General features: G+C 46.9%; 1 protein-coding gene across 6 annotated transcripts; it reads left to right on the plus strand.

Moving 5' to 3' along the window:
* Positions 1–10720: 10720 nt before the first annotated feature.
* On the plus strand, positions 10721–80892 carry PECAM1 (platelet and endothelial cell adhesion molecule 1). Of its 6 annotated transcripts, none has more exons than XM_087854214.1 (17): positions 10721–10900; positions 25737–25892; positions 25979–26005; positions 35723–36016; positions 39738–40049; positions 43091–43366; positions 47803–48063; positions 49351–49626; positions 52930–53217; positions 53878–53985; positions 55125–55152; positions 56396–56472; positions 58473–58526; positions 60270–60332; positions 66095–66151; positions 75317–75339; positions 79843–80892. In XM_087854214.1, exons 2-17 carry the CDS (start codon positions 25829–25831, stop codon positions 79870–79872), a joined length of 2238 nt encoding a protein of 745 aa, XP_087710340.1. In that variant the 5' UTR covers positions 10721–10900; positions 25737–25828; the 3' UTR covers positions 79873–80892. The 6 variants fall into 6 exon arrangements, with proteins under 6 accessions (XP_087710340.1, XP_087710339.1, XP_045669805.2 ...); XM_087854213.1 differs by lacking the exon at positions 10721–10900 and adding an exon at positions 24768–24864; XM_045813849.2 differs by lacking the exon at positions 10721–10900 and having other exon boundaries at positions 25631–25892.
* The last annotated feature ends 25090 nt before the right edge of the window (positions 80893–105982 follow it).

Here is a 105982-nt window from a genome sequence, read left to right on the forward strand (position 1 = left end):
TAAACAACCAACAGAGTGATGTAAATACATATAACTCAATGCACAGATCAAAAATTTAAAATGTACCCCACTACCACCCCTGTTTTATCTCTAAGTAAACTAAGCCGTGTTCTAAAGCTACTTAACAAGGGATATAAGTTTGTACGCAAATTGTTAAAGCGTTCTCATAATTTCCAAAATTTTGTTGATATTTAAAAATGGTTGGTGCAGTCTTTTGATATAGGGCTCACTGTCTGGGATGATTTGATATGGGGTACTACCTTGAACTTTTCCAATGAATTCCTCAAAATAGATGGCCATTGGATAATGTGTAGTCTCAAATAAATAGAGAATTTCTCTTCACATCAAGAATATTGCTCATGGTAGGGGCGCCTGGGTGGCACAGCAGTTAAGCGTCTGCCTTCGGCTCAGGGCGTGATCCCGGCGTTCTGGGATCGAGCCCCACATCAGGCTCCTCCACTGGGAGGCTGCTTCTTCCTCTCCCTCTCCCCCTGCTTGTGTTCCCTCTCTCGCTGGCTGTTTCTCTCTCTGTCGAATAAATAAATAAAATCTTAAAAAAAAAAAAAAAAGAATATTGCTCATGGTAGACATTTCTCCAAAGAAGACGTACAAATGGCCAACAGACACATGAAAAAATGCTCAACATCACTTGGCATCTGGGAAATACAAATCAAAACTACAACGAGATACTACCAGTTAGTCAGAATGGCTAAAATTAATAAGTCAGGAAATGACAGATGTTGGTGGGGATTCAGAGAAAGGGGAGCCCTCTTAACACTGTTGGTTTGAATGCAAGCTGGTGCAGCCACTCTGGAAAACAGTATGGAGGTTCCTCAAAAAGTTGAAAATAGAGCTACCCTACGACGTAGCAATTGCACTACTAGGGATTTACCCCAAAGATACAAATGTGGTAATCCGCAGGGGCACCTGCACCCCAGTGTTTATAGCAGCAATGTCCACAATAGCCAAACTATGGAAAAGGCTCGGACGTCCATTGACAGATGAATGGATACAGAGGATGTGGTGTATGCACATACAATGGAATACTACTCAGCCACCAAAAAATGAAATCTTGACATTTGCAACGACATGGATGGAACTAGAGGATATTATGCTAAGTGAAATAAACCAATCAGAGAAAGGCAGTTATCATATGACTTCACTCAAATGTGGAATTTAAGAAATGAAACAGGATCATAGGGGAAGAGAGGAAAAAACAAAACAAGATGAAATCAGGGAGACAAAAAGAGACTCTGAATCATAGGAAACAAACTGAGGGTTGCTGGAGGGGAGTGGGGGGTGTGGGGTAACTGGGTGATGGATGTTAAGGAGGGCACGTGATGTAATGAGCACTGGGTGTTATATAAGACTGATGAATCGCTGACCTCTAACTCTGAAACTAATAATACATTATATGTTTACCAATTGAATTTAAATAAAAAATTTTAAAAAAGAATATTGTTCATGGTGTTAAATCTTCAACCCCTGATAAGCCATAATAATTGAAAATTTTAAAATGTTCCAGCCCTTATAATGATGTTTGTAATCTTTCTAAATCTGATATTTCTATCATCTTATATTTCATTTACTCTGTTGGTATAATATTTATCCTTCCACAGAACTTTACAAATACCATTTGGTAAAGTAACAGGATTCAATAAATTTAAGTGACTGTAGAATTCACTTATTTTCACTTTTGCCCCCAGACAGCAAATGCATTTTCATATAATAATTATTTTTAAATACCGCAGTTTTCCTCTGGGAATTGATGCTTTGTATTGTTACAAGTGGTGTGCCATGTTTTCTACGTTTTTTTTTTTTAAGATTTTGTTTATTTATTTGTCAGAAGAGAGACAGAGAGCAGCACAAGCAGGGGGAGCGGCAGGCAGAGAGAGAAGCAGGCTCCCCGCTGAGCAGGGAGCCTGATGTGGGACTCAATCCCAGGACCCTGGGATCATGACCTGAGCCAAAGGCAGACGCTTAACCGACTGAGCCACCCAGGTGTCCCCGTTTTCTACATTTTTCTAGTATCTTCTATTTGTCTTTCATCAAATTAATCTTGTAAATCTAAAGGTAATATCTTGCTTAGAGTATCACTAAGGATAGAGCTCCCCCACAATGTCTCATTTTCCAAAGATTTGGCCATCTCTGTTCACATGAACATGCAAGACTCCATAGTTCCCAAACCGTTTGTGCTGCAGGCACTACCAGCGTGCACAGGTCCAAGAAACTTCCAGTTTTTACCATCTTCATTCCCAAGTCTTGAGATAATTACTTAACTGTCTCTGATGTTTATTTGATGAAAGGTGGTAAAAACAAAGTTCATCGGGCACACACATTAAGTTATCAGAGTGATTCACATCTTTAATGACATCACCCAGAAATGACTCTAAAGAGTTAGATACCCCCACCTGCCCGAGGATGGGTTCCTGAGCCACAGAGCCTGAGATGGGATGCATGAGTATGGGAGTGACAGAAGGAGAAGGGAAAGAGACTGGGGAGTAGTAGGGCAGGACAAGGGAAGAAATGAAGGAAAGAGAGGGGTTCAGCTGAAGCCTGCTCCCACAGGGAGACATGGGGTTTGAGTTGCATCACCAGGTTTGATCCTTATGACAGGGAGCTGCGTTTTTACACCCCCTGCTGATCATTCAAACGTTGGTCGTGGGCCTGGAGGGCATGGGGAGGATGTGCATTGAAGCACCCTGGTGTCCCTGGACATGCTGTCCTCCAGAGGGGATGAGCCACTCTACCCAGTACGCAGGAGCGGAGCCGGGCTTGCTCAACAGCCCATACCCGCCGCCAAACTAAAGGGTCTAGAAACAGCTTCTAAAATCTTGGCTAGATCTACCAGATTTCCTCTCTATCCTGCTCCAGTACTCCTACATGGTACAAAAAGCCAGTAAGGTTTTCATGAAACACCCTCGAAACCGTATTTGCAAGCACGGACCATAATATTTGGATATAGTATTGCAGTTCCTTCCCCTTTAAGAGGTGAACAAAACCAACAAACTATTTTCAAAGTCTTGAATTTTACATTTTAAGTAATCTAAAAATATATATTATGGAAATAGTTGGAGCTTTGGGGAAAATGATGGAAATTTTATTGCCTTAATTTATACATTTTCCAAAATTAGTTTTCTTATTTCGATAGTTACGTTTTACAAGCAGGGCCATTGATATGCTCACAATGATACACCCCTGTTTTTTATTCTTTTTTGAAATGGTATTAATTTTATGTCTAAAATAATTATTTGAAACTACACATCGAATTTTTAAAATTCTGGTAGCATTTTGTGAATATCCTCACTTGCTCTGTAGGTGCAATTTTGATTTGAAAATTTCCAGAATTTTTATTATTTCAGATAATCTGTGTGAAACAGATTTAAGGTATTCTTTTCATTATTTTGCTCACTGAGATTGTAGGACTTATTAGAGCAATAGACTTCGTCTGCATATGATTACCATTCTGATTAAATATATTTAGTATTTTCAGCTTCTCATAATATAACTTCTGAGCCCCATTTATTCACAACCTCTAAGTGCTGGTCATTTTTTGTTACGATAATCAAATTGTTTTTCATGGCAGAGATAGAAATCACTTACTTGATTTTGTACTTTCCTTACACGTGTAAAAAGACATTCTGGGCTGTTCTGACTTGGGCCCCATAGCAGAGGTTCTGGCCTGTAATTCAGGATTCGTTTCATCCCTTATTTGTTCCCACGGATTGTATTTGGTTGAATAGTGCTCCCCAGACTTCATACCCATCCAGAACCTTAGAAAATGGGCTTATTTGGAAGTGAGGGCTTTGCAGATAGAGTAAGTTAAGATTAAGTCAGACTGGTGTCCTCCCGAGAGGGCGGCTTTGTGATTCCTTGTAGAGGGGGGGGTCTGGCAGGGGCTCCGGGCATTTTGCCTGTTGTCTGGTTCTCCTGTATCCAGGGTGGCCTGGGCTCTGCTGAAGAGGCAGCTCCCTCTCTGGGCCCTCGAGTGATGTCAGCTGACCCCTTAGCCCCTTTCTGGGAAGGGACTGCTGAGGATTCTGGAGGGGGGATAGGGTCAGTTCACATGGTCAGCTGCCCTCCTCCTCCTGATTCTTCTTGGGCCTTGCTCCATCTGTCCACAGCTAGGAATAAGTGAGCTCTGTGTCCATGCCTGGACGGGGCTGGTGACCTCCCACTTGTGGGGCTCACCACTCAGGAACTGCATTGTGTGACTGAATGCACCAGGGTCTGTCCTGCCTCTAGGAGTTTGCTGCACATTTAGAGTCTCTAGAAAACCAATGGGAAGGATCTAGCATGCCAGCGGTCAGTGCATGAGATGGGCCAGCTCCCCACTCTGCATGATAACCTCATGAGCTGTTCTGTTTCACAGAGGGAAAAACTGCTCAGGAACAGACAGAGCTAAATCTCCAGCTGGTAGAGGTATATCTGGGACACTAACCAGGATGCCTAGCCCTACCTAGCTGTGGGAGATTGTTGTGAGAAGACGAAACCACATCTCCCTCCTCCCCTACTTATGATCATTAGGGAACACAGGCCCACCCTCAAGAGAAAATTTTCTTTAGCACGTGTTAAAACGTTTATAGTTCTTGGGAGAATTTTGAAGTGGCTTCTACCACACTGGCTAACGTCAGAATCCCTGCATCCAGAGCTGTGTCGTATAAACCTAGAATTATCCCTCTAGATCTACAAGTGTGCAAAGAGAGGCACAGGGCATCCCTGCAGTTTTGCTGGTCATGAAAAACTGCAAATACATGCTCATCGATTGGAAACTAGTTATTTGAATTACAGGCATTCCTTATAATGGTTTTTTTTTGAATTCTTGTTCTTTTATTAAACAGTTTTATTGAGATGTACATACCATAAAATTAAAAGTACGCAGCTAGCTCATTTTTAGTATAATCACAAAGCTCTGCAACCATCACCACAATCTAACTTTAGAACATTTTTATTACCCCAAAAAGAATTCCCATACACGATGAGATTCTTTTGGAGACATTTTTTAAAAATGAGGTAGTTCTAGGGGCGCCTGGGTGTCTCAGCTGGCCAAGCATCCGACTCTTGATTTCAGCTCAGGTCATGTTCTCGGGGTTGAGAGATGGAGCCCCGCGTCAGGCTCCATGCTCCACATGGAGTCTGCTTGAGATTCTCTCTCCCTCTCCCTCTGCCCCTCCCCCTGTTCTAAATAAATAAATAAAATCTTAAAATTTTTTTAAATGAGGTAGTTCCATATAAATAGAAATATATTCATGATGGTCAAAAGGTGCAAAAAAGCACGTTGCAGAAATATGTAACATATTAACCTATTTATAATACTATGCACATACATATATCTATATACATATTTGTGTTTATGTATTTTTTAAACTTATTTGTATATGCATAGAGTACTACGGGAGTTTTATTTTAAATATGTTTTTATAGACTATTTTTAAAAAATTTTATTTAAGTAATCTCTGTAACCCACGGGGTGGGGGAAGCTCAAAATCACCACCCAGAGATCAAGAGCCTTGTGCTCCTCCAACTGAGTCAGCCAGGCGCCTCTATATACTATTTTTACGCTACATATTTTATATAATTTTTTTACATCAATGATATGTTTTTACTAGAAATAACAACCAAAAGTGAAATAAGAGACGGGGGTGTCCAAAGCTGATACAGAGGTGCCTAGGAGAAGGGGCTGCTGCTAAATTTCAAAGTAAAAGAAACAATTTTTGTATGTAGCCAAATCTTCCATTAGATGGCGCCATTGTCAAAGTTCTGTACTTTCAAATGGGCGGAGAGGGGGGGCGGGAATGGACAGGTGGACCGCATTAACTGTTTCTGCCTGTAAGGACTTGTTTTTATCACTGCTCGCTTTTCTTTTAAGTCATGAAGTGGGGTTGGGGATGGGGGGAACGAGTTTAATCTCCCTTCAGAAATACCCTACTATTTCAAGCCACTGGGGTAAATGAAATGAATGCTTAGTAAAGGGATTTATTTAGTCATTAGAAGAAAAATACAGTCAAAGGGGTGTAAAGACTGACAACAGGGAAGTAGTTACTCTCCCCCAGTCCTGTAAAAATTCACCACTGATACCCTGATTATCAGAAGTGCAAAATACTGTTTGCTACTTTGGAATTTTCCTTAATTCTGAGCAGGCTGGGATTCCTACCTTTTCACCGTCAACAACCCCTCCCATTATTTTTATTTCTCAAATCTCATTATAGGGATAATTTTACCCAAAATGGCATTAACTAAGTAGTTAATGATTTTTCTATTTTGTATGTATATGTGTATGGATTTGACTGATTAAAGTTCCTAATGGACAAGGGACAGCCTTGCTAAGTCGATATAACTCCAACTAAAAGCAGAGGGAACTTGAACTGGGTGGTAAGAACAAAGGTCCTGGGGTTGGCCCATGACCAGCCATGGCACCGTGGCGAGTTACTGTAGCTGTGCTGACATAGGACTGAGCCATAGTGCCTAAAAAACCACTTAGCCACTCACCCTGAGAGCTTCCAAGCTGGGAACCCTTGGTCTAGGTTGACTTTTGGGCTAACAAGGAGAATGCCCATGAGAGCTTCCCTCCCCTATTCAAAATGCCTATCAACCTGTTTATATAGTTGGTGAGCTAAGGAACAGGATCCTTGGGTTTACAAATTGCCACTGCCCCACTGTTTGGGGGCAGTTTTGTGAAATCCTCTGGGACTGAAATGGTACCACGAAAGAAAAGAGTATGGAGTGGAATGTTAAGAAGTCCTATTCAAGAAAGGACTTAGTTTGCAGATCTCAGATGGGGCGCATTTAATGAACAGATTATCAGAATTTTGACAGTGGGTCAGAATTTGGTACCTGGATGGCTTGAAGCCATACCTCCCAGCAGGTGGTTTTGTGTTTACCACGAAGAGTGCCACTCTGCTAATTCTAAAAAGGTAATATTCTATCATTGATGAGAAAATGCAATTCTGCAAGCAAATTCCACAAATAGGAAAGTTCATTTTATTGGAGGAAGTGAAAAAGCTTCTTTCCCATAGAAGGGACGGAGCAGGAATTTTTCTCTTTGTTTTTGATGCTGATGGTGTGTGCGCGTGCGTGTGTGCGTGTATGCGTGTGTGTGTGTGTGTGTGTGTGTGTGTGTGTGTTGGCAGGTAGGTGTGGACTAGGTGTGCATTTCTTAGGATGGTACCTCCTTCAGAGGGAAGTGCTACGTACTCATATCTGTGGCCCTCCCAGCCCGTAAGGATTGACTTGATGGGCAGCGATTAGCAAAGGGTCATGTGGGGGAGACTTCAGTGTTGGGAGCACTCAGCAAGCCGAGGCCTGCTCCAAACTCCCTGGTTTGCATTGGGGCGTTTTGACCTTGAGGTCTTGCCTCTCCAGGTCCTGAGCCCCAGGAAAACAAACCTATGGCAACTCTTTAAATTTACACTGGTGACTTTTATGGGGGCCTGGGTTGCTGGTGGTTTTTATAGTTGTATTTTGCCAGGCGTGGGCGTGGAGAGAGAGTGGAGAGGGTGTACAGAAGGAAAAACTTTATTTTTCTTTAAGCAATAATATTATTCTAGGCCTTGTGCTAAGTTTACAATGAAGTATAATTTACATACCATAAAATTCACCCATTAGAAGTGGACACTTTAATGACTTTTAGTTAGGATTGCCAGATAAAATATGGGATGCCTTGTTAAATCTGAATTCCAGGTGAACAGCAATTTTTTAAAATTTTATTTAATTAATTAATTTACTTTTTTAGTAGAAGGTGTCCCATGCAGTATCTGGGCATACTTACACTAAAAAACATTATTTGTTACTTACCTGAAATTCGAATTTAAGGTCTTCAGGGCTCTCATTGGAGACTCTTTCCCTTGCCAAAATCAGACTGTTTTTCCCAAGGAAAATTCCAGTTTTTTTGAAATGTCATTTGTCCTAAGCCTTATTAGTCACTCTTCATCGTGCCGTGTTCTCTTGCCTCTTACCTTTACATATGCTATTCCCTCTGCTTGGAATGCTGTTCCCTGATTCTTTGGTCAGCTGACTTCCCAATAGAGATGCCTGACCCCTCCTTCTCAGTGGTTCAGAAACCTTGCTTTCTGGGCTCCCACAGAACTTACTACACCATATCATGGGGGCAACACAGTAGTGGTAAGAAAAGGCTCTTCTAGGCCCAGACTAGCTGTGTGACCTTGGAGGACTTACTTAACCTCTCTGAGCCTCCCCTTCCTCATATCCAAGTTAGGGAGAATAATAGTATAGGCCTTGTAGTATTTGTGATGATCAGACGTTAACATAAATAAAGCACTTAGAAAATGCTGGCACACAATTAGTGCTCAGTAAATGTTAGCTGTTAAAGAATTAACTTTTTTTTTTAAGACTTTATTTATTTATTTGTCAGAAATGGAGAGCACAAGCAGGGGGAGCGGAAGGCAGAGCAGGCAGAGGGAGAAAAGGGCTCCCTGGTGAGCAAGGAGTCTGGTGCGGGATTCAGCCCCAGGACCCTCGGATCATGACCAAAGGCAGCAGCTTAACCAACTGAGCCACCCAGGTGTCCCAAGAACTAACTTTCTAAGATTTTTTTTTTAATTAATATATTTATTTGACAGAGACAGCCAGCGAGAGAGGGAACACAAGCAGGGGGAGTGGGAGAGGAAGAAGCAGGCTCCCAGCGGAGGAGCCTGATGTGGGGCTCGATCCCAGAACGCCGGGATCACGCCCTGAGCCGAAGGCAGACGCTTAACGACTGCGCCACCCAGGCGCCCCCCAAGAACTAACTTTCTGAAAGCAGGGCCGTCCTTCACGCATACCCTCAGATTAGGGTGCTTCAGCCCTGTGTGTTAAACGAATGCTGAGCTCACAGAAGGCTGTTTTCCAGCTGCCATTTACGCACCAGGCGTCAAGGTTAGGCACCTTGACATCTAACAGTTTAGTCAGGTCACTCCACACTGGGCCCAGGTGGCCAAGGACCAGCGTTTGGCCATTGTAGCAGGCAGTGTCCTTGAATAGCTCCCTCTGAATGCCTGAGAGCCCCTCCCAACCCCCTGCCCTGCCCTGACTAGGCCTAGAAGGTGTCTCCGCTCTCCGAGCCAGGCCAGGAGGCCCTCAGCCTTACCAGAGCTGCATGACCCATGCAATCTGTAAACAGTGACGGATTCAAGTAACACATACACCTGTAACCCACAGGCTGCTCAGTTGACAAAAGACAAACCAAACCCCATGTTGGGCAGCCAGTCTCTCCTGCAGCTTCACTTGAAAAATGAAACCAAACTCTTCATGCAAATACTTAGATTTCAAACTAAGTTGTGGAGCGGCTGAGGCCCTCCACTTAAAAACAGCCTCCCTTAAATCTATAGAGCCAGAATGCAGACCAGGGGTTGCCTGGGACTTGGGGAGGGATTGGGGACTGACTGAAAATGGGCAAGAGGAAACTTACGGAGTTACAGGAGTGTCCTAAGACCAGATTGGGGTGGCAGTTGCACAACTCTACCTATTTACAAAATATAGCAAATATTTACTTTAAGTATAAATATAAATATAGCTGAAATTCAGCAAAAAACCAAAAACGGGACATTCAGTTAAGTTGGAATTTCGGCCGCTGTTTTAACGGGATGAGTTGTCTCTGGCACATCTCTCCCTCACCGGCCCTGTCCTTCTGTTGTGAAAAGGCCAACAGTCGCCGCGCTGTGGGGCTCTCGTCATAGAGCATGGTATCGTGCTGGGCATAGTGTAAGGTCCTGAAAGAGAATGATGGACGTGGCATATATTGAAGAGCTCTCAAGATGGTGCAGGGCCACCCAGGTGTGGTGTAGTGCTGGGCCTGCTGGGTAGTCTGCACACCTATGCCCCATGTAGGCCTTTAAGAAGAGCCCAAACCCCTTCCCTGGGGTCTCGGGAACAGAGGACTTCCGGTGTGACTTTCCATCTGGCAGAAGCCTCCTCTTTCTTCCTCTACCTGTGTGGTTCTGGAGGCTCAGTTTGGAGAGGTGCCAGGCATCTAACCAACTCCGGAGTTGGGAATGTGTTTGCAGGGAACCAGAGGAAGGGAAAAATCCTCCTGCCGACTATCCCTCACATGCTTCCTCGTGATTTATCACTATGGAAACTGAACTCTTTTCCTCTTTGCTGCGGCTGGTTGGGGGCGCACATTGTTGATGCCACGGCTCACGGTTCAGAAGTTCCTTCCTCTTTCCTGTTGCAGAAATGCCACAGTAACTGTTGTCCAAGAACTGCAGCTCACACCTGAAGAGCTGGATCTTGGGAAAAACAATCTCATTTGATTCCCCAGGGGCTGGGGGGGCCTTCTGGGTAAGTGGCGGCCAGAGAACAATGCAGCCTCTGGGGCTGAACTGGGGCCCAGCTTTTCCCCTTCCTTCAGCTTTCTGAGCTAGGAAAGTTTTAAAAATGGATTTTTTCAGGCAGTCATAGGTAGTATTGTGTGAGGGGGGCCAAAGACTTCAACTCCAAGTCCCTTTGTGCGGGCAAAGCCTTCTACAGGGGCAGGGCAGAGCCCACCGCTTGTGGAAACCCCAAGAGAAATCTGTTCCTCCAAGGGTACGGCTTGCGGATGGAGGGCAGAGGTGGATAGGGGAGAAGGGAGATGCAAATGCCCCGGGATTGGCATGCAGGGGGCAGATACACTGTGTCGTCATCATGTCACTTCCACATTCATGGGAGTTTCAGGGGTTGTCAGCTGGGGCCTCGTGAGAGCTGGCTCTGCTGGGGTTGGCCCAACACTCAGGCCACTCTTTAGAAGCCAGTGCCTGGGTCAGGGCACCTGGGCCTGCCATCACACACACTGTGCCAGGTCCTGGATGTGAGGACACAGGGCAAGTGGTGAGTGGGGATCCCAGAGACAGTGAAGGAAGCTCCCTGGCCAGGAAGTCTTGAGACACTGCCAGGCTCAGCAGGCCCCTCTCTGGCTGCACGGGTAAGTCACGGCCAACCTCAGGGACTGTCTCTGTAAGCCAGCCTAAGGGGTGGCTCTTTGGCCTCATCCTATGGGGAAAGAGGGGACTAAGGACACCTCACATTTTTCCAGCTCACTGTTCTAGAGGTCCATATGGGGATAATTTTCTGGTGCAACTGAACATGAAATTATCTGGGAGGAAAATGTTCCCTGAGGACCTGGGGCATTTCAATGCATCTCTAGAATAATGTTCAAAAATCTTCCTTTACCTCCTTGAATATCCAGGATCCTTCCCAGGTCTCAAAGTGTTTCCATTCACTTTCCACCTAGAATGTCCCTTTACTTGGAGCATGTTTGCTCCTTGTCACCCTGGGGGAGGACTTCCAAGGTTTTTTTCCAGGTTCTAAGTAGCAGTGTGAAAATTCTGGTTTGTTTCTGTCGGTGGAGTGGCCTGAGCCTCTAGGTCCCAGGGCAGCCCCGGCATTAGGGAGAAGCAGATGGTGACAGACGTGGTCTTGCAAAATGCCTTCAGAACAGCTCAGATCACCTCTTCCTCTTGGAACAAGAGAATGAGCCTCTTTGAGGAGGGCATTCTGATTCTCCCTGATTCACTCTGTGCCTGTGGGACCAGCAGAAAGAGAGGACTTTCGAGCAAAGGACTCCCCCCACACCACCTTGAAGGGTGTCACTCCCCGTAAGACCTCAGGAGAATTGGAGAGTTGGAGGCCAGAGGGTATCACCGAATGCAGTCATCCCCCAATGACTGTGTCAGAGCAGTCAACCAGAGCTTGAATCCTTCAGGGACGGGGACCTGGTCCATTTTTTAAAAAACAGAGATTTTGATTGATGTAACAGTAGATTCACATCATTTGTAACAATATAGAGTGATCCCTGCGCACTTTGCCTGGTTTCCGTTTTGCAAAACTATAGGATAATAGCACACCCAGGACACTGGCATTGATACAACCCATGATCCCATTTAATCTCCCCATTTTTACCTGGAGTGTGTGTGTGTGTGTGTGTGTGTGTGCGCGTGTGCAGCTTCAACACGTCCGTGGGTTCCCGTATCTGCGGCCACAGTCCAGATACAGTCCTGGCACAGCAGGGATCCCACCCGTTAACCTTTCATAGCTGTACCCACTTCCTTCCCAGTCCCCATTCCCCATTCCTGGAAACCTTGAATCTGTCCTCCATTTATAAAATGTTGTTACTTTAAAAATGTTAGGGAAATAGAATCATATTTGGGGGGATTGGCTTTTTTTGCTCAGCATATTTTCCTGGAGATTCATTCAATTTGTTGCAAATAGTTTGTTCCTTTTTTAAAAAAGATGTATTTATTTATTTATTTTAGAGAGACAGAGAGCAAGCGAGCGCGGTCACACACAGGGTGGGGGGAGGGGCAGAGGGAGAGAGAGAACCCTCAAGCAGACTCCCCACCAAGTGCAGAGTCAGACGCAAGGCTCCGTCCCAGGACCCCAGGATCACGACCTGAGCCGAAATCCAGAGCTGGCCGCTTAACCAACTGAGCCACCCACACGCCTTCAGTTTGTTTCTTTTTAGTGCTGAGGAATATTCCATAGTCTGGATGTACCACCATTCATCTAACCCTTCACCCACTGAAGGACATCTGGACTGAGCCCAGCTTTTCTGGGAAAACTGGAATTACGAATAAGGCTGCTGCGAACATCCCCGTGCAGACTTTTGTGTGAACACATGCTTTTTATTTCTCTGGGCAACTGGCGCCTTTTTTTTTTTTAAAGGTTTTATTTATTCATTTGACAGAGATAGAGACAGCCAGTGAGAGAGGGAACACAGCAGGGGGAGTGGGAGAGGAAGAAGCAGGCTCCCACCGGAGGAGCCTGATGTGGGGCTCGATCCCAGAACGCCGGGACCACGCCCTGAGCGGAAGGTAGACGCTTAACCGCTGTGCCACCCAGGCGCCCCCAACTGGTGACTTTTTAAACAGCTCGAATTAAAGCAGATCCTTGAGGTTTGTGGGGGATCCATTTGGAAAGCCAATGTGTCCTCACATTCTCAATATTAGAAATGTTTACACAGGCTCCCAGCTTGGTCCTAAATCACATGAATCTCATGTCTGTCTAGAAGCACTGTTTCCTGTGCATATTCTCATACTCCAACTTGGCTGCCTTTTTTTATTTGTATGTATCTATTTATTTTAATTTTGTTTAATCAGGTAATGAAGCTATAAAGAAACAGGAAACATGAAGACAGTTGTATAGAACAAATTGAAGGATTACATCCTAGAATAACCTTGGTGAATAAATATTTCATACTCTGAGTTTTTTCACCTTTTTCAGACTTTGACCCCTTTGGTCTTTGTTCAAAACCGAAGAGTTTCCTATTGGGGGGGCATTTCAAGAAACCCTGAAATGTTTTTCCTCTAGAGGTGTTTGTGCAAGGAGTTCAGGCCTTAGAGTCAGGCATCCGATATTCCAACAGGCTTTACCACTTAAACTCGCTGTGGGATCTTGGGCAAGTGTACTAGCCTCTCTGAGAGTCTCGTTTTTCTCCTGTAACATGAGGCTATTACTGGCCTCTGAGTCACAGGATCCAGTGAGACAGTCGATGAGACCTGCTAAATGCCCTGTACATTTTAGCAGGAACCCCTCTCTCCAAATCTATTTAAAATAATGCAGGGCTTCACTGAAGTTTGTTTGAAGGGGACTTTGAGGGGAGAGTTGTATCTCACTTCGCAGAGAAAATCCCAGTACGGAGGTGTCTCCCTCAAAATCTAGTCCAGGCCAGCACTTCCAGGTCAGCCACTTGCTCTGTGTCCCTCACTCCCAGATGGGCCCCTTTCTTCCTCAGTTCTGTGTGTCTCATCTGGGGCCTTTGTCATTCTGCCTCCCCCCCCCCCCGCCCCTCCAGGGAATGAAGACTGGGAGCTCTTCGGCTACATTTGGTTTTCCTTTTTGTTTTGGTTCCTGTCGTGCTTGCTGTTCAAGTGGTCAGACTGATCTGCTCAAGTTTCCACAACAGGGACACATGCATTTTCTTGCTGTCTGGCTGGTCATCCCCAAGCTCCATGAACAACATCATGGTCCTTTCTAGCATGGAGCCAGAACTGTGATCCCAGCCCACAAGCAACAGAGGCCCCTTGACCACCTTTGCGATAACAACTTTCTTCTTTCCTTTTCCTCTGTCTTTAATCCTGGCAATCAGTAGGAACACCGCTCTGACCCATCGCATTTGTTTTGACAAATATCTGCCTTCTTAGTGGTGTATTTATCAGTAAGATGAAGAGGTGTTCGGCAGGCACAATCTCCCCCTAGAGAGAGGAGGAGTGGCCTACGCGGCTGCCGGAGTCCTCAGGAACTGGCAGTAACACTTGCCCCTTGCTGGAGGCTGTATTTGCCCAACATCGGCCCAGGGGAGTTTCCGCAGCTGTCTACAAATGTTTTCCCCTCTCTCTCTCAGCTGTCTTTAAAAACCTTCGTGAAACTTGTCCTCACTGGCTGGTTGCACCGTTCTAACTGAAATACACCTCCCTGTAATTTCTACCCGGAGGCAGAAAAAAAGTCCAATTTTTCTTTCACATAAAAACAATGCAATTATTTAAAGATAATTATCAGATGCTCCCCAGATCTTTCTTAATCTTAACATTCCCACTTCCTTCAAATGCTCCTCTCAGGATGTGGTGTGAAGCTCCTGCCTTAGCATTTTTGTCACGTGTCTACATGTGTCTGGGTGTCGCCCACGTAACTGAGCTTGCATGACAACACGCAGGGCTGTCTCCTCCCCTCTTCTGAACTCCTTACCTCTGTTCATGTGGCCTGCGATGATGGTGGCCAGGCGCCTTCCAACTCATCAGTCTTTCCCACACGTTGTACCGTTAATCGACATCTCCCTCATCCTGTGTTTGTAAACGGTCTGCTTTTTTGTTTTTTCTTTTTACATTAAAATTAACTATTTATTTTAGTTATTCAGCATGAAACAAAAACTTATCATTAACTTAGAAAGAAAATAAAATTCAATTAACTTAGTCACATACTTCAGGCAGCAAAACAGAATATTCGTGTGGAGAAGTGGTCTCTGGGAACTAAGATCAGGAGCTTAACTTCCTATGGTGGACCATCGCTTGGCCCGTCGCCCCCTCCCAGTGACACCCTTTTGACTGCTGAGTCTGTTGGTTGGCCTCTTAGCTATCTCTCCCAGTGCTGTGTCATCCACTCAGCATGCTCTCGAGCGTCGGGTGTGAGCCGGCCATAAAAATGACCAGCAGCGGGCGGAGGACAGAGTGGCATCTCCACTCCATTAGAGATGCCCTTTGAATTGCCCTTGGTCAAAGCTCTTTTGATTTAGTTGTCCCATACACTGCAGATATCACACACTTCTCCACGAGGACTCGAGGACAGACCTGGTCAGATGTCTTGCTGAAATTCAGAAACCCTGTACCTGCAGTATATTACTGTTTCAACAAATCTAGTAACCCTGACAACAAAGAAACCAGGTTAACTTGTCCTGACTTATTTTTAGAAGATCCTGCTGGTTTCTGGTCATTTCCACCTCCTGCCTGGAAGCTGCAGGTGCCCTCTGCCAACACCTGGGAGAGTTCTGCTCTGATCTGCACCTGTCTGTTGGGTGCTAGGCACCCCCACCCTCAGTCCCTGCACTGAGCACTCCTCCTCTACTCCCTACTTCATGACCCAGGCAGTGTCTAGTCCTTAACACCTGGCCTGACCTTTCCTGGGCGTGACCCTCAAGGGCAGCTCTGTCAGGACCTGGCCCAGACTCCCCGTTCTCCACCCGTCCCTAAACTCCCAACAGCAGAGGTCTGGGCTCCTTCCATAATTTTGTTTGTTTCAACAGCCTTTATGGGGGTTCTGCATACCATAAGCCAACATCACTCGCTAGGAGAAGATTTTAGGGGATGCTTAGACACACCAGGAAGTTTTCACATACCTAATAAATAATCTGCTGGAGTTTTGTAGAGGGTAGGTATCCAGGCCCCTGGGATCTGTGGTTTTGGGATTCCCTGTCTCCAACTTTTAAAGTCAGGACACTTTTGGGGTTTCAGGCTAGATACTAGAAGGGATCCAGGCTTCCCCCACGCTTCCAACACTTGGAGGCCCAGCCCAGGAATAACATCAACCTGCCTGGCCAAAAAAAGTGCGGAGGAGGAGAAGCCTCGGAGGCAGGAGCCATTACCTCCTTTTAAAGCAGGTGATGGAGGGATTGGCTGGGAACCGAGGAGAGAGCACCCACAGCTCATGGGCTCCCAGGTCCTGCTTTCTCCGCAGCTCCCCAACCAGACATCTTGTTTCCGCTGAGGTGAGAGTTGCTCATTGTAAGAAGTTGACATACACTTCTGCTGACCCCATGAAAAGGGACGAAGCAACACATATATTGGACTAAGAACCACTCTGATTGGTAATGTTTTAAATTTTTTTCTAAAAAGATTTTATTTATTTGACAGAGAGTAGGAGAGAGAGAGAGAGCCCACAAGCAGGGGGAGTGGCAGGCAGAAGGAGAAGCAGGCTCCGCTGAGCAGAGAGCCCAGGACCTGGAGATCATGACCTGAGCCAAAGGCAGACGCTTAACTGACTGAGCCACCCAGGCGCCCCGGTAACGTTTTACATATTTTAAAGTATTTTTCTCTCTTAAATTCCCAGAGCCTATGTGCAGAAGAGGGCAAACCATGCAGGGATGATATGAACAGCAGCCATCAGCCAACATCCCTGGTCTCTTAGCTTCTGTGTTTTCTGCTACTTCTGCTTAATCTCTAATATTAAAATACTAGGAGCAGGATGGATTTCTAAAGTCCAATGCTTTAGGCTTAAGAAAACAGGTGAGAGAAATGACTGCCATCTTTTCCCAGGCCAGGTGAGGCTCTGGAACTCATGGTGGTGGGAGTCTACAGGCACGGATGGGGTGACATGTGGGATGGGGACACTGTTGCTGCTGGAAGTCCCCCAAACGAGGGGATAATGCTCCATTAAAAACATCTTTAAGTTATAGACAGTGGACTTAAAAGTAATCCCTGCATGCAGGCAGCTGCTTGCTGGGTGCCACCTGCAGGGAAGGGAAACGACCAGATCTTCCCCTGGGATTAAGGGGCTGAAAGCTGGGAGCTTGAAGAGACTTGGGGCCCAGTTATGATTTCAGCCTCGTAGTTAAATGGCTTGTGGGGGCTGAGCAGAGAACCTAATCAGTGTTTGTCAGACTGTTTTCTGAGTACATTTAGCATTTGCTCAACAGCCAACGTAAAAACAAACTTCTGGATCAAAACCATCCCATGAGAAGCTGGAAACGGCTTGTACTTTAAACCAAAGTCCTTTTTTGTATCCAAAATTCATTTTGGTGATTTCTAGATAAACCATAACTGTTTCCCCCCCTCCCCCCACCAAGAGTTGTTCCTGGCAGGGTAATTCCTCCTTGAACTTATGATAAACCAATGAAGGTTTCCTCTTATTTTAGCAAAGTTTACTTCATCTTGGATAAAAGGACAGAAAAAAGAGAGTGAAGACAAAAAAAAAAGTCCATCATTTATTATTGTTATCTGCTACCACCGCTGCTAGGATAGTATCGAGAGTGGCGGCCATCTAAGGGATGTATAGTTCGCTAGTACTTCTGGATTCGATCAAGGCACCTATGACATCCTCATGAGGAAGCCTCATAGCCTCATGGAAATGGTGTGGGATACATGACAGCAGAGGAAGGGAATTTGTAGCTTGCTAAACATTTATATCAAAAAGATTTTTATTAAGATCAGCCCGGGGCAGGGGCACCTGGGTGGCTCAGTGGGTTAAGCATCTGACTTTTTGATTTCAGCTCAGGTCATGATCTCAGGGTTGTGAGATGGAGCCCTGTGTCCCTTCTGTGCTCAGCATGGAGTCTGCTTCAGATTCTCTCTCTCCTTCTCCCTCTGCCCCTCCCCTGTTCGTGTGTTCTCTAAATAAATAAAATAAAATAATAAAATAAAATAAAACAAAAAATTTCAAGTTGGTGACAGCAGAGCATAAAACCAAACACAACCCCTTCTGAGCACAGGCCCTGTGTGACTGCCCAGATTACACACCTGGGAAGCTGGTCCTGGTCTCGTGACTCATGTGTGTCAGGTCAGAGGCTGGATCTGAGTTTTCTATCAGGAAAGTATTCTTCAAGGTCTGTGACTGGAGGCCTCAGAGCAAGCCAGACAGACAGACACAGCCTGGTAGACGTGACCCTGAGAAACTTCTGCCTCCGTTTCCCCATCCCTCACAGGGATCCTGACCCCACATGTAGAGGGCTGATAGTGGCCCCCACAGATAATCAGGTCCTATTCCCTGGAACCTGTGAATGTTACCTAATATGGGGAAAAAAAAGGTCTTTGCGAATGTGATCAGACAGAGATCTTGAGATGGAGAGATTATCCTGAATTATCTGGGTGGGCCCTAACTGCCATCATAAGTGTCCTTAAAAGAGAGAGGGAGATTTGACATACAGGGGACAGGCAATGAGAAGATGAAACAGAGAGACCTTTGAAGATGCTGGCCTTGCAGATGGGTGTGATGCGGCCATGGCCACGGTTGCCAGCAGCCCCCCAGAAGCTGGAGAGACTGGAGCTGGGGCCTCTGGAGGGAGTGTGGCCCTGAGGACACCTTGGTTTTGGTTCAGTGGTACTGATTTTGTATTTCTGCCCTCCAGAACCGTGAGAGGATAAGTCTGTGTTGTCTAAAGCGCCCAAGTTTGTGGGGATTTGTTACAGTAGCCACAAGAAACTAAAACACCTGCCTCCTAGGGTTTTTAAAATAACAGCTTTATGGAGACGTATTTCACACACTGTACCATTCAACTATTTAAAGTGCACAATTCGGTGGTCTTTAGTCTACTGACAGAATTGTGCAACTATCATCAAACCAATTTTTAGAACTTTTTTCCCAATGCTTTTTAAAAAAAGATTTATTTACTTATTTGAGAGAGAGATCACGCACAAGTGGGAGGGGCAGGGGAAGAGGAGGAGAGAGACTTTTTTTTTTTTTTTTTAAGATTTTATTTATTTGATGGAGAGAGAGATAGCCAGGGAGAGAGGGAACACAAGCAGGGGGAGTGGGAGAGGAAGCAGGCTCCCAGCGGAGCAGGGAGTTCGATGCAGGGCTCGATCCCAGGACCCTGGGATCACACCCTGAGCCGAAGGCAGATGCTTAATGACAGAGCCACCCAGGGGCCCCGGGAGAGAGACTCTTAAGCAGACTCCCTGCTGAGCATGGAGCCAGACACGCACCTTGATCTCACGACCCTGAGATCATGACCTGAGCTGAAACCAGGGGTCAGATGCTCAACAGACTGTGCCACCCAGGCTCCCCAACTTCTGAAAGTTTTTAAGCACCCCTACAAAGAAACTCCCTACCCATTAGCAGTCACTCTATTTCCTCCAACTCCCCCAGCCCTCGGAAACTACTCATCTACTTCTGTCTCTAAAGATTTGCCTATTGGGGACATTTCATATATATATATAGAATCATATAATATGTGGCCTTTCATATTTCTTTCACTTAGCATGACATTTTCAAGGTTCATCCATACGGTAGCAAGTTTCATCCATACTTCATTCTTTTTCTGCCAAATAATATTCTATTGTATGGATATACCACTTTTGTTTATCCATTCATCAGTTGGTAGACATTTGCATTCCTTCTACTTTTTGGATATTGTTTAAAATGCTGCTATAAACATTTGCATATAAGTGTGTAAACATGTTTTCATTTCCTTTGGGTCTATACCTAAGAATGGAATTGCTGCTGGGTCACATGGCAATTCTATTTTTAACCCTTTGAGGAATTGCCGGACTGCTTTCCAAAGTGGCTGCATCATTTTGCAATCCCACCGGCCATGTATGAGGGTTCCAGCTTCTCCACATGGTCACCAACACTTATAATCGTCTGTCTTTTTAATTATAGTTATTGTACTGGTATGAAGTAATATTTCATTGTGGTTTTGATTTACAATCCCCAAATGACTAACAAAGTTGAGCATCTTTTCTTGTGCTTATTGGCCAAATAGTTATTCAAGTCCTTTGCCTATTTTTTTTTAACTGGTTGTCTTTTTGTTGTTGAGTCATAAGAGCTCTTTATATATCCTAGATCCTCATCAGGTAGATGATTTCCAAATATTTCTTCCCATTCTGTGAATTGCCTTTCCATTTCTCGAAGGTGTCCTTTGCCACAGAAGTTTGTAATTTCAATGAAGTCCAATTCCTCTATTTTTCCTTTTGTTGGTTGCACTTTGGGAAACAGAATGCACAAATACCTGTAGAGTGTTTTCATTTTGGCGCCTGAGACATGATGGTGCTCTTGGCCCCATTCCCAGGCCAGTGCCTGGGCAACTCACAGCTGGCTCCTTGGCCCCTGAGGCTATTGTGTGGCTGATCGGTATCAGGGCCCACTTGTCCACTAGGCCCCAGAAGCATAGTGCCAGGGTCCATGATACTTTTAGGGGCTCATGAAGGATGTTATTTTGTAATCAGAAGAATAAAAAAGAACTTTAGGTCAAAGAAATGTTTTAATATGATTGTAACTCTAATACATTCTTGCTTATACCAATGCAGTTGTAAAATATAATTAATTTTTTTTTCATGGAGGGAGGTTCCCCTGAAGACAAAAATGCCTACAGCCATGAGTTAAAATACAATCTTATGCCCTGTCACTGGAGGGGGGCCTCTAGCAGGGGATGAAACAGCACTGATCATCTCCTCCCCCCACCCCCACCCCACAAGATTTCCCCCTGCCTCCCTTTTGCCTAGCTACCCATCTCTGTGAGGCAGCTGGGGTTGTGAGGACAGCACCTGGGTGGGCATTGAATTAGGGCCTTTGGGTCCCTCCCCTTGAGCTTATTAAGTTAAGTCGAGATGAGTTGCTAAAGCTGGGGCCCAAACCAGACCTCTAACCATTGTTGTTCTGTTCTTATTGTGCCCTGCTGGTTACCTGTGCTTTCCAATGCTAACTCTCCTTTGATCTTCATAACAAGCCTGTGAAATGGGTAGAATGGGTATATTATCCGCATTTGACAGGCAAGGAAAGCAAACCTCAAAACACGGAAGCTTGTTAAACTGCAGAGAAGGGACTGGAACCCCAGGCTTAGTCTTCCATTGCGGTGACTTCCAAATTCAGCGAACAGGGCTTAGCCCTGCTCATGGACTCGCCAAGGTTACTGAGCTGCAGCCACAGGCTGGGGGGATGGTCAGCACCTTCTTTCCTGTCTCCGTGGTCATGAAATAGATGGATGGTCACCATGCCTGGCGCTGTGGCTCTCTGGCCTGCCGCCTCCTCCCCCACTCTTTCCCGACCCCACCCCTGGCTTCTCAGAAAAAGCACTTCCTGAGGTTTATTACGGCAGACAGTTTTTTCCTGAGGTTAATGAATTGCTGTGTTCCAGATTTGTGTGACTTCCCGGCGTTGGAAGGCAGAAGCACAGCATGCAGAAACCACTCTGTTCTCCTTCAACTCCCTTTCACCAAGAAGAGGAAGAAGGGAGCAAAATTATTTGAGGAGCTTCTTGGTTTTTGGTGTTTTTTTTTTTTCTGATTAAGGAGTCCACTAAGGACAAAGGGCAGGAAGGGGAGAGCTATGTGAGGGCCACACACACATAAAAAGCCACTCAATTTATGATTTTTTTTAAAAAAGGTGAACTAGAAAACCTTCCATTTATACATTTTTAATTTTTAGTAAGACACTCATATTTCACAAAGAATAAGGAGCCTGATCATCTTTTCCATGAATAAAATAAATGAGGGAGAATATACTTCAGTTCTTACATCACAGCCAGGGCTGAGAGAGGAGGAAGAGATTGCCTTGGGAGCTAGAAAGAGGGGTTCCCGCAGGAAGAGAGAGGGAGACAGCCCCACAGAGAGTGGTGGGGGAGGCTCTCCCGTGAAGGATCAGACTCATGTGGACTTGGCTCCCGGGGCCTAGGGTAGATACAACAGCCATGCCAAATGATTTCTAACACCCGAGGCACAGCTTTATTTTAGACTTGAATTTCCTAATTCGATTTTTATTAGGTAATACATTAACATGACTTAAAACACTAAAAGAGACACAAGGTTTATGAGGAAAAGTATACTGAGAACCATAGAACATTCCTGTTTGTGGAGAGAGATGCTGTGTTCCTGGGCTAGAATACTCTTGGTCGGGCTAAAATGTCACTTCTCCCCAAACTGGTTTACAGATTCAGTGCAATTTCAGTAAAAATCTCAGAAGGCTTGGCCTTTTTTTTTTTTTTTTTTTTTTTGGTAGAAACTGAGAAGTTGATTTTAAAATTCATAAGGAAAGGTCAAGGGGACTAGAATAGCTCAAATTGAGACAGAGCAAGGGAGAGGACGCCCTCAACCCAGACCGCAGAAGTCCAGCGTTCCTCTTATTTATTTTTTTAAAGGATTTTATTTATTTATTTGTCAGAGAGAGAGAGTGCCCGCGGGCACGGAGGGGGAGGGGGAGGGGGAGGGGCAAGGGAGAAGCGGGCTCTTCACTGAGCAAAGAGCCAGATGTGGGCCTTGATCTGATGACCCTGGGATCAGACGGGAGCTGAAGGCAGACGCTTAACCGACTGAGCCACCCAGGCGTCCCTCCAGCATCCCTGATGGCTGAGTCCCTGGGCGAATCCTGCCGGAACGTGGATGCCAGCTGCCCACCAGAGGAGGGGCTCCACTACCGAGACTGGGGAAGACTGAAGCAAACCAGTCTGCACTAAGGTGGGCCCCAGCGCTGACCTTTCACTGACTTCCCCCCTCATCAACTAAAAATCACTCCCTGGCTGGAGACTTAACATGCCAGTGAGACGAGCGATGCATGACGAAGCACGTCCTGTCCAGTGCGCCTGGGCGCCCCGCTTCCTGCATCCCCCCCCCCCCCCCCCCCCCCCGCCTTTACCTGTTCCAGGCGCTCCTCTCCCTTGAGCTCCAACGGAAACCCCAGTAACAGCCTTGTCTGGAGCTTCGAGTTTGGCCTCTCCGTTCTTGGAGAGCCCCAGCACCCGAGCTGGTAACGTGTGGAGCCACCGGAACTCCCATACATCGCTGGCAGGAGTGTAAGATGGTGTAGCCACTTTGGAGAACAGTGGCAGTTTCTTGAAATGTTAAACATACAATCCAGGCATTCTCCTCCTGGCTTTTTACCCAAGAGAAATGAAAGTGTATGTCCATACAAAGGCATGGGCCTAGCAGCTCTCTCTGTTAGCTCAAAATCGGGAACAACCCAAATGTTCATTAGTAAACAATGATAAGCAAACTGTGATATATTCATGCAATGAAATACCACTCGGCAATAAAAAGAAATTAATATTTGACGACGCTGATTGAAAGAAGATAGACTCCCCCAAAGTATGTACTGTATAATTCCATTTTTTATAAAATTCTAGGAATGCAAACTTTACCCATAAGGACAGAAAGCAGGTAAGTGTTTGCAATGAGGGATGGTGGCTGTGGGGTGGATATTAGAGAGGTTACATATTAATTTACATGTTAGAGAGGTTAGCTCTTTGTCTATGATGTAAACTGCAAATATTTTTTTCCAGTTTGTATTTTTTTCTCTTGACTGAACTTTTTTTTTTGGCGGGGGGGGGGTGGAGAACTCTTTTTTCATGGAGTATAATTTGTCAGTCTTTTATAATTTCTGGATTTTAAGTCAGAGTTAAACCAGCCTTTGCCATTCAACGGTCATGAGGAATTCTTTCATGTTTTCTTCTAGAACTCCTATGGTTTCATTTGTCCTTTCAGATAGTTGGCCCATTTGGAATTTATTCTGGGGCATGGTGTGAGTGGTGGGATATGGTTTTTTCTGCTTTTCTTTTAAAATATCAAGACTTATTTTGAAATGAAGTTTTATTTTCTCGTGTGTTCTAAAACTGTTAGCATTGTGTATGAAACAATGACTAAGTCTTAGAAGTTTACTTTGGGACTTAGGGGCATTGGGTGGGGCATTTACCACCATTGCTTGAACGTTACTTTGAGAAGCAAAAGTTGGTTACTCTACCGTAGGCGAAAGTTATCTTTGAAACCAACATCTATTTTAGGACTCATGGTGTTTCTTTTTTCTCGCCAAATAAAAATTTGGTGGGTGAGTGGGGGTGATTTCCAGTAGGTTGCTAAAGAAGAGAGTTTACAGTGGGGAATAGAGAATACCAAACACCAAAAGTAATTGACACAATAGAAAATATTCTTTTATTCTGCGTGGCTCTTTAATAGCTCTTCTCATAACTTCCACTGAACCATACATCAGAGAGAGGAGTTGTTCTCTAGCTGGTATTTGCCCTGGGGCAGAGAAGTCTTTGGTTTCTATTTGTCCCATTTCCAAGCTGACTTAGCTTTACTAGTGGCAGCATCAGAGGGTAGCATTTCAGAAACAACACTGCCCTCCGACCTCAAGGCAGTAATAATCTCATTCACCCAATCATCCACTCTACTAATGTATTTTTGTTTTTGTTTTTTTGAGAGAGAGAGAGAGGGGGCACACACTCGTGGGGGGAGGAAGGTCAGAGGGAGAGGGAGAGAGAGAATCCCAAGCAGGCACCACCCCCAGCTTGAGCCGATGCGGGGGGTTTGATCTCACGATCCTGAGACCATGACCTGAGCCAAAATCGCCACCCAGGCGCCCCTCTACTAATGTTTTTTGATCACCTACTAGGTACCAGGCACTGTCCCTGTCATCATGCAGCCAGCAGTCCACTTGGGGGAGGACAGGGCATTATGGCACACTATAGAAAGTGTCTCACAGAGAGAAGACTAGGGACATGAGGACTACAGAGGGGGATGCTGAGGAAGGGCAGCTCGGTGTGGGGGAGACGGGAGAGAATTCTGGAAGAGTGGATGCCTAAACTGAGTTATGATGCATGGGTAGGAATGGGCCAGAAAAGGAGAAGGACAAGAGTCCTCCAGGCAGGGGAACAGCCTCGACAAAGGTGCAGACACGTGATGTGTCCTGGGAACTATAAATTCTAGCAATCAGAATGTAGGGGCCAGGAGAGAATTGGTGAGAGACTTGGCTGGAGAGGTAAGCAAGGGTTGGATTGTGGAGGATTGTAAACTGACTTTTTCTGGAGGGCAGTCGGGAGCCATCACAAGGTTTCAAACCGGGGAGTGAAAGGAACTGATTCGTATCTTAGAAAGCTCCCTATGGCCTGATGTACTCTGTGTATATTTAAAGGGAGAGGCTGGGGGTGCCTGGTTGGCTTAAGGGGTAGAGCATGCGACTCTTGATCCCAGGGTCGTGAGTTGATCATGGAGCCTACTTAAAAAATAAAAAATAAAATAAAGGTACAGGCTGTAGGGGGTGGCCAGAAGGAACGCATACCTCACAGAGCTGCCTTTATCCACACTGAAACCAACTGCAGAAGCCAGGGAGAGTCTCCTAGGTACAGCAAGTTCGAGCTGAGTTTGCCCCAAGGCAGCTGGTCTGTCTGATGAACCTGCAATTTTCCAGAAAAGTCAGCCCTGTCCCATAGCATTGCTAGGAAAGGCAGGAGGTCCAGACTTATGCTGCATGGAAAGAGGTCCCTGGGCAGTGGGGGTGGGAGAGATGAGCTCAGGAAAAATCGGCAGATCTTGTTGGGTGTCCAAAGAGAGAAGCCCTTTGGGTAGAGGTTGGAAGAGGGAAGAACCCTCTCACCCTACCATGAGAAGGGGCTCCAAACCCAGGTGAGACAGGAGAGTCAGGGGCACTAGAGGCAAATGTCACTTGTACCTTTAAAACAGTCTGCGTTCAGTGGCCCCTCAGGAAGGCCAGTCATTTCCTGAGGAGATATCAGCCCGGCCCATGCTTCATTGTTTCCAATTTCCAGCAATGGCCGCCATTACTTGACCAGCACTACAGCCAGTCTCTCTGCAGCGCCAGAAGTTACCAGAGTGGTTTCTCTACTTTCACAGGGCAGATTTATCTGGGCCACGTGGAAAGCGTCTTCTGCCCCAGGGGCATGGCCCAAAGGCAGAACTAACTGCCCGAAGTCTTGGCTCTCAAGATGCAGCTGGAGTGGGCCCAAGAGGGCAAGATGTGGCTAGGACTTCTGCTGATGCTTCTGCTTTGTGAGTTTTTATTCTCTTCCCACATTTCTTAAACTTCATGAGAATCGAAGCTAATGGAATCAACATATTTCTTCTGTCTCTTCCAGGTCCAAGCCTTGAGGGACAAGAAAACTGTAAGTTGTAAAGTTTCTATCTAGTTTTGCTGTGTCTTTTCAGGATTCTTAAAACTCACATCAGATTTAATGTTTATAAGAACTGAGAAAAATATTCTAATTAAGAGCTAACGTTTATTCCCTTCTGGCATTTTTAGAACGCTTTTAGAATAAAACACTCGTTCTAAGCCAAGTTCTAATCAGCATGTTCTAGAAGTCGCATACGTTTTTTCTAGAAACTAGTGAATTGCTATTTGTTTGGATTGGAAGGTAATACAAAAGGAGTGATTCCGTATTTTATTTTTTGTTGTTTTACCATAAATTTCTTATTTTCGTATTCTCCCCATCCCCCATTGTTTTTAATCACAAATGAGATGTAATTAATTTATTAGATTCATGAGGACAGAACATACTTTAAATTGTTGCTATGACTTTTTCTTCTAAGTGGTCTAAAACAGATATTGGATTTCATTTGCCATTGACCTGAGAAGCTGTGCTTGTGCACAGGAAGGGGGCTTCTGCCTATCTTTAAAGTTTGGTTTATCACCACTCTAGAGCGAGTTTTGAATCTTTGAGATAAAAGTAAGATGCTTGGCTACGTCCAGGGGCTAACTGGAGGGAGAGCCCACAGAACAGGCTCCCCTTATCAGAGGTCACTTCACTCCACAAAAGAATGGGGGTGACCAGGTTGTGGATAGTTGTACAGCTCTTGGGAGCTGATGTACGTGGATGATGCTGGTTTGCTGAGCCCAGGCTCTGAGCAGTGGCTCCAGGATTGGGAAGGCTAGCGTGGCTACTAGCAAAGCCAGTCTGCTGGTCTCCTGCCCCAGTGTCCATGTGCTTTGGTGGGCATTTGACCCCCACAGTAACCGGTGCAGGCAGGATATCTGTTATCTTCCTACCATCCTAATGGACCGATGATGTCTCTGTGCCTCAGAAATAACCGTCTGGACTAAGTGAGAGCCAGTTAGCCGGGCATCAGCACTAGGGCCGCCACTGTCTAGAATATGGCTCTCTGTCTGGAGCCAGAAGCCCAACTCAGATCTTTAAAGCCGCTTTCACCTGGCCTCTTTGAGCCTTTTTCCCCACTGTGTAAAATGGGGATGATAAGAGAATTGATCCCAGAGAGTGTGTCTGAGGATGAGATAAGAGGAGGTGCCTCGCCTGTGCGGCAAGCGATGACTAGCAGTTGTTTACCATCTGGTCCTAGCCCTCCTTCGCACCCTGTCTCTCCCCTGCTGCCCACATATTCCACTCTGGTCTGCACCACACCCTGCAAACACGCAGGCTGCTTCCCAGGACCTCCAGTCTCTCCCACCTTCCCCACCTCATGTGGCAATAAATCGCTCCCTTCCCGGGGTTCCTGGAGAAAAGCTTCTGTATGTTCAGGGAAGACCTCAGAACTGCAGGACTTGGAGCATTGGAGCAGGGAGACTCTCCTACTGCTTCCTCAGGCCTCCACCTTGTTTTACACTTGAGGAAACTGAGGCGCAGAAGCCATGAGGTACTTGTGTATCATCAACTGGGTGTTAGCAGCATGGGGCCAGGACCAGGTCTCCCATTCCTGCGGTCACCCATGACCGTGCTGATGCATGTGTGACAGGCACGACCCACCCAGTGACATGCACGACTCCACATGGCCGGCTCTGTGGTTGAGGTCCTTGGTCAGCCTTGGCCCTTTCTCTTTCTTTTATCCCGGGCTCCCGTACCCCACACCAGCCCACCCACCTCAGGAGATGACCTAAGCTTCATCTTCACCTAGAAAACACCGCTGTCTGGAGGGAACTCCCTCTACTTCCCGCCCTGCCCCAGCTATGGGCTTATCTGCCTCCCCACCCATCCTCCCGGCTTCCCTTCCAGCTTCAGCGCTGTCGGCCCTCGTGGCTGATGGGGGCCAGCCTGTACACCTGGGCTCTGAGCCCATCTCTCACTGCACTCCCTCCCCCACCCCCATCTTGCTCTATCACTTATTCAGCACCTACCCCACTCTTAGTATCTCGATCCCCCACCCCCTTCTGGCTGTTTCTCCTCAGTCTACAAACACAATTGGTAGGTCTTGTTCTTTTAGGAAAAAGAAAAATCACAAACAACCCACCTCCCTCCATTATCTTGTGTCCCCCTATGCATCCACTCCCTTCCTCAAACTTTTCTCAAGGCTGGTTTATGGCCGCTGTCTCTGCTTCCCCTGCTCTCGGTCTGCCTTCACTTGGTACTTGGCCCCCACACCTCACTGCCGTCGGAATCCTCTCACCAAGGGGTCAGCAAGGACCTTGTAATAGCAAATGCCGTGAACACTCCCAGCCCTTAGCTTTCTGGATCCCTGTGCTGCCTCTGCACAAAGTTTCCTTCCTTGACCTTCTGGAGTCTCTTCCTTGGTGTTCTCCTACCCCTCTGCCTGGTCTCTGCAGGCTCTGTGGTCTTAATGTCTCCGGAGTTCAACACACCCCTCTACACCTCCACATGCCTGCCCTGGTCCTCTCCCCTGAGCATCAGGCTTCATAGGGGAGCCAATGGCCGACATCTGCTAGCCATCCCTTGGGCCCCTCACACCCAGTGGCATCACGGGGACCTTGTCCCCATCCTTTATCTTTTTCTGGCGTTCTCTATTTCGGTTGGCAGCACCTAGACCTTCCTGGGTACCTAACCCAGGAAACTTCCTCTCTTTGCCTCAACCCCCACATTCAATCACACAAGTCTTTTCTTTATTGTAGTGAAATACATATAACATATTTTGCTACTAATGACAGTACATTCATAATGTTGTGCAAACATCTCCACTGTCTAGTTCCAGAACATTTTCATCACCCCAGAAAACAAGTCCTTTCTTATCCACTAAATATTCTGAAGTCCACTCCTTCCCCCAGTCCCTCTGTGCCTGCCCTGCCACAGGCCTCCTGGGCTATCACCTGAACCATGGTCCAGGATGTTTACAGGCCTCTGGTCTCTCCCTCCAGCCCATAGTGATCTTTCTGAAGTTCAGGTGTCATCCTGTCACCGCTCCCCCACCCAAATACCCTCAGGCAGGCCCAGCTTGTCAGCACCCCAGGCAAGGCCCTCTGTTTCTGGCACCTCCTGCCTGGCCCGCCTGGCCCCTCAGGCCCCACAGTCTGGGTCCTGTAACTGCACTTGCCCAGAATGCACTGATTTCTTGGTTCTACGTAGTTTTGCCACAAACATCTTTGCTGTGAGCATTTTCGCTGCATAACTAATAGGCCATAAGGCAATTTTGCCATAAAAGATTAAATAACAGCTTGGCAGTTTGTTGGTTTCATCAGCTGGTTGAGTTTGGTTTCATTTCTCCATTGACATGTGCTCCATTTTTGTGTTATATGAATCTTAGCCCTCATGATGGTCTATACAGTGGTGCAGAGTTTTGAACTGACATTTCCCATAGAACTCGGGAACAGCTATCAATGGAACTGTGACTATACACCAGGAACAAACAATGTAGGAGGCAATATGCCTTCCCCGTGCAGTACAAAAGTCCTGTTACAAATACGCATCATGGTATTTGGAAGCTATACCTCTCTTTTATTTTTATTTTATTTATTTATTTGTTTTTAAGATTTTATTTTATTTTTTTTAAAGATTTTATTTATTTATTCGACAGAGATAGAGACAGCCAGTGAGAGAGGGAACACAAACGGGGAGTGGGAGAGGAAGAAGCAGGCTCATAGCGGAGGAGCCCGATGTGGGGCTCGATCCCATAACGCTGGGATCACGCCCTGAGCCGAAGGCAGACGCTTAACCACTGCGCCACTCAGACGCCCCTAAGATTTTATTTTTAAGTCATCTGTACACCTAACGTGGGGCTTGAACTCATGGCCCTGAGATCAAGAGTCGAAAGCTCCACCGACTGAGCCACCCAGTCGCCCTAGAACTCTACCTCTCTTATTGAGAAAGAAACTAGTAAAAAAAGAATGAGAAGACCCATCAACAAGAAAAAAAAAAGTATAATTCTATAAATGAAAGACTTTGGAGACACGTGCTTAGGTACAATCCATGAAATACAATTAGTTATTTGCATAGAATTGCCATGAATCTCCACACATTTGAAATGTATTCAATTATTTTGTGTTTTACAATAGTTTTCTAGTTTTGTTATTCATTCCTCATGCTTTGTTATGTCCTCTTTACTGAATGTCCCTCTTTTATATTTTGTGATTTTATCTTTTACGACAAAGTGGCTTTACAGCAAATAGTTACGTGGTGAAAATGCTTGCAGCAAAGGCGCTCCCCGTGGAAATACCAAACCCGTGATTTCTCATGCCCCTGTGCCCTGGTACATGCTGATCTCCTCCCCGGAGCGCCCCACCTGGTCCGAGGCTGGTTCAGGGGGCACTTCCTTCAGATTTCCCTTGGCCTCTCCTGGGCCACCCTTCCTCTCGGTGCATATAGCATTGTACTTCAGCTCTCTGGGTCCCCAGCAGCCTGTAGGGTCTAGGACAGCAGGGATGATTTCTTTCTTTTTTTTTTTTAAGATTTTTATTTAATTTATTTATTTGACATAGAGACAGCCAGCGAGAGAGGGAACACAAGCAGGGGGAGTGGGAGAGGAAGCAGCAGGCTCCTAGTGGAGAAGCCTGATGTGGGGCTCAATCCCAGAACTCTGGGATCACGCCCTGAGCCGAAGGCAGACGCTTAACGACTGTGCTACCCAGGCGCCCCAGCAGGGATGATTTCTTATTCACCTTGTAATCCCAGCGTCCGACGCAGGTGCTCAGTAAATGTTTCACTGAAGGGGACCCAAACCGAACTCAGAGATGCTTAAGATTCAGATGAGATGGCTCAGCACATTCTCTGCCGAGCACCAGAGTTCATCAGGGGCTCCGTGCTAGCTGGCTCCCTGTAATTTTCCTGACAATGGTGGGGGGGGCTTTCCTCCGACCCTTTCTGAGTCATTTCCAGGTTGCCCAAGAGGCTGGCTGAGTCATGATGCCTCATCTTCCCAAGGAGCATCAGCGTCCGCTCCCTGGTGGCTCGAGGCACAGGGAAGCAGGCGCTTCTTTTAGGGTTTGGGGATTTGGCACAGTGGTCCATGGGTGCCTTCTCTGTGCTCTGGTGACTTTATTATCTGGATCCCCCTCCAGTAGCCTTCCTCTGTCCAGGTTGAAAAGATCTGACCTCTTTAGGCTGCTGCCTAACCCCAAACTTTCATCACAATGGTTCTGAACCTTTTGGGTTCAGTAAAGAAAGCTGTGGTTCCTCTCCTCCCATCCCCCTAAAAAACACACACACTTGCCTATACTTGAAGGTGGTCCGTGGGCCCCCTACCACCCATCTGTGAACCTCCTGGGGGCCCAGTAATCCAGCTTGGCTGTTTCTGAACAGTTTATTCACAAAGACGACAATGTTTTCTATACTATCTCAATAACCGGGTAGAGAGTTTTGAAGATCAGTTGGGTAGTGTATTGCTGCTGAACAAATTACCCCCAAATTTAGTGACTTGAGATAACAAGTTTATTACCTCACAGCTTCTGAGGGTCAGGAATCTGGGAGTTCTGGCTCAGGGCCTGTCGGGAAATTGCCCATAGAAGGCTGGTCAGGATTACAGGGAACAGAGGGCTTGTTTGGGGTTGGGGGATTTGCTTTTAAGCTCCTCACAGGGTGAGGGCCTCTCCAGAGGGATGCTTATGACTTGGCACAGAGTGAGTGATCCTAACAAAGGAAAATGAGCTCAAGACAAAAGCTGCAACGTCTTTTACAGACTGATTTCCGAAGCAACAAATGAACACTTCAGTATTTTTGGTCACAAGACTGACCCTGGTCTGAGGTGGGGAGGTGCAGGTGTGAGTAGCGGAAGGCGAGCCTCCCCGGGGCCATCTGAAGGCTGCCTACCACGCGTGTGGAGACGGATGTGGTAGGGTGTTGAAAGCGGGGTTGCTGCTTTTGTTGTATCACATCAATGAGGTTTTGTGTTAGTCGAAGAGCTGGGTTTCATAAATTCACCGTAAAGTTATTGATACATTTTAGAAAATGCTTTTCCTTCTTCCCTTTTGCCTTCCTTTCTCCTCCCTTGTCTGTTGCCGCTGGCCGTGGGAGTGTGATGTTTCTAGTGAGTTGGCCGAGTAGATTTATTAAGCAGTTGTGTGTTCGTTGCTTAGAAAAACCAGTTGGCAGAGGTGCCCCGTCTAGTGGACATCATCCTCTCTAAAGAGCCACCACCTGATGCTTTAGCCAGGTTTGCTCCAGGGCTCCTGTAAGAAGGATATGAATTAGGTCTGGTCAGTAGGAGGCCCAGGCAGGGATGATGCTGAGGCTGGAGGGTCTGGAATAGAGAGGACTTGGGACTGCGGACGGTGAGCTCCAGGGGAAGCAAACACTGTGCTGATCTCACTCTTTTGTGAACCCCCAGTATTAGATGCAGTGCCTGGCACAGAGAAGGCCCCTGGAATGTGGGCTGAAGGGTGCTGAGGAAGAGGGAAGGGAATGTCAGCCAGGGGCCAGGCTCTGCCCCTCAGTGTTCTCGGCCACCTTGGCTCAGTCATTTTTCAAGATTGAACTACGAGGGAAGGCAGGTACTAGTGTTCCCGTTCTGTAGGAGGAGAAGTGCTAGCTTAGAGGGTTTAAGTAACTCCCAGCATCACCCAGCTAATGGCTGTGGACCCAGGCGTGCCTGACTGGCTTTCTTCCTGTACGCAGGTCTGGGTCCCCGTCTGGGGCCTGACCAGCCACGGGTGTGCACTTCATCCAGGACGATGACAGGAAAGGAGCCTAACACAGCAGGGTGACGAACCCCGGGAGTCTGGAGAAGTCACTGTTAATAACCTGGTTAATAAAAATTTTGCTAGAAATAGGGAGTGGATATAGAGTTTTGGCGCCCTTAAGACTCAAGTTTGGCTTTGTATCCGTGACTGACTTAAACTGGCTAACACATCTCAAGCACTTCCTCTGTGCCAGAAACTGTGTTTCTAGTTCCCATTTATACTTACTATCATTATGTCCATTGTACTGATGAGCAAACTGAGGCTCAAAGTTCAGGAACCTGCCAAAGCCACACAGTTTCTGAATGGAAGTGGGATGTGACCTAGGCAATCTGGCTCTGCACTCACCTTCTGTTAGAATCACTGTGCTAGACAGCGTGGTTTAAAATGCAGAGGAGGTACTGAAGGGGGAGTGAGATTGCCTGTCCCTACCTGGGAAGGGACCATATTAATTGATGGGAAAATAAATATGGTCCAAAGAGATTTCGTTCTGAGAGCTCACTGAGTAGGCTCCTCAGACCAGGAACTAGTAAGGAATAGATAGAGACAAAGAAGGGAGTTCTAAAGATTAATGCTGCAGGAAATAACTTGCATTTAAACAATCACCTTGTTTCATCTTATAGACCAATCAGATGCCATTTTTTTGTTCATTTAATTGTTCAGAACAAAGGGACAGTTGTGGACTCTCATATTCATTTTAAAACCTTAGACATATTGTAGTCAAACCAAATTCTAAATTGTTCAGAAAGATTTGACTTTATTAAAAGAGAGAGAAAGAAAGACAATCTTTGCCAGTATCTCTGGCTAGCTAGCTAGCTATACATTTTCTTATTTGAAAAATGATTTGGGACCACTTATAAAAATTACATATTATTGTTCAACAGGAGAAAATAAAGGAGGAAATCAGCGTGGGAAGAAAGTAAAGGCAGGCAAATAAAACTGGGGGGTCTTTTAGCACATAGAAATTCATCCCAAAGTTTGCTAGATGCAGAGATGAAATTTTGGGTTTATACTTCTTAGCAGTCAAAGCAAAAAGGAAAACAAGATCCATTAGAAAAATTTCAGAATCTACAAGATAGAAATGAATAAGCACAGCTTTATTTTTTAAGATTTTATTTATTCATTTGAAAGAGAGAGAAAGAGAGAGAGAGAGGATGAGCAGGTGGGGGGTGAGGGGCAGAGGAAGAAGCAGACTCCCCACTTAGTAGGGAGCCTGATGCAGGACTCGATCCCAGGACCCGGAGATCATGACCTGAGCTGAAGGCAGACGCTTAACCAGCTGAGCCACCTGGGTGCCCTAAACACAGCATCAGTTGAAACACAGTGAAATCATGAACAACATCCTAGTGGCATCCTCTGCTGGACAATATCAGGTTCCATAAGACAATTTCTTAACAGCATCCATGAGTTTACTAGGACTACCACAACAGAATCCCACAGACTGGGTGGCTAAAACAACAGAAATTCATTTTCTCATAGTTCTGGAGGCTGTAAGTCCAAGACTAAGACGTCAGCAGGTTTGGTTCCTTCCAGGGCCTCTCTCCTTGGCTTGCAGACAGCTGCTTTCTTGCTGTGTCCTGATATGGTCATCCCTCTGTACACATGTCCCTGGTCTCTCTTTGTTCAGATTTCTTCTCATAAGGACACCAGTCAGATTGGATTAGGACCCATTTTAACTTAATCACCTTCTTATAGGCCTTATGTTCAAGTACAGTCACATTCCGAAGTACTAGGGGTTAGGTTTTCAATATATGAAATATATTGTGTGTGGGGGGGTGGGGAGATGGGACACAATCCAGTCCCTACCTAACAGCATCCTTTGATAGAGTGCCAAATTTAATTTGGTTCATATGAGTCCACGAGGGACCATAGCAGAGTGGTCCAAGCATGCAGGTTTCTGCAAGATCTTCCTCTGTCTGGGGTTAAGGAGATTCAGGATACGTAGGAAACTCAATAAATATACATTCATCAAACATGGCCCATGAATATTTTTCTGTTCTCAAAGTGTCTGAGAAGAACTGATCTTTAGGAGCCTTACTTAAGCCACAGGGCCCTGTTTTGCTTGAGAAACGCCAGGTGCCCACAGTCCCACACTCTCTCTGGCCCCTGAGGTCCTCATGGGCCATATAAACCTTTAGGTAGGATGTGTAAAAGATGGGGGGTGGGGGGATAAGTAAGACTTCATCTTTGTATTTGCTTATAGATGTGTAAAGACAAGCTGGAAGAAACCATCATCAGTGGTTACTTCTGCAAGGGGAGGTGGGAACTGGGTGGATGGGAAAAGAATGGGAAAGAGACTTTGCACAGTATCTTTTTCTCATGCAGAAAATACATTGTGTTTTTGGGGTCGCAGGTGCACAGAATTGGATCGATTATAACCCCTGGTTCATAACATACACTCATCCTTGATCTGTGCACAGTTTACTTTTGTTTTATTTATCTGTGCATGCTTTTAGTAACATAATGAGTTCACGTGAGCCCAGCACCCAACGCTAAAATGATAACTTCACCAACACTCTATCTTTCTGTGTATTCCTAATCCTATCCCCCTCTTCCCTTCCGAAGTGACCACTATCCTGATTTTTTTAATATTAATGCTCCCCATCCACCTTTCTCAACTTGCATTATTTCAAATGACCTCTCTGTAGGCTCCTTGGGGTTTTCACATAGACATCATATCCTCTGCCTTTGGGAGTTTGGACATATTTGACTGTACTAGCCATTCACAGATTTCAATAAAATGCTTCTAATCTCATGATTGTTCTATTCACGCTTCATGGAAGTTGATGAGACAGGAGGCTCGCAGAGCACACCAGACGCAGTAGCTCCCAACCCCAGCTCCCAACGTTGGAGAGAGCGCCTCCTCGAGAGTGGGCACACACACAGTCATCGCCTGCGTGGTCCCTGGGGGCCTGGGGACCCCTGGACGCTCCACTGCAGAGGATGTGATCATACCGATCCGATGTGGTAAAGGACAGCGGGGTGATGTTTCTGAGATAACAGTTGCATCTGCTCTCCTTCCCTTGGCATCTAGCTTTCACCATCAACCACATCTACATGGAGATCCTGCCCGGACAGGAGGTGCAGAATGGGGAGAACCTGACCCTGCAGTGCGTCGTGGACATCAGCACCACCTCGTACATCAAGCCTCAGCACTGGGTGCTCTTCTATAAGGATGACGTGCTGTTTCACAATGTCTCCTCCATGGAGACCACCGAGAGTTATTTCATTCCCCAAGCCCGGGTCTATGATGCGGGGACATATAAATGCACCGTGATTCTGAACAACAAGGAGAAAACCACCTCGGAGTACCAGGTGTGGGTGAAAGGTGAGTCCCTGCATCTGAACGAGCTCAAGCAGATGTACGATAGCGGACGCGGTAGCAAGAACAGTAATGGAATGGCTGGTAATACTGGCCCCGCCCTTCTCGCTCCCCCGCCTGGCATTTTCCTAACCTGAAAATGTAGGCGTTAGACTGCTCCCAATATGCCAGGCTATCTCTCGTCTCCTTGCCTTTGCATATGCTATTGCCTCTCCTGGGAATACCCTTCTTCCTCCCCTCTCCTTATGAACTGCTTTTCCTCCTTTAAGACTCAACTCGATGATCTTTTCTCTGACACTTTCCCAAGCAAAATAGATCAGCCCCAGGGTCCTGGTGCTCACAGCTCTTATGCAATCTCCACATTTAGTGGTATTTGTAGAAAGGCCATAGGCTGAGTGTTGACATTGGCTGCTGCCTGGAGTCCAGTTTGGGCAAGTCCCTCAGCCTCTCTAAACTTTAAAATTCTCATCCGTGAAATGAAGATAATAGTAATGCCCAGCTCGGGGAGTTATTGGTAGGATTAGAAGACATCTCTTAGGTAAAGTGCTTAGTGTAATTTCCAGCACATAATAAGTTCCCAATAAATGGCAGTTACTATTCCACTGTATTGGAAGTGTTTCTTGCACACGCGTCTGCTGTTCTGGAATGTGCGATCACAAGGAAAGAGATGGGGTTTTGTCCACTTTTGTATCTTGAACAAAGAATCTGGCTCATAGTAGGCACACCATAAATGATCATGGAATAACTTAAACAGATGAAAAAGGGAAGTACAAGTGGAGAAACGAGGGAAATCGTGGGGAATTTGGGTTCAGAGATATAGGATTCCATCCGTCCAGTCAGGGATTTACTCCCTCAAGAAGCATTTCCCAAGGCTGCAAGTCAGAAGAAAACCAGGTGCAAGACGTGACAATGCATCAGGTCAGGGCTGGCTCTGGAGGCCGTTGCTGTCTGGTGGGGAAGAGAAACGTTTACAAAAATAATTACAGTCTAATAGTCATATGATCTGAGTGTCTTAGGGAGCACAAAAGTGAAAGGGAACAATTCCTCCTGGGGAAGTTAGGCTGGCTTCCTGGAGGAAGGGACATCGGGTCCAGATACAGAGGATCGTGTAGGAGTTTGCTTGCCGGTGACGTTGAGCAAAGGCAGAGAAGTGGAGTGTAGCAAGGATAGAAGAACAGAGGCTGAGAAAGCACCGTATCCCCTCGGTCAGATCCCCCAACCTTCGGAGTCTTCATTCCTGTCTCTAAAATAGAGATCACTAGGTAGTTACACGGACCCCTAAAATTGTTTTGTTTTGAGGATTCACTGTGATAACAGTGAAGTGTGCTCAGTAACCAAGAACTGAATGAATGAATGTGCGAGGTGCTCTGCCAGGCCATCCTTAGAAAGGGATAACCCTTCCAGCATGCAAGAAGCAGGAAGAACCCATGGGCAAGTGTTCAGGGGCATTTTCCTTTCATGAGCATACAATCTCTGGCCACTTCTTTGTCAGTCCTTGAGGCTCCCATGGGGGAGCATGACATCCTCCTCCTTCAGGCCAATTCCTCCGTGGGTATCCTATGGACAATCAGGGGCATCGCTGGCTGGACATCCCTTAGTGTCACCAGGGGCAATAGCCACAGGGATGAAGACCAGCCCTTCTCTGTCCCCACTGAGGATGGGGCCTCCCGAACCAACAGGTCTTGGTTGTGACTTGAGTGACGAGGAAAGATTGACAGGGCTGAATTTGGGGAATGTTGTTGAAAAGAAATATGCTGGCAGGCTTTTGACACTCAGGGTAATTTTTCTTCAAACTTGGATGATTGAATGGCTAGTGTTAGGAAGGTGAGCCCGTACTTCCTTGACAGTGGCAGCCATGACTGTCATTTCTTCATTTTTGTGCTCATGTTGGTCATCAGAGCAGTCCTTCGCATTATTGTCACTTCCAGTGGTAAGAACTGCCCCCCTTATTAGGCCCTCATGAAGTCAACTGTTGGACGTGCTTTACACACATTTCATTGAACTGCTGCAGTAGCACTGGGAGCCAAACGTGGTTCTCCCCATTTCCAGGGGCAGACACAGGCTCAGAGAGTTTGAGCGGCATGTTCGTGCCTCGGAGTTGCTCCAACGCAAAGCTGGTTAGAACCAAGGTCTCTTGGATTCCAAAATTGGCCTCTTTTTTTTAAAAAAGATTTTATTTATTTATTTGACAGAGATAGAGACAGCCAGCGAGAGAGGGAACACAAGCAGGGGGAGTGGGAGAGGAAGAAGCAGGCTCCCAGCAGAAGAGCCTGACGTGGGGCTCGATCCCAGAATGCTGGGATCACTCCCTGAGCCGAAGGCAGACGCTTATGGGGCTCGATCCCAGAATGCTGGGATCACTCCCTGAGCCGAAGGCAGACGCTTAACCGCTGTGCCATCCAGGCGCCCCCAAAATTGGCCTAACTCTTAAGCATTATTAAGGTCTTTGAGGCAGACAAAAGGCCATTCATTCATTCATTAAACATTTATTGAGTCCCACTCTGAGCCAGGCTGAGGACCCAACAATGAGGAAGAGAGGATCCCTTCCTTTGGGGAGATCAGCGTGAAACGGGAATTCTTTCATAAACAGCTGTCACCATAGATGACAATAGTGGTATGAATACAATATAGGTCATCTTCCCAAGAGGATGCCTGTTATCTCCAAACTGGGTGTGTCGAAACAAAGATTCGTAAGAGTCACAAGCAACTGAGTGAGGTGGCAGGTTTACGATATAAGCTAGTCTGTTTGACTCTTAAGGTGGAGCTCATGATCACCAGAGCCAAGAGCCTGGACAAGACATCTAGTCTCAGCCAGACCCTCCTAATACCCCCTTATCTGACCCTGGCTCACCATCTAATATACCTTCCCCCCTTACCCTTTTCTTTGCTCTAGATGGCCATCCGGAAAAGTCCCTCACATTTCTTGACACAAGGAATGTCCCCATGCACGTGCACCCTGAAATGCCTGTCCTTAGCCCCCATCCTATCTTGTCTGTCCAAATAACACCCTTCCTCCAAGATTGCCCTCAGGCCCTGTTCCTTCTAGAATCTTCTTTGATCCCCCAGGCAAAGAGGGCCTCCTTTTTTTCCTGACTGTTCCATCACTCATTATCTCTGCAACACATTCTGATGTTTACGTATTTTCAGCTTTACTTTTTTGAACCGGGTGGCAATGTATCCTTCCTCTCTCCCACCTCCCACACCCACCCCAACTTCTGGCATTGGAGTTGAATCTCAGTTCTGGGGCTTGATGGCTATGAGCTTTTGGGTGAATCTTGCACCTCTCTGAGCTTCACCTTCATCTGTAAAATAGGCACAATTTTATCTTTCATGCCCACCCAGGAGATTTATTATGAGAATGAACATGAGGTCATGGATATAAAGTCAATCCTAGCTGAGGTTGGCAGTCAATAAATTATAACAACAACCACAGTAATGCTAATAGATATGGGCTGTTTGGTTTTGTCTTTAATTGTATCAGCTGGGAAGTCTTCCCTATGGGTTTATAAACTTTGAAAGCATCAACTGCCTCTTAAACATACTTTGTATTTTTCAGAGTAGCTGGTACAGCTCTAGGCACGTACAGGCTCAATAATTACCTGGTAGGTAGCTCTGAGGTCTGGGAACAAACAGAAGACCCTCAGGTGGGTCCAGCACAGTGGCACGGCTGAGGGAGGCTTGCATAGCTATAGCAACCTGATACTAATGGACTTTCTCTTCCCCCAAGGAGTGTCTGATCCCAGAGTGACACTGGACAAGAGAGAGGCAATAGAAGGCGGGGTCGTGATGGTCAATTGTTCGGTCCCTGAGGAAAAGCCCCCAATACATTTCACAGTCGAAAAACTCAAACTACACGCAAACGGTTTCAAGCAAAAAAGAGAGAAAAAAAAAAGTTCATACAACCAGAATTTTGTGATGCTGGAATTCTCAGTGGAGGAACAGGACCATGTTATATACTTCCAGTGCCAAGCCACGATCTTTTCTGAGAACCGCATGGAGTACTCGAGAGCCATCAAGAGTGAACTGGTCACCGTGACGGGTCAGAGTCCTACCCTCCTTTCTAAAAATCGCTCTTTCTGGTTTGCTGGTTGGGGATGGAGAGAAAGAGCCCCGAATTCGGAAAGGGGGGCTGGGATCTTCTGGCTGGGCTGCTTTTCTCAAGACCGTTCTTAACCACTTAAAGGCCTATGTTCATCGTTTAAAATGTGTGTGTGTGTGTGTGTGTGTGTGTGTGTTGGTGTGTGTGTGTAGAATTTCCCAAACAAAAGTTTCACAAATCATCTTAATATATGGGACATTTTGGAATTTTCTGTTCTATTCTACTACAGTTTTTTAAACCACTGGCCATGACTCAGGGAAGCGATGCATTGTGGAAACTATAGCTTTAAGCCAGTGTGGGTCAGACAGACACCAGGAGGTAGAGTCTGGAGGAATCGGGAAGGAAGGGGGTCCAGGTCCTCAGCCTTTGCCTCCCACATGAGATAAAGGACTCCCCTCTTCTACCCACCCCTCATCACCGAGACGTTGGACAAATAAGAAACCAGTGAGGTGGCCTGAGGCGTGCTCTCCAGAGAGAAAGGCCATAGCAGAGGGAAGCCTGGGTGTGTGTGTGTCCGGGATGAAGGGAGCTCCGGGACACGTAGCCCGCAGGACGGGACAGGACTCATGAGCCAGGAAGAGTCAAGGGAAGGCACACTGTAGTGCAGATAGCCTCAGGTCTTATCTGTAGGCGCCCCAAGGTTTGTCATAAATACCCTTCTGCTTGTGGTACCTACTTCACCCCCACCCGTTTTGTATGGATATACGTACACATATCTACAGGGATGATAACATGCATCTATAATATTTTTATGATGATAATACGTGGTGTGGGTTCAGTTTTCCGAAAATACGGTACAATATAAAGGATGAAGTGACAATCATCATAGCACCACTACTCAGAGAAAGTCACTTGTATGGTCCCAGACTTGTTCTGCTTATATGCTCACATACACACACAATTTTTGTTTTATTTTTCTTTGTTCTGACAAAAATACAACCTGTCAAACGTACTATTTTATAACTTTTCCTTAACAGTATGTTACGGACTTTTGTCCATATCAAGACATACAGACCTCGGTCCTTTTGGTGGCCTCTCAGAATCCTACTGGAGGGACGTACCATGATTTACCTCATTTTTCCAGTGATAGACATTTAGGTATTTTCCCAGTTTTTTGCTATTAAAACAATCCTGGAATACACACACTTATTATTTGTGTAGTTTTGCAAGTATTTTGCTTCATTACTATTTTTGAGGTTGATTCCTGGCAGTCAAATTGTTGATTCAAATGTTTTGTGCACTTTTAATATTGATGTCTATGGCCAAAGCACTCCTCAGAATGGTTGAACATTTCTGTCAAAGGGGTTGCTGGTGTTTATTTGCCCACATCCTTACTCTCACAGAGTATTATCCACTTTCTTTATTTTTGCCAGTCTGATATCATTGTTCTTACGATTTCTATTTCTTTGGTCTTTACTGAGGTTGAGTATGCTCTTTGTGTTTATTGGCCTCTTACTTTCCCCCCATAAACTGCCTGTTCATATACACTTGGCCCATTTTTACTGTTTCTGATTGATTTGTTTGAGTCCTTTATAAATTAAAGGCATTGGCTCTTTGTGGAGTACTATGCAAATATTTCCCCAAGATCGTCGTTTGTCTTTATGATGAGCTTTTCAGGCAGAAGTGTTTCATCTTTATTTAATCGAATCTATCCATCTTTTTCTTTCTGGCATCTCAGTTTCATGATTCACACCTAAAACTTACTAAGGATTTTTAAAGTAGGGGCACCTGGGCGACTTACTCGGTTAAGTGACTGACTCTTGGTTTCAGCTGAGGTCATGATCTCAGGGTCGTGATCTCAGGGTCATGAGGTTGAGCCCCTCTCTCTCCCTCTGCCCCTCCCACCTGCGCGCGTGCTCGCTCGCTCTCTCTCTCTCTCTCTCTCTCTCTCTCTCAAATAAACAAATCTTTAAAAAATTAGTAAAGTAAGAATGCACCTATGTTTGCCCTTACTGTTTTCAATAAGTTTGTGTGTTTTTCCGCATTTAGATCTCTGGTGCATCTGGAGTTAATTAAGAGATAAGAAAAAAACACTTTCGTGATTATTATGCTTCTCCAGAGAGCAGTTGTTAAGTGTCCTAAAAAATATCCTCTCTTTTTTGTTCAGGAAAACAGACTTTTTTTTTTTTAATGATAGCTATTTCTTGTGACGTTAAATGACTTTGCAGTAAAAAAAAAAAAAAAAAAAAAACTAATGAATTAAAGAATAGGACTCTAAATCCACTTTTGGCATTTTTAAAAGTCCCATCTGATTTTGCACAGTTGGCAATCTGTGTGTGTACTCTAATGCTCTGAAATTTGTTTGTTTTGCAGAAGCAAAGTTTTGTCCCTACTTCTCTTAACCATCTCCTGAAGATCCCATGCCCTAGCATTTGACCCATACTTTATGAAAGCAGTGTTTTTCAAACTGCATGAGTCATGAAATTTAGTCAGTCAAGGCCAGCATTAAAAAAAAAATAGAATAGACTAGAAATCACTTTTGGGTGGGGGCATATTGTTATTTAAATGTGCATTTCCTTTAAGTGGCACAGTCGACATCATTGCCACTTTTGAAAGCTATGGAATATTTATACTGAAATGCCATAGTTCCGTGAAAGGGTGTGAGAAGAACCTAGACAATTCTTTGTGGGCTGGGGCGAGAGTCTGTTTCTAATGCTCTGATTATTTTTGAGGTCATTTGAAGAAGATTCTGCAGATGAGATCTAGAGAACCTGGTTTTGCCTTGGGGAAGCTCAAGGGAGGATTGCAGTTAAGAAGGCTGAAGATGTGAGAATGAATGAGAAGGGAGAAGTGAGAAGTTATCAGAGCAATTTGGGAGAAGGCTTTGGGGAGGAAAGATTGAATTTTTTTAGTTAATAAGGAAGAACAGTGGTTGGCAACAAAAAGCAAAAAAAGGGAGGACAGAAGTGCCTCTTCCCACCCCACCCCCCACCCCGCCCAGGTTTGAACCTGAGTCCAACCAGTTTGTCCTCTTCTTGTAGAATCCTTCTCTAATCCCAAATTCCACGTCAGCCCCGAAGGAGTGATCACAGAAGGAGATCAGCTTCACATTAGGTGCACCATTCAAGTGACGCATCTGGTGCAAGCGTTTCCGGAAATCATAATCCAGAAGGACAAGGCAATTGTAGCCTACAAGAGGCATGGCAACGAGGCCACCTACTCGGTGATGGCCATGGTGGAGCACAATGGCAACTACACGTGCAAAGTGGAAGCCAGCCGGATATCCAAGGTCAGCAGCATCGTGGTCAACATAACAGGTAGGGCTGCTGCTGGAGGCTGTGGGAATAGGGCCGGCTCAAGCAGCCACCATGCTGGAATCCAGAATGGCCAGTGAGGGCCGATACTTCTACTCCTTCTTGTCTGAATGATGGTGGGGGTGTGGTGCTCAAGGGGAAAAGCCAGTGCAGAGCCGGTAAGCAGTTAGCTGTGGTGGTTGAGTGTGCAAGCTCTGGCATCAAATCCTAACACTGTCACTCACTACTTCAGTGACCTTAGGCGAGCTACTGAGCTTCTCTGTGGCACAACTCTATGAGCTGGGGAAAATGACAGCACTCAGTCTGTAGGACTATTACAATGACTAAGTGACATGACTTGCTATAAAGAACTTCATACAGAAGAAGCACTCTGTGAATGTTAGCTGGTATGTCTATTATCATACCACGTTTATCTTTCCTCTGTGCCAAGCACCAGGCTAGATCCCAGACATGGGTCCTAAGACAGGGTCAGGAGTGAAAAAGTACTAATAAATTCAAAAACAATAGTAATAATTCCTTTTGTTGAACACTGTATGACTGGTTTACCTACATTTTCAGTTCATGCTCATAACAATGCTATGAGATAGGTATTGTGATTCTGCATTTATGGATATGGAAATTGAGGCTCAGATGTTAGGTCACTCACCCAGCGATCACAGGGTTACCAGAAGGCAGAACAAGAGTCATCCCCAGGTCCATTTGACTTCCAAACCTATGCACTTAAAAGTTCTATTGGACTCTTTTCCCCCTTTCCTGGATTTACTTCTCTCCATAGTACCTATTGCCAAAAGAAATATACCCTACCTCTTCCTGTATGTTGCATGTATCTAGGCACTAGAATGCAAGCTGATGAGAGCAGGGACATTTCCTATTTTATTCAGTGCTATGTCCTTAACACCTATGTGCCTGGCACATAGTAGGACTTCAATACATATTTGTTGGATGAATGAATGAACATTGGGTGACAGGGTTTCTGGGGCAGGGCAGAGAGAGTCAGCACTTCTTGGTTGCCAAATGAAGGTGTTCATTCATTCCGTCATTTACTGAAAGTCTAAGTGTCTAGCATTGAGTGTGGAGTCACAGGGACAATCCACAGGATCACAGGTCGGCTGCCAACTTCCCAACTGGGTGACTGACATATGTGCTGGATCCTGCTGGTCTCTAGTGTGTACTAGCAATTTGTCATTGATAATGACAAATATCTTGATGGTACACGATGTTTTTCACTGATAAGACATACTATTTCGTTAGAAAAAAGTATTCAATTCAACATACATTGAGTACCTTCTTTATGGTGGGCAACTTATTGGGGATAGACAGTTGTCTAAGGTCAGGCTTTGCCCTTGAAGAATTCACAGACATAAATAGACCATTCACATGCCATGTCATGAACAAGTACAATAAAGGGACGGGCATACTGCTGTGAGAGCAACAGGGACCAAGTGGTGAACCAACTGACTCTTGCATCAGTCAGAGCAGCAATCTTACCCCTCGGGCCAGGCTACTTTAGGAAAGCATAAAGCATCATTGGTCCCTAAGGTACTACTGTTGTAGGTGATCACCCACACCCAGAAGTCTGTATTATGTGGGGGATGCAAGTCATTCAGTAGATCAATCTCCCTGGCCCAAGATAGCAGAGTGTTAACACTCACCCTGCCCTTCCCATCCCTTCAGCCTGAGTGCTCTGTGATCCCGAGCTGTGCCTTTTCCACACAGAGCTAACTGAGCCACACCAGGGCTGGCAGGCAAGCATCCTCATGTTCAAGTCCTATCACGCCTTTGGAAATGTCTCCAGGCCCACTTATACATCTGGTTATCCACACCCCTGTTGCTATCAAGCCTCACTGTCAACGGCTCTATATAGTGATGTTAGCAGCTCACAATACTTTTATGAAGATAGAAATCATTGAATTAGTCCTTTGTCTTCGGATAGAAAAGATACCTTCACCCTGCCCCCCACTGTCCACCTTTTCAGATCCAATCTGTCACCCGGTGTTGCCAGGTCTCTCAACTCTGTCTTGTCTTCTTATCTCTGTAATCACATCCTAACACTGGCTCTCATACCAGGATTATCTATTGCAGGCATGTCCTGGAGAATCTCTGTTCCAGTTTATTCTTCAACCATCTGTAGGAGAAGCCCTTCTAATATGGACTTCACTATTCATGGGCTTAAACTCCTGCATGGTCATGATCCTTCACTTTGGCCCCATCCCCTTCCCAATATCCATCCCACTCTACCTAGACCACACTTTCCCCTTGGCCACTGAAAAACTTATGCTGTCCTTAAGTACCAAGCCCCAGATCTCCCTCCAGGCTCCCCCAGGAGAGTCCCATCGTCACACCTCAGTTCCCACCACACTCTCTTCCCTTCTTTATGTCAGCAGTCCCTGCAAAGATCTAGCATCTGCCACCACCACTCTGAGTAAGATCTCGAAAGACCAAGTCTGGGGTTCAATTCACCTCACATTGTTGATATTTAAAACAGAGCCTGGCACATTGTAGGAGCTCAATAAATATTCATTCAATGAGCAAATAAAAGATAATCCTTATTAGTCTTCATGACGGTCCTGCCAGTGTGTTATATTACGCCCTTTAGAAATGGACTTTGTTCCCTAACATTTCATTCCTAATTCTAAACCATCTTGCACCTACTTTTGCGGGATGGTTTCTACTTTTTACATTTTTGTTCAGATATTTTCAAACAGAGAGTCATTTCTTTGGGATTCTTGCTAAGTCAATTTTTCACAATTTTTGGTATCCACCCAATGAAATTGTAAGGCATTTTAGGATGTCTCTCTATGGTTCCTTTTCCCCACTCCTAATCTAGAGCTTTTGATGGTGCTCCGAAATCAGATAAGTCAATGCTTATGTGGAAGGAAGGATGGAATGTGTCTTAATAAAATATGAATTAATTATTGGGCTACCACCTTACTTGAAGTTTTATTTGATTTTATTGAGGAAACTAGGAAAGCATTGGGAACTGATTATGATGGAAATGACTTCCATAGCTATGTAACATCAATGACAATGACAGTGTTGATCGGTATCCCCAAACCTGTATGGCAGGTAAATTTAGAACCAAAGGTAGAATTTGATTCCCTGACTCCCGGCTGCATTCTCAAACCTCTAGTCTAAGAAGCTTTCCTAAGAGGAAGTTTGGGTCTCTGTTCCTTTCTCAATATGCAGATAGTCTCAAAAATTACTGACTCCTGGGGCGCCTGGGTGGCTCAGTCGTTAAGCGTCTGCCTTTGGCTCAGGGCATGATCCCAGGGTCCTGGGACCGAGCCCCGCATCGGGCTCCCTGCTCCACTGGGAGCCTGCTTCTTCCTCTCCCACCCCCCCTGCTTGTGTTCCCTCTCTCTCTGGCTGTCTGTCTCTCTGTCAAATAAATAAATAAAATCTTAAAAAAAAATTACTGACTCCTGGGGCGCCTGGGTGGCTCAGTTAGTCGAGCTTCTGCCTTTGGTTTGGGTTTGATCTCAGGATCCTGGGATTGAGCCCCATGTTGGGCTCCCTGCTCAGCGGGGGTTCTACTTCTCCCTTTGCCCCCCTCATGCCCCCACTGCTCATGCTTGCTTGCATGTGTGCTCTCTCTCTCAAATAAATAAATAAAATCTTTAAAAATTACTGACTCCCTTCTTCCTTCTGCATCAAAGGCCATAATCTTGAAGCCAGAGTGCACATGCATACACGAAGGACCAAGTCTTTGCAGTGGTTAAGTAGTTAATTAGTAATTTCCCAGCGGCTGAAAATAAAGACATATTCCATAACTACAAAATCTTGATGTATTTCAGGGAATATTTAAATAAGGAGATGCCAGAAAAGTCAACTTCTGTCTTTACTGCTGTTGACATTCAACCTCAATTACGGTACTAGTGACTCCTTAAAGTGGCATAGAATGTTCTGGCTTACAAAACACTCAACCTCGGGAGGCTTCAGGTGTCATCTTCATCTTTCTCTGTGGGAAGTGCGGGAGGGATGGGGGCCAGCTGCCACTTCTCCCCAACCTCACACTCTCACTCTGCTTCAAGCCTGCATTACATCCCTCCTGCTTCCGGTCTGGGCCCCTTCAACTCCATCCCTTCTCCTCCCAGATATCTCCCTTTAACACACGTCTGATGCCATTCCCCTGACCCAAACTCTCCATGGTTCCCATTGGCCCTAGGATACAACTTACCTTCTTTAGGTGGTTCCCAAGGTCCTTCAAGATCTGTAGGTCTTCCTCTGGCTGCTTCTGCTCCCGCTATGTTCCAGGATGCCTGAACTTTCAGGTGCTCCTTCCTGCCAGGCCTGTTCCTTTGCTTAGAACACTCCCTGTTTGCCTGGATAGCTTCCTGTGAGAGTCCTTTCCTGATTCTCTTTTTTTCCCGTTTCTGGAAGGGGGCTGTGGGAGTGGTGCCCAGAAACATCTCACCCCCTTTCACTCACTGGTTTTTCAGAGCTATTTTCCAAGCCAAAGCTGGAATCTTCCGCCACCCGTCTGGACCAGGGAGAAAGCCTAAACCTGTGGTGCTCCATTCCAGGAGCACCACCAGGAGCACCAGCAGCCAACTTCACCATCCAGAAGGAAAACACAATTGTGTCAGAATCTCAAAATTTCACCAGGATCGCCTCAGCGAGGGACAGTGGGATATATATCTGCAACGCAAGCATGGGCAAGGTGGTCAAGAGAAGCAGCGGAGTCCAGATAACCGTGTGTGGTGGGTACATCCTCACTGGCTCAGAGAGTCTTGGGGTGGGATGAGACAGAGGAGGTTTATCACCAGCTGCCATCCTCTCCAGGCTGAAGACAGATCAGACGGAGGCAGGGGAAGAACTTGGGGGAAAGAGAGAGCGGTGAACTCAAGAGACCAAACAAGTGGGTATTCCTGCTCAGAGTATAGGAAAGAGGCCATACAAGGAAAGCGTAGACAAAAGTCAAGTTCATGGCTTTATTGTGGCTGCATGCTGGTGATGTGGCCGAGCTGTCAAGATTCTGGCTGCTGGAACCGGCACCCACTCCAAAGGTCAGGGAAGAAACACTCCTTATTCAACACTAAACTTTAGGATCTAAGTTCCTGGTTTTTATCCATATGCTGGCTGACCAGCAAGCCTAGGTCTTCTGGTAGGCAGAATGTAGGTACTGGAACCACCTAAAGCCATGCTTCCCAGAGCTGACAGTGTGTGAAAAACCTGGCTAGGAACACAGGTCAAGATGGAGGCAGAGTCCACATCTCTGACTAGTGTCTGCTTGGGGATGCTGGGCCCTGGACCACGCTCGGAGTGGAGGGTCTAAGTGAATGTGGAGCTCTGGGCAGGCTGTCACGGGCTCTGCTGCGGCTCCGTCACCATCCTTCAGTTTAACCTGTGGCTGTGGTTTCTGCAGCCAGGATTTTAGTCTCAACTCAACCAGGGTCGTAGTCTCTTGTCAACTCTCTCGTCGTGGAATTCCAAAGGAAATAACGCAAGAGACAATTGTGGGCCATTAACATTTTATAAGCTTTATAAATAAGCGAACTTCTAAATAAGGACCTAGTAGAATTCTTGCTTCTCGAGGCCTGCAGTTTACTCTCAAGAGAGGCTGAGGCACTGAGAATTTTCAAATCAAATCCGTTTGGGTACTAGTTATATTTCTTATGCTTTTCTTGTGTCTATTCTCTACACAACAGCAACATTCGGGTGTGTGAGCATGTGTAGGTGAGATGTATGGACATATAAACACGTATTTAGGGGAATGTAGTGGTTTTCTTGAATTTGCGTGACGTTTTTTTGTTTATAGCATTCGCTTCCCCTCTCCTTGTCACCACATGCACACACACACACACACACACACACACACACACACACTACCTGTCCATCTTAAAATAGTCCTAGAAGGTAGGTAAGACAGACAGGTAATTATGGAAATGCCAGAGAAGCAAAGAGCAGAGTTTGGAAAAGGACCCTCTTGGGCTGGATGTTTTGTTTCTGCCTTCAGTGTTGTTCAGGTTGTTTCTCTGTTGTTCTAGAAATGCTCTCCAAGCCCAGGATTTTTTATGACTCCAGCTCCGAGGTGATAAAAGGACAGACCATTGCAGTCAGTTGCCAATCCATAAATGGAACTCCACCTATTTCTTATCACCTTTTAAAAGCAAATAACATTTTGGAGAGCCGTGACATGGACTCAAATGAGCCTGCAGTGTTCAAAGACAACCCAACAAAGGACGTAGAGTACCAGTGTATTGTGGATAATTGCCATTCCCATACCGAAATGGTCAGTGAAGTTCTGCGGGTCAAGGTGATAGGTGAGTTGCCGTGCTGTGGGAAGAAATCCTGTGGTTTGGGGGCTTTACTTCACATTTTCAGAGGTTTGGGGTTGCCCGGGGCTTGTACGCACAAGCGGGTGGTACTTGTGCAAAGGCCATAAACATCCAAGTGGCAAAGCGGGACCAAGGCCCAGGTAAATGGGGCCCGAAGATATCTGGTGGCTATTGGTGTGGCCAGTGACATCTCTTTCCAGACCCTTTTAAGCGAACTGCTAAAATATCAGAGCAAAGTGTCCCAACGTCAAGAAGCACGAAAGTTGTGTTTTGGGGCTCTCTTAACATTTGCTCCTTTTAAAATGAACTGACAGCTATCTCTGAGAATTGTAGACCCGAGTTTTTCTCCACTATGGACCCTTGGGGAGGCAGATTGCATCATGTGCAGAACCCGCAGCCATCAGGGCTGCAGGCTCATAGGACTGGCGCTGTCAGACTCAGGAAAAATACACCGTTGTCCTGGGGTGGATATTTTTCCTTGAGCCTCTGTCTTGTGCCTCTCGGAAGGGCTCAGGAGTGCCATTGCTTGCTTTGCTGAGATTTTCCACATCCTCTTGTAAAAAGCTTAATATGCTTCTCCTTCTTCCTCCTTCTTGCTTAATAATGGCCTATCTGCAGGTACCACTGCAGACCTCTTAAGTAGGATAGAGATTCCTGCTTCTATTAATGTTTGGTCTTACAGGAGCCATACGTTTCTTTTCTTTCCTCTTTTAAAGATTTTATTTATTTATTTGAGAGAGAGAGACAGAGATAGCGACAGAGCTAGAGAGAAAGAGCAGGAGCAGGGAGGAGAGGGAGAAGCAGGCTTCTCACTGAGCAGGGAGCCCAATGCAGGGCTCAGTCCCAGGACCCTGGGATCATGACCTGAGCCAAGGGCAGATACTTAACCGACTGAGCCACCCAGGTGCCCTGAGCCATACTTTTCGAATTAATATCAATATGTATAAAGCATCTAATGCTATATAACAAGAAACACAGGATGTCCTGATTAAATAATGGAGAAATATTTTAGTATATTTGAATAACAGTACAAGCAAGGATGGAAAAAAATGTTACTAGGGAACCCATGATTGTCACATGAGCTATCCTTATAATGATGGTGATAGGAATTCAGGGCATGAAAGATATCATCTAGCTTGAGTCGGAAGAGCTGGGTTAGGAGCCAGGTCTTGACAATGGGTCAAGAAAGGGCTGGAGATGGCCTACCAGTTAAATACATGAGCAAAATGTCTCCAGGGAGCAGTTCAAAAGACTGGGTAGATCAGATGGCTGGAAACAAAAGACTAGACTGGAAAATCTTTGGATATAAACTGAAAAAGTGACTGAGCTCAACTGTGAAGGCCACTGAATTGCAATCTTCAGAGTTGGGAATTTGTCCTGTATACAAGAGCCAGAAGAGGAAAGGAGGTCATGAGGAGAATGGAGCTTGGGGGAGATTAACTGGGGGCTCTATCGGTTAGAAGTGGAGGCCTCAGACCTCACAGTACCTTAAGAAGCCAATGCAGAAGCCCATGTGAAGTTGTTTAAATTGGTTAAAATTGGGTCAGTACTAGTGGCTAACATTTACTGAGCCCTGGCCATGTGGGCACCCTGGTGTAAAGTATTCTAGTAAACTATGCCCATTAATACTTACAATAGCCTTGTAAGATGCATGAAAATATTATCCTTATTTTATGATGATGCAGGAAAAGCTTAAGATGAACAGCTGGTGGGCAGTGGGGCTGGGCAGCCTGGCTCCTGAAGCTGGCTTGCCGCCCCCCGCCCCCCCCCCCCCCCGCTTCAGCAGGAGAGAGGCTGTCCAATTAGGCTGTACCCTCCAGGAGTCTGCCCTTGTGGTTGAATTCCACCCTCCCAACTCGGGCCTGGTGCTCCCTTTTGTGGGACCAGCATCTCCATGGTCTGGCCACCCGCTGCACCCTCACGGAGGTGATTCATGTCAGATGCCTGGGGTGCCGGGGTGGCTCAGTCAGTTGAGCGTCCAATTCTTTTTTTCGGCTCGGGTCATGATCTCAGGGTTGTGAGATTGAGCCCCACATCTGGCTCAGAGGGAAGTCTGCTTGGGATTCTCCCTCTTTCTCTGCCCCTCTACCTGCTCTCTCTCTCTCTCTCTCTCTAAAATGAATGAATAAATCTTTAAAAAAAAAAAAAAGGCAGATGCCAGTCTGCTGACAGTCCATTCTCACACTGGTAGGAAGGTCTACTTGGGAAGACAATTGAGGGTCAGAATTTTGGTAATTAAACTTGGGAAAGGTATATGGGAGGAAATTGAGTTCTGCTTGGATCTGCTGGGAATGCGAGGCTGGCAGGGCTTCCCGGTGGAAATGCCCAGGTCAGAATCAAGACCTGAAATTTGGGGGAGTAATTGGACTAGAGTTATCTATTTCGGCATTAAATGCTCTATGTTTATGTGTTAAATGCACAAACAGAAGCTATGATGTAGGTGAAATCAACAAAGAGGAGAATAGAGATGGAAAGCTGAGGACTGAATTTTGCAGAAAGTCCATATTTAAGGGGCAAAAGGAAGAAAAACTAGTGAATAAAGAGGGAGTGACGGGTGAGGAGGTTGGAGAATCAACTGGGAGGCATCGGAGAAGCCGCAGAGGCAGCCGCACTGGTTCGGGAAGGCCGCAGATGGGAAGACTGGAAGGACTCCTATTAAGGACTAGAATTAATCTGATGCGGACTCAGGGATGGGATAGTCAGGGGATCGGGTGACCTTTGGCATTTCTTCAAAACCAGAGATGGCGAGCAGTTTCCAAAGCAGAGGGATAGAAGTCAGGCGACAGGGGTAACAAGAAGGTGAGAAATGAGGATGCGAGAGCGGTTGGTTTAGAACATTCATAAAGGAAAAGGGAGAAGAACAGGCATAGGTAAAGATAGTGGGTCAAGGTTATTCATAAGATCCGGAAGTGCCATGCATCTTTGTAAGCACAGGGAGGGAAATCATACCCACTCGTACACTCACACACACACACACACACACACACACACTCAACAGGGCACAGAGATGAATTGTATCGTCAGGGTGTGTGGTCGGTAATATCTGAGGTGCTGAGCGAAGGGAGGTGTCCGTAGCATCTTGTATATAAACAGCACGTGGGCACAGGAGGCATTGGTTGCTGCCCTTCGGGGCTGAGAGCAGGGAGATGTGAAGGATGGCGTGGGATGGGGGTGGTGAATTGAGTAGAGGACACAGTCCCGGTTGGCTGGCCCTGAGCAGCGCTGTGTCGTGTTCCATCTCTTGCACCTCCCCCTTTTCTCAGCGCTGTCCGCTTTGCTGCCTTTCAGCCCCGGTGGATGAGGTCAAGCTCTCCATCCTGCTGAATGAGGATGTGGAGTCTGGGAAGGCCGTCGTGCTTCGGTGCTCCGTGAATGAAGCGTCTGGTCCAATCACCTTCAGGTTTTACAGAGAAAAAGAGACCAGCCCCTTCTACCAGATCACCTCGAATGACACCCAGGCCATTTGGCACAAGTCGAAGGCTAGCAAGGAGCATGAGGGACAGTATTACTGCACAGCCTCGAACAGAGCCAACCGTGTTAAAAGCAGTCCCCAAAGCAACATACTGACAGTCAGAGGTGAGTCAGGGTCTCATGGGCTGTAGTGCGGCCTCCAAAAGCGAGGCCAAAGCCTCATCCCTTGTAAGAGGAAGTGGGCAGCTGTTTAGCTCATCTCACTGAGGATTAAGAGACCAATGTCCTCCAGGCTCTTTTGTGGCAAGTGACAGACACACGTCCAAATTAAATATAAAAGTGGAATTGGTTATTATAAAAAATTAGAAATTTCTCACATAGTCATAATTCCAAATTCTTGGTGAAGAGATACCAAGTGGCTGATCTTGGGTCAGATGTCCACCCACGGACTACCTATGGCCAAGGGGACTGGGGTCATGCAGAAGGGACACAGTTATGGGAGCCCACCCAAGTGGGTAGAAGGTGGTTTCCTAGTGAAGGAGAAGGGCTGAATAGACCCCAAAAAAGAGTCAACTTCAACCCAGTGGTCCTTTAAGACCATAGCTGAGTCTGAGCAAACAAACAAACAAAAAACAAACACACCGAAACATTTCTGCACCAGCTATGAGCAGCGTCCTTCAGAGGTAGGTGCTCATGTGGGATGCTGGTTCCAGGGACTGTAAAAATTAGTCTTATTTGTTGCTCAAACCTGATATTATTTCTTGCTGGCAGAGGAAAAACCTATGTGTATTTGTGTGTGTGTATTTTTTTTTTCTTCGTTTCCAGTCTTTCTTGCCCCATGGATAAAAGGACTTATTGCAGTATTTGTCATTGGAGTGATAATCGCCATCTTGGTACTTGGGGCCAGATGTTATGTTCTGAAGAAAGCCAAGGGTAAGTACAGTTCTTTCATTCTGTTCTGGTAGGTTGCCCAGGCCGGGAAACTGGCCATGAGCATGAGGGGCTTCAGCCTCATGGAGGGCTGGTGCTCTGCCCTACTGGGGACCGAGGAGATATAACTGATGACAATTGTTTTTCTCCATGGGGTGTCACCTTGACAACCAAAGATTTTGGCTTTGGTGGGCATAAAGCTTTTATTGTGCCTTGGATTTAGTTAGGCACAAATGAAAGCAATTGCTTTCCTTGTTGGGCAAGCCAGAAAAGATGCATCTGGGGGGAGGTTGCTTCTACATGTGGTCAGAAGATGCTGTTTCTGTGGATTTGGCCGCACCGAGTCCTGCAGTTGGTAGAGTGCTATGGAGACCTGCCTCCCTGCCCCCCCCCCCATCCCCTGAATGCCTCCCAATTGATCTGCCATTTGTGCCATGATTTCTACCCTCTGCTTGAGGTTAACCATGCATGGAAGGGAAGCCAGGATCACCCACTGACATTCAGGAATCAGAGTCAGCTAGCATGAACTTAAGGAAAAGGGCAAAGCCCCACTAAATTCTGCAAAAATTTCTGTGGAGTAGGACAGGGTCTTTTGGAGCTCCAGTGCTGCTGCCTGGGATGGGTGGGGGCAGATGGGATGAGGAGGGGCCCTGGGATTTTTCTAGGAAAAAAAAGGCTGCAACCCTTTTGGGAAGACAGGCTCCAGAACCAGCCCCTTCCTAAGGCTGACCCTGGACCTGGTCTCAGGCCAGCTTAGAATTAAAAGCATAGGGACTTATGTAGCCTTTACCTCTCGGAATCATCTTGAATCAAAGAGCTAGCTGCCTGTTTATCCGGCTTACCTGGTACCTCTCCTATTGACTTCATCTCTATCACATTCCACTAAGGAAAATCTCTCCTGGCTAAAACAGTCAAAATGTCCATATTTCTGAAGAAAATGATGTGAAATCTCTCGGTATAAGACCAAGAGAGGACCTACTTTGTTTGGTTTTTTGTTTGTTTTTTTCTTCTTTTTTTAAAGCAGGGATATATTTGGTTTTCTTTTCTTTTTTTGTGGCTATTCAATCTTCAAGAAATGTTCCTATCTGGTACAGATGTGGATACTTTATACTGACTTTGAATTTCCTCTTTCTCTTTTAAAGCCAAGCAGACGCCAGTGGAGATGTCCAGGTCAGTGTGCGTACTTGGGAGAGAGGTGACTGCTCTGCAGACATGCATCAACTATAGGGAAATTCTGGTCATTAGAGAGTTTTCAGTGTCTCTTGGAAAACTCGGAAAAATAAGGGTCTTAGGTATGAGTAGTGTAGGGATATGTGTGTGTGCACGTGTGTGTGTGTATCTTTGGCTCCTTGGGAGATTGCCAGCTATCCTTCCATGGGAAAGAATGGCTTTATTCTGAAGTCATGTCCTTCCTATACTGCTCCTTGTGAAATCCCCTTTTCCTTATGAAATTATACTGGGAGTAGATGGACTTTTTTAAATTTGCTTACTTGGCAAAATAAAGTTGGCCTAAAAAAAAGGTGGTAATATTTTTACTGTTCTCAAAATCCAAAATCCAAAATTCAAAAGTATGGAAAGGATAGCCCTGTTCTGGAGAAAAACAGTAACACAGGATGAAGAATTCAGAGGGGTGGGATTCACCTCGGCCCTGACACTTTTTTTTTTTTTTTTACAAAAGCCAAATATCCAATTTTTATTTCTCAATAAAATACATAAAAAAGCTTCACATATTATGTATAAATTAAAGTGAGTTATGCAGAGTCCTGTGCAAAATATTAAAAAGTGTCATTTTCATTTCTAATTTGATGCTAATATTGACATGTATGAGAAACTGTGTGATAACAAATAAAACTCTTGTTAAACAATAATGAAATCATACATACTACTTAAGGCAAAATATTTTGTATTTATAGTAACTATAACATATAATAATATTCAATTTGGCAGATGTAGTCTTTATCTGAAATGATTTCTATAAATACGTACCAGAATACATTCCTAACAGGCAATTTATATGTAGGTGAAAGTAACAAGGATATATGTGTGTGTATATTTGATTAATATAGGATAATTTTGGTATGCCAAATATTTATGAGATGATAGACTCTTTAATGAATGGAATAATTCTGGAAGCAATTCTGGAAATGAATGAAGACCGCCCAAAGGAGGACAAGAAAACGCTAGTTCTTCAAAGCTTGCTATAGCAAGGGAGGGCCCTCACACTTACTTTAACAGCAAAGAGTTTTGTCAACATCTTGGAAAAAATGTTAGTTTTCCACATGAGAGGGTAAAGTTTTCCTAACTTCGGAAAACTCCTGGTTTTCTCATGATCTTTCCATGATTGTTTTCTTACTTTGAAGTTAGAGCCAAAAAAAAGTCATATTCTTTCTTTCCTTTTGAAATTTCATTTAAGGCCAGCAGCACCACTTCTGAACTCCAGCAATGAGAAGATGTTGTCAGATCCCAATACCGAAGCCAACAGACATTACGGTAGAGTCATGGTTTCCTGCTAAGTGCTTTCCCCAGCTGGCTACACACACCCTCACCCCTCTTAGAAGCAGAATCTGTAGGTGACGAGGTTCAAGTTAGAAGGGAAGCCCTGTCCTCACGCAGATAAAGGGGCACTTTATCTAATCAGTCATGGAAGGGTGAGCTGATAAGCGAAACCAACAGCTCAGGAAGAAAAGCAGAACGTTGTACCCTACTTTCACCACCTCCTGAACATCCTGGGGAATGAAAGGTGGAGAATAATGGTAATCCTGTGGGTACCTATCCTGGTTAGTTTCCAGACTTTGAACATTGCCGGGGTATAGTCATTATCCTTTTGTTAGGGAGAGAGCAAGAGACCAGTTATCAAATCAAGGCATTAGTAAAAGATCTCAGATGGAATTATTTATTACAAGCACGAGACAGTTTGCTTTCAGCTTTTGCCACAACTGATTTAAATACTTCTCTGTTAGTGGAGGCATTTAAAAGAAAAAAGTGGTACCGTCAAAGAGTACCTGGTTATAAGGCTTAGTGCAAGTTTGGAAGTCCACTCCGTAGGGTGGGTAGCCAGTCCCCGGACTTCTTAATCCCATTAGGTCTAGGAGAAAATTGCTGCAGCCTTGGAGGGGGGTGCCACCTGCTCCCAGCGGGGCGGAGAATTCTATCACACGCAGTGTCCTGTCCCTGACCAGGTTGGGGGGCAGTTTTCTTTATCAGCAGGTCTGGGAATAGAACGCTCATGTTCTTTTCTAATTGTGTAAGTGTTCCACTAAAGGAGAATTTTAGGATATGCCTCTTGCAGGGCGTACTTGAGAAATACGTTTTAAGAATTGAGCAATTCTTATAACTACCAAATCATCAACCTTTAAAAAGTGAATAAAACAGTGCCTGGCTGGCTCAGTCGGCAGAGCATGAGACTCAGGGTGGTGAGTTCAAGCCCCACACTGGGCATGGAGCCTACTTTAAAAAATAAACATAAAAACAAACAAACAATAATAAATAAATAATAAACAGATAGATAGAACAACCTGGGAAGCTATGGATTCCTGAAGTCCACCAAATGGAACAGGAACTAAAGAAAACACACAATGTGGTGCGATCTTTACGAAAAAGTGAATAAAACATCTGTAATAACAAAAGTAATGGACCAATAGAGAAACAAGAGCAAATGTATCATTTAAGAAACTACATTCAGAAATATTTGGTGAATATTTAGCAAAAAGTGTTACAGGGGAAATACCTTTTTGTGGTATAAGGGGGGTTTCTTTTGTTACTTGTATTATATATAAGTACATAAACACTTTAAATTGAATGCTAATATAGACTTATATTAAAATAGGATTTCCCCCCAAGTTTCCAAAATATAAGAAATAGTCTAATTCTTAGATTGTCTCTTTGTGGATTCTTTCACTTTATAAAATATTTTAGCCATCACAATAAGAAAATTCGCTTAAATGCATAATGGAAAATCAGGTGTTCTTCAGAAGTATTTTATTATTTATAATCCATAGAATTATTTTTAATAAAGAACAACTTGATAAAAATAAAAGTTAAGAAGTTCTTTTTGCCCACTGAGGTGGCAGCCTGGAGGTACCACGATTTCTTTAAACCATGTTCTCCTGCATCCAGCTCTCCGGTTGGAGAGGGTTAGCCTGCTAGTGTTCTTTGTATTTCTGGTTACAAGCCCATCCCTTTAGAATTAAGCTTAATTTCTAATGAGTTTGCTCAAAGTGAGCAGTTCTGAATCTTGAACAATTCATAAGCAGAAGTATCCCTCCCGTGGAATGGTGGGCATCACTGGTGTTAGAAAGCAACCACACAGGGGTCAGATGGAGGTGTAGGGGGGACCAGGAGGGAATCCAGAATCTTCACACTGCTGGTGGCCCACTGCACTGAAGAGGTTAGACTTGACTTCGTGTGTTAGTGGCACTGAGTTTTTTACAAGTTATACAGGAAAGTAGGATTTCCATTGCCACTCATCCTCTTTGTTATTTTTCAACTAGGTTACAATGAAGATGTTGGAAACCATGCAATGAAACCGATAAATGAAAATAAAGGTAATTATGGAATTAAGTTTTTTTTATTATTAGAAACATTTACAGAAAAAAAGACCCCTAGGAAAGAACTAAAACTGTTAAGACCTGGGGATATTGCCCCTCCCCCTGCCCAGTGACCCCGTCCCCGGCTGCTGTGTAAAATGGAGGTGGCTGGCCACTTGCTCCAAAGATCCTATCCCGTGTCCTTACTGGTAAGTAACCTAGGAGCCCCTGGGTGGCTCAGTCGGTTGAGTGTCTGACTCTTGGTTTCGGCTCAGGTCATGATCTCTGGGTTGTGAGATCGAGCCCCACATTGGGCTCCATGCTCAGCATGGAGTCTGCTTGAGATTCTCTCTCTCCCTCTGCCCTTCCCCCCAACTTGCTCACTCGCTTTTTCTCTAAAATAAATAAATAAATCTCTTAAAAAAGAAAGAAAGTAACCTAAATTCCAGTAGGAAAGAGCTGGGTTATACCAGACAGGGAACTGGGTACTGGGTACTGTAGCAGGATCTCCTTTCTCTTGGACAGTAGTGGTGGGGGTGTTTTCTAAAGTAGCATTGTGGTAAATATCGGGTTGTACACCTTACACTTCCACGAGGTTACATGTCCTTTATACCTCAGAAAGGCTGGAAGGAAAGTATTCCAGGGGTAATAAAAATGTTCTTTTTCTTTCTTTCATTTTTTTTTTAAAGATTTTATTTATTCATTCGACAGAGATAGAGACAGCCAGCGAAAGAGGGAACACAAGCAGGGGGAGTGGGAGAGAAAGAAGCAGGCTCCTAGCGGAGGAGCCTGATGTGGGGCTCGATCCCATAACACCGGGATCACGCCCTGAGCCGAAGGCAGACCCTTAACCGCTGTGCCACCCAGGCTCCCCATTCTTTTTCTTTAAAAAGGTGATGGGCACACCATTATTTATTATTATTATCTGTATTTTATACCTAACTTACAAATATTCTTTGATATCTAAGTGTTTAACAAAAATAAAACATACACTATAAAAAATACAAAATAGCATTGCTGCTAATTTTTAGACAGTGAACAATAGATTCCTTGCTACAGCTAAAGCTCAGAAGGGTCGGCCTAACTCATTTTTCAAAATTCCCTGTCCCTCGGCGCTGCTATCATGGGAGCGAGAGATCTAAAGAAGTAAACACCGGTGTCCCTGACCACACATCAGTTTTTGGTGCTGGTGAGAAAGACTGACTCTGAGACTTCAAAAATAAAACAATAATGCTACTTTGAGTTAAGGACCAGCTACTTTACCAGATTTCACCATAGCAGCCCGACTGCTTTCATTAACTTGTTTTTCTATGCATACGGCTTATACTCTCAGAGCGGCTTATACTCTCAGAGCATGTTTAAGCTGGGAAAACCTGCTCCCCATTTCCTGAGATTCTTTCCATCTCGGAGATAGCTTTCTATGCCTGTGGCCGTGAAGTAGGCTTCCAGGGTTAAATGCCATGGCTGATCCTGGCTGTTTTCCACGTCTACAGAGCCTTTCTAAATCCTTCCCCTGTAGAAACAATGGGGACCTGGGCAGGAGGGGCCCTCCACATCCTGGGGAGAGCAGGACTCATCACTGTCTTCCCCAGCCTGGGCTGTCCTGCTGCCTTCGAATGGCATTCTGCTCAGTGTCTATGTCTGGCTTCCTCCTCGAAATAGGGACTCCTTGAGTCATTTGAGTGGAAATCTCTAATACAGGCTGAGGCCCCCCAAAGGAGGTTTTGTCTAACTATGGGGTGCTATGGTTCTTTTGAGCAGAGCCTCTGACCTTGGATGTGGAATACACAGAAGTGGAAGTCACCTCACCGGAGCCTTACCAAGGTAAACGCCATCACTGGAGCGATCCCCCACGCTTTGTTCTCTGCTCGGGTGTAGACACCAGGGTGAGGTGAACCAAGGACAAGGGTCCCCTTGGTCGGTCAGAAGGGAGGCGGTCAGTAGACAGACCTGCTGGGCATGCCTCTGGCAGGAGCAGGGACCCCTGCCTGGGATTTTGAGGCATTAAATTTCATTATTATTTATCTTACTATTAATAATGAGTAGGTTTTACTGAGCAATTACTAAGTGCTAAGAAATGTGTTTGTGGAGAGAGTTTTTGAGTGCCGCCTCACTCCTGGGTGTTTGGGCTTTCTTCCAGAGCTACGTTCCTTGCCCACACCTAGCATCTTCCTTAAAGAGTTGCTTGCACACTGAGCTTGGGGAAAGGACACGCATGTTTAAAGGTAGTGAGGGTTGGCTCTTTAAAGGGACTCCTGAGTAAATGCTTCTGAAAACGCAGAGTCCCCCTCTGTGTGAACAGTGACACCAGCTTCCCACTTCAGGTTTTGTTTTTCTGTGTGTGGTTCTCTCAGGGGCAGGCTGGCCTGGAGGTCCCTAGCGCTGGTGCTGGGCTGGGAACACTGGCTCAGTGTGGGCTGCTCCATAGCGAACTCGAGAACATCATTGCCAGTTGCTTTTGGCCCCACAAAAAACCATGCATCTCCTCTTAGGTCTCCTTCACCCTAGCTCTCCCATAGGCTGCTGCACTCAGAGGAGCCACCCAGCCTCCTTGCCCTGCTGGGAAACTCAGTAGGGCTATTTCCACGCATCCGCCTTCCCACTGAGGCTGAGAGCCGTGGCTGTGGCCACTCAGCCTGGCAAGCTGAGGGCCATTTTCCAGACCGGGCGTGCAGAGCATTAGCCAGAGTCACAGGGCAATGGCATCCCTTTGTCATCTCTGGCTTCATGAGTTGGGAGGAGCGTTGGGTTCCTTCCTTCTTCCTTGCTTGGGTTCTGGGTACCATGTCAGCATGTATGTGCACAGAATCTTTAGGCAAGGCTGTCCCCTACGGCTCCTAAGCTGTGTGTTGCCCATTGGGACATCATTCCCACAGTCTGCAATCGGAATGGCCCCCAGAGTTGATGCCGCCCCATCTGCATGACTACATTGGGCCTCCACTTCTAAGACTGGACTGGACCTGGGAAGGGTGGGGGCATGGCAGGTCTGGAGTTCTCTTCCTCTTTATTCCGTTGGAAAGAGGTTCGCTTGTTAACAAATTAAGGGTCCTTCATGGACCAGCCTCTGTGCAAACAGCAAAAGTACGTGTATGGTCTGCCCCCCGCCTCCCCCCATGGAGGTAGAGCCTATGAGGGCACAAGGAAAACAAGGAACCGAAGAATACATGGATAACATCAGGTTATGCTTAGTGCTCGGAAGGAAAGGAATGGGGAGGAAAGAGAAGGCATGAAAGGCGGGTTTGGGGGCTGGCATTTAAGCTGGGGCCTGAAAGGCACAAAGAAGGTGGCCCCACTAAGAGGAGGGAGGGTTAAGAGAATCCAGGAAATGGGAAGGACAGAGTGAGGTGGCCCAGAGCTTGACTCATTTGAGGATCTGGAAGGAGACAGAGAGATCAGTGTGTTATCACCGGGCCAGACCAGGATGAGGGTGGGGCCAAAGTGCTGGCAGTGAAAGGATTCCAGATATATTTCAGAGACATGACAACACTGGATGAAATTTTATGGCAAGGATGGGGGAGACCGAATCACTACAGGTTGCATGACTGACTAACCGGATGGATGGTCATGATGTCTGAGATTGGGAGGAACAGGTCCAGTTAGGTTAAGCATGAGATGCCCAAGAGGAGACAGCACAGGGGGCCGGTGCTCAGAACCGAGTCTTTAGGGGGCTCCCCTCCAGCCTTCTCTGGTCCTGCCAGAGCCTGCCACAAATGACCCTCCGTCACTGTGCATCATGGGTTCAGTCCTGTCGGTAACGGCTTCCTTCCTCTTAAGGGGACTTCAGGCCGGGAAGGGAAGGGGAAGCATAACAAGAGGGCAAAGCTGCCCAAAGATTTTGAGTATGTGTAGAAAAACCCTGCTGTCCCCTGACTCTCCAGACTCCACTGGGCGCTCCAGCAGACAGGGATTGCCCCCACTCTGGCCTTGAGGTTCTGATGCTCCCCCGGCAGAGGGCCAGGTCCTGCCCCTCTCTGCTGCCGGCTGGGTGAGGACCAGGTGGCATTATGAGTGCTGTGCCTGATGCCTCGGAGGGTTTGGACTGAAGGAAGCTGAAGGAGAAAGGATGTAGGGTTTTGTCCTTGGAAAAGGGTCCATTTTCCATTCTTTTGGGAATGTTTCCATGTTACAGGGTCTGGTTTTCTTGTCTTTTCTTTTTTCTTTTTTTTTTTAAAGATTTTATTTATTTATTTGACAGAGAGAGAGACAGCCAGCAAGAGAGGGAACACAAGCAGGGGGAGTGGGAGAGGAAGAAGCAGGCTTCCCAGTGGAGCAGGGAGCCTGATGTGGGGCTCCATCCCAGGACCCTGGGATCACGCCCTGAGCCGAAGGCAGATGCTTAACGACTGAGCCACCCAGGAGCCCCTGATTTTCTTTTTCTTGCGTGAAGGTGGGGTGGGCTCTGCAGAGAAAAGCAATCCTGGGACAGGATGAGGAGGGGTGCTTTCCTTGTCATGCTGTGCATGGCTGCAGTCACCTTTCCCCACGTTGCTGCGAGGGTCTTGGGAGAGCTAGAATGAGCTGCCATGTGGGTGGAAATGGAGAGTTTCTAGAAGATTCAAGTTGAGTTTTCTGGACCCAGCCTCCTGGGTGCTAAGGGACAGCAGGGTAGGGCAGGCCTGACCTAGGATGCTGTCCCCTTGCTTTCTCATGGGTGGCGGGTGGGGCCTTACTAGGATGAGGAAAGGGCTTTGTGGTTTCAAGGCCAGCGATGAGTAAACTTGATCTGGTCTTGGCCAATCCAGTTCCCTGTCCTCAAGGTTCCCTCTTCCACAGCTGGGGTGGGGGAAGGGATGAGGCCCCCCCCACTTCCAGCTCTGCCTCTGACTGTCAGCTGACCAAGGAATCGCTGGGGGATGGAGGCGGGGTGGGAAGGAACTTGTTAAACCCGGTCTGTTGCTTGTTTGCTCTGAGGCTAATTGCTGGGAAAACCCCATGACGTTGAAGCCATCTCTTTCTCTGTTAACAGAGAAAAACAGAAGCCAAAATAAAGCCCCATCCGGAAACATCCCTGACAGCAGAGACAAACAGCCTGCTGGCCTGGGTTACTCATTAGCAAGCAGCTGCGGAGCGAAGCAGGGGTGGGTGTGATGAGCTGCCAGCCGCCGCCCATCACAGGGGGGGGGGGCGGGCAGCAGGAGGAATCGCTGCGGCAGCTTCAAGTGTAGCCGCTGTGCCAAGAAGTGGAAACCACCTTGCTGCGCGGGCTGATCCACAGTTATAAGGAGGAAGGGGGTCAAGTGCAGCTCTTGAGTCCAGAGGGTGTTAGAGTGTCCCCAAGGTGACCAGAGAAGTCTACCAGCACCCCTTATGTTCCTGGGGGCTGTGGATCTTACAAGGGTATCCAGCCCCCAGGCTTGGCCACCTCACCCCGTCCCTCCATTCCTTCCCCCTTGGCCCCCACTCCCATTGTGGGACAGGGTCTGAGGATGAGCTGGCAGGGACCCCAGTGCACCCGGTATACAGCGTCCTATGTCGCTTCTCCCAGCATTGTCTGCCCCACAGCATGGAGCTCCCGAAAGCTCCAGGTCCCAGTCACCTTCTCCCTTCCTCTTCCACAGTGCCCAGCACACCACAGGTGTTAGGGTCATCCTGAATGAGTGACTCACCCAGGCCTAATGAGGAGCAGAATCCCTTGGGGATATGGTAGATCCCCAGGAGATGCTGGAATCCTTGGAGCCTCCCTGTATGCCCCCAAATCTGGTGCCGTGGAGGGAGCATGGGGAGTGGCGTAGGCCTCTCTTCTGGCCTCTTACAGAAAAGCAGGTGTCCCAGCAGAGGCGTGCTTGGGATCTCAGTCACTCCAGTGAGTACCAACTCCTGTTTGGCGCCTTGGGGGAGTCATATGAACCTTCTGCAAGGCCCTGGCCACCCCAGATGTCCCAAGTTCACCTGTTGGGGTATCTGAACCACCCCCCAGGCTTCCTCCTGATGTTCAGGTCCTGGGAACCACCACCATTCACCATTCAGTGTCTAATGAATGACCATGGTTTTAATCCTAAGATCTAAAACCTCAGGGAACAGGCTGATTATGCCAAGGCCTTCCTGCAGCTCAGGGGCTCTGAGCTAGAGACACGTGCAAGGACATTGACTGGTGCCTTCACTGTCCTATGCGACCTCTATGGCTGCCTCCAGGGAGCCGTGCACGGGCCCTCAGCTGCTGCTCTGGAGGAGCTCCGGGTCCAGCAGGGAGACAGGCATGGGGACAAATAATGTCAGTGTGGTCGTGGGCAAGTGTCCCCAAGGTGCTGTGGGAGCACAGGGACCCTACATAACTGCCCTGGGCACAGGGAAGGGGTGAGTGAGTTAGGGAGTAGGTAGGTGTGTGAGGGTGTATGAACCCAAGCGTAGGAACAAAGCTTGTCCTGCGACTTGAAGGACGAGGGGGAATGGGGCAAAGAGAAACGGCCACGCGGGCAGCGAAGGGGTATGTTCAGGGTCAGGGCGCGTCCCTGGAGCCTAGCGAGTCAAGAGTATTTTGATGCAGTTAGAATCCTCGGACTTGCCCCAGCCATCTGCCACCAAGGAAAATAACACCCACACGGTCCTGAGCATGGTGGCAGGAAGCATCTTACCCGGTCTGGGGCTTCCTTTCCGGATCTGTAGAAGGAGAATGTTGGCCACGTGTAGAACGCTACCTTCCCACAATGAGGCTTCCTGGTTCTTTGTGCAGGTGAGAGGAGGCAGGGGAAGTGGCTGGGCCCTGTTTCCTGAGGTTTGTGGGTGTGTATGTATGGACATGCTGTGTGTGTACGCATTGGATGTATGTGTACGATATGTGTAGACACAGTATGGTGTGTGTACAAGCGCATGTATGTATACGCAGCCTATACATAGACTTCAACTTAAACAGATGCCTGTATGGGTGTTTGTCCCCCAAACCCTGAGTCTCCTCTGGGCATCATCCATATCCTGGTCGGTCATCTGTCTGCTGTTCCGAGAAAGAGTCCAGACCAGAGGATCTCAACCCTGTCTGCCTAGTAGAATCCCCTGGAAGCTCTTAAAAAACTCCAGTGCCAGGGCCACCCCAGACCAATCAGAACCAGAATGGGGCCCCGGTGTTGGCATTTGAAATCAACTAGCCCAGCTGTCGAGATTTTAAGTGGTTCTCAGTCCCAGCTGATCCTTGAAGTCACAACGATGCACAGCCTCTAAGCCAGGCCTCAGGTGGTTGGGAGGCCACAGCCCTGCCCCCTGGGAGGGGCTAGCAGAGCAGCTGGACACGGGGACACCCTGGCAGGGAAGGAAGGATGGGGCCCCCGAGCTGGAGGCTGCAGGCCAATACTGGGGACCCCTCCATCAGTGGCCCCTCAGGTCCAGGATTTCCCTGGAGCAGGTGGACCTGCCCCCGTAATGGCCTGTTGACCTCATCCTGCCAGGCTGAGAGTGATGCTAGTTAGACCAGGATCTTCTAAAGCCAGGAAATGGTTTGAGCTTAGTGGCAGCAAGGTCTCCAGGCCCTGCTGGAGATGGGCGCTCGTGGGGTGGGGTAATGGGCACGCAGGGAGCCTTGGACATTCTCCTGCTTCAACAGTGGGCTGACCTGGTGCCCAGAGGCGGCTGTTGACCTGTGCCTGGTCACTTTCCAGGTCTGGAAACCAAGGGCACAGAGACGGTGTACAGTGAAATCCGGAAGGCTAACCCTGGTGAGTGAGGGCCCCTGACTCCCCCAGCCTGGGGGATGCTTCCCCCTGAATCATCCGTGGGGCCTCGGAAGTGGGCAGGGAGAAGAAGGAGCAAAGGAAGACAAAAAGGGGTATTGCCCCTTACACTGAAGCTGTTGACGGCCTCTCTCCTCTCACCCTTAAAAAGTAGCCACATGTTACGTGTGTTGTAATTTAGTTCATGAATGCTTATTAAGTGCCTATTGCATGCCAGGGAAACAGAACCTCACACGTTCGTACCCAGCTAATGGGCAGCTGGGCTGGAGTGTGTCCTGGCACCACTGTGTGCTCACGTGACCTCAGGAGAAGCAGCATGGCCCCACCTGTTCTCAGGTGCCATCCAGGTCGCCTCACCTGCCCTCCCTCTCTGCCCCCCCCCCCCCGCACGGGGCCTGGTGCACAGTGGGCGCCCAGAGTTCATAGACGGTCAATGCTTTGCTTTGAAGACATTGGGTAGCTTCGGTCTTTCTGAGAACACGCTGCCTGGGGGTGGGGTATGGATCTGCTCCTTTGATTCTCCCTTTCTTTGAGGCTGGACCGCAGTTCAGTCCCCATCTCCACCACTTCCCCATGAAGAGCTTCCCCCAGGACTGAGCACAGTGCCCAACCAGACATGGAACTGGGGAAGCTCCCAGCTCTGTCATTTTTTGTATAATTATTCTATCCCATTCTGGGGAAATGAATGGAATACAAACACTCCTTTCTAAATTCTGAAAATAAGTCACAACCCAAAGGCATGATTCTGGGGGAAATAGTCACTACGTGGATATCTTGCTTTGTACAACAAGACTGTATTTAAGTGGATTCTCTGGGGAGCATTACAAGTGGCCGGGAAGCTTCGGTACAGCCCGGCTACTTGGAGCGCGGTCCACAGACCGGTGCCCATGGCGGTCTCACGACCAGCCCAGACCCACGAGAACCAGAATGTGACCTCTAGCAGGCTCCCAGATATTGGTGACACTACCAACATTGGAGAAGCGCTGCCTTAATAGGAAGAAACCCACTTTTTATCTGAAAGAGGAATCTCCCCTTAGTTAATATATTTTTATAAATGGTATTTTCATGGGTAGAGCAGAAGCTCAACCCCTTGTGAAACTTGACACTGATTCTCAGAAACCATCTCCTGGGGCAATTTTCGGTTTCAGTATCTCATTTTGTACTCTCAGTAGGTTCAGAGCTAGCAAAATGCAAATTGAGAAATAAATAGATAGACCTTCTCTATCTTTCCAGTGTAACAAAAGCTAGAGCTCCAGTAGGGTCCATGCTGGGTCCTGTTGGTAATTGTGTGAAAACACCCCTTCTGCTCTCCTCGAGGTCCCCGAGATTGTTCACTTTTAGTTACTTTGGTTATGCAAACGGATTGAGCGCTTACTATGTTACAGTATCTCTTTGAATCCTCACAGTAAGTCCCGTTTTACAGATAAGGATACTGAGGCATAGAGTGGTGAAAACACTTGCCCAGGTTCACGCAGGAAGCAGGTCCCCAAACTGACCCACCCTGGAGCTGGTCTCCACACTCCTGATCATGGCTCATGGAACTGCACTGCCTTTGGTTTTGGGGAAAGGAAGCTGGTGATGTGTGGGGCCCGCAGGGATTCCCCCACAGGGATCCCCCCACAGGAGACCCACAGGAAGTCTCCGGGTCTGCTGTGGCCTGAGCCTGCTGCTGGAGGCTCTTTACAACTGGAAGAGGCCATTTCCAGTGTGTATCCCGAAGGGTCTGTGTTAGGTGCCCCGCAAATTAAACTGACGAAAGACAGATTAACAGGAGAAAAAGAAAGTGATGAGAAACTGCAGAATGGTTAGAAGTGGGGGCTTATTTCCAAGTTAACTGAGAATAATATTTGTAGAGAGGTGACAAAGTGGGAAGGAAAATACATGGAGGAAACGAATGGAGTCAGGTTTGTTTATGTAGGTCCATCCCAGCCCTGACTTTGTCGTCTTTGCAACCAGAAACTTCCCCGCGAGAGGGGATTTATGGCTGTCCTCATTACTCAGGAGTGTCTGCTGCTGGTCACATAAGGGAAGCTCCGGAAGGCTGCTTTCTGCATCTGATGAATGTCATTTGCCCCCAGCTTGAAATAACCCCATGCCAACATGGCATGTATGGAGGTGGCATATTGTGATTTCCTACACCTGCTTTAGGGCAGCCGTTCTGATGGGTTCCCTCGGGGGCCCTGGGCTGGTTCTCCAGGCCCGAGTCCTCAGTCCCCTGCTGTGGGAACCCGACTGCTCCCTCTGGCCTAAGGTGGGAATGGACCGCAGGACCCAACCCTTTAGGGTTTCAGGGTGGTAAAGGGCCCTATTTTGCTGACAGACATCTGAGCCCCAGTCCCAGTGCTTCCACTTGGCAGCTGTGTGACTTTGACCAAGATGACTAACCTCTCTGAGACTCCAGTTTCTTCCACTGAGCTTAAATGAGGAAGGGGGGAGATGGTGCTAACTACCCCCAAGCACTGGTCCTGGTAGTATCCGTATCCTACAGTGAGCATCCAAGCCCTTTAGCCAAAAGATGCCAGAGAAACTTGAGCCCAGGCAGAGCCTGGAGCCATGTCCCAACTCCCCCCACCCCAGGGCTCTCCCTGTGCCCCACCTGGGCGTCAGGAGTCTGCTGGGGCTTGGGTGCCTCTGTAATCTGGTCTCTGGCCAGGCAGCCGGCTCCTGCCCAGCGTTTTGGGGGTAGAGAGAGCCCTGGGTCTCGCAGCCAATGCTGCCTTGGAAGTGCGCTGGCCCCTCACTGAAGAGGCTCCGTCCAGGAAACCTCAGGAGCTGCTGTTTTGGAGCATTTCCTGCTCAGCTGCTGCTCCCCTGGAAGGGGGGGGGGGTTGCTGCTGGCCTCTGGTCAATTCTCTTCCCTGTCCTTTCCTCTTACTGTCAGATGCCGCTCTGTGCTCGGTCCTCAAAACCACCCCAGGGCTGACGGAGGCTGTGCTACTGTTCCTGTTCTGCACATGGGGAAATGGGCCCAGGGGTTAAAGAACGTGTCCCAGTCATGATCCCAAGGCCAGTGGTTGGCAGAGCAGGGATTCGGAGGCAGGGAGCCTGGCTGCAGAGGGGTGCACCTCGCGTTTCCTCTGCCAAACCCATGGACGGCATGCTGCTACATTTTCCGGTGCTCTGTTGGGCTTCCCATTATCATCGGTTTCATTAGAATATTCACATCTGTTAAGAGTAACAGCCTGTATGGTCTGGGTGACCCTGGGTGAGTCGTGGAGGCGCTTAGGACCCTGGTCACCATTTCTGTGAAAGGAGGGGGATGAGTCCAAACCTAGATGGAGTGTTCTCCAGGTCTGTTAAAACACAGGTGGTATGGCACCACCCCCTGAATTTCTGACTCAGTAGGTCTGGAGTGAGGCTAATTTGCCTTCCTCACAAATTCTCACATATCACGGCTATTTGTCTGGGGACCACACTTTTAGAAGCCTCTTCTAGGTGCTTCCGAGTTCCCTTCTGATTATACCACTCCAGTTATGTTCTGCTTCTTGTTTGAATAGGGTCTTTCTCACTCCTCGGCAGTCTTGGGAGGATCACTCAGGGTTGGCCAGCAGAGGGAATCCTCCAACACGGGTACCTGCGTGCGGGCGTGTATGTGGGGGCACGGGGGGCAGGGGGAGGGAAGGGTGACACCTAATAACATAAAGGCTCTGGTGAGGGTGGGTCCCTGGACAGGCCAGTGAACGGGCTGCGTGCAGAGCTAAGTCTTCTCTAACCTTTCCTTCTTGGGGTTTTATTTTCCCCACCGTAATTTTTCAGTCCTCACCACCTTCCGATCAGCGGCAGCCCTTCAGGGCTGGCTATTTTGGGAAATGGCTCACAGGGCGTAGTTCTGGCTCTTAAACCCCTTTTTTCCCCTGAGTGATACAAAGGAAACTGCCCCTCTAGATAAGCTAAAGGGCATCGGGCAGGCCTGCCTCCAAGGAGCAGCCCCAGGGCGGAGCTCTGGGTAGGACCAGCGCCCTGGGGAGAGGGCTGTGGACTGCGGGCTGAGGGGTGGCGGGCATCTGTAGGCCGGGGGAGGAGCCAGGTCTGCAATCTTGGCTTTAGGCTCTAAGCTCAGCTTTGTGTGTGTGTGTGTGTGTGTGTGTGTGTGTGTGTGTGTGTGTGTAACTGTGACAAAATATATATCGCACTTGGCATTTTAATCACTTTTAAGTGTATATTTTGGTGACATTAAATACATTCACATAGTTGTACAACCATCATCACCATCATCTCCAGAAAGTTTCCATCTTCCCAAAGTGAAACTTCACACCCAGTAAACAATAACTCGCGACTCTCCCCGGCCGCTGGCCGCAGCCGTTCTACTTTGCATGTCTGCGAATGTCTGAGCTGTGAAGCTCAGCGTTTTCATGTCAAGTGAGGTGGTTGAATGGATGGTCTGAAGCGCCGTCCAGTTAGAATGTTCAGAGAGTCTCCGTCCTGGCAGTTGGAAGTAGTGTCATTTGGTCCGTCCTGAACCATTCCCCTGCACGTGTTGGTTCTAAGTAACTTCTGAGAGTTACTTCCTAGGTCCCTTGAAGCCAATCCTAATCCTTTACTCACCCTTGACTCCCTATAGGTGTTTGCTTCTAAGCCTGAGTTTTCCCTTCAAATCTGAATTAAGTCATGGATCTCAGGGGCCAACTTACTGTGCTTCTGCCACGTTTGTGTTGGCTGGAGTCCACCTGGATAGGTCTCTGCACTGTAGTCCTGAGGGGAACACCCTAAGTGGGAGATAGAGGCTGGGGGTTGGGTCTCAGCCCTGCACTTATCCAGTTATATGACTTGGCTCCCGCCCCTCAGTTCTCCCTCGGGTGTTAGTTTTCTCATTAATTTTCAACAAATGCCCCTCCCCGATGTGGAACGGCTACGGAACACTCAATGTTCAGAAGTGTGTATGCGTGGGGGGGGGGGGGTAAGCGCTGGGGTGGGCAGGTGGGTTCAATAAAATTCATAGGAGGGGGCATCTCTTCCAACTCAGTGTCCCCTGCTGGGAACATCTTGTCCCTACCATTAACTCAGTTGGGGCAAGGAAACCCCTGATCCTGCAGCTTTCCCCTTTCCAACTGTTTGGTGATTCATGATAACACGTTAGGGAAAGAAGGAGAGGGGTTCTCAGTACTAGGAAATTTATTTCTGAGAGACCAAACTGAGAGATGCCTAAGGAGAAGGGAAAGCAAGCCTTGGAAAACAGCCAGAACAGGGTTGAGAAAGAGCTTTTACATCTATGCAAGATCAGCTGGCTTAGGTAATGGAGACCATGCAGATAATTTCTCATAATTTAGATCTGCAAGGCTAGCACTTGAGGTTTTTTTTAAAGTACTTATTCATTTTTCAACGATTTGCCTAAGGTCAGGTTGCAAATCCCAGTCAGCAATGGTGGCTCTGGTTATGGCTTCTGATCTGGCTTTCCAGAAACGGGAACGAAGTCTGTCTTTATGTCTCTTATTAAGCAGTAATGTAGGTAGTCCGAAGAAGTGAGTGTTTAAAGAAAGTCATACAGGTTACAGTTTGGTACCTTTCTCTGTTAACACTTAACTGGAACCAAGTTTTACTCCCATCCCCTATAACCTTGGACTTGACGCAGGATAATTGTCACGCATCTGAGTTCTCTCGATGTAGATGGTGGTGTCCCCCCGGCGGGGGGCTCGTTCATAACTTTGGTGCTGTGAGGTGCAGGGTGACCTAGCATCAAAAGCCCCCCACCCTTCCCCCAAATACCACCCCCCCCCAAATCTTTCTTTTCACCTGTCATCAACTTCCTCCTTCTCTGACTAATCCAGGGAAAGTTTTGAGTTTCTTTTCTTCCCCTTGCTCTCCTAGTGAGAAGAACTAAAAGGGAGACGTTCTAGCTGGGCAGGAGCCTCTCCATTAAGGCGCGACTCCCTCTGGCTTTCCCCACAACTTCGCTCTCAGCCTGGCTGAGCCTGGTGTGAACTGTAGTTTCTGACTCACCAGGAAAGTTTGTCTCCTTACTCTGATTCGGTGCTTGACATTTTCTAGTGCTCCAGCTCATTCTAAAGGCACTTCATAAAATAGCTTGCAGCTCACCCAAAGCAAAGCCTATTAATGTATATTTACACTGGATATTAAAGCAGAAGAGCCAAGTGGTTTCCTACAATCAGCGACGCAGTCAAATTCTTCCCTAGGAAAGAACTCGGGTCTAGGATGACATCCGCAGCTTGGAGCACTGGTTCTCAAGACAGGAGACAATTGGGGGGGGGGGGGGGGGGGTAGAAGCAGTACTATAGCATCTAACGTGTGGAGGCCAGAAATACTGCTAAACGTCTTACAACGTACGGCACAGCCCCCACAGCACACAATGATCCAGCCCAGGGGCGCCTGGCTGCCTCAGTTGGAAGAGCATGAGACCCTTGATCTCAGTCATGAGTTCGAGCCCCACATTGGGCATAGAGATTACTAAAAAACAGCAAGTAAACTCAAAAAAGAATGATCCAGCCCAAAATGTCAATAATGCCAGTGTTAAGAAAGTATAGGAATTTACCTCCTGTGAGTCTTCCAACAAGAGAGCTGGTTTTCCTCTCTAGATGCCCGTGCCCGCCTCAAAAGCTGTCCTGGGCACATCCCACCTGACAACTCCAGGCACTGGGAAGAGATGCCACATCCTGCTCCAGACACTAACCTGCGCCTTTTGGGTCAGGCACTAATCCGAGTATCTGCTCACTCAAGCCTTCATCTTCTGGTCTCTCTTTTGCTGGTGTTCCAGATGTTTCCAAAGTGGTTAGAAATTTAATATTCTAAGAGTAGCTGTCGTCAAGAAAAAACTATAGAACAGAGGGCCTCTCTGTTGCAACCCCTCTAGGAGGGAGAGAAGAGTACTTGGGGGTCAGTCCCCACCCATCCTATGTGGTCCAGAGCCAGCCAGGCCAGCGGGCACTGCCAACCCTGCCCCCACGGGGCTGTTTCCTACTTCAGAATCCAAGAGGGTAAAGAAGTACTCTGAAAAAAAAAAAGGTACTACCCACCAGATTTTTTTTTTAAGATTTTATTTATTTATTTGAGAGGAGAGAGAGAGATAGAGCAAGCAGGGGGAGGGGCAGAGGGAGAGGAGGAAGCAGACTCCCCACTGAGCAGGGAGCCTGACATGGGGCTTGATCCCAGGACACCAGGATCTCGACCTGAGCTGAAGGCAGACACTTAGCTTAACTGACTGAGCCACCCAGGGGCCCCCACGAGGTTTTATTTTTGTGGTGATTGCTCTATGACCAAAAAGAAGCAGAAACTACAAGTGTGCATAGACCTAGGGTTCCTTCAGTATTTACCAGCATATTCAAGGTTTTGGTATTTTATATTCGTATTGCTTTAGGAAACACAGCTTAAGGCTCTTTCTTTCTTGCGTCTGATTGCAGAGCCCCTGGGACTTTGGGGGAGTGGGAAGCATGGGGTCCTTCGGGTCCTTCCAGGTCAGGTTTGGGTAGGAGGTGGGAGTGCTGCCCAGGCCTCACTCAATGCGTGGAAGTTTACACAATGGCTTGACTTCGCGGTCAGGCTGATTCATCCATTTGGCCGTTGACGTCTGCCTCTGGCCCAGCCAGGACAGAAGGGGGCCCCTTAGGAACTTCTGGCCCTGTTCCCTCTCATGGGGACGCACAATAGAGCTGTGATAAGACAGGGTTTGAGGGGGAAGTGGACTTTTGGAAACAGGATATTTTTAAATTAGAGAAAGAAACAGAAGGGTTGTGACTCCCGTTGTGACAGGTGGGCCCTGAGACTTCCCCAAACTCAGAAGGGACTGGGTTTGAGGTCAGGCAGCTGAGCAGAAACTGAGGCCCCTTGGAGCACAACCCTGTAGTAACACTGAGGACTCGGAGGGGATGGGGGATGGCCCTCCTGCCATTACCTCCACCACCTGCAAGAATGGCAAGCATCCCCCATACCCACATCTCCTCCCTTCCCCAGACCAGAAGTCCCCCTGCTTCCTCTGTCTTCAGGTCTGTGTCCATAAGGGGCTGTTTGGGGATCAGCCTCAACCATGTGGACTCCTGCCCATTTAGAAACTGCTCTTAGTGGGGGCCTGGTCCTTTCCAAAGGGGCAAACCACAGCCCTCTCTTGCCTGTGGTAGTGAAAACCATCTCTAACTAACACAGGCGGGGGTGGCTCACCCTTAGCACAATGTCTCCTGTTCTCGTTGGCCTTTCTTCACCTCACTCTGATCTTCCTGACATTTGGCCAGGCCCATCTTCCTCACTGCAGCCAGGCAGGGGCAGCCAGACCCCGGGCACTCTGGCAAGAAGACAGTGTTGAGATGAGGCTGTCCAGGGGAAGGGGAGGCCCTGCCATTCCAGGCAGCCCTTGGGCTCTTGGGCCATATATCCCAAGAGCAGGAGGCAACATTTATACCTTCTGCTCCCTTGATCCCACTCCTGGGAATGGACAAACTAGTAGGAAATATGGAAATAGCTTTATTCCCAGAGAGGATATGGCAGCACTATTGAAAATAGCAAAAACTGGGAAAGAACCTAAATTTTTAAAGTAAGGAACTGGATAAGTAAACAATTGCACATCTATTTAATGATAATTACACAGCTACTACCAATTATGTTTAAGAAGGTGCCAGAAAATGTTTGTAAAATCGTGTTATGTAAAAAGGATAGGCTATAAAATGGCCTATACTGTATATCAGAACTCAAGAGAAAAGCCTCCTGAGAGGAGAAAATCACTGGAGGACAAAAGCGTCCACAGGGTTTGAAGAGTGGAACCAGAGATCATGTTTATCTGCTACTTTCTACTTCTCTGTAGTTTTCAGGTTTTTTTCCTGAAATAACATGCAGTATTATTATTATTATTTTTAGCTATTTAAGGGACACCTGGCTGGCTCAGTAGAGGCTCTGACTCTTAATCTCAGGGTCATGTTCAAGCCTCACCATGGGTGTAGAGATTACTTTAAAAAAATATCTTTAAACTGTTTTAAATGTCCACTGAGCTGCCAAGGATTTTATATGCTTGTCACATGGGGCAACAGGGTCCAGAGGAAGCTGTCTGTGGGCAAAGGAGCCATCCAGCTGAGTACCCAGTAAGCCTGTGGCTCCAGGATCTCCTTCTGCACCCCTAGGCTACCCTTGGAGTTCCTGATATGTTGTGGGAGGGAGGGAGCCTAAGGCCCTCTCTGCATCCCTCTCACTTCCACGTTATCCTTTGTTTTGCAGATTTCATGGAAAACAGATATTCTGTAAGTACACATTTCATAAATATTTTTTAAATAGCCCACTGAACAGTGTAATATTTCCAGACTCACCCAGATTCTGCATTCCCACTAATTACACCCCTACACCGGCCTCATCTGTTTTAGACCAGGAGCCCCTGGCAACTCGGAACTAGCCTGGAACAGTGAAGGCTTGGTCGTCAGCCTGGCCCTGTGTTCTGGGCCTGTTGTGATTTCAAATATTCTCTCCCACTGCTCCATCATTACTTCTCAGCCCTCCTAAGGAGGGAGACATCCCCACCACCACCACCACCATCACCACCCTGACGGGACTGGGAATCTAGGGCCCTTAGCTCCCCACAAGTGAAGTGTACGTTTCCCCCTAGTCCACGTTCAGGCTTTGGAAGCGAGGCAGCCTGGGGTGGGGGGAGTATGCTTGAGGAGGCGAGGGTCCAACAGCTCACTTAAACTTTGAACTCTGAGAGCCTCTGCCAGTCACCCCAGTACACCAGGCTCTCTGCTGTCGAGGTCCTTGACCCAATGAGGGAATTAGATAAGTTAACACTGCTGAGAAAGCAAGCCAGTCATAACTCACGAGACACTATGGAAAGGCGGAAGAGAGGCTGGCCTGGTGAGTGGTCTCCTCCAAGGAAGGGGTCGCTGGGACAGGCCGGCCGTGAGGAATGAGTCTGACTACAGCAGGCCAAGCAGCTCAGAACGGGAGGAGAAAGGGCGTGGGTGGCAGGTGCTAGGAAGAGGTCAGTTAGGGCTTGCATGCAAAGGACTCCAGCACCTCGTTACGAGGTTTCGCTCTGTAGGAAATTGAGGATTTAGGAAGCTGCTACTTGGCAGCGGGTTATATTTTTTAAAAATGTAGAGGTCCAAGTTCAACTTTTGCCAAGACCTGTCTCCTCCCGTCTTCCCGCTCCCGACCTCTCTATGAACTACTCAGCAGTGCAGGGGTTAACGAACTGGGCAGCCAGTACCTTGAGAAATGAGGAACTGCTTCTTTAAGGTCTGGGAAGAACTCTCTGCGAAATTGCTGGTAGCCCTTCCAATGGGCCCCCTGGCTTCCTTTGTTTTGCTGGAGTCTGAATTCTTATAAAATAGGGAACTCATTATGCCTTTGACGGGCAGGAAACCACTGACATTCTTTTTACGGAGGAAAGCTATCAATTTGAGGAAAAGAGGAATGAAATGAATGTCTTTTTCTAGCCTGAACCCACCCAGACTCCTGAAACCAGAGACTTGCATTGGAAGGACAGGGGGCCCAACTTATAGGTGAGAAAACTGACGACTGAATGGGCTCAACAGCCTAGCCAGGGTCACCCAGCTAGGTCATAGCAGAGCTGGACTAGAACGTAGGTTCCCAGACTCTCTGGTCAGTCCCCGACACAAGACTCCCTTGAAGAAGTGACATCACTGTTCCAGCCGTCATGGCCTTGAGAGAATGGAAAGTAAGAACTTTGCTCCGCAGGCAGTGTGCCACCCAGATAAAGCGATGCTCTTCTGCTACAATATCCAGAAATGTGTCCACCCAAGGCAGGTCTGCGGGACCCGCGGGACCAACTTATTTACTTTGTCTTCAATCCAAGTGGTTTCTCTGGACAAAAGCCCTGAGCTCCAGGACAGATAGAACTTTCCTTTTCCCCAGAAGTTGGCCCGTGGGTCCAGAAGTCTGCTCCCAGGATGCCCCTGAGAGCTCACCCGCCACCAGGCCTGCCCACCCAAATAATAAAGCCTTTTGGCGGGAGCTCTGGGGTGCCCAGGCATTGGGAGAGAGATTTTGAATCTTTAAGGGAATGCATTTTGTTTATAAAAGCAGCAGGTATAGTTTTGCTAATAATCAGCTGGTGAGGGTCAGGAGAAAATTAATTGAATTGCCCAGCAGGGAAATGGGAGGGGATTTCCTTCCTGAAATCAAACCTGGCGATCATTCCCAGTTGTTTAATGGCCGTTGCTTCTGAAAACACACTGGAGGAAATATCTTAACAATGAGATAGCCACTTAGCCAAATACTAATTTAGTATTGTTTGACTTGCTTCAATGGCACATTCTGACTTCATTTTTCCTCTGCCATTTTTGCCTTGTTTATAAATTGTGTTTGTGGCCCAGGCAGACAGATAACGTGAAAGAGAACACCTTGTACTTAAAGGAGTGAATCTGGACCTTCCTGGGGCTCGGGATCTTGCAGACAGCCTTGCCTTCTTATAGCAAAAAGGTGGCTCCCAGTCACAACTGACCTCCTTCCCTCCGGGGAGCCAGCTGGCCCCTGGGCCGAGGTGGGAACTGGACTATGAGTGCAGCTCTCCAGACGTCTTTGGGGTGATCCTATTCTCCTCAACCTAAGCCTCCCAATCTGTAAAACGTTGATGATGAGACCGACAAAAAACACTGCCAGCCACCCGTTAGAAGGGTCTTATGGGTAAAATGAGAAACGTGTGCCAAGTGTTTTGCAAACTGCCATATAAATGCGGCTTGGTTATCCTTTAAAGTGCTTTTCATCACTCTGGCCGTAGGAGGTATGGATGGGGATTTACATCACTTAGCCCTGAAATGCCTCTTCACAGGATTCAACCAAAGCCGGGCTCTGACTTAGGAACAGAGACCCCCTGCCCCACCCCCGTCCCCTGACCTAACCTTTTCCTGATGGGCTGTTCAGTAGCCACGTCACTTTGGGCAGATTTCTTAATCTCTTGAGGCCTTGGTTTCTTCATCTGTAAATTGGAAGAAATAACCACCCCCCACCCCTGGTTGTTGCAAGGATTAAATGAGGATCTAGCACGGACTTGGTTTATTGGAAGTGCTCTCTAAGGGGCACATTCTAGAAGCAGGAAGTAGAAATCCCAGGGGTGTTAGAAGCAAAATGACCTTTGAGAGCGTTCACACCATGTTCTGGGCAGAAGTGCAGTGATTTCATGGCCGTACTTGGGTGGCTGACAGCTGGCCTCTGACTGAAGTACCGGGAAGGACAGGTCTTGGATGTGAGCATGTTAACCTTTACTTCGAGGTCCGGTTGATAGTGGCCCAGCCCTTTCCATCCGCAGTCCTCGCCTCGCCTGGCGAAGGAGAACAGAGGCGTCTAGGGAGGGACTTGGTCTGGGGCCTGCAGGAAGGCTGGACACCAGGGTCACCCCTCTGGGCAAAGCGGAAGAAATGAAATGAAGGGAGCTGCCAGGGCTGGCAGGCCTCCAGCCCCATGGGGCCAACACTGCTGTCTTGGCCCGCTTGCCAGGGTCTCTGCTGGCAAAGGAGGAGACAGAGCCTGGGCCTGCCAGCTGGAGCCCTTTGGAGCTGCATCCTGTCTGAGACGCTCCTCAGACATGGCAGGGCCAGAACAAAACAGGGACTTGACCTCCACCCCCGCCTCCAGGACCCCACCAACCTGGCCATGGGGCGCCCAAGACCCTGGCTAATCCCCACAACTGCCCCCATGCTTGCCTCCTTGAGGTCCCCCCGCAGCAGGGTGCCCTGTGCTCACAGAGGGGCCAGAGTCAGGGACTTACTTGCTGCCTGCCCTTCGGGGCCCAGGGCGCCTCTACTCCAGCATTTCCCATCTGCTCCACTCTCACCCCCTTGCTACATCCATTCGTCTAAGTCTGCCCCACCTTGGAGGCTGGCTCCATGACACCTTCTGTGAGTCCCCGGTGAACTCCCGCAAATTGTTAGGACCTCTCCCATGTGGTCGTACCATTTGGCAGTGGTGGATGGGATATACAATTCGTGTGTTCTCAGTATAGATAACAGTGCTTGGGTCAGAGAGGGGTCTGGTCTCTGGTGGATGTGTAGGTGTCAAAAGTACCATACAAAGCAGTTAGAGAACACGACAGTATGGCAGGTGGAATCTTTTTTTTTTTTTTAAGTTTATTGTGCAAAACATACACAACAAAATTGACCGCTTTAACCATTTTTAAGTGTCCAGTTCAGTGACATGAGGTTACATTCACATGGCTGTGCAGACGCGACCACCATCCAGCCACAGAACTTTTTCATCATTCCAAACCAAGAGTCTACCCATTCAACAGTAACTCCCCACTTGCCCTGGAAACCAGAGTTTTCCTTTCCATCTCTACCAGTGCGACTGCTCTGGGTCCCTCATGTAAGTGCAGTCTCTTGTCTCTGGCTGCTTTCCCTTAGTAGTGTAATGTCTTCAGCGTTGACCCGTGTCGACTCTGCAATTAAAAAACAGACCTAGAGAAGGTTCATCTCCCGGGAGAGGCAGAGCTGGCGCAAGAAGCCAGGTCTCCCTTAACTCTCCTGGTCTTGCTCTGCGGGGAAGGGCAGCCCCCGCGGGACACAGCCCCGGGTGTGCGTGCGGCGGGTGCTTGGCGGAGGCGCTGGGTGTGCTCACGTGCGCCGCGTCCCCAGGGAGCCGAGGCCGCAGCCCTGCCGAGCTGGCGCGGGCGGACGGGAAGAGCGAGTGCTGCTTTGGAGTTCCTTTGTGAAGGGCCGGCTGCAGTCCTTTCCACCAGGCCCGTGTTCCGTCCGGAAGGGCGTGACCGTAGCTTGTCTTCTCTCTCGTCTCTACAGAGAACGGAAGGCTCCCTTGACGGAACTTAAGGCCGCGGGAGCGGACGCGCCCCCCGGGGGGGACATCCACGTTCCCAGAAGAGCAGACATCCCTGTATTCCAAGAGCTCTGTGCATGTATTTATGAACCCGCCCTGCTCCCGCCGAACACAGCAGCCCCTCAGGCCGAGTCACCCGTTCTCCAGGCGTCTTCCGACCTTTCTGTGGGGCGTGGAGAGATCCAGAGGGGCTGGTGAATTCCCACCCGGCCCCCCCTCACCAAGCTGGAGCATCCTCAGGAGTGGAGAGCTGCAGAAGGAGGTTCAGGGTAAACAGGCCATTGGGATATTTTGAAACTTGAATATTTTATCTTGTACAGAGATAAAGAACTTTTCCCAGTATCTTCACACACACAAACCATTTTTGTTTTGTAGTCGATCACTTCCAGCGAATGGCCTGGCTTAGGGGCTAGTTTTTCTCTTTGCCTTTGGTCCTTCAAAGGCCTGTGGTTCTGGGTAGTCCTTGTTCCTTGGAAGGTACACAGCACCGGCCAGCAGCTGCACCCTGTTCCCTCCGTGACCTCGCCTGCCACAAATGCGAAACCAGAGCTGCCTGGGAGCGACCCTTTGAGATGCCAGCGTGAAGCTATGGTTCATTCCGGGCAATGCACAAAATAGAAAATGACATTGGACAGAGCACAGATGTTCTTAAGCTGATTTTCTATACCCTTTCTTTCTTTTCCTCTACCATGCTGAAGGCTGCAAGACGGAAGGGTGTTGGCCTACAGCAGATATTGTTTCTAATAGAAAAACGAAATGCATATTTTTCTTACTAATTTTTTTTATTTATTCCTTGCTAAAGAAATGGTCTCCTGAGGTCTTAAGATAGAGACTTATGGTCTCTTGGTCTAAGATAGAGACTGATGGTGCCTCGAGCGGGTGGACGAGTAGCTGCGGCCATTTTGTGGCGGGATTTCACTAGGGAGCAGACCTAACTGAACCCGTTTCCCCCAACCACCTCAGTGACACAGCTGCAAGGTTTTGTATTAAATAAATTTGATCTTTACTCTTCACGGACCTGTGAAATGTTATCTTCTAAGAAGCCACACACACATAGGATATCTGTAGTGTTCGAGGACTCCAGGGCTTCTGAAGTCACAAAGAACCAAGCAGGCCTTATCAGCTGGTCATCTCACACGGGCCCAGGGACTCTGGTCTTCGTCGGAGGCAGGGCTAGAGGTAGTCTGAGTGTCAAACGGTGAGTCATTACCATCCATTGGCTGGTGCTTCGGTGTTTGCTTCCCAAGCCAAAGCCTGCCAGGCTGTCCCTGGCAGATCGAGTTGCCAGGTTGAGCAAAAAACAACAAAAACCCAAAACATTCAGGATGTTCAGTTAGATTTGAATTTCAGGTAAACTGAATATATTTTGAGTGTAAGTATTTCCCATGTAACTTGTGGGATGTACTTATACTGTAAAAGTATTCATTTATCTGAGATTCAGATTTAACCAGGCATCTCATATTTTATCTGGTAACCCTACTGGCAAAGCACCCTCCTACCCCTCTAAGCCAGCCTCGGTGGCCTCAGACCAGACCTCACTGGCCCACAGGCCGGGCCCCATCACAGCACCACCCTACTGGGCCTGAAGGCAGAGGGAGCCTGTGGAGTGTGTGTCCTGCTCTGCCACGTGACGGCCGCAGAGACGTGAAGAGCCTCGTAACCTCTGAGCTTCACGTTCTTCGTCTCCACAGTGAGGAGAGTGGACTAATGGCTCTTAACATCTGGAGGGTTTAGACTCCTTTGAGAATAAGATGAAAGCTGTGGACTCACTCTCTCACACACACACGCGTGCACACACACACACACACACACAAAGTCGTATCACAAAAATGTGACATAATTTCCCCAGTTCCAGGACTGTAGACTCAGGTTGGAGGCAAAGGATGAACTTCAAGTCTGACAGTTGGTGTGTTGATGATCTGGGGAGAGCCCAGAGCCACCGTGTCAACTCCTCAGTCCCTGCTGCCACCAGAGCCACTGCCATGGAAGCTGGGACGACCCTGTTCCTATTGCTTATGACTTATTTATGGAGCACAAGTGGGTTTTTAATTGTTTTTCCCCTCTTTTCTACACTTCTGAGAGGGAAAGCGCACACACACAGGGATCTTTCACAGTGGATTCAGTAGCTAAAAATCTAAGTCCAAGATCCCGGTTCAGTTGTCCTAACCCGGTGGCGTAACCAAGCGTCTGAGCCAGAGCTCCTCACTGAAGAAGAGCATCCGTCACCCTTCCCAGAAGAGTCTGGTTCTCCTCGGCGGTCAGAGCTCCCTCTCGTGTCCTCACATTGTAATAGGTCATTAAAGGACTTACCACTCCTTTGCAAACACGTAGTGGAATTTTTTCCCCTCTTCTGAGGATCCATAAGAGGTCAGCCACCCGTTGCAGGAGCATACACTGAGCACTCCATCAGCATGAACTGATAAACTATATTCTCACCCCCTGACAGATGCAAGGTGACTCCAGTCAGCGTTCATCCATCAAAGCAGTGGTTTTCTACCAGGGTGATTTTGCCTGCCAGTGCCACTGGGCAGTGTCTGGAGACGTGTTTAGTTGTCACAGCTGGGTGGGGGTGCCACTGGCATCTGGTGAGGAGAAGCCAGGGATGCTGCTGAATGCCCTACAATGCGCAGGACAGTCTGCCATCGCAAAGAATCATCAAGTCGAAAATGCCAGTAATGCCTGCATTGAACCAGCCAGTCATTCATTTACTTTGTCTCCGTCATGCTCTGTTTTCCCGACACTGTTGGAAATAGGCCAGATTATAAGAATCACTTGGCCCCTGCTCTTCCTGGAACACACAATCCAGTAGAGATAGAGACGAATAGAGCCCCAGTTACAACAGACTGGACAAAGACAGCAATGGAGGAATTCAGAGCCAATGGGGACACAGAGAAAGGGCTTCTGACACTGACTTTAGGGAATTGGACAAAGTGTCCAAGAGGAAGTTGCGTCTAACCAAAGACCTGAGGACAGGTAGAGGGTACTGAGTGGAAGAAGCGGGGCGAGCATGTCTGACACAGGGGGAGAGTGTGCTAAGGCCCTGAGGCGAGGGAGAGGGTGGCGTCCCCAAGGAATAGCGGGAGGACAGCCTGTTGGCGCCAGGGCCTTTCCAGCCTGAGGATCTATCAGTCCTCTTCAAAAAGCCACCATTGTCCTCTGAAATCTCTGCCGGGCACCACATTGGCCTGACCCAATGTTGGAGAGTCTTCAGGACAAGCTTTCTGAAAGTTGCTCGGCCAGAACTCAGCTCCCGAGCCCAGTTGTTTTTAAGAGCCTCCATGTGTGTCATTAGCCTGTTGGAGAGAAAATCTCTGCCATGGCCAGATTCTGCCCTTGCTCACCACTGTGTGGCTCAAATGAAAATGTGGGCTGCAGGGAAATGGAAGGCCAGCTATTTGAGGATCGTCCCCATAGCCGGGGCCCACAGGGTGGGGGTCGGTAGGATATGGCGGCTATGAACACCCTGAGAGTAGGGACAAAAAGTTGTGAGAGTATGCAGTTTGCCAGAAGAGAGTCACAGCTTTTATCAGTTTCTCAGAGACAAGGTCCAAAACAAGGGTAAGAACTACAAAATAATTAAAAACTCATGTACATTCCATATGATTTGATGTCTGTTAAAAACCCCGAAGGAGGGGCGCCTGGATGGCTCAGTCAGTTAAATGTCCGCTTTGGTTTAGGCTCAGGTCATGATCCCAGGGTCCTGGGATAGAGACCTGGGTCAGGCTCCCTGCTCAGCGGGGAGCCTGCCTCTCCCTCTCCCTCTGACCCTGGCCCCTGCTTGTGTTCTCGCACTCTCTCTCTCAAATGAATAAATTTAAAAATCTTCAAAAAAAGAAAAAAAGAAAAGAAAGAAAGAAAAGCCAAAAGAGTGGGTAACCCGTTTCTTCTCAAAGAGTCTACTTTGTGGACAGTTTTAAGTGCAATATCCCCAAAGGAAGTTGGTTTGCCTTGAGATAATTGCTCAAAATAAAGAAGTAAATGATGATTTCAGTGTTAAAAAGAGACAGCCCTCATCTCTCAGGAGTAATAAGCTATTGGACTATTTTGGTAAAGCAAAGGAATAGACAGTAAATTAATTTAAAAACTTAATAGTCCAAAGTATTTCTAAAGCCTGCATTGTCCCTTCATACAGATTTCAGAATTCAGTGGGAAAAAATTTGTATTTCATCACGAACTTTGAGACTAGAAGAAAAAAATGATTTCCATGTTTACAGAAGATGAAGGAAAAGGCAAGTTGCAGTAGGAGACTGGCTACCAGTTGACTCTGTGACCTTGGAGATGTCACACGTCTTCAGGTTCTTTGCCTACAAAAGAAGGTGTATTCATTTTCTAGGGCTCCCATGGCAAATTACCACAAACTCTGACTTAAAACAAGGAAAAATTATTCTCCCACTGCTCTGAAGGCCAGAAGTCTCCAGTCAAGTTGTCCACATACTCCCTCCAAAGGCTCTAGGGAAGACTCCTTCCTTGCCTCTTCTAGCTTTTGGTGGTGGTTGGTAATGGATGGTGACCCTGGGCTTGCAGCTACACCGCTAATCCCTGCCTCTGTCACACAAGGCATTTTTCCATATGTATCTGTATCTGTGTCTGTGTCTTCACATGGCCTCCTCGTAAAGACACCAGTCATTGGATTTAGAACCCATCCTAATCTGGTATGACCCCATCTTTACTAATGACCATTTATAAAGAAACTCAATTTCTGAGGTTCTTAGAGGTAGAAATAAATTTTGGGGAGACACTATTCAACCCAGTACAGAAGGAATTAGACAAGATGAGCTCAAGTCCTTGCAGCTCTGACTTTCCATGTTTCTAAGACGCTCCTATAAATAGAAAGGTGTGGCGCCAGTGATTTACCTGAAAATAGCATAATCTTTGGAGCCATCTCAGTCTGGTGTTTGCTCACTGTGCTTTGCTCTCTTGTGTTTGGTGTTTCCGCCTCTGAAATTATCACTGTGTTTCTGTCTCTAACCTTCTTCATGTCCTCCCTCTCATCTCTCATCCTTTCCCTGCCTCTTCTTGCCTTTTTCCCCTCCATTTCGTCTTTTTCCTTTCTCCCCCATCTGCGATTACTTGGCCATAACACTGAATCAAAGTTTATATATTTCTTTTTTTTTCCTTTCTTATTTCTTTATTTCACTGTGAAAGTTTTCCTTTTAAAAAAACTGAAATAGACACACAGTATTACATTGAGTTTCAGGTGTACAACATAGTGGTTGAACAATTCTGTATATTACACCGTACTCACAGCGAGGGTAGCTACCATTTGTCACCATACAGCATTATTACCATTGACTATATTCCCTGTGTTGTGCCTTTCATCCCTGTGACTTATTCACTCCATAACTGTAAGCCTGTGCCTCCCACTCCCACACACCCATTTTGCCTGACCCCCATCCTCTTCCCTTCTGGTGACCATCATCAGTTTGTTCTATTTATGGGTCTGTTTCTGCTTTGTTTGTTTGTTTTTTTAGATTCTATATTTAAGTGAAATCATATGGTATTTGTCTGACTTATTTTGCTTAGCATAACACACCTTAGGTCCATCCATATTGCTGCAAATGGCAAGATCTCATTTTTTAAGGCTGAGTAATGTTCCACTGTAGATACACACCACATCTTCTTTATCCATTCATCTGTCCATCCATCTATCCAACACTTGGGTTGCTTCCATATCTTGCCTGCTGTAAATAATGTTGCAATAAAAATAGGGGTGCTTTTTTTCAAATTAGTGCTTTTTTTCCCTTTGGATAAATACCCAGTAGTGGAATTTCTATTTTTAATTATATATATATATATATTTCTTTTTTTTTCCCCACACTGGGTGTGGAGCCTGATGTGGGGCTTGAACTCACGACCCTGAGATCAAGACCTGAGCTGAGATCAAGAGTCAGATGCTTAACCAACTGAGCCATCCAGGTGCCCCTTTTATATATTTCTTGTATTTATAGATGAGTTTTATATTCTCATTTATTTTGAGAGTCAACATATGGAATATTTTCTATTTTTCTCTCTCTTTAGGAAAAAAAAATGCCCCCAAAAGCCTGCAAAGTTGTTTTTGGTTTCTGTCTGTATTTGAACCATTGGTGGATTATTTTTCCAAGGGTTTATTGGATTCATTAGGAAAAAGTCCCCAGTCGCTGCCTTACTTCCTCCTGGTCCTGGGATGTGCTAGTTTTCCTGGAACCTCTTGGCACAGGAAGATCTGGTTTAGTGCCAGAAACTATTCCATTAGTTTCTGGTACAACTAACACTCTCCTTCTCAGGGTTGCTCGGGCCAGAATCTGCAAGACAGGAGGACCTCCCACTGTTGGGACTTTGAAGGATCCTGGCACTGGGTCCTAGGAAAAGCAAAAAGATGCATCAGAGAACCAGACAGACATGGTCTCTGGTACTTGTGATACTTTGCCTAGAGAAGTCATGCTTTTCAGTCATGCTTTTTAGGGGGAAAGATGTTAAAATGTCAAATGTTCACGGTAATTATCCCTTTCCAGTGTTAGTGTCTACTCAGGAAGTGGATGCCCAGATCTGGAGAGCTTTGGAGTCATTGCAAAAGGTCCTCAAATGCATAGGGACATATTTTTTTAAATCAAACTTCAGATGCTAAAAGATCAAACTCATGTGGGAGCTTTTGCAAACTTTTCTGTATTAACAAAGCATCCTTGCACCTGAACAGAGTGGGAGCTGTTGGTCTACTGCACTCATCTCTGAGTTTGTCCGAGTTCCATTGCTGTCTTGAGGTGATGTGCTTGTTCAGCCCTGGGTCAAGGTAAGTACGTGTGCGTGTGAACACACACGCATGTGCTCACCCGTATGCACACACGCACATGCGTAGCACACTAGAGAACAAGGACGCCTCAGCCCTGCCCCGAACAGATCCTGTGCCAAGACCAACACAGGTGCTTCTCTCTGTTTTGTGGGAAGGTGTTGGCATATGGATATGTGATATTTAAGTCAAAAAGTGAAAATCAAGTCAGCCTGACTCCAAAAAGCCCACGTATCGCTTGTGCTTATCAAGTTTTATTCAGCAAACACTGAGCATCTGGCTTGTGCGAGGCTCTACGTGTTCCATGGCTGTGCGGAAGGTGCCAAGGTAAGCAGACGCCCCAAAGAAACAGGAGCCCACAAATAGCCAGCACAGAACAGAAGCCTGTCACAGGCCTCCCCAGCCCTCAAAGATGGCACCCGTTACCACGATGCCTTGTACCCAGCAGGCTCCCGACAAACCCAACCAGGTCTTCTCGTTCAAGATGGAAGCAGCTGATCTCTGTAACTGAAACAGAGGGAACCAGGCCATTCAGGCAAAAGCCCAGGGTTTGATCAGTGCAGAGCCCAGCACCAAGTGATGGCTAAGGCTACTTGACACATTGCAGGGGCAAACTCTGGGCCTTCTCACATCCAAGGATTGTTAACATGGTGCAACCAATGCCAAGTGGAGAAAGAATAGTGTGTGTGTGTGTGTGTCTGTGTGTCTGTGTGTGTGTGTGTCTGTGAGTGCATCTATGATGGGCAGAGCACAGTGCGGTGGGGACTCAGTTGAAGACGTGGTCACAGGGACTTTTATTTTAAAAAGGACCAGACAGAAAAAAATGCCTTGGGAAATATATTAAGTATATCAAAATATTTGTAAATCATATATCTTATAGGGGATTCATATCCAGAATATACAGAAAACTCCTAAAAATAATAACAAAAACCAAACAACCTGATTCAAAATGGGCAAAGGACTTGGACTGACAGTTCTCCTAAGAAGATCTACAAATGGCCAATAAGCACATGAAAAAATGCTCAACATCACTGATCATTAGGGAATGCAAATCGAAATCACAGTGAGATACCACCTCACACTCATTAGGATGGCTTCTATCAAAAAAACCAGAAGATAAAGTGCTGGCGAAGATGTGGAGAAATTGGAGCATTTGTGCCCTGTTGGTAGGAACTTAAAAGGGTGCAACCACTCTGACAAGATGGTTATTCCGAAAAAAAAAATTAAAATTAGAATTACCATGTGGTCTAGTAGTTCCACTTCTGGATATTTACCCAAAAGAATTGAAAGCAGGGTTCGAAGAGATATCTGTACACCTGTATTCATAGCCACAAGTCCAATAACTAAAATATGGAAGCAACCCAAGTGTCCATTGATGGATGAATGAATAAACAAAACATGGCATATGCACACAGTGCGATATTATTCAGCCTTGAAAAGGTGGGAAATTCTGCAATATGTGACAACATAGATGAAACTTGAGGACATTATGTGAAATAAACCAGTCACAAGAAGACAAATACTGTAGGATTCCACTTATATGAGGTAGTTGGAGTAGTCACAGTTGTAGAGGCAGAAAGTAGAAGGGTGGTCACCAAGGGCTTGGGGGGGAGTGGGGGGTTATTAATGGGTAGAGAGTTTCAGTTTTATAAGATGAAAAGTGTTCTGGAGATGGATGGTGGTGATGGCTGTACAACATTATGAATGTGCTTAATACCACTGAACTGTACATTAAAAAAATGGTTTAAGTGGTAAATTTTATGTTATGTGTATTTTATCACACATGATGCACACACACACACACACACGCATACACACACAAATTTTTGGGTGTACCAGGCAGAAGAAAAGTGCCTTGGGAAACCTTTTTTTTTTTTTTAAGATTTTATTTGTTTATTTAAGTGAGAGAGAGTGAGAGACAGAGCACAAGCAGGGGGAGCAGCAGGCAGAGGGAGAAGCAGACTCCCTGCTGAGCAGGTAGCCCAATGCGGGGCTTGATCCTGGGACTCCGGGATCATCACCCGAGCCGAAGGCAGATGTTTGACCGACTGAGCCACCCAGGTGCCCCGGGATATCTTTAAATTAAAAAAAAAAAAAAAAAAGACGAAGGGTCTATAAGAAAACGTTTATATTGTCATTGGTTCATTTGTTCAAATATGTTGGTTAGAATTCATTCACAGAGTATTCAGAGGCTTTGTAAAAGAACTGGGTTTTGAAAACGCATCAGCGGCAAACAGAGCATTGTCCTCGCTTGGTGGTCGGACACAACTTCCCCGTTGCCAGAAGAGGTGAATTTGCCCTATGTGCCGTCTCTCTCTTTTGGACCCACAACAAACCCTAGCAAATATGTTATGCGACTTGGAGAAACAGATGTGGTTCCTCTCCTGTCCTCTCTGCCGTAGAGATACTGGGCCTCGGGAATTCCCCGCAGGGAAGTGAGAAAAATAGATGGTTTGTGGCAGAAACTCAATAAATATTTGTTGAACGTAAGAAAATCCAATCCATGAATTGCCTGAGGTTCAATGTTTATCAAAGATTTAAGACATCAGATATTTGTAAAACATGTTCTCGGATGTGCTGAACTCTGCATTCTCCTAGATTCTCCAGTTTCCATCTTTATTTTCAGTTAGAACATCAGAATAGAATTCACTTGAACCATTAAGAGCTTAATGCCATACCCTCAGCCTTTGCAGATCAGGGGATTGCATTCTTCAAACCGTGACTTCGGATATTTTGTGAACATTGGCCAACTTGGAGCCCAGTGCGTGTTACACAAAGTTCTCCTGTACCAGTTCCTCCTGGAAGTGAGTCCCTGCTGAGTGCTCAGGCTTTCTTAGGTCAGACAATGAACACTATGTAGTCCCACGTGCTTCCCGTTGAGCTCAGCTGCCAAAGAAGTTAGAGCCAAATCCTGCACCCATTAGAGTAATTAACTGCCGTCAAGTGCCTGTTACGTGGACTCCCTCTTCCTCTAGATGATATCTCCTGCATTTTGATTCCTAACTGTTCCATTTTATATGACCTTTAATCTTGTCCGCTGCTTCAGATCTTTTTGGAAAAGGCCTAAGACAAATAATAAAAATTTAAAAGGTGGCTTCAAATTTAACTGATAGAAACAAGTCCTGTTTTTAAATTAGATTCACTTAGAAGAATAGGGACAATACCCCTCCGGTCTGTGTGACCTTGGGCAAGTCTTTATCTTGCCTAAAGACCTGCAGCTCATTTCTTCACCAGCAGAATGAGGGGATGGGGGTCTGGTATCATGAAGGTCCCATGAGGACGCACAGATATTTTCTTGGGCACCTACTATGTGCTAGACACTGCTCTAGGGGGTTGGGCTATATTGGTGAAGAAAATAGACAACGATTCCTACCCTCGTGGAACTTAGATTCTAGAAGGGGGACACAGAAATACGCAATAAACACAATAAGCAGATTATGGGGTACGGGAGAAGGTGGTGAGCGCTACAGGAAAAGGGATCAAGCAGAGTGAAGGGGAATGGAGGCACGGTTGGGGGCAGGTGATGGTATTCAGTAAGGTGGTCTGGGCAAGCCTCCTTAAGAAGTGAGATTTGTGCAAAAGCTGAAGGGAACCAAGAGAGTTTCACAAGCAGAAGGACATCTGGGGGGAGAGCATTCTAGGCCGGGAGAACAGCTAGAGCAAAATCCCTGCTGTTGAAGCAAGGAGGCCAAAGGGCTGGGGTCTAGGCAGGAGGACATGGGAGCAGCTTCCTTGCTGATTATGGTATAAAAGTAAAAGTTGCCTAACTGTAAGTAGGTATGTTTGTTCATGTGCTTGTTCTAAACCCCTGCTCCTCAAAGTGTGCCCCGCAGACCAGCGTAGTCATGCCAGAGCTTTTGAGAAATGCAGGCTCTAGGGACCCACCACAGTCCCACTGAATCAGAGCCCTGATGCGCAATATCCCTTGGGGATTATGAACCGTATGTGAGCAGTCATGCCCAAAGAATAGCATCTTTATAAATATGTGGGCATTTTTAACATCATATGCTTTACCAAATAAGAGCCTTATCTGATCGAGACAAAGTAGGTTTGCTTGCCTTCAATTGCCTTTCCACATGGGCTTTTGTGGTCCAAGGGCTGCTGAGAGCGCCACCTAGTGGTGGCTTCGGCAAATTTACATTTCCAGGACAAAGATCACGTTTAGGATCCAAATACGGTATCATAGTTAAAGTAATTGTAGTTTTAAAACAGTTGGCTTGGCCTTTTAAAGTCTCCATGCCAGAAAAGACAAAATGTGCTGAGAACTGTTCTAGATTAAAGGGAACTCTTTAGTTTCAGGTAACTGAATGCAACATGTACATGATCCTGGATGGGATCCCAGGCCTTGAAGGAGAAGGAGAAGGAAGGGAAGGGGAAGTGGAAGGAGAAGGCGAGGGAGGGGGAGAGGAGGAAAAAGAAAGAAAGAAAGGAAAGGAAAAACAAGCTATTAAGGAATATTATGGGGCCAATTTGGAAAATCTGAATTTGGAATGTGTATTAGCACTAGGATATTATTAAACATTAGGATTCCCAAGCCTGATAATATACTGTGGTTATGGAGGATGTCCCTGTTCTTAGGGGATACATACTGAAATATTAGGAATAAAACATCATGATGTCTGTACCTAATTTTCAAATGATTCTGCAAAAATGGAAATTATATAAACACACAGAGGAGCAAATGGGCAAAATGTTAACAATTAGTGTGAATCTAGGCAAAGGATATGTTCATTGTACAATTTCTTATCACTTTTCTGAAGGCTTAAAATCTTTCAGAATAAGAAAAGGAAAATAGTATCTTTGGACCCACTTTAAGTTGCGATAAACTACTTGGGTGCCTGGGTGGCTTGGTTAGTTAACCATCAGACTCTTGATTTCGGCTCAGGTCTTGATCTCAGGGTCACGGGATCGTGCCCCTTGTTGGGCTCAGCGTGAAGTCTGTTTGAGATTCTCTCTCTCCCTCCCTCTGCCCCTCCCCCTCTCTGTCTCTCAACTTAAAAAAAAAAGAAAGAAAGAAAGAAACTCCTTAAGGAGAGCAGCGACCTGTGCATCAGGTAGTAAGAGCTGGGGTCAACTTGAAGGTCAAGCCCAAGAGCCCACGGAAGGCTGAAGCGATGGGTTTCCCACCTCTCTGGGCCACAGGAAGAGTAGAAGTGAGACATCGGGCTCCAGCCCGATAGTTCCATTTCTGCATCTCTCATTCGTTTCAATTCCTTACTTTGTATTATTTTAAATTATAAATCCGATGTGTATTTATTGTGGAAAAACTCAAACAATATGGAAGCACAGCGAGTAAAATAGAAAAACCCTCATTAAAACCATTTCCCTGCTCCCGTACTCCCTACCTAGAAATGACTGATGTGAACAGGTCCTTCCCGTCTTGTTTGTGTTCATTTATAGACCCTGGCTGTGCACAAGTCACCAGGGCAGGGGCTTTGTGTCGCTTGCCTTTTTATCCATGGTGCCCGGCCTGGAATAGGTTCTCATTAAATGCTGGCTGAGTAAAATAAGTATTTTCTTTTACTAAATGGGATCATTTTGAACGTATTTTTCCTCTGCCTGCTGTGTTCATTTTAAGTAGATCGTCTCCTGGCGTCTGCACGGCTCTGCCTCATCGTCTCTTTTGCCTCATTATTTTTAGCTGCCTGGTGCAACTGCCTGGTATCCCATAATAAGGAAGGACCTTCACTGGTTAACCAGCTGGCTCATTAAAGGGCACTTCCCCCCATTGCAGACAGCAGGAAAACTTGCAAATACCCTCATGCACGTACGCGCGCATTCTCTGGGATAAATTTCTGGACTGGGAATGGCGGGTCAGAGGATGAGCACATGTAGTGTTCAGACGGCTCTTGTCCTCCTTCGGACTCAGTCACAGGTGGTTCTCTCCTCCTGCAAACTTCTCTACGGCACTGGAGCCCACGGAGACCCTCGGCTCCTCGAGCACAGGGAGGCAGTGGGGGCCTTTTCCATCCTAAGGCAGGAATGAGCTGGCCCAGAGAAGCTTCTGGTGCAGGTAGGCCCAGACTTTGAGAAGCTCTGCCACGGGCTCCCTTCCTCACCAGAGTTTCTGGAAGCAGAAAGGGGAAAGGCGTGAAACAGGACAGCCAAGCACACTGAGCTTTGAGCTTAGGTGGTGGGCAGCCCCCTCCTTGCCCGCTCGGTGGGGATGAGCGTCTCAGGTCGGGGGACCTGCCCCTTCGCTGAGCCTCTGGGGAGGAGGAAACTCACCCCTCACAGAGAGAGAGAAGCTTTTCTAGGAAAACACACCAGCAGTGTGAGTCCTGGGAGGACGGAGGAAGTGACGGGCGCTCACGATGTGGGCAAAATCACCAACGTGAGCAAAAAGAAAAGGAGTCCATGTGTTCCTAGGCCCGGGGGAACAGTAATTGCCCCTCAAAAGCTTGCTAAATGTCTCTCGTAAAGAACAACCCAGCGAGGCAATTTTTCTTTCACATTTAATAGCAACTATTCTTGTATTCGTTCTCGTCCAAAGTGGCCATAATTATGGGTTGTGATAGACAGTCACCCTCATTAGCTGTTGCTGGGAGAGGGGAGTAGCACGGTCTTTCTGAAGAATAACTCCTTCCAAGAGCTTTAAAAACCTTCCCACCCTTTGGCTCAGTGAGTCCATTTCTGGGCATCTATCCTGAGGCAATAAATAGACCCACAGACAATATTTATCTATGAAGTTGTTTGTCATAGCCTTGTTTATAGTACAAAAATATTGGAAATCATTGAAGCAGTGACCTTTAATGAGGGCTGCATATTAGAATCAACTGGAAGTTTACTAAACCCATGTACACACACACACACACACACACACCGGGGCAGAAGCCAGGTGGCCTAGCTCCAGGTGGGGCATCTCTATTTTTAACAAGCTCACGCAGCTCATTCTTATGCTAACACCAGTTTGAGAATTCTTCACCTGGTCCCTCTTGCAGGTTTTTCTTTAAATTTGTTTTTTTTATGATTATTATCAATCTCACAATGGGCATGAATTTCTTTCATAATCAGAAAAATATATTACGAAAACAGACCAGAAGACAATAGGAAGGTCAGCTGGCCAACACCGATTGTGTACCGGGCCCCGTCCAGGCATTGGTTCGGAAATAAAGAAAGCACCATCTGGCCCTTCATGAAGTTCGCAGGCTTCCACGGGAGACAGCCATGGGAAAACAAATATTCTTCAATGTACGTGGAGAAACACGATGTACTAGGTAAGTGCGGGTACACCGCAATCAAGGGAGTAATTAACTCTGGTTACAAGCCCTTGGAAACCACTTCTGGAGCGGGAGATATTTCAGCCAGTCCTTGAGGTGCATAGAGAAGGGAAGGAAGGGGAACAGCATTCCGGATTGAGGAACTAGCCCATGCAAACACACGGAGGCATGAACACCCTCGCATATTTGAGAAATGTGAGCAGCAAGGGGTGGCTGGAGCAGAAATCTGCACCAGGCACAGGAAGAGGTGAGCTTGGGAGAGGCAAGTAGGGCCAGCTCTGGGACTTGTGCAATGGTTAAGGACCTGCAGTTTGAGCTGGAAGGCCAGTGGTTCCCAAACTGTGTGCCAAGGAACACCAGTCCTCCTTCAGATTGACAGATAGATGCTCAGTGCGAAGGGGTCCCCTGGCAAAATGCCTTTGGAAAACTCTAGGTTATTGTGTTCTTTGATTTTTTTTTTCATTTGTAGGACACATCAAAGCCTTTAATAGACTAATATATCAGGGATTTTCCAAGACAAGGCAGCATAGGGAATGACTCCAATTTATTTAACTATAGACCCACCCCCCACCCCACATATACACACTTCATTGCTGTTGATATTGTTTTTTAAAGAAAACTCATTATTAACATCTTACACAGTGGTGTCCCTAATTTCAGAGTTTGGGAAAATCAGCTGTGGTCATTAGGAAGCCCATGAGGGAAACCAGTGAAATGAGAGCAGTACACACTTAAGAGTCCCACCTGGGTTCAAATCCCAGTTCCCCTGTTTACCAGCTCAGCGACCCTGCCAAGTCATCAAAGCAAGGTGCCTCATCAGTAGAGTAGGACCAATAAAAACTACCTGGTGGGCTTTTGGAGAGGAAATGAAAGTACAAGCAACATGGTGGACACACAATAGGGTCTAAGTAGTTGACGGTCACCGTTAAGATCTTTCTATCTGTGTTTCAGAAAGATCCCTCAGAGCCAGCCTGGAGGTGCTCAGCCAAGTCCAGGCCTGCAGGCAAGGGAACTCTCTTTGCTGCTCTGAGGGAGGTGGGTGGTGAGGCCGGGGGAATATCCCGCAGCTGTGAGAGGCAGGAAATCGCAGGACTGGGCGGCCTGATGGAGCCAGAATGGACTGTGGAGGGCGCCCCTGAATCTACTCCAGTGGGTCTGGGGCTTGGTGGGAATTGTAACCAGGACAGAAAGTCCAGGCAGAGCGGCACTTTAGGGAAAAAAAAAAACCTGAATTGTTGGGTGTGTGAAGACCCCTCTGTTGAACTCAGGCCCTTCTGTATGACTTAAGCCTGCCTCTAAAAGCTTCTCTTTGATTTATTAATTTTTTTTAGAATTGTAGACACAGCGATTACTCCCAGTTTCAAATCACATTTCATGTTGTTTCTCTTTGCCAGACTTAAAGGGTTTTTATTACGTCTTTTCCCCAGCCTCTAATAACAAAAGAAGGGAGAATAAATTTTAGGTGGGGGAATTAGTTGCTCAGCTCTTGCCTGAAGATTGCCACCAACGCGGGTGTCCGGGTGCTGTCGTTGAAGAAGGGTTCTGTAGTACTGCGGCTGTGGGGGCCAGGGGGCTGGAAGTGCTGCCTTTTGAATGGATGCCGGTGGCACTAGATGTTCCCACCACAAGAGACATCTCCCCTGATGGACCTGTGTGTTCACCAGGAATCCACTGCTCGTTAGAAAAGACAAATGGTAGGGGCTCCTGGGTGGCTCAGTCGTTGAGCGTCTGCCTTCGGCTCAGGGCGTGCTCCCGGCATTCTGGGATCGAGCCCCACATCAGGCTCTTCTGCTAGGAGCCTGCTTCTTCCTCTCCCACTCCCCCTGCTTGTGTTCCCTCCCTCCCTGGCTGTCTCTCTCTCCATCAAATAAAAAAAAAAAATCTTAAAAAAAAAAAGACAAATGGTAATAAGAGGACTGCGCCAGACATGTTGCAGAACGCAAAGCCGATCCTCGAGACCTCCCAGGAAGATAACTCAACGCAGCCCCATTTTGCAGGTGAGGATACTGATGCTTCCTGAGGCTAAGCCACTTGCTCAAGGCCATACAGCTAATTGTGGCAGATCCGAGATTCCAGCTCAGGTCTTCCTGCTTCCAAAAGTGCAAACTCTGCGTCCCGTGTCCTCCTGTCTTTGCAGAAGGGCACAAATAAAATGCTTGGCAGTGCCCAGCACGTAGTAGACATGCGGTAAAGAGGAATTACCAGTATTGTTATTCCTCAAACTTGGAGCAGGGTGGCTGCCAGGCGCAGAATCTGAGAACTACTGTGTCCGCCCCCCCAGCCCCATGTTTGTGCTGAGTGTTCTCATCGGCATTTCCTTCAAGCTTAATGGCACTTGGAGCTGGAGGAAAACCTCTTCCTCTACCCCAGTGTGGGAGTTTTACAGGCAAGGAAACCAAAAGCTGGGACTTGCCTGGGCCTCAGGCAGTGAGGAGGACGGAGGGGGACCTGAGCTCAGATCTCTTGACTCCTTGCCTGGGACGCCAACCACTTCCCTGACTGGGCTGCCTCCCCATTCCCAAGAGGCCTGCTGTGGACTAAGGCAAAGCCTCCAGAAAGCCTCCTTTAACTTGGCTTTAAACCTATCAACCAGGATGGGGGGAGGCCATTTAATTGTATCGATGATCACAGGTTATTATTATTACTATTTAGAGAGGGGAGGGGCAGAAAGGGAGGGAGAAGAAGAGAGAAAATCTCCAGTAGACGCCATGCTGAGCACAGAGCCCAGCGCGGGGCTCAGTCTCACGACCCTGAGATCATGACCGGAGCCGAAATCCAGAGTCAGATGCCCAACGGACTGAGCCCCCCAGGCGCCCCACCCAGATCATGATTGCAGATAATTAGAGACGGCCGTATCTGTTAGCTAGCTGCTGTCACAAATGGGCACGCACGGTGGCTTCAAGCAACGCTCCCTTTTTTTGTTTTTGTTTTTTTTTTTCTGTCACGGTTCTGGAGCCCAGAAGCCCAAAATCAGTATCACTGGGCAGAAGTCAAGGCATGATCAGGGCTGCGGTCCCTCTGCAGACTCTAGAGAAGACTCTGTTCCTTGCCTCTCGCAGCTTCCAGGGGCAGCTGGTCCCTTCACTGTGGCCACCGCACTGCAGGGCCAACATCTTCACGTTCACGTCTCCCTCTGTTCTGTCTTCACATTGCCTTCCCCTCTGTGTGGCTTCTGCTTCTCCTTCTGCTTCTCTCTCATAAGGACACCTGTGATGGCATAGAGGGCCCACCGGGGTAAAGCAGGAGGACTTCCCCATTTCAGGGTCCTTAAGTTAATCACATCTGCAAAGATGCTTTTCCCATATAAGGTAACATCCACAGGTTCCAGGGATTTGTATGTGGCTATCTTTTGGAGGGCTATTTTTCAACAAACCACAATTCACTTATCTGCTAGCTAGACTTGAAGCGCTGGGGGATGGGAGCTGGAAGGAGGAGGTCAGACGGGGAGAGAAAGGAAGGAAGAGAAGGAGACAGTGCAGAAGCCTGGGCTGGGCTCTCATCTAGTGAGCCAGACAGCCCCTCTGAGTTTTAGTGCTGCTGAATGAGCAGTCCGGGTGCCGACCGGATGCTCTTGGGACAGAGTCAGCAAACTACAGGCCACTGCTGGCTGCCTGTTTTTATAAAGTTTTATTGGAACACAGACATGCCCATTTGTTCCATATTGTCTGCCATTGCTTTTGAACACATAGGCAGAGTTGAGTGGTTGCAACAGAAACCATATGGCCCACAAGCCTAACACTATCTGCCCTTCAAGAAAAATATTCCTAGTCCCTGCACTGGGAGCTAAGAGAAACAGGGAAATGACTCTCTGATCCTCTTTTCCCCCGTCTTTTTTCCCTCTGTGTGTCATGTTGGGTAGTCGCTAATGCTGTGTCTTCCAGTTTACTCCTATTTTCTCCCGCAGTGTCTAATCTGAAATTAATACCATCCAGTGTATTTTTCCCCCCCAGACACTGCATTGTTTATCTCTAGGAGTTTAGCTGGGATCTTTTTTCCTATTTTCTATAGCTTTACTAAACATGCTCTTTCTCCTCTACCTTCTTGGACATAGGGTGTATTGTAGATGTTTTTATGTCCTGTCTACCAATTGTACTATCCGCAATTTTTGTATCTATTTCTATTGATTGACTTTTTTTCCTCATTGGGGGTCATATTTTTTCCTTTTTTGAATACCTGATAATTTTTTATTGGATATCAGACTGTGGCTGTACCAGTTACCAATTTATTCCCTCGCAACAACAAATGGATTCTTCATGGTCTGTCCTGGACTCAGCATTTCTTCTTTACATCTGGCACCATATTAAGCTTTGTCAGTAGGGGGCGTTAGAGGGACGCCGTAGGCAAAAGGGCTTCTCTACTCCAATGTGCGTCTGTTGGCCCCTTGCTCCTATTGTACGGCTGCCAGTAGAGTATGGGGACATCCAGGGGGCCCACCCCCATCAAATTTTAGCAGCCCCATGAATTGCAAGGTTTTCTACTCTGGCTGGTAGCAACATGGACTATTCCTGGTCCCATATGAACTCCAAAGATTGTTCTCTCTGTTCCTTTCGGGTGGTCCTTTCTCTGGCTTCTAGTAGTTTCTTCACATGTTTGTGCTGATCAGCAGTTAACTGATGACTTGAGCAGGACCCTGTGGAGATTTCTGGAACTTTCTCTTTCTGAAGCTTTCTCCTCCAGGTCTCTACCTTGCAAAATAGCTGCCCTGGCCACCCAGCTCCACCTCCTCAATTCAGGGAGGCTGCCAAATTCCATGGTCTGCAAACCCTCCAGGCAGTTAGCTGGGGCAATCGCAGGGCTCACTTCCTCTGTGTCCCATCTCTCAAGGGTCACTCTCTTCTGCTGCCCAATGTCCAATGTTTTCACAACCATTGTCTCATATATTTCGTCTAATGGTCCCTGGTACTCTGTCTTGGTCAGACCCAGAAGCCAAATCTCCTAATTTTAAAATATTCATGTATTCATTGCATGCACAGAAAACACTGAGCACCAGCCATCTGGATGCATCAATGAACAAAACACACAAAAATCTCTGCTGTCCCTGAGCTTACATTCTCACAGCAACTGATTAAGAAAATCTCTAATGCTGTGTGAGCCCACAAAACATGTTCTGGCATGGACCACCAGGCTGCGCGGCCCCCTCCTGATCTCCCCGTCCCTGAGCTGTACTGAACTGTAGCTCTGTCCTCTTTCCTTCCCTCCTCCAGTTAGTCACAGTGCCTGCAGCTCCAGAGATGGCCCCTCCTTTTCTTTCCCAAGATAATTAATAGAATTCTTCAAACAGCTCTATCTGTGCATGCCCGTGGAAAGCAGCATGATGAATACCTCCAAAGCCTAGAAAGTATAATTTACGTTTTTAATGAGATCTTTTTAGCATGATGGAAGGAGTTTTCTTCCTTCCTATCTCCAGAGCATCACACTTGCTCTTTAGTAAATAGATTAAGATCAAACCTTGCCCCTGGTGGGGTCACAGATAACCAACCCTAATCAGCACCTTGCATCTGACAGCTAAAAGCCAAGGTCTTATTTATGGGCCCTGTTACATACTAAGCCACCCCCCTTCGCTGCCAAGTTCATCTTTTATTATTCCATTTTAAATTGGGGAGATAGCCAATGCCACATCCATCTTCTTCTGCCATACTGCCCAGGGGGTACAGACTGGGTAATGGCCATAAATATTTATGCATATATATTTAATAACAGCTTGATTGAGATATAATTCACACGTCATAAAACTCATCCCTTTAAAGTGTACAATTCGGTGGCTTTTAGTATGTTCACAGAGTTGCACCACCATCACCACCATCAATCTTAGGACATTTTTGTCACCCCCAAAAGAATTCCCATACCCCCTGATAGTCACTCCTATTTCCCTTAATGCCCTGGGCCCTAGGTCATTTGTTTGTCTATTCACCCGTTGATGGACATTTGGGTTGTCTGGGCTCTTACGAATAACGCTGTCAGGCACATCCACGCACAAGGTTTTGGGTGGTAGACATAAATGCTTAATGTCAATTTCCATCAACACTTCGGTTCAGGATGAGACGTCAGTGGAGGTGGCCACAAAAGCCAGCCTGTGTCCTGACTGCCGCACCGATGGAGACTTCAAGGAGAAAGAAGACAGGAGCGCAGGCTGCTTCTTAGAAAATTCACCCTAATAAATGAGAGTCAAAGACTTGCTTTTTGCCAGGCACTGAGATGGGTGCTGGGCTGTAGCCTCCTGCCTCCCTTCTCCTCCCCTTATTAGCTTCTGCTCTCTGCCAGACTCCAGGACGTGCGCCCAAGGGTCTTTACCTAGCAGGAGAAGCAGATGCTTGACTTCAGGATAGTAAGTGCCCTGGTGACAATAGTTCTTGCCCTGGAACAATAGTAGCCCATGAGAGAGGCACCCAGTCCAGTTCTGGGAGATCAGGGAAGGCTTCTCAGAGGGGGTGACTTCTGTGCTTCCCACATTATACTCTACAAATGTCTAAACCTACAGAAAGCCTTACATGCTACTTACCTGGGTTTAAGGACTGTTAACATCTTGCCGGATTCTTTTTCTGAATAATTTTTTAGGTAAATTTCAGACACGGTGACAGTTCACCCCTAAATACTTCAGTACAGTTTTCTTTTTTTTTTTTTAATGATTTTTTATTATATTATGTTAGTCACCATACAGTACATCCCCGGTTTCCGATGTAAGGCTCAATGATTCATTAGTTCTGTATAACACCCAGTGCACCATGCAATACGTGCCCTCTTTACTACCCATCACCGGTCTATCCCATTCCCCCACCCCCCTCCCCTCTGAAGTCCTCAGTTTGTTTCTCATAGTCCATAGTCTCTCATGTTTCATTCCCCCTTCTGATTACCCCCCCTTTCTTTGTCCCTTTCTTCCCCTACTGATCATCCTAGTTCTTATGTTCCATAGATGAGAGAAACCATATGATAGTTGTCTTTCTCTGCTTGACTTATTTCACTTAGCATTATCTCCTCCAGTGCTGTCCATGTTGTAGCAAATGTTGAGAACTCGTTCTTTCTGATAGCTGAGTAATATTCCATCGTATATATGGACCACAACTTCTTAATCCAGTCATCTGTTGAAGGGCATCTCGGCTCCTTCCACGATTTAGCTATTGTGGACATTGCTGCTATGAACATTGGGGCGCATATGGCCCTTCTCTTCATTCAGTACAGTTTTCTTAAGTGAGGATACTTTCCTGTCTACAATACTCTTATCACACCAAGCATAAGTCATAATATTCCTTTAATAGCCTTAATACCCAGTTCATATTCAAATTTCTCCCATTATTTCAAAAATGTTACTTATTGTTATTTATGGTTGCTTTGTTTGAAAGAGGGTCCAATTCAGGTGGGGGTTCCCTTAAATCTCCAACATGAAGGGAGGCTGAGGGGGTTCTTTGCACAGAGACAGGTCCCCAGCAAAGTCCCAGGAGGAGTCTGACGTGCCCAGAGCCTGGGGCTGTGAAGAAGGGTCCTGCTGGTTCTTGTGGTGGCCCCTAGGATTCATGATGTCCCCTTGGGGTGGGAAGACCTTGAAACCTTCTGTCAGCCAGGGGAGAGGTCCATCCATTGATCGGCTGCTCTGGAAACTTCCCCTGATGAGTGATTCCATCATGGCTCACCTTGTGCTCACAGCAGGGATGGCCTCTGCCTGGACTCCCAGGACAGTGCTCTTTCTACTGCCTCATGCTGCTTCCTCCAAGACAGGAGAACTTCCTTCCTCACACATGCTGGGACGCTAGGACAGTGGCAGATCCTGACTGTGTGAAGGTCCAGGATGGCGCTCTCACTTCCCCAGATCTCCAGTGGGCTGCTGCGGTGCCCCTGGGTGACTGACTCTTCTAATGTGTTGATTGTCAGAGAAGGAAATAGCGGCAGTCTCTGTTCTGAGCCCTGCCCTTTGAGAACAGCTACGTGCTCCTGATGGGGGCTGGGGGCCATCTTTTGAAAATCAGATCCTGCTTCCCATGAGTCACTCATCCATGTCTCAGAGATGTCGCTTCTTTCTGTGATGGAACCGCATTCAGACTTCACCTTGCTGGCCTTGAGTCCACCGACAGCCCTGGAGGTGAGCCTTCCTGCATGCATCAGAGGAGCACTTGAACTCAGCCAGCAGGGATGGAGGCAGGGGCCCCGCTTACCAGCCTTGACTGCCCCCAGCACAGCACTGTGAAGCCCAGGCGTCCGGGGCAGGGCAGGGAGGGGGTCTTCCTCACTCATCAGTAGGGTCTTTCCGGGCAGTGCTCTAGCCTTTTACCTTCGCCAAAACATCTCTATCAGCTTACTTCATCAGGCTTACCCATCAAGCCCTCGAGAGCTGGATAAGTAATCCAGGAAGCCACTTCTAGTCACTCATTCATTCAACATATTATTTACTAGCACATTTTGTTTGCCAGGCACTGTTCTCGGAGCCAGGCACATGGTGATGAGAGACACAAAGTTCCCACCCTTGCAGGACGACATACAGTCCAGTGCATTCATTTGCAGTTAATTGCTTTCAAACAAACAGACGTAGTGAAGGGAAGGGCCAATGCACCCCAATGTTCACAGCAGCATTGTCCACTATAGCTAAATCGTGGAAGGAGCCGAGATGCCCTTCAACAGATGACTGGATTAAGAAGCTGTGGTCCATATATACAATGGAATATTACTCAGCTATCAGAAAGAACGAGTTCTCAACATTTGCTGCAACATGGACGGCACTGGAGGAGATACTGCTAAGTGAATAAGTCAAGCAGAGAAAGACAATTATATGGTTTTTCTCATCTATGGAACATAAGAACTAGGAAGATCAGTAGGAGAAGAAAGGGATAAAGAAAGGGGGGGTAATCAGAAGGGGGAATGAAGCATGAGAGACTATGAACTCAGAAACAAACTGAGGGCTTCAGAGGGGAGGGGTGGGGGGATGGGATAGGCTGGTGATGGTAGTAAGGAGGGCACGTATTGCATGGTGCACTGGGTGTTATATGCAACTAATGAATCATCGAACTTTACATCAAAAAATAAATAAATAAATAATTTTTTTTAATTGCTTTCAAACAAGACACAGAACAGCCAGAGCACTGAGCACTGGTGTCTGCTGACCCATCAAGGACAGGGTCAGAACAGTGGTGTGGTTCATGATCTTAATGACCAAGTGGCCCCTGGACCACCAGAAACATCTAGGGTGCCTGCAGGAATGCCCACTTCAGGAAACCGTGATTTGTATCATCATGTACTAGCCTCAGGGCCCCGTCCCCACAACTGGCCTTGTCTGGCCCCCAAGACCCTCAGGCCCCCACTACTCATCCTTCCCCCAGAGATCATCACCTCTGGAGATGGTGAAGCTTCTCCTTGTCCTGGGTATTCCACCTGGATTCACTTGGGGAGGGAAGTAGGGGGATGGTTTGAACCCTGTATTTTACACCTCACAGGTTCTTTTTCAAGATTTAAGGGCTGTATCTCTTTAAAAGTATCATTACTTAAAGATACCCATCTGTATATAATAGTAGTAATGATAATAGTTAAAATAATCACTGCTAATAATAGCTCTTGTGTATTAGATACTGTTTTAAGGGCTTCGGGCTTTGCAAACATAAATGAATTATAATTAAATTTAAACATAAGGATAATTAAATGATTATAATAAATAATTTAATCTTCACTGCCTGATGACCCTGTGAGGTAGGTATAACATTATTATCTTCATTTCACAGATGAAACTAAGGGTGAGCAAGGTTAAGGGACAGATCCAGGAGGAAATCTTCTATCCGCCTCCAGAGCCCTGCTTTTAACCGCGATGACGTGTGTTCCTTTTGGATGTATTTGAAACAACACCGTACTCCGGAGGAAGTTTTCCAGACTTTGCAGGAAGAAGAGAGAGACTGGCAATTCCGGAAGGGACATCATCTGGAGACTCTCAGATCCCCAAACCTGCTGAGGTTTTGGGAATTACAGATTTCCAGGCTCCCCCTGCAGACTGCCTGCGTCAGAATTTCTGGGCGAAAGCAACAAAACTCATTATGTCAAAGTTCCCCAAAAGACTTAAATGCAGCTGATCCAGGCACCAACCAACCTCAGGGAGCCTCAGGTCTACTTCCTCCACTTCACAGGAGGGGACGCTTGGCAGCTGGTTTAGCTCCTTACGAAACAGAGGCGACCCAGGAAGGATCTGGTGTGGGCGGAGCCATGGTGACCAAGGGGGAGGTTCCTCCCGGGCAGCTCCCCTCTCAGGTAATTCTCTGGTGGGCAGGTATCAGCTGGGTTTTCTCTGCACTGGCAGTAAACCCTGGGGCAGTTGGGCCCCCCTGTAAGTCGGACACACACGGTGAACACAAGTTTCCAGAAAGGCTCGGACCGAACCTAGAATAGCTATGGGACAGGTGAGTGACATTGATGCATGATGTCATATGAAATAACATGAGCCATGTTTCTCACCTGACGACATTTACATGAGGTCCCCAGGTTTCCCCCGCACCCACAGACGGAGATGGACCTTGGGTTGGAAGACCCATGGCAGAAAATTCCGCGTGACGTTTATGCTGCGTACGGAGCTGTACGTACCGTTGTCAGTTTAATTCCGCATTGTGGACTTTTGCCTGAGTAGCTGCTTAGTTTGATCACAAGGTGGCGCTAACGAGCTTGGAGGACAATAGCTGGGGCAGTTAGGCCTTGAGGTCTTTAAAAAGAAACACTCAAGATTGTTCAGCTCTTAACTGATCAAATCTTACATTTTCTTCCCCTACTCTGCACTTTCCAACTGGTGAGGGGGACCACCACTCAGTGATAAATTGTTATTTTGATATATTAACTCGGACACTTTTTTTTTTTAACATGGTTGTGGCTATATGGTAATATAATTGTTGAATAATTTTTAAACTTGTTATATTTTTCTGTTACTACAAGTTCTTCATAAACACGTTCATTGCTGCAACATTATACAGCGACCATATATTAAGGGCTCACCTGAAACCAGGCAAACATTAGCTGAATGTTGGAGTTTTTTTTAAAGATTTTCTTCATTTATTTGTCAGAGAGAGAGAGAGCATGAGTGGAGAGGAGGGGCAGAGGAGGGAGAAGCAGGCTCCCCAATGAGCAGGGAGCCCCAGGTGGGATTCAGTCCCAGGACCCCAGGATCATGACCCCAGTGAAAGGCAGACACTTAACCGACTGAGCCACCCAGGCGTCCCTAACTGAATGTTTTATGCACATTTTTACAGAATCCTCTCGACATTAGTGCCTACCCACTTAGGTGCACACCTATTACCCATCTGTGAGTAGAAAGATGCTTAATTGCCTTTCTCTAATCATAGTGCTATTTCATTGGGTTTTACTTAACCTAGTGTGTCCATTTTATTTATTGCCAAATTTCATTATTTTAGATAAAGCTTCAGAAAACATCTTTACGCATAAAGCTTTTTCTGGATTCAGGAAATATTGCTGGAGGTGAACTTCTCTCATCTAAACATTTGTAAGCCTCTTGATAAATATACAGCAGCAAATACGAGAAAACTTTCAGGAAAACAAACTCTGGCTGGATATTTTATGATAGTAAAGAATTATTGTTCATTTTTCTGGCAGGCTAATGGTACTATGGTTACGTATTAAGAGAGCATTTCCTAGGGGCACCTGGCTGGCTCAGTCAGTGGAGTATGCGACTCTTGATCTCTGTGTCATGAGTTCCAGCCCCAGGTGGGGTGTAGGGATTACTTAAATGAATTACTCTCTAAAAAAATAATAATAAAAAGACTTTCCAAGAGATGCATAGTGAAGTATTTCCAAGTGAAATAATATTACCTAGAATTTACTAAAAAACAATCTAGTTGAGGGAGGAGTAGGGGATTAATAAAAACAAAAAATTAGACATGTGTTGATCGTTGATAAAACTCCGTTGTGGGTACACAGGTGTCAAATATGCTATTCTTTCCACTTTTGCTTGTTTGAAAATTTCTATGATAAAAGGTTTAAAATATACCCATAAAAAAATCTTATAATCTATCAGAGAAGCCAGACCCGTAATTCCTATTCTGCTTAATTCGACAAGAAAGACAGGGAAAATGGGGTAGCTTTCCAGAATAGTTTTGCTCATCTTTCTCTCTCCCCATCAAACAAGAGTTATGGCCTCCCTAAAACCAAAAC

This window comes from Ursus americanus, chromosome 23 (assembly GCF_024610735.1).
Source record: "Ursus americanus isolate L20-20 chromosome 23, mUrsAme1.1.p, whole genome shotgun sequence".
Lineage (NCBI taxonomy): Eukaryota > Metazoa > Chordata > Mammalia > Carnivora > Ursidae > Ursus > Ursus americanus.

Excerpts from the sequence above, each read along its gene's own strand:
- PECAM1 (XM_087854214.1), top strand. The coding sequence starts at position 25,829 with ATGCAGCTGGAGTGGGCCCAAGAGGGCAAGATGTGGCTAGGACTTCTG. Across the intron at positions 36,017-39,737 it reads GTACCAGGTGTGGGTGAAAG|GAGTGTCTGATCCCAGAGTG; the intron begins GTGAGTCCCTGC and ends TCTTCCCCCAAG. Across the intron at positions 40,050-43,090 it reads TGAACTGGTCACCGTGACGG|AATCCTTCTCTAATCCCAAA; the intron begins GTCAGAGTCCTA and ends CTCTTCTTGTAG.